This window comes from Ammospiza caudacuta, chromosome 7, assembly GCF_027887145.1.
Source record: "Ammospiza caudacuta isolate bAmmCau1 chromosome 7, bAmmCau1.pri, whole genome shotgun sequence".
NCBI classification, from domain to species: Eukaryota; Metazoa; Chordata; class Aves; order Passeriformes; family Passerellidae; genus Ammospiza; species Ammospiza caudacuta.
The window spans coordinates 37,501,872-37,637,853 of NC_080599.1; the positions used below are offsets into that span (position 1 = coordinate 37,501,872).

General features: G+C 49.5%; 12 protein-coding genes and 1 long non-coding RNA gene across 16 annotated transcripts in view; 8 read left to right on the forward strand and 5 right to left on the reverse strand.

The window, feature by feature from the left end:
- Positions 1 to 597: 597 nt before the first annotated feature.
- On the reverse strand, positions 598 to 6,824 carry PIF1 (PIF1 5'-to-3' DNA helicase). Its single transcript, XM_058808792.1, has 12 exons — positions 6,351 to 6,824; positions 6,157 to 6,274; positions 5,969 to 6,094; positions 5,724 to 5,877; positions 5,083 to 5,197; positions 4,902 to 5,008; positions 4,363 to 4,502; positions 3,593 to 3,699; positions 2,723 to 2,810; positions 2,044 to 2,189; positions 967 to 1,158; positions 598 to 737 (listed from the first exon to the last, which is right to left on the reverse strand). The coding sequence occupies exons 1-12, from the start codon at positions 6,822 to 6,824 to the stop codon at positions 681 to 683; spliced, it is 1,824 nt and encodes a 607-aa protein (XP_058664775.1). The 3' UTR covers positions 598 to 680.
- Positions 6,825 to 6,997: 173 nt separating this feature from the next.
- On the forward strand, positions 6,998 to 10,030 carry CFAP144 (cilia and flagella associated protein 144). Its single transcript, XM_058808650.1, has 4 exons — positions 6,998 to 7,127; positions 7,842 to 7,901; positions 8,733 to 8,836; positions 9,848 to 10,030. The coding sequence occupies exons 1-4, from the start codon at positions 6,998 to 7,000 to the stop codon at positions 9,962 to 9,964; spliced, it is 411 nt and encodes a 136-aa protein (XP_058664633.1). The 3' UTR covers positions 9,965 to 10,030.
- Positions 10,031 to 10,420: 390 nt separating this feature from the next.
- On the reverse strand, positions 10,421 to 15,503 carry EBNA1BP2 (EBNA1 binding protein 2). Its single transcript, XM_058808649.1, has 9 exons — positions 15,406 to 15,503; positions 15,239 to 15,322; positions 14,831 to 14,988; positions 13,256 to 13,379; positions 12,108 to 12,197; positions 11,805 to 11,880; positions 11,451 to 11,541; positions 10,964 to 11,144; positions 10,421 to 10,611 (listed from the first exon to the last, which is right to left on the reverse strand). The coding sequence occupies exons 1-9, from the start codon at positions 15,484 to 15,486 to the stop codon at positions 10,561 to 10,563; spliced, it is 936 nt and encodes a 311-aa protein (XP_058664632.1). The 5' UTR covers positions 15,487 to 15,503; the 3' UTR covers positions 10,421 to 10,560.
- A 78-nt stretch (positions 15,504 to 15,581) lies between these two features.
- Positions 15,582 to 38,107, forward strand: CFAP57 (cilia and flagella associated protein 57). The gene is made up of 22 exons (XM_058808085.1): positions 15,582 to 15,774; positions 15,855 to 16,171; positions 17,476 to 17,759; positions 17,928 to 18,093; positions 19,035 to 19,187; positions 20,257 to 20,396; positions 21,066 to 21,231; positions 21,609 to 21,722; positions 22,224 to 22,436; positions 23,070 to 23,243; positions 24,468 to 24,629; positions 25,059 to 25,214; positions 27,273 to 27,366; positions 28,097 to 28,287; positions 28,684 to 28,857; positions 30,118 to 30,276; positions 30,664 to 30,807; positions 31,911 to 32,027; positions 33,068 to 33,202; positions 33,286 to 33,429; positions 37,199 to 37,325; positions 37,610 to 38,107. Exons 1-22 carry the CDS (start codon positions 15,582 to 15,584, stop codon positions 37,774 to 37,776), a joined length of 3,690 nt encoding a protein of 1,229 aa, XP_058664068.1. The 3' UTR covers positions 37,777 to 38,107.
- A 2,975-nt stretch (positions 38,108 to 41,082) lies between these two features.
- Positions 41,083 to 47,167, forward strand: LOC131560315 (uncharacterized). The gene is made up of 3 exons (XR_009274951.1): positions 41,083 to 41,189; positions 42,629 to 42,771; positions 46,880 to 47,167. It is a non-coding gene; the product is annotated as an uncharacterized LOC131560315 (long non-coding RNA).
- Positions 47,168 to 47,185: 18 nt separating this feature from the next.
- TMEM125 (transmembrane protein 125) lies at positions 47,186 to 47,848 on the forward strand. The gene has a single exon (XM_058808993.1). The coding sequence runs from the start codon at positions 47,186 to 47,188 to the stop codon at positions 47,846 to 47,848; it is 663 nt and encodes a 220-aa protein (XP_058664976.1).
- A 5,020-nt stretch (positions 47,849 to 52,868) lies between these two features.
- C7H1orf210 (chromosome 7 C1orf210 homolog) lies at positions 52,869 to 56,879 on the reverse strand. The gene is made up of 4 exons (XM_058809005.1): positions 56,729 to 56,879; positions 54,364 to 54,871; positions 53,578 to 53,724; positions 52,869 to 53,236 (listed from the first exon to the last, which is right to left on the reverse strand). Exons 1-4 carry the CDS (start codon positions 56,816 to 56,818, stop codon positions 52,887 to 52,889), a joined length of 1,095 nt encoding a protein of 364 aa, XP_058664988.1. The 5' UTR covers positions 56,819 to 56,879; the 3' UTR covers positions 52,869 to 52,886.
- Positions 56,880 to 60,139: 3,260 nt separating this feature from the next.
- TIE1 (tyrosine kinase with immunoglobulin like and EGF like domains 1) lies at positions 60,140 to 75,140 on the forward strand. 2 transcript variants are annotated; one of them, XM_058808162.1, is made up of 23 exons: positions 60,140 to 60,629; positions 61,095 to 61,382; positions 64,704 to 64,818; positions 64,924 to 65,075; positions 65,166 to 65,297; positions 65,587 to 65,727; positions 65,932 to 66,060; positions 66,427 to 66,572; positions 66,716 to 66,860; positions 67,119 to 67,277; positions 67,452 to 67,589; positions 67,725 to 68,015; positions 69,021 to 69,311; positions 69,842 to 70,155; positions 70,257 to 70,467; positions 70,620 to 70,730; positions 70,834 to 71,024; positions 71,147 to 71,260; positions 71,425 to 71,495; positions 71,747 to 71,787; positions 71,909 to 72,005; positions 72,254 to 72,353; positions 72,513 to 75,140. In XM_058808162.1, exons 1-23 carry the CDS (start codon positions 60,584 to 60,586, stop codon positions 72,582 to 72,584), a joined length of 3,495 nt encoding a protein of 1,164 aa, XP_058664145.1. In that variant the 5' UTR covers positions 60,140 to 60,583; the 3' UTR covers positions 72,585 to 75,140. The 2 variants fall into 2 exon arrangements, with proteins under 2 accessions (XP_058664145.1, XP_058664146.1); XM_058808163.1 differs by having other exon boundaries at positions 69,842 to 70,035.
- On the forward strand, positions 74,287 to 80,031 carry MPL (MPL proto-oncogene, thrombopoietin receptor). The gene is made up of 12 exons (XM_058808164.1): positions 74,287 to 74,539; positions 76,614 to 76,743; positions 77,081 to 77,256; positions 77,463 to 77,716; positions 77,793 to 77,949; positions 78,112 to 78,241; positions 78,499 to 78,671; positions 78,775 to 78,917; positions 79,047 to 79,206; positions 79,367 to 79,454; positions 79,574 to 79,661; positions 79,747 to 80,031. Exons 1-12 carry the CDS (start codon positions 74,287 to 74,289, stop codon positions 79,948 to 79,950), a joined length of 1,956 nt encoding a protein of 651 aa, XP_058664147.1. The 3' UTR covers positions 79,951 to 80,031.
- CDC20 (cell division cycle 20) lies at positions 80,031 to 85,453 on the forward strand. 2 transcript variants are annotated; one of them, XM_058808165.1, is made up of 11 exons: positions 80,031 to 80,248; positions 80,565 to 80,761; positions 81,306 to 81,451; positions 82,073 to 82,169; positions 82,696 to 82,824; positions 83,176 to 83,372; positions 83,701 to 83,795; positions 84,123 to 84,354; positions 84,465 to 84,590; positions 84,759 to 84,876; positions 85,185 to 85,453. In XM_058808165.1, the coding sequence occupies exons 1-11, from the start codon at positions 80,202 to 80,204 to the stop codon at positions 85,361 to 85,363; spliced, it is 1,563 nt and encodes a 520-aa protein (XP_058664148.1). In that variant the 5' UTR covers positions 80,031 to 80,201; the 3' UTR covers positions 85,364 to 85,453. The 2 variants fall into 2 exon arrangements, with proteins under 2 accessions (XP_058664148.1, XP_058664149.1); XM_058808166.1 differs by lacking the exon at positions 80,031 to 80,248 and adding an exon at positions 80,295 to 80,340.
- Positions 85,454 to 88,615: 3,162 nt separating this feature from the next.
- ELOVL1 (ELOVL fatty acid elongase 1) lies at positions 88,616 to 94,343 on the reverse strand. 2 transcript variants are annotated; one of them, XM_058808469.1, is made up of 8 exons: positions 94,208 to 94,343; positions 92,303 to 92,364; positions 91,673 to 91,863; positions 91,427 to 91,507; positions 91,163 to 91,219; positions 90,729 to 90,834; positions 90,442 to 90,578; positions 88,616 to 90,039 (listed from the first exon to the last, which is right to left on the reverse strand). In XM_058808469.1, the coding sequence occupies exons 2-8, from the start codon at positions 92,346 to 92,348 to the stop codon at positions 89,785 to 89,787; spliced, it is 873 nt and encodes a 290-aa protein (XP_058664452.1). In that variant the 5' UTR covers positions 92,349 to 92,364; positions 94,208 to 94,343; the 3' UTR covers positions 88,616 to 89,784. The 2 variants fall into 2 exon arrangements, with proteins under 2 accessions (XP_058664452.1, XP_058664453.1); XM_058808470.1 differs by having other exon boundaries at positions 94,273 to 94,294.
- A 19,989-nt stretch (positions 94,344 to 114,332) lies between these two features.
- MED8 (mediator complex subunit 8) lies at positions 114,333 to 123,908 on the reverse strand. Its single transcript, XM_058808913.1, has 7 exons — positions 123,884 to 123,908; positions 121,138 to 121,256; positions 119,958 to 120,102; positions 119,507 to 119,647; positions 119,024 to 119,105; positions 117,814 to 118,062; positions 114,333 to 114,803 (listed from the first exon to the last, which is right to left on the reverse strand). The coding sequence occupies exons 1-7, from the start codon at positions 123,887 to 123,889 to the stop codon at positions 114,739 to 114,741; spliced, it is 807 nt and encodes a 268-aa protein (XP_058664896.1). The 5' UTR covers positions 123,890 to 123,908; the 3' UTR covers positions 114,333 to 114,738.
- SZT2 (SZT2 subunit of KICSTOR complex) overlaps positions 123,888 to 135,982 on the forward strand; it is a 53,001-nt gene continuing 40,906 nt past the window's right edge. The window contains exons 1-9 of the mRNA XM_058808086.1: positions 123,888 to 124,010; positions 124,194 to 124,319; positions 124,479 to 124,652; positions 125,000 to 125,170; positions 126,983 to 127,114; positions 129,095 to 129,254; positions 129,727 to 129,833; positions 129,989 to 130,199; positions 131,234 to 131,404. Of these exons, the coding sequence (XP_058664069.1) occupies positions 123,888 to 124,010; positions 124,194 to 124,319; positions 124,479 to 124,652; positions 125,000 to 125,170; positions 126,983 to 127,114; positions 129,095 to 129,254; positions 129,727 to 129,833; positions 129,989 to 130,199; positions 131,234 to 131,404 (1,375 nt within the window). The remainder of the gene's footprint in view (positions 124,011 to 124,193; positions 124,320 to 124,478; positions 124,653 to 124,999; positions 125,171 to 126,982; positions 127,115 to 129,094; positions 129,255 to 129,726; positions 129,834 to 129,988; positions 130,200 to 131,233; positions 131,405 to 135,982) is intronic.

Below are 135,982 nucleotides of genomic sequence, written 5' to 3' on the forward strand. Positions count from 1 at the left end.
TAGGACTTCCTCCTATTTTTAAATAGTGCCAGCTCATCTCAAAAGGTTAAGAAAAAAAATCACCTCATTGTATGCAACAGACTAATAAAAATGCTATGTTTCAGCATAACAGGCAACGTGCAACTCTGACAGTTCTGCTTGTGGAAGAAGTTATGCAGACTCCTGGAGTCAGGCAGCAAGAGCAGCTCTTCTCTTGCAGGCAAATCAAGTATTCCAGATATTTAGCATTGCTTTCTCTTGTGTCAGCAGCTCCTGTGAACAATCCATCCCAGCAAAGAGGACACACTGTCTCTCAACAGTGGTATACTTGAATAAAGGCACACAGGCCTCAGTCTATATGTGCAGATAATAAAATACAATTAGCAGGCAGAAGAGAATGGTAGGAAGGTCCCTCAGACTGGATAAAACTGTAGAAATGTCCTTGTTCAGTCTTTTTGTTTGCTAGAGTTGCATTTGTGACACAGGAGTACTCAAGGCTGGGGGCTTGAGGGGGTCTGCAGAAGCCTTCCAGATTCCAGAGATGTGAGATGGGGATAGTTCTACATATCCAGAGTCAGCTGAATGAAGCAAACATCCAAAAAAATCTCCATTGACTTTGTCTGTGTTATCAAATATACACAGCAAGATTGCTGCATCTCAGCAGGCTGAGCTGACACCTCACAGAAACTAGAAGAGCATTCTCAGTTGTATTTCCAGTTCTCCTTCTCATCAGCATCTGAATAGGTGTGTAATGAATCCTTTGAGGAGAAAGAAAAAAAATACCAGAAATTTATTTTGTGCCCACTTCTCCTTAATTCCTTACTGCAAGAGGAGGATCAAAGAATCCCAACCCATCCTTTCACCCAGAGGACCAGGTAGTGTTACACAACCCCAACATTACAGGAGTATTTTGCCACACCAAGAGCTGCCCTGCTGCATGCCCTCTTTGCAGTTCCATCTCTCCTGCTGTGTGGGATTTTCCTTTACCTGGGCTGGAAGCTGGTGGTGCCTCAGGTGCCTGTAGAAGTGCAGCACAGCAGGGTCAGCTCTCACTGCTTTGGGGTCGAAATCCAGCACACGGAGCCCCGCGAGGCTCCGGGCGCGGGACAGGGCCACGTAGGCCTGGCCGCTCTCAAAGACGCGGGACAGGGAGATCTCCACACAGTCCAGAGACATGCCCTGCCAAAGGCACAGAGGGCTGGCTTACACAGCAAACAAACAGCATTGGGATGTAGCAGCACTAACCTAACCTGTGAGTCTGTCCAAGGTACCGTCTTTGGGAAAAGGTTTTGATTTTAAAAAAAGGGAATCAGCAGAAAGCAAAGGCATTTTTCCACTGTCAGGAAATTTCTAGTAGACAGTAGGATCCACTAACTAACTCCAGTGAGGCTCTTGTTGTGTGAAACTCCATAAATCTCATCTAATCAACATAGCAGGGAAAGAAATCCTGCTGATTTCACTTTTATTAGTTAAGTGGAGCAGGCATCTTTCTCAAGCAGTCCTCAGGGAGACCTGAGAGAGTTTGGGTTGTCCCAGGTGCAGGAGAATTCACAGCATGGCCTAGCTTAAACTGTGGCACAGGAATAAACTCACAGGTCACAGGTTCTCCAAGACCATATTTATCAAGTATGAAGTCTTATGGAAAGGAAGGAACTTGTAAAATATTACACTGTCACATTGAAAGTTATATTGAAAAAATTCCCACTGCACACCACCAAAGGGTGAGTCCAGCCCAAAGAGCACAGCTGTGGCTCCAGCAGCCTCCTCAGTGACGCTGCAGAGCTCAGGTCCCCAGTGCTCTCAGGGGAGCACTACCCTCATCGGCCCACAGTGATAAATAATGCTGCTGTATAGCCCAACTCCAACTCTGCAGATGGCAGTGCCCTTAGGGAAACCCCAGCAGCACTGACAGCCCCACTCTCTGCAGCTAGACACATATTCTGGAGTTCCCTCAGCAAGGGCCTTTCAGCTTTCTCTCCTGTTTCACCAGCAATACAAGCTCACCCAGGAAATAAGGTTTATAATGGTGTAAAGGTCTACAGACAGCTGTACAACAACACCCACCTGACTCTTGTGAATGGAAATGGCCCATGCCAATTTTAAAGGTAATTGCTGACGACTCAGATGAACTCCTGATGGTCCTTTGATGACCCATTTCTCCATTTTTATGAGCTGTGTGACCCCACAGAGAAACCTCACCTTAGGCAGCCCTGTACGAATGGGAGCAGGAAAAAAACCAGGGATGTATTCCTGACACTCAATAGCCAGGATGTCAGCACCTAAAGAACACCTTTTTTTCTGCCTAAACCAAACCTAAATCCACAGACAGTTAACAGCATGTCCTGAAATGATGTTTGACATCTACTTAAGCAGAAGAATTAAAGGCAGGTATTTCACCAGTTGAGGTGCAGAGAAAAATACATTTTGCAGGTAGCAGAACATTATTCTTTGAGAAGAACAAACAAAAATTAATCAAAACTTGCTTCAGCAGAACAAACAGGAAATTCAAATGAGCACACACATTTACATACAGACTACAGAACACAAGAGGCCTACAGATAGCTGTAGCTGATGCAGTGCATGACATCACAGCTCATGAGAGCCCCAAGCTTGCAGAGATCTCTCTGCTTTCCCTCAAATTATTACCAAGCTGTAAACAAATTCAGAAGTCATCAGCCACCAATGACACACTGTTTTGTTATTTTCCCACTTCCTTCAACAAAAGATCAAAAGGCTTACTCACCCTTCTGTTCACTTTCAAACCCTACAACAACACCTCGTGCCCCATTCACCAGCCCTTGAGACACATCAAGGTTCTTTGCTAACATCACCTACAGAGAAAAAGAAATATCTTCAATGCACTGCTTCTACAGCCTATTCAGCTACCTGCAACTAAACCTCTTGCCAGGAAGCATGAGCACATCAGGCTGATTTGGCCAAATCGTCCTATCCTGCCTATTGCAGCACCATCTCCCATTTGATTGGAATTATTTCACAGCCTTTCCTTCCTAGGATTCCTAACTACATCATTTTACAGCACTGAACATTTTACTTGAGTTATTTGTCTGTGAGCTCAGATCCAGGGAGCAGTTTCCCCTTCACCAGGCATTACCAGCCTATGCACATACAGATTCTGGGAATAGCAAAGGAACAAGTTTCCAAAGCCAACAGTGCTACTGCTAAGTACAATCCCACATCCTTTCCATTCTGACAGATCCAGCTCAGAGCTAGGTGCCCAGTCCAGCAAATATGGCAAGCTGTGCCCTACCTTTACAGGTGGGGAGGGCTGCTGTACCTGGAGCTGAGACTGCAGGCAAGGACTGCTTATGCTCTCTGCTACTGGAAAGCTTCTAAATTTGACTGGACGTGTCTGTCAAAGTCACAGCAATCACCACTGTCCTCAGGACATGGACCTGAACTCATCTTCTGTGTGGATAAGACTCTAAGCAGAAAAGATATAGAGATTGGGACAGTCTTCTGCTGGCCTGGCATAGTCATTCTAGACTGAATTGCATTCTATATATTAATCTACTCTATAAATTTCTCTGATATTCCTCCATTTTTCTTATGCCATTTGTTCTGTTCTATCACACATGTATGCACACACACTTACCTGAGCTCCAAGCTTTAGCTCAACTCTACCACCCACAGGACACTGAGCATCAATTAACTTCACTAGCATTGGGTCACTATCCAAAGCCTCAAACACATGCACTTCTCCTGTTAAGGAAAGAAAGACAGAACTTACAACTGTTGAACATACTCTACACAGCATTTCAGGAGGTTCAGCATTTATTTCTAACAGCAATTCCTCTTTTAATATCCATTCTACTCTGCTGCTAGGACATCCTCACACAAACCTAGTCACATCTAACAGCAGAGAGCTCATTATTGCCTCTCTTCCCTATCTAAGTTCCAGAGCATGAAAAGGGACAGGAATGAAAGGTCAGCAGTAAATAGGAACTAAGCAGACACCATTTTGAGCAGTTTCACTCACTACAACAGCAGATCTCCAAAGCAGACTAAGGAAGAATCCAAGGGCCAGCAAGGGAGACAAAAAATTAAATAGTCCTTAATTCAAGTCCTGGCTGGATAGAACATGGCCTTTCTAAGATGCTATAGAAAGAAAAAATAGGGGTGTGGAGGCAATAAATTGCACACCCTACCTCACAGCAAGCAATGAGCTTGCTGTTTCTTACAAACCAGTGACATTGTGGCTTTTTAAACAAAAAACTGATTTTTTTTCCCTAGACACCTCAACTCCAACACACAGAGCTTGGATGGTGCTGCTGTGATGACAGAACACTGGTCCCACCCCAGTACCCCCAGTGCACCCACACAGAGCTCAGCCCCAGAGCCAGGCGCTTCCTCCACCGAGTTCACCTGGGAGCTGTTGCAAGCGTCTCTCGTTGGTTATTTCTACATCATCTTTATGGGTGCACAGCCTCGTAGCCAGGATCCCATCACGCTCAGACTTGTGAGCAGCTGTCTGCATCAGCTGTCGGGTAACCTCCTCTGTGCACCTGGTAGCCAGGAAAAGGGAATTCTTCTTTAAAGTGATCAGGGACAGGTTTGAGCAGCAGTAACCTCACAGAGCTAGATCAGTCTGTGCAAGCCACAGGCCCCCAGAGAGGACAGAGAAGGACACCTGCATAAAGTGAGAGAGCAGAGCCAGTGTGTGCTCCAGCCCTGCCAGCTCAGGAGCCTTTGAATTAATTCACAGAAATTGCACAGGGACCCTAGGAAGTGCCCGTCCTTACTAGAGCAGCATATATGAAACCTATCTATGTTAACTAAAGCACTTATAGCTTTTGCCCACAGCCACACATTGCTGACAGGGCACAGAAAAGTGAAAAACTGCTCTTTACTCTGCTCCACCTGTGGGTAGCAGGGATTACAAAGAGAGATGAGCTTCTCCTCACCTGCCTAACCGGATTGCACTCAGGATTGAGACAAAGGTCTTGTCAGTCTGTCTCCGCACTTCAGTCAGCTCCATGTTTATGTGGATGCATTTCCTCCAGCTTTTTGCCTGGAAAAATCATTCTCTTGTTAAGAAAGAGACAGACTTGAAGTATGAGAATGAGTTTAGGAACAGTTTTGTACCTGGAAGCAGAACTTGGTTTCTTCATTAGCCTTGCAGACTGGGGGTAGCTGTAAGAAATCTCCACAGATAATTAGCTGAATTCCTCCAAAAGGCTCATCCCGTTTTCTGACGGCCCTAAAAGGGATAGAAGAGAAGTTTTGAATGTCCTCCAGAATCTAGACATAGTCAGGTCCCAGAAGTTACTTCTCAATCTGTCAGTATATTCAAACCTAGACAACTGCAGTGAAAGATGTTTATCCCCAGCTGCCTCAGAAGAGCTCAAATAATTAAGCAGGGCTAGTACAAGACATTACATTTTCTTTGCTTACCTAGCCCAGAGGTCAATGGTCTTGGTTCTTTAGTGGCTGTTATACTACAGCTACTTCTCTCTGCCAATAGAGACCTTTTGGGCAGAGCTGTATATTCTGGACTCAGCTCAGGAGATGGAGAGAACAACCCAAACAGCCACAGCTATGAGTGAGGAATGGACATGACCAAAACCTATCTCATGGTAAAGATCGACCCAGATGCTATGATTTCATTCTTCCTTACAGTCCTGTACCAGTAGCTGCCTTGTATTCATTCACAAAATGAAAGAATGGTAGCAGACTGGAAGTTTAGAGAAACTCATTTCTGCTAGTTTGACCTGACAATTGCTCACCTTGCCACTGCTTCCAGCTTGTCAAAGAACTTGCCATCCACCATTGAGATCTCATCAATAATTAGGTGCTGGCAGGCCAGCCAGTGCTGGCGCACCCCTGGCCTCTCTGCCAGCTGAATGCACTGTTCCAGCGGTGCCTTCCCAGAGCCGATCCCTGGCACAGGACAAAAAAGCAAAGCTTTAGGATGCTCCTGATTCTTTGGGAAGAGAGTAATAGCTCCCATAGCGATCGGGCAGGCCATCACCTGCAAAGGCGTGGAGAGTAGTGCCACCGATGTGACAAGCCGCCACTCCCGTGCTGGCTGTAGCGTAGGTGATGTTGGGAGGGAGGGAGCCCAAGATCCGCTTCAGCAGGAACGACTTCCCAGTCCCTTCGAGAGAGAAGCAACAGGTCAACGGGCAGGACTTTCCCCGGGGAGCCGATGAGAGCGGCCAGGACGCTCACCTGCAGAGCCGGTGAAGAAGATGCTCTTGCCGCTCCGCACGGCGCCCAGCACCGCCTCCTGCTCCGCCGAGAGCCTCGCCGGGGGCCGCCTTTCCTTGCGGGACACCTGCGGGACAGGGGGGGCGCGCTGTGGGGCTGGGCAGGGCCGCTCCCCCGGGCCGCCCCCTCGCCCCGGCACTCACCTCCGCCGGGCGCTGCCCCCGCTCTTGGCGGCGGCCGGGGCTGCCCAGCAGGTCCCGCTCCTGCACCGGGCTGATCACGGAGAAGGACGGCGGCGGCCGCTCCAGCAGGCGGGGGCGGCGCGGCGCGTCCCGCGGCCCGGCGGCCACCTTGAGGCGCAGGAGGCGGAGGAAGCGGCGCAGCGCGTCCGGGGGGCAGTCGGACAGCAGCACCTGGGCGCCGTCCGGCCCCACCCGCACCGCCGCCCGCCCCTCGCCCGCGAACCGCGTGAAGAGCCTCACGGCGTCCCCGGCCAGCACGAAGTTCAGCACGGCCGCCGCCGCGCCGCTGCCGCCGGCCACGCGCAGCACGGGCTGGCGCAGCTCGTTGCGGCCCAGCAGCACGGTCGCGTTCCGCATCAGGCGGCGGCGCGGGGCGAGGCCCCCCGGCAGCGGCTGCTCCACGGCCGCCGTGCAGCGCAGCTCCGCCGCCTCCATCAGCCCCGCCGGCCGTTCAAACGCGCCGCGTGCGCCGCCGCCAATCAGCGCCGGGGGCTTTAACTCGACGGCCAATAGAAGGCGGGAAGGGCGGGGCGCGAGGCGGGGCGCCGCGCGGGCCAATCGGCGGCCTCGCCGGCAGCACGCGGCGTTGCCAGGGCAGCGGCGCGGGCATGGCCGCTCGCCGCGGAGAGCGAGACCCGCCGGACGCGCGGCAGAACCTCCTCCGGGCAGAGCGGGCCAAGAAGGAGCGCCGCTGGCAGCTGCTCTTCACCCAGTACACTGTGAACCCCGTCCATCCCGGTGAGGCCTCCCGGCCAGTCACAGGGAATCGGAGTAAAGCCCCGGGGGCAAAACAAGCGGTGAGGGGAGTGGGGGGCCGGGGCAGGCCCGCAGCGCTCAGCTGCACTCAGGGACGAACAGCCGCAGCCAGGCTGGCAGAGCGGCCAGCGAGAGGGTAAAGCTGCAAAGGGCAACTGGAGCACTTCCCTTTTGCACACTCAGAGACAGAACCGAGACATGACCCGCTTGCCCAGATGGTGCCTTCAGTAACCACGTACAAGTGAGGCAACTATTTAGGGTGTGGAATTTACAAATTCAGTGTAAATACAGAGCCAAGATGGGGTAGAGGGCCCCAACACTACACCCTGTTCCTTCAGGTCCTGATCACTTTCTACCTGCTAATTCACAGTCTGTGCTAGCACAGGCAGGTGATGTAAATAGATTCTTTCAGGTCCAAGTTTTTCAATAAAACAACAAAGAAAAATGATTTCTGAGACTTGGCACTGTGCAGGCCATCCCGTGGCTGGGGTGGGACTCTGATATGGCAAGCACAGGCAGCATCCTATTGAAGGGTCTTTAGCACAGTTAATGCCCTTCCCTGCCTAGAAGTTGCCATTAATCAGTGTTTCTGACTCATTTTCTTCTATGCACAAGCAGTTCAATCATACATATTCTATACTTGGCTGTGATGCCAAATTCACATTAAAGTCATTCACCTGTCTCATTTCTCTGCAGTCCACATGGTCTCTAGGAAGCCAATGTCTTGGCACGAGAACATACAGGAGCCCATAGATGGTAAGAAGTCTCTGAAAAGCTTGTGGTAACTACATAAGAAAATTAACACGTAAGTTTTAATAATTGTAACCAGTCTAAAATATGATGTATGTGGAAACACCTCTGTGACCATATAAGTTAAACTCATTAATGATTTTTGTTTGTAAAGCAGGTTTTTCCCACTTTAAAGCCCTTTCCCATTACTTTCTATTTTCAGCACAAGTTTGCATCGATGCAATTATGGTCTTATTTTTGTTTTTAATTAAAATATGGAACAACTGTAAAATAGATAAAATTCCTTATATTCATACTATAAAATTTTGGTTGAGAATCTAAACATCTCAGGAAAACAAAAATACCTAGAAGCATGTTGCCTGCCATTGCAGATTCTACCCAACCACCATGCAGATTAAACCTCTGAAATGACTGCCCAGTCTTACTTTAGAGTACTGGTAAGAGCCCTTATAGCAGCTGCTCCCTTATTTCTAACACACTAATTGTGTCTAAAAACCTTAATGCTCAGGTAAGGTTGGCTGCTCTATTCAAGGACTGGGAAGGGTGGCAGACCAAACCAGAGAAAGGCTGTAGGTCTCAGGCAACTGAGAAAGTCGAGAGCTGTCATGGAGCACTGGTTTGTACATGATGTGGTGTAGGAAAAGCAAGATGCTGCAGTACAGTAGGCAGGGATACAGAATTACAGGATAGTACTGTCAGGCAAATCCTGAAACTTCCTCAGGAAATATTTGAGTAGAAATGTCACTGTGCATTCTGACAGTATCATTCACAGAAGCACAGGGGCTGTTTTTAAACACACTTTCATTTGTATTTGTGTCCCGTTTTTTAAAACAACAGATGAATTCCTGAAACTTCTTCACCGTGCAGCAGAGGTGCCAAGAGAGAAATACTCAGAGCCACAAACTGAAAGCCAAGTAATTGGCTGGAATACAAAACCTTTGGTGAGTAGGATGCTTGAAGACAGCCCTTTAAAGGATTCAGAGATGTTAAGCCTGCCACACTGAAAAATACTCAAGCAGGAAAACAATTTGTGACAAACAAGGAAAACAAGAATTACAGGGAATGAGCAGAGCTGTTCACAGAAAATAACTTTTTAAAATTTACACCTAAGAGGACTCTTCACACTGGCAGAAACTCGTGAACAGAGAAGCAGTACACTTCCCCTGAGAAACCTGGCTGCAAAACATCTACAGAGACAGTGGCAGCACACTGCCAAGTGCCACAGGTGTACTCAGGGCTGTTTATTAAAGTGCTCAGCCATGAGAAATGGTGTAGTGATGTACTGAAGTACTGTGAAAAGAAACGTGCTGCTGCACAGCATCTTTCAAAGTAATTGCAAGCAGAACCATAAAATTAATAATCTTTTAAGTATACCCAAAGCAGATACACCAGTGAGGATTCATCTGGGGAATTGTGAATAAACAGGAGGAGAAGGAATATTATTAACAAGCTGAGACATCAATCATATCTGGCAAACAGCTGTGATGATGACTGACTTTGCAATTAGCGTTTTGGGAAAGGCAAATTTTGGCCTGTTATAAAGAAAACTAAGATAAATAAGAAAATAAGACAGTCTTCATTGACTTTTCATAATATATATCAAGTAAAGTAGTTAGTAATGACAAGAGCGGAGACAGACATCCCAGCTGGGCTCTGTGGTACTAAGGAACTGCTGGTAGGATTAGTCTGGCAGGGTGGAGGCAAATAAACTTGTGTGTAGGGAAGCAAGTTTGATTATTAGAGTCAGAACTGATGATGTTGTTTAATTTGTTAAGTTTTCCTTATTCGGCAGGTTTGACCATAACAAAGCAGAGAACAGTACAGTGGTACCCTGCTCTTCTGTCATTTGGACACTTCTCAGCAGTGGAACACCACACATCACTCCCCCAGGAGGGACTCCTACTGCTGATTTTAGTAAAAGCCCATGACTGTTTGTGATTCTTGTTTCCCAGGTTCCTTTTGACCGCAGTGATACCAGATTCTACTTCCCACGCCAGACAACTGAAATTACCATCCTTGGCTACCCTGCACCACGGGGACAGATGCCTAAAGGCCAGAACAACATCTAATGTGTTAGGTCCTGTTTGTTATCTAGCAAGTCTGGCAGATTGCTAGTGACAGACAATAGAAAAGAGAAGTTCAATCTGTCCAGATTTACAACCTGACAACAGTGTCACAAATAAACCTATCTGTAAGGCTCTGTATTTGTCTCATTGCTGTTCCTATACCCATCTACGCAGATAATCTAAAAAACCACTCTAACATCTCAAAAAGCTTCAGACTTCTTATTTTGACATTGGCAACATGACCCAGAACTCAAGGTCACCAACTTCATCTTAACAGTAGTGGTGGGAAAAGCTGTCAGAATAAAGGGGACAAAGGGCAGACTTCAGCCACCATTCACTGAACAGCTAAATATGAGTTACACATAGTTCTGTGCAAACCACTTAATGCATTCACACAAAACAGGTTTAAGTAGAAAACAATCCTTCAACAAAACAGACAGTAAGAAAAAAATTAAGTGATAAGGCACTGTTTCCACTGGCTTTTTTTCCTTGCCACTGTAAAACATGCAGCTTGCTCCACAGTTAACTGCTAGATGACAGCAGAAACATATCTTGCAACACAAAGAAACACAGGAACCCCTTTGGGGAGCACAGTTCTCTTAGCGGGCTCGGTTCTTCATTTTCTGCCTTGCTCTCTTTCCAGGTCTCTTCTGAAAAAAAAAAAAAAAAAACAGATTCAGATTTTTATTTTTATGTTCTCCATCTTTGTTTTAGCTCTATAACTTGGGGAGGATACCAAAGAGAGGGTATTTGTCAGAATGTCTGGACAAGAAGGTTTTGGCACACAGGTAGCAAACAGAACTTTTTAACTCCCTTTCTGATTTTCCTGCTGATACCAAACCACTGTCCCCAACTCTGTTAGTAATTGAATTATGCTTAGCTCCCAAAGACAGGCATCACTTCCTGATGCTGGAGACACATATCATGCACTCATCTCTCCCTGACAGACATGGCATGGCTTCCAAGCCAACCAGGATCGTTTTCCTGCAACATTTTACTTACATTAAGAGCTTTTTTCCCTCCTTTTCCTCCTCTTCCTCCTTTTCCTGGGCCTTTGTTGTGAGCCACTTTTGCCTGGAAGCTGGATACGTCATTAAAACTCTCCTTTGTGTTCCACTTGGAGCCCTTCTTCTTCCCACCAAAACCAAATTTCTGATTTTTGTATCGTCTTTTGGCATTTGGCCTGAAAAACAACCAAGCAGCATCACTGCCTACATTCCTTGTTCCAGAAAGCTCTCAAGACACACAGATATATACTCATGGTATCCCATCAACCACCATAAACCTTCCCCCTCTTAACAAAGATGCAGAAATCACATTTCAGTCTCTGCTCCATTTTGGCCATAGTTTTCTTCTCTTTAGGGACAGAATACCACCTTGGACTTACTTTAACACTAAATAGAACAGTTTTCCTGTTCCCCAAAATTATCCCCTAAAAAGACTGAAAAATCAGACATTCTGTGTTTAACTCTCTCGTTTCTGGTCTCACCCCTTCTTTGGCCGTTGACTTGTATTGCCTTTTTTATTCCCTTGAGATGACGTCTGCTCTTCATCTAGAAAGTCCAGCTTGTCAGAGAGACCTGCAAGAGTGAAGACATCACAGCTACATCTCAGAAAAGACAAACTGTCAGTCTAAGCAAGTAATAGCAACAGGTCATCCTCACTGAAGAATAGCTGCTTGGGAGGCTTTTCACTGCCACAGGCACACAATTCTGCACAGCAGCAGCTTTCCAACCTCAAGGCCCAGAACTACAGACACAGTGACCACATCACACGGCTCACACACCACTACTGCCCTTACACATTTGTTCTCTTAGACCTTTCTGGTATTTTGTTCTCTTACCTTTCTGGTATTTCTTGACTGCATTCAACATATTTTTCTTCTCCTTCTGTCTCCTCTGCAGAACCTCAACTTGCACCTGAGATTAGAAGCAGAATGTTAGTGTTGTTCCTTGCAGTGTCCCATACTTTTTTTTAAGGTATCCTGTGTTTTGTTCTGTCTTCCTTCAGAGCAGCTAGACAGGAGACTAGACAGATTCTGTGTGTTTTAGCCAGACTCTTGTGGCTGCATTTTTCCAGCCCCCCAGTCAGGCTCCAAATTCTTGTCACAAATCCTTTTGCACATGTCCCTTTTGTAGCTCCTCACCTTCTTGCCATATTTTCTCATTGCACGGAGTTGTTTTGCTTTCTCAGACCTTTCCATTGCTTCCTGTTTACTCTTAAGTTTCTGTCGAATCTAATTAGGGAATAGAAAATCAGAATTTATCAGTAACACAAAAGAAAAAGAAATTTATAATTTCTGTACTGATCTATAGCCCAAATATGGCTAAAAAAGACAAAACTCACACAAGAGAGAAGAAAAAGCCTTATAATGGGCTCTAATGGAACTGAGAGTATCATGTCAGTCTATTTGGGTGTATCAAAAAGACTTAATAGTTTCTTTCTTGTCATTATTAAAAGTAAAGCACTGAAGAAAAGACAACAGTCCTCTAGAAAATATTTTTTCTGTTCCCTCCTTGTTCACAAACATTCTTATAAGGATGCTGCCTTATGGAGAATTACAAAGATTTCAACACAGATCTTAGTGATTCAGTCTAGTGACTCCAGTAAGAGATAAAAACTGTTCTTCAAATGAAATCAGCAAAAGAAGAGAACAGTAATGTGCAGGATTGACTTAAGCCTTAGTACCAGCTAATTATCATTCTTCAGCTTAACCAGAAAGGTTCCATCAGAAAGCAGAACAGTGACCCAATGAGACATGAACCTTCCAACTAGATTCCAGCTCATGTTTCTTTAATTTATACAATGTAGTCTTTTTTCAAAATCTAAACAAAAAAATAGAGTTCAATTTTGAACAAAGACTACAATCAAGAAGGAAATGTGTGAAAGACTTATTTCCTACACCAATATAATTTCCTATCCAAAACAGATTCATTCAATAATATACAATTTAAAATCACAGAAAACCAGAACACGCTGGCAATAAACAAAAGGTGATACTTAAATTAAAAAAAAAAGGATTGCATTAAAGCCACAGTCAACTGCAAGTTTTATGACAAAGAGCAAAAACACAGGTAACTTTACATCCACTAATACACATACTAAGAAAAATCCTCCCTTTTTAATATTAAACACATTCAGGACAAAGTATAAATCATGTTTTTCTACTTTATCATCCAACCTGTTATAAAAATCCCCACCTAAATAAAAAGAAATCTGTCACAAAGTTTCATCTACCCTACCCCACGCTAAAACACACATTACACTGGAAAGAAAACCATTCCCTGCACGTACCTTCTGCATCTGTTGGTCTGATTTGGCCATCTCTGCAAAGTAATCATCCGGCCTCCTTGTGGGAACTTGGAGCTTACGGAGCCGAGGGAGGGCCTCCAGGACAGCCGCCTGCGCCTGCCGGTAGCTGGGAGAGAGCACAGCACACTGTCACTGCCCCAGCTGTCACTGCACTGGCTCTGTCACTGCCCCGGCCCTGTCACTGCCCCAGCCCTGTCACTGCCCCAGCTGTCACTGCCTCGGCCCTGTCACTGCACCAGCTGTCACTGCCCCGGCCCTGTCACTGCACTGGCTCTGTCACTGCCCCGGCCCTGTCACTGCACCAGCTGTCACTGCCCCGGCCCTGTCACTGCACTGGCTCTGTCACTGCCCCGGCCCTGTCACTGCACCAGCTGTCACTGCCCCGGCCCTGTCACTGCACTGGCTCTGTCACTGCCCCGGCCCTGTCACTGCACCAGCTGTCACTGCACCAGCTGTCACTGCCCCAGCTGTCACTGCACTGGCTCTGTCACTGCCCCGGCCCTGTCACTGCACCAGCTGTCACTGCCCCAGCCCCATCACTGCCCCGACCCCTCACTGCCCCGGCCCTGTCACTGCCCTGGCCCTGTCACTGCACCAGCTGTCACTGCCCCGGCCCTGTCACTGCCCCGGCCCTGTCACTGCCCCGGCCCTGTCACTGCACCAGCCCTGTCACTGCACTGGCTCTGTCACTGCCCCGGCCCTGTCACTGCACCAGCTGTCACTGCACCAGCTGTCACTGCCCCAGCTGTCACTGCACTGGCTCTGTCACTGCCCCGGCCCTGTCACTGCACCAGCTGTCACTGCCCCAGCCCCATCACTGCCCCGACCCCTCACTGCCCCGGCCCTGTCACTGCCCTGGCCCTGTCACTGCACCAGCTGTCACTGCCCCGGCCCTGTCACTGCCCCGGCCCTGTCACTGCCCCGGCCCTGTCACTGCACCAGCCCTGTCACTGCACCAGCTGTCACTGCCCCGGCCCTGTCACTGCCTGTTGGGCACCTCACAGTTCTGACACAAACTGCTCACACAAGCAGGCTGATACTGGGATCTAGCAAGCATTGGTCTGGTCTAGCAAACATTCAGTGCTACTGAAAGCAGCTAAGGTACCAGTACAACATTTAACATTTACGTCTTGCACATATAAATTTATCTTATTTCCAGTTATAGCTTTTTATGTTGGAATACAAAAGGCAAAGCAAAGCAAGAGAACTGTAAGAGTACCAAAACAAACCCACAAAAATAAGTCAGTATCTTGTGTTAAAGTGTTAGTCCTGCTGTCAAGGAGCTTTTAAAATAAACTCAGCAAAGGACGAAGTCTGCTATGAAGAGAGAAATTATTCATTTCAAGTCACACAGGAGTTGAATATACTAGCACTAATTTGTAGTTGTTTTGGAAAACATTCAGAGCCATTGAATGTAAAATAACATGGCCAAGAGTATCACAGTGACAGCCAGTGTAGCAGTCTGCAGCAGTCTGTAGCATACTGGTGAAAGAAACATAACTCCAAAAACGCAGCAACACAGTGAGACACGACATGAAATGTCTTTTTGACACTTACAAACTCATCTCTCTCTGGAAATCATTCTCAGGGTCAACGGCATCAGACGTAGAAGCATTCTGAGAAACGGGGTCCGCGACCGGACCCAGAGTCACGTCCAGCCTTTCCACCCAGGCGAGCTGCTGCCTGAATTCGGCCAGGCACTGCTTCAGGCCGTCCTGTGAGAGGAGCCCAGCTCAGCACAGCCGCGCACCGACCGATCCGCACGGCTGGCCCGGCCCAGCGGCCAAGAGACACCGCGGGCTGCTCCTGGGGCCGCCGGGCACACCCGTAGCCCGGCCCGCAGCGCGGAACACCAGAGCCCGCCTGGCCCCGGCCCGCGGCCCCGCCGAGCCCCCCGCGCCCCGCTCCCGGCGCTGGGGCCGCGACCCTGGGGGGGCTTTGCCCGGTCCCCGCGTTCCCGCTCACCGTGTCATTGCGCCGCTTCGGCTGCTCCTCCAGCACAACGTTGAGCCCCGGCTTCAGCGCGCCCTTCGCGAAGGCCTCCTGGAGCTGTGAGAGGGTTCGGTCAGTCCGCGCCGCCGGCACGGGGCGGCCCTTCCCCACCGGGCTCACCACGGCGGCCACGGGCTCACCTCCGAGTCCGAGAGCGAGGAATCCTCCGAGTCCGAGCCGGAGTCCGAGAAGGAGCCACGCCGCGCCACCGCCGCCGCCATCGCTGCCGACCCCGTGCGCCGCTTCCGGCCGCGTGCGCCGCCGCTTCCGGGGCCGCCGGGGCCGCGGTCACCACGGCGACGGCGGCAGCGGCAGCATGGCGGAGGCGGAGGCGGCGGCGGCGGCGGCGGCGGCGGCGGCGGCGGCCGTGCTGCCCGTGGCCGTGTTCGGCTGCCGGCCGCGGGTGGCCGGCGGTGTCTGCTTCCTGGAGGAGCGGGTGGTGCTGCACGCCGCGGGGGCGGGCTGCCTGCGGCTGCACATCGATCACAAGTGGCACAACTTCATCCCAGGTGGCCCCGACCCCGCTCCCGCCCCTAACCCCGGTGCCGGTCCCGACTGCGGCCCGCCCTGACCGCTCTGCTCCCCGCAGGCACGAAGAAGAGCCGGGGCGTGCAGGCGCTGGCCGTGAGCCCCGACCGGCGGTTCCTGGCGCTATCGGAGGCGGCGGGAGAGCGGCCGGTGCTGGCGGTCTATGAGCTGTCGGCGGAGCGGGCGCGGCGGCGCAAGGTGCTGGCCGCCGAGGAGCAGCCGGCGCGGCAGGCGGTGTCCCTCGCCTTCTCCCCCGACAGCCAGCTCCTGGCGGCCGCCACGGCCCCCCCCGAGGGCCACCTCGCCTGCTGGCTCTGGGAGAAGCAGCAGCTGGTGGCGACCGTCCGCGTCCCGGCCGCGGGTGACGGCCCCTGCCAGGTAAGGGAGCGCTCCAACCCCGCCGGCTCCCAGAGCTGCCGAGCCCGGGCCGTGCCAGCGGCCCTGCCCATCGCTATTAACACTCCCGTTCAGCTGACTGGTTCTTCGAGACCATACTCCACTTTTCAAAACTTTGGATAAAACGATCAAAATTTAGTTCAACAAGTAGCAGGTGCGAGTTGGACATGTGTTCATCCTTCAGGACGTGTGCGCAGTGCATTTTCCCGTGGCCACGTGGCTTTTTATCCACGGCAAGAGGAGAGGGCTCCACACTGTAGAATCCATACAATTTCTCTGACCTTTCTTGACATCTGCTGTTGGCCTCCCTCAGCAATAGGATGCTAGGCTAAATAAAGTTTTGCACTGAGCCATAATAGACATTCTCATGTCTGTAGCTGTTGTATCACATGAGTTTCTCTTACATCACATGAGATCTATGTTATGAGGCCAGTATAACAGGCAGTGAGTGTGCAATGTGTCCCTTGTGTCCCTGCAAAAGCACACACTAAATAGATGGGCTGTGCCCAGTAGTAGCAACACACTTTTGGAAGTTCTCAGTGCACCTTTTCCTTCCTGCAGTTTTCTGTGTTCAGAGCAGAGGAGAAGAGTGACTAGAAGCAGGCTGATGGCGCACAAATGATTTCTGCATCCAGGTTTGGGTGCCCCTTTTTAGATTCGTTCATGCAGGGAGGTCTGACACTTACTTTCAGTCCATGTGTTGGTTGAACTCCAGCTGACATTTTTTCTGGGGTACAGCTACAAGCAGAGGTTGGCTCAACCACTGAATTCATGAGCTCAGTTCCTAAGGAGAGGGGAGTGTAAAGACTCTGGCTGTGTAAAGCATAAAAAATTAACTCAAACTACCCTTCCTATCCATGTTGAATATTGAGATGCCTATTCCATCATTTTCACAAATAAACACCTAATTATGTGAATTCATGTACATACTGTTAGCTTGAAACACAGGAATACAGAACTTATTCCTGGCTTTTTAAGAACAAATGGTCTCCCACTTTTCAGGAAGCTTGCTACTGGAAAAATTTGTTCATCAGTAGTAAAGAGGTATTTTGGCCTTACTTTTGTAATTTAATTTTAATAGACACACTTTTGAAAGGCAGAAAACTGCAGTATGTAGTTATGGTGGCTAATTCTTACTCTCTTTGGTATCCTTGTATGTTTCTATGAACCATCTTCCCTTGTTTGTTTTCCTGTATCTGGTATAGAAAGTCTTCAGAACAGGTATAATAATTACTTATTTGTGAACATAGTTGGAAAAAATATTTCCTCTCTTTTTTGCTCCATAGGTGAGCTTTAATCCTCAAGACAATACCCAGGTTTGTATCACTGGAAATGGCTATTTTAAACTTTTCAAGTACAGTGAAGGATATTTAAAGCAGATGAATTTACAAAGGGGAGAGCCAGAAAACTACTTGTGCCATGCCTGGCTGTCTGCGGAGGAAGTTATATGTGGCACTGACACAGGCAAACTTAGCTTGTTTGAGACTGGAGACCTGCGCTGGGAGAAAAGTTTGGAGTACAGGAAACCACCCAGAAAACAAGAAGAACGTACAACAGAAGAATATGAGAGGTAAATCTCTTCAATGTTATTAATAATAGTTCCATGCTTTTGCAGGCAGATTAGTTCCTTCCTTCCTGTCCAGTTCATGTTGTCAGTTGCTGCTAAGCATTTTTTGATTTGTGCTTCTTTATTTTTAAGTCTTTATGCATTTCCTAATTGCATTTCTGGTGTTTCTAGTGGAGCGGCCTTTGAAGATACCAGTTTACAACAGCATTCTTTGCCTCAAATATCTGCAGTTGCAGCCTATTCCAAAGGCTTTGCATGTTCACCTAGCCCAGGAGTTGTTCTTCTGTTTGAGAAGACCTCTGAAGAGGAGGCCTACGAGGAGAGACAAGAAGTCTGGGTAAGGAGGGAAAAAGGTTTTGTAAGCAATTATGCAGCAGAACCCTGTTTAGAGAACTCTGTGTGTTTCTGATTTAGTTATTAATAATAATTTTTAGCACACTGCTAAACTGTATTGTAAGGATTAGCTAACTATCCTAGTGATGTCAAATGGAGTTGCCAAAGGTCACACTGATAGTGCCTGATGACCTTCTGCATGTTAGTTCTGTATGTTTCCTTCCCACATATAAAATGTGCTTTGAGGCTGCTAAACTTCAGGAAACCTTTAAGAAACTTTTATTTGTGGAGACTTTCAGGACTAAGAGATAGTTTACATCAGTTTTGAAGAGCTTGGCTGCTTGTTTTTTTCCAAGGAGAAGCTTTTCTCCCTCAAGTATTTATTAGAACTGTCATGAGACCTATGCACTCTTAAATAATCCTTCTAAATGTTCTATAGCAAACTGTATGTATTGACCTACTGAAATGTCTGGATAAGAACATTTAACTCTAATGAACTAGTCAAGACTTCATACTCTCATTTTAAAAGGTTGGATCTTCCCTGTGCATGAGATCCTCTAATAAGACTTATCTACCTTAATCATACATTACAAAGAATTGTTATTCTAATCACAATTTTTAGGCAGTTCTCATTCTGACACTTGCTAGGTTTTTTTTTCTTGATATTTTTCTACTACCATTTTAATTCTTGTTTAGTGCAGTACTTCATATTACTGCTGAAATGTCCCCTGATACTTTATTTCAGCTGTAATGTTATGAATACCATTAGATTGTCCTCTATTGCATGCCTTGCAGTATTTATATGCCATTAAATATCCAGATTGTCTTGCTGATATTATGTATGTGCTTATTAGAGGAGCATTACAGCAAAAGTTTGTGTGTGTGCATGCCTACTACCAAAATATGGAAACCTGGCACATCCCACAGGATGCCTTTCTTGTGCAGCTGCCTCAGGACCTGTTCAGCACTGACCCCAAAAAGTCAAGCAGACAGGACATTACATGGATATGCTTCAGCCCCTCTGAGGAAGTGATGGTTGTTAGCACAAATAAAAATCAGCTCTACATGTTTACTATGTTCTCCAACAAACTTATAAGGGTAAGTGCAGTTCAGTCACATTGCACAGCTTTCATGTCCAGTATTGTAATGATACAGGCTACTCAGTGTTGTTTTCTGTGATGTGTTCTCATTAAATCCTTCAAATTAACCCTTACTGCTCAAGATCTGAAGTGCTCACTGTGCTTCTCTGAGGGCAGTATTTCTGTAGCCCCTTGCTCAAGGCTCCCTCCCTGTGGAGTACCTGATGCTATTCAGGAGAAGGATAAAGAACACTTAAGACCATTAAAGAGTGCCTGTTACTGCTGAACCACTTCGCTAAGGCTTTAACTGAGATATCCTCCATGTAACTCTGTGGTCCATGCTCCACTTTAACAGGCAGAAACTTTATTGCAATGATAAAGCTGGAAGAGCCATGGGAATCTCATTCTACTCTAAAATGATAGTTGGTGACGTCTTAGCTAGAAGTGGAACCTCTCTGTGAAATAAAAACATAATGAAAAACCTTCCCTACTCTAAAGGAATTAAATAATACAAGGATAAGTGGAAAATGTATTATCATTAAATAGACTTTTATGGAATTGAGTACCTAACCTGTGTGCAGACATAAGGAAAGATCTTTACAGGAAGAGGGGTTGTAGTTAGGGGTTCTGTTTCCACATGCAGCCTAACATTTTATTGGTGCTTCACTTCCAACATGTGGTAGCTAGTCATCCTAGTAAAGTTTTCTATCACTCAGCACTTGACTTTTTTTTTAGCATCTGCCCGACCAGAAGATATTAACTGAATTCTTGCAGGTCCAGTTATATTTATTTATCTAACTTGCCTTTTTTTATATACCTACAATTATGTTCTACTCTCACAGCTCTGCCCTGCATCACTTTTCTTGATTATTAATTCTGAACTTAAAACTAACAATGTCAGGCCTTTAGCATTTTTATGTTCAGACCAGGGCAGTGAAAGGATGAAGTGGTTCCCTGAAATCTATTCAACAACTGTATGCAAAGACCTATGAGAGATAAGTGAAAAATGTATAAATGTAAAAATGAACTCTGCCTTACTGCCTGCAATGAAATATTTGTGATTTCTTAATGTTCTCATTCCTTCTCAGGAGAAGATATCTTATTTTTCATATATGAATTTCCCATTGCATTCTAATTCAATCACTGGTCTGGACATGTGTACTTGGAAACCCATCCTTGCTACGTGTTCCCTGGATAGATCTGTCCGCATCTGGAATTACAAGAAAAAGTAAAGAGTTGTTTGTATTTGTTATTACCTCTTGCTTTTTTGTATATTGTATTTAGGAGGCAACAGCAGCAATCTCATATGAATGAGAGTGTTGTTCTGGTAAAATTCTTGTGTGGTGTGGGATGTAAATGGTATTACTGACATGATTTGGGGAGTGTGAATATGCAGTGCCTTTAAAACTGGTGCCAAAAGAATACAAAGCCTTTTCTATTAAGCTATTTCTGTGTCAGACTCCTTGTGTTTTGGAAAAAACTCTTTCATTTAGCTTTGTCTTAAGATACTGTTGCCCCATATCCTGCTTCTTAGGCATAGATCTTAAGCAAAATGACTCCAGCTCTTGAGGTTCCCTGGAGGGAAAAACAAATTTCAAGAGATGCTTGTGTAGGATTGCAATCAGCAGTTCATTTACCTTCTTCATTATATTACAGTACACAAGGTTTTGCTCTTGCACCTCCCACACCTTCTCTGTGAACCAGAAAGTCAAATTTGCTTTTGTTTCCTGTAATATCCCTGTGATCATTACTTACCCAAACAACAACACACTTCCTCAAGGACAAGGCAGAGTCAGATTTTAGCTGCAGGCATCCTTGCTGGGCCAGATAATATCCTGTCAAGTGTGCAATGGGGAGTTTGTGCTATTCCATACTGCTCAATGTTTTTCTCTTTCAGCACTTTGGAGCTGTGTAAGGAATATCAGGAGGAAGCACACACAGTATCCCTTCATCCCACTGGCCTTTTCTGTTTGGTTGGGTTTTCTGACAAACTACGATTTATAAGTCTCCTGTATGAGGACATGCATGTTTTCAAGGAGTTTGCTGTGAAAAAGTGTAGAGAGGTAAGGAGTGGTGCAAAAATGAAATTGGGTAGTTATGTGGAGCAGAGTGCTGAAGAACATGACAGAAAATAAAAACTTCTCCAATACATCCTAGTACTATATATGATGTCCTATATCAAAGCTTAGAGAAATTGATTTAACTATTGGAGAACAGTCCCAGAGGCTGATGTGTAAGTGTGGGAAGCAGCAGAAGGGATAATTTGTTCAGAAATACTCCAGAACTGAATTTTAAAGGGGAAAGCATTGATTAAGAAAACTGTAATGGGAGTTTTCTTTTCATGCAACAATTTGATATTAAAGGATGTAATTGAAATTCAATGCATGAGTGTTTTTATCCATTCCATCTACAGTAATGGGTGGTTATGTTCTTTTTGTAGTGCTCATTCAGTAATGGAGGCCATCTTTTTGCTATAGTTAATGGAAATGTGATTCAAATTTATTCTGGCATCACCTTTCAGAATGTTACTAATCTGAAAGGACATACTGGGATGGTAAGTAAACAAATCTTACACACTACAACTTATTAACATAATAACTAGTTGATAAGATGCATTTTGAAGAGGTAAAGTACAATTTTGGATCTTGAGATGGCCCCAAAATGTAAAAACAGAAATAGAAAACTTAGTTTTCATTGGTCAGAAGGCAAAATGTTCATGCATTAGATACACCTGCAAAGTTTGCCCTTAAATTGAAAGTGAACAGTTCTCAGCTGGCTGAACAAAGTAAAATATCCCAGTAATACACTATAAAAATAAAATCTACTACTCCATATTGAAATGAACCTTTTCCTGATAGCGTGTTCACGAAGTAGTTCTTACTGGTTTTGGTTTTTTCTAATGCTAAAATAGAATTGGTTGAGAAACATTTAGAGGCTTTTCAGTAAGACTTTGAAGTATGATTCTGAAGTTGTCATGGCTTTAGCAGTACAATGACTCCATGCTGTATGTCTGTAATCTAACATCAAGCTCCTTGGTGTGTTTTACTTTTGCCAGGTACATGCTATTAAATGGAGTTCAGATGACACTAAACTTGTCTCCTGTGACACACATGGTGCTGTGTATAAGTGGAATTTGTTGACAGGTAAAAAGGAGTCAGAGTGTGTGCTCAAGACCTGCATCTACAGCAGCATTTCCCTGACTTATGATGCCAAAATTATCTTTGCTGTTGGATCTGACCAAACTCTCAAAGAAATTTCAGAGTCTTCGGTGAGCTAAGAAACACTCCTGGATTTTGCTACATTCTCTGGGGAGGGTACTGGTGCTTTGCTTTCCTTAGCATCCATTTGGTAAATAGGAATCAGTCTGGTTTTGAAAGCTGTGGTATTTACTGACACTTTTGTGTTATGTCTTTTACAATGAAACCTGAGATTTTGTTGTAGTTTTATGTTTTTGTCATTTTACTTGCATTCACCTAGAAATCTGCTAATCCAAGTAACAAACTAGCTAGGCAATATTGCATCAACTATTCTGCTGAAATACAAGTGTATCTCATCTACCACTGTATCTACCTGCATTTTTTTCCAGAAACGTAGTAAATTGTATGTGAAAACCATTACATCTTTTAGATCACACATCAGCTTGGCGTGAAATTTTAATACTGGTAACTATAACAAATACAGAGATTTTATATCTAAATATTTATCTTAAATACAAATTTTTTTCAATGTAGAAAACTTAGTACTAATTACTGTTGAGACTATACTTCCATAGATATATAGATTCTTTTAACTGCACTATGTTCTGCAGGCAGAGGTATAACAATTGCTCATGCAGTATGTAATCAAATATGTGCTGTAATGTGAGGTTTGTGTGATGGTTGTGCTGTTGGTTGATGTGTAGATCAAGCATGAAGTGCCTGCCCGTGACGTTGTTTACACCACTGTCGCTGTCTCGCGTTCCGGGTGCCTGGTTTTTGTTGGGACCTCCCTGGGGACAATTCGAGCTATGAAGTACCCATTAACTCAGAAGAAGAATTTCAGCGAGTACCAGGCCCATGCAGGTGCTGTTACAAAGGTAGCACAGAGTTCTTTCTTTTCCCTGTAATGCCAGCTGCGCACAGCTCCTTTTTTAGGGCTGATTTTCCTTCGCAATTTGTAGCATAATATGTTAAAATTAAGGCTGAGTCTGCACATGGAGAACGAATAGCACAGCATTCATAGGAGTTCTGTCTCTAGATATGTCAGGGAATAAGCTGTTGACTGAAAAGTGGCTTACACCAGATTACAAAACATGGCATATTGGATGGAGAACTTTGATACAGCTCCTTCTGGAAAGAGGAAGGTAATTTTGTCATAGAATCTTTTAGGTTGGAAAAGAGCTTTTATGTCATCAAGTGCAACTGTTAACCCAGCACTGCCAAGTCTACAGTAAACCATGTCCTCAATCACCACATCTACACATCTCTTAAATATCTCCAGGGATGGTTCCTGTGCCGCCTTCTCTTGTAGAGGGGAATCACATTCACCCATTTCCAGAGGGCTGAGACTTCTCTAGTGAGCCAGTACTGCTGCCAAATGACTGAAAGGTCTCAGTGAGCACTTGTGCCAGCTCCCTCAGTGTGCTTTGGTAGGTCTCCATTCTCCAGGAAGCCACATGTTCTGTGTTGTTAAAGCTGGTCATAAATTTGGTATTTTAAGTACCACTGTCAACTACAGCACCCAGACTTATCCCCACACAGTCCAACATTAGAATATGAACTTCAATTACTGTAACTCTCACCTCAGCTGTAAGCTGTATCAGCTCCCATGTACTCTATGCAAGATCAGGCAGCCACAGGAGGTCTGGAGGATGTGGCAGCAGTTATTACTACATAGTTCTTGGTGAGCTTAGTTGTAGTTTCAAAGAAAACGTTTAGCCATCTGTTGCTCACACAACTTCTCAAAGAAAAACACTAGAGACCTTTGGAGTTGTCATATAAATGGCCTGTCTGTGCTATAATAGTCTAGGTCTTTTCTGTTTCAGGTTTTCAAAAATCTTGCTATGGCTTTGAGACCAGAAGCAGATCCAGTATCTACACATATTCTTTCCCTTCCCTTTGTTATTTCAACCAGGGTGGAGCAGGAGTAGGAAACATAATCAAAATGTTGGTAGTGGGACAGTGTTATTATTTCCACTGTTGAATTTCTGGGGTAGAAATGAAGAGAGTATGGGGGTGGGGAGAAAAATGTGGTGTAAAATAAAATTGTATCTCCATTCTTCCATGTCTCTTCTATTATTTTGTTGTCTCTTCCTTCTAAGATGACAGTAACAAGTGATGACCAATTTCTGCTGACTGCCTCAGAGGATGGCTGTGTATTTATCTGGAGAGTGCATGATAAAGAACCTGGGGAAGTGAAAGAAGAGCAGAAACTCGAGTATGCTGAGGAAGTGTTGATCATGAGATCAGATATAGATGAGAAGGTAGGAGGAGCAACTTGTGAACATAAACCATATGATTTCTGTCAATTGCAATTGCATAATGCTTGTTACCAGCCAGTCCAGTATGGCTTTGGTCAAAGAGGTTACAGCCAGTTGCTGCAGTGGCTTGTCAATATGCAAACAGCATTGTACAAACAGCAAGTGTGGATTAGATTTTTCTCTAACACTTTCCCCAATCTCTTGAAAGCACTTCTAATGGAATAGAGAAGTCAGAAGATGCATTGCTATAAACTATCTTCTAAGATAGCAAAGGAACTTTAGTTCTAGGACTTCTTGGTCGTCTGTCTGAAGATTCTCTGTGAAGGCTGTTGTTCATAAATATGTGCATGTAAATAAAACATCCTTAACAAGCTGTTGTTAAGAGCAAATATTCCCTCCCTTAAAACTGTTTTCTCATCCATGTCCTAACAGACTCAGGCAATACTAGACCTGCAGAACTGTGTGAGAGATCTACAGACAGAAAGTGAGTACGAGCTACGTCTCAAGGACATATACTGCGAAGAAAAAATAAAATCATTGGAAGAGAATTTCACTCAGGAAATAGACTTCCTTAAAGCTAAACACCAGGTATGATTCATGTTGCAGAACCAAATACTAAGAAATCTTTCACTGAAGAGTTGAATTCAAGCTTGCATTACATATGTAGAAATGCCATACAGCATCTGGAATCATTCCTTTCCAGTTTAAGATGTTCTTGGTATTTATAAAGCATGAAACTATCTTTGAGTTAAGCATCTTACACGTACAAGGGGATGCAAGAGTTCTCCTAGGTACCCTGTAAGTATTTTCCACATAAAACCAGCACAAAAAATACTGCCTGAGCCTGAGGATCAGTAGTAGAAATGGCACTGTGCCTTAAAAGCTCCTTTCCATATAAGACTGCAGCTGCTGCAGGATCTAACAGTTATTTTCCTTAATGCTGCCTTCTTTATGTCCTGTCTGCTTAGATTTTTAAGAACATCTGCTGAGGTTTCTTGTATATTTTTTGAAAACAAAAGTAAAATTTATTCCCTGCATGTCTTCTGTTTGTGTGCTTATTGATTTCTTTGTGGTCATGAAGCAGGGCCCTCCTGAAAAGCAAAGGCTATGATAATTCTTCCCAGTGTCTTGTTTATGTGTGTCTGATAATGCTATTCTGTCCATCTGACTGGTGCACACACTGGATTTCTGACCTGTAATTTGTTATATTTCTGGACTTCTTTTATATGTAGAAGGCAAGGGATCCGGTAATAATTTCTTTGGCAGTACTCAAAGTAAGGGATTATATATCACATGATTCAGTCCTGTCAACCTCATGTTCTTTTTGAGTTTTTGGGTGAATATTGTCCTGTTCTGGTGATTTGTTACTGCTGATTTTGTTGAGTTATGCATAGTACCTTCAAGCAGTATTTCTGTTTGACTCCACATAAAGGAGTTCGGTATGGAAGCTTGTCAGGTGACTTACTAGTTGTAGTATTTTACAGGTTTGTAATTTCCAAGTGCTCTCTTTATACCTCTCTTGTCTTTTGGCCCTACAATTGTACCAGTAGGTTTTTGATATTCATTTTTTGAGGAGGTTTAATTATTCATTTTAATGTTTTCTTCGAGTATTTTTTCAGATTCTTTGACTTGTCTCATTGTGGTTTTTTTTGTCTAAATCACTTGAGTTTAAACCTTTCTATTTTTCTCTCTTTTGTAGAACCTAACCTTGTACAAGAAAACCATTTAAATTCCTCTGTGGATTCCTCTACCTCTGTTTTATCTCTGCTGGGTGTTTTTCTGAGATTCTTCAGGTCTTTTGATAAGTAGTGCTTGGCTATATATTTATAATAATCTCAGCTACACTGAAAATTCTCTAGACTTGTTGATTATAAGCTTGTAAACAAATACCTTTGAAGATGAATATGATTCTCTAGGCAGGCAAGTTGTACTTCCTGTCCAAGTATCAGTAACATGTTAAGATTAAACTGAATGACAGCTTTAGACTGAAAGGGCTAAATTTTCTAGTTGTATCCATCAGACAAATGGAATATTTTTGTTTATGAAAGACCCATGAAGTTGTTGCAAGAAAAAGGTGAAAATATTGTAACTATGGTACAATTCCTAGCATCTCTGGGAAATTTCTCAGATATTTTCTTGCTCCAGTTCTTTGTGCTTTTATAGAAGATTAAGTAATTTACAGTGGTAGGCTGACATTTCAAGCAAATGGCATTTAAAATTCACTCTTGCTTAGGTTTATGTCATAGTATGCAAATGTCAGCATTTTAGGACCTCAAAGTTGCTTCAAGTGAGACAGGAAGCAGCTTGAACTTTAATATGTGGACAATAATTTCTGGAACTGCAAATTCTCCTCAGGCAGGCACACATAAAGGAGTGGAGGCTTTTGTAGCTCACAAACTTTTCTTTTTAGATTACGATCAGTAACTTGTGTTATATGAACACTGTTTGCTGCTTTTCCTTAGCTTAACTTGTCAAAACAAACTAATATGTGGGAAAACTTGTTTTAGTGACACATGGCATCTCAGTTTTGGTGAGAGATTTCAAACATATTTCTGCTTTCCTCACCAAGGGCAATAGCACAAACAATTTGGACATTGCTTTGTCTAGTTTCAACTTAAAATGTATTTTTCTTATTTTTTATCCCAGATTTTACAGGAAGAGAAAGAAAAACAGAAGCTACAACACGAGGTTCAACTGTCTGAGCTGATAGATAAACAGGCCAAGGAGGTGAAACAGCTAGGTTAGACTGTAACAAATGTTTGTAACTGGAAACTGGGGGGAATGCTGTATTGACAGCAAGTGACAGGGAGGGATTACTAGAGCAGAGGTGTAAAGAAAAATGGATGTATGTCATGTAGGTATTTGGTGCAGACCAAATGGGTGTCTAAACTGCGCCATACATGTGCCTATGATGAGAACATGCACATGGGCCCTGTGTCTTTGAGATTAGTAATTTCAAATTCTACTTGAGATTAGTAATTTCTTCATTAATTTTATGCACAGCTCACTGTGCAAGAACAGTGCAATCATTCAGTTCAGCAATGAGGTGCACACAGCCTGGAAATACCTGGACTCCAGATTTGTAGTCAAGATAAAAATACTGCAAATGAGTACCAAGGACTCATGTTCTTTTTGAGCTTTTAGGTGAATATTGTCCTGTTCTGGTGATTTGTTACTGCTGATAAATGACTCCATTGCCTACTCATACTTTGTAGCAGTTGAGCTTATACAGCTCTGCCATGGTTGTCATCCCAAGGAAATGCCTAAATTAGTTGTCAATTTTGCATGGCTACAGAGTCTAAAGCCCCTGTATATCTGATGAAGAAAGTGATTAAATACTTCTACTTGTAATTTATTGCAACCCGCTGTGAAAAAAACAGTAAATAATAAGGCAGTGATAGCTGCAGAAGGATAGGATTCAGTTTTCTTTTCTATTAGCTGTATCCATTCCATATGTTTCCTGTTAACAGAATCTGACAGTAGTCAGAAACTCTCAATGGAAAATGAGAAATACCAGGAGCTTCAGGTGAAATCCCAGAAGATGGAGGAGGAATATGAGAAACAATTGCACAGTTTGGAGGAAAGCAAAACGAAGGCTGTGGCAGAGCTAAAAGAACAGTATGAGAAAAAACTGAAACATAAATCTGTTCTGCTGGAAGAGGTAGGAAGCTTGATTTGCACACAGCCTGGAAGAAACAGCAATTCTAATTGCATCAAAACCAGCAATTTTAAAAGATCCTAAGTGATACTGGTTTGTGATTTCTTGCAGAACAAGTTTGCTGATGTTAGTATTTGGGCCAGATTCCTAACTTGAAGCTTTCAAGTCTTAAGAATTATTAAATTAAAAAAAAAACAAAAACAAAAAACTCAATGTGTATGTTATCAGTTTCTAAAGTTGCTTTAATCCACTAAAAAGTTATCTTAGATTATATTGCTGCAACTGAATATTTCACTAAACATAGATTCTCCCAGGAGAAACACAGTAACAAATAACTTTTTATTTCCCTCCTTTATTGGTCTCTTACACTTCTCTAATGTTTGTTTTCCTTAACTGCAGACAAAGGAGAGTATGATGAAGCAGATTAAAGCACATGAAGAAATGGAGAAACAAATTTATGAAGACGGAGACAAAGAAATCTTCGAGCTGAAAGACAAGTATGAGAAACAGCTCTTGGAGGAAAAGGAGTCCAACATCCAACTGAAAGGAGAAATAGGAGTCATGAATAAAAGGGTATCTTTTATTCTGTGCTAGTATCAGAGCTTCACAAGACCTAGAACTGAGGACTGAATGTGATTAATGGCATGTCAGTTTAGTCCATTTATCTAGTCTGTAAATATGTGGCATTTCATATGAGAACAGTAGGTTAGTTTGAATGTTTAGAGTATTTGGACAGAAGAAGAAGCTGTCTGCTGATTGTATTGCTGATATGATTAGAGATAGATGATAAAGGAGGTATGTTTTTATTAGTACACTTTCTCTGATCTGCATAGTTTTGAACTATAAATAATATTGTTCGTCCTATGACAGGAAAGAAATGAACTCTTAATTTTTCTATCATTGAATACTTTGCTGTATTAGTAAAATATTTCTACTGCTTCATTCGATGCAATAATCCCTGTGTTTTGTTTGCATCATCATTTTTTATTTGCTTTACTGGAATTTTTAAGGAGACATAAAATATTTTACCTCTCTTATGGTCTGGGTATTTCATTTGCCTAAGGATGTTAGAGAGACATTTTTTTGTTTTTTGTTTCCTCCAATATCTATCTGGAGACAGAGAGGTTCTTTTCATACCCTCTACTATCATGGTACTGTCCTTTTAATTTCTTTGTCTTTTAGACCTCAAGGTTTTCTTCATGTATCCTTACAGTTTGTCCAGTACCATTCATTGGTTCCAACTTTCTTGGTTTTGCAGATCTTAGTCCTTCCTTCCTTCCTTCCTTCCTTCCTTCCTTCCTTCCTTCCTTCCTTCCTTCCTTCCTTCCTTCCTTCCTTCCTTCCTTCCTTCCTTCCTTCCTTCCTTCCTTCCTTCCTTCCTTCCTTCCTTCCTTCCTTCCTTCCTTCCTTCCTTCCTTCCTTCCTTCCTTCCTTCCTTCCTTCCTTCCTTCCTTCCTTCCTTCCTTCCTTCCTCCCTCCCTCCCTCCCTCCCTCCCTCCCTCCCTCCCTCCCTCCCTCCCTCCCTCCCTCCCTCCCTCCCTCCCTCCCTCCCTCCCTCCCTCCCTCCCTCCCTCCCTCCCTCCCCTCCCTCCCCTCCCTCCCTCCCCTCCCTCCCTCCCTCCCTCCCTCCCTCGTCAGAATATACAGAAAAAGCAGAATGGATACTCAACCCCCTTTTGAGTTAGAGGCATTTAACTTATGAGCTGCTCCTTCCTCATATCTTAATTTGATATCTTTTATCCACACTGTCTACAAGGTATCCTACAGAACAGGAGGACCAAGCTGTGCACAGCTTTTGGAGACTGGTAAGTTCTCACTAGTTTGCCTCTCTAGTTGAACAGCCTACAGAAAGAGCTCAAGGACCGAAACAGGGATATTGAGGAAATGAGACTGGAACAGCAGAAGCTGCAAGACATCATTAAATCACTGGAAAAAGATATCTTGGCACTAAAGACAGATGTTAAAGAGAGAACTGAAACTATCCTAGAGAAGGTGAGAAAGTAGACAGTTGGATGAGGTCAAAATCCCATCCCTTAGAGATACTTATTAGTTGTGATAATATCACATGACTAAAGAGTCAGCTTCAACTTAATGAATTTGTGATCTCCAGTTTGGGGTTTTGGTTTTTAGTTGGCATTCTAAGCTTTTCTTGGGGAGCTCAAGTTCAGGATGTTGACCTTCTCATCCCCTGTTCTGGGATCTGTAGATGGCTCAGCATTATTTGCCCCTTCCCATCTAACCTGTAGATTTGCAACTGGAGTTCAATCTTCCACAAGATCTGTGACTGCTGGTTTTGTCTCTTCCATATTTGTATCTTGTCCTAGGGATCTGTGTGAGAGTGCTGGCTCTGATTCAAATCTCTGTACCCATTTCTTCCAGGAGAAGTATGTATATGAGCTAAAAATGAAAAATCAGGAACTGCAAAATTTCAAGTTTGTACTGAGTTACAAAATAGAGGAGTCTAAGAAGCAAATAGAGTCACGTGAAAATGATATTGAGACAATGAAGAAACAGATCAGTGAGGTGAGTAACACTCTCATTTGGCCTCTGCTACTAAGCCCATTGTCTAAATACAAACATGACCCAACAAGTCCATGAAAGAGTCCACCCTGGTTGTTCCTTGACTTCTTTCAAGGATACATAGCACTGATTCAATATCTGTGCAGCTAATAAAAATATCTGTAGAAAATAGCTAATTAATTTTCTATCACATGCTACCAGTGATCCACATAGTTATTTCAGTTCCTGTATGTAATTCTAAATTTTGCTTAAAAATAGATCTTATCCTTACGTGGTTGCCCTCCATGTGCCTTATAGCATTTGCAAGACACTGCTTTTACTGATCTGGCAGAAAAGAGTACATTTCTTCTCTCAGAAATGTTGCAGATTTATGCAAACATAATTCTGCTAGGGGTTAGGTATATGGACAAATTGTATTCATCAGTTGATACATGGGAAATTTGAATGTATTCATACTTAGCATGCAGCAGATTCATTGAGGGAACTTATTTATGATAGAAGCTTACTTGGATCTCTGCATAGATGTATCCTTAACTCAATCAAACTAGGACTATGGTGACATAGTCTTTTAAATAAAATGCAAACTAATCAACGATTTGTATGTACTTCAGACTAGCAAGATGAAATCCCTGTTGTCTTTTCTGGTCACCATCTTGTGCCATAAGTAAATGCTTTAGCACCTTTATTGTTTTTTCCTGTGTGTTCTGCATACCTACCCACAGTTTTCAATCTATTTGTTTCTTTTCAGTATCAGGGTCTAGTTATTGTTGCCCTTACTGTTTCCAGTATTGACTGTCCATTTCCTCCTCATCCATTTTTTGTTCAGATGGAACGGTAGAGCTCCCGTTCAGCTCAAGGAATGTAAGGGGTATCACATAATTTAAATTAATGTGACTCAGCAGGGAGTTGCACATTCATTTTTGTGGTTTCTGTATATTCTGACAGAGGGCAGTGTTGTTACAAAATTGACGTTTCTCATGTTGCCATTCGACCTGAAGGGGGACCTATTCCCTCAAGTCTGTATTTCCAGCCTCTGTTTTTCCTGTTATGTGTTATTTTTTCACGTCTCCTTCTAGCCCTGATTTCCTCCTCCCGCTTCCTTTCAGATGGAGGAGGAGCTGGAACAATTCCGCAAGGAGAGCGTAGAGCTGAAGCTGAACATCACCCAGCTGCAGCAGAAACAGAAGGCAACTGCTGGAGAGGTGCACAGAGAGATGGAAAAGGTATGGGGTACCCCCACCAAGCAGGTCCCCCAGAATGGCATTGGTGGGGACACAACACTGGTGAAACATTAATCTGAGCAAACAGTTACTGCAGGGCTGCTGTGTCCAAGGACCAGGAGAGTCTCTGCTCGGGGGGGACAGAGACACAAAACTTTCAAGCCTGCAACCAGCTTAGAGCATTCATATTTTTAAAAAATCCAGTTATTTATGAATCAACACATATTGTCCTGAGTTTAAGAAAACAGTGAGGTGAATGCTGAACTACGTGTTCCTGCCCAATCCTGAAATCTGGGGACACTTGGCCTAAACAGGAGCAGCATGTAGGATACCACCTAGGCATTAGTAGGATAACAGAAAGGAAGGTCTCATTAATGGACGAGTCCAGGACCCCTTGTTTGACAGCATATCAGACATGAGGGAGGAAAAGGGACTGCAGGGGAAGGTGGAGGAGCTTAGCAAGCATGAGAGCATGGGTGAGGAAGCAGGTAGGGAGGCCTGGCAGACACTAAGAGAGAATGAGAAGGCAGTCTTGATGTGAAATCAGCAAGCTGTGCATGTGTCTGATATGTTTTGTCCCTTGCCTTCTCTCCTTAACTCTTGTTTCTAAATAAGAAGGTAGGACAGCATTTGGACAATGCTCTCGGGCACATGATGTGGCTCCTGGGGATGTCCTGTGCAGAGCTGAGTTGGACTCAATGATCCTGGTGGGTCTCTCCCACCTCAGCATATTCTGTGATTCTGGGTTTAGGAAAGGACAGTGGGCAATAGCATAATGAGCCACTGTTTTTTAGTTGTCATTTTTGCAGGTTGTCACTGATATTACCTAATAAAGTATCTTGGCTTATTATTATTCCTAAAATCTATGACTGTTGTTCAACACATAATGCTTACATTCCCAGTGAGTTGTTAATTTATTTTTTTTTAATGAAGTGGAAGAAAGTATATGAGAGTTTTCATGAGTTCCACTAGACTTTCTAGAAAATTGCACAATGGAGTGTTCTGACGAACCAAATAAGAATGTGACTGCATTGTTCTTGCAGAGGCAAAATATGGAAACCCTCATCAAACGATTTAAGGCAGATCTTCATAATTGTGTGAGATTCATCAACGATTCCAAAAAAATGAAAGACGGTATCCGTGAGCTCTACACCAAGTATATGCATCAGCCAGACGTGGTGAGTCAGGACCTTTGCCTTCTCCCTGCCTATGACTGTGTCTGGTAGTGTCATTACTGAGACAACATGCTGTGCCCTCTTAGGTGGAGGCTCAAGCAGAAGATGGAGATTTGCAGCAGCAGTACAAGAAACAGCAAGAGCACAACGAGAGGAATTTGGCAGTTTTGAGGAAGAAGGTGATGAAGGATAAGGAAATACAGCACACTGCTTACATGCGCATCGTGCAGGTAATCAGCCTTTTCCTTGTGCTGTGGAGTGGGAACAAAGGAAATGCCTGCACAAAAGAGACTTTATTAACCTTTCTGTTATGACTTCTTAGGACTTTGAAATAGTTTTGGTTGACTTTCTTGCCAGAAATGCCTACATTTTTCAAGTGCTTCCATTAACTTTTCTGAACAAAAAGAGCAAGATCTTGGAAGTCAGAAATGGCTTTTGCTTATCTCCCACTCCCTAAAAGGAGATGGGGAACTTCTGTTGCATGGATGTTTTAAAGGAAATTAATGTACCTACTTTTTGTTTTAAACAGTATTTATAATTGCCATTATAGTCAATTTGCCCTTGCTTGGATGCCAAGCTATATCTGCTATGTAGTAATGTTTAGGAAGTAATTTTGGAAGAAGAAAAGTAAAAAAAAAACCTTCTTTGTCCACATAGTCCATCCCTACTGGTGTGAATTGAGAATAACTTTTTGCTTTTCACATCCAAAATTTTCAAGGAAGTTCAGAAACAGATGGGGAATATGTCTATTTGTACTAAGATCTCTTGCTCAGAATCCTTGTTTCTTACAAGGCAAAGTAAACTCGTGACTGCTGGGGTCAAAGATCCAATTTGTTTTTATCTGGAGTGGGAGGACCTAGAGCTCCACACCAGACATCCTAGGAGGACAGCTTTTCTAGTCTCTTCTTAACATGCTCTCCTTCTGCTCAGTCAGCATTTCCTTTTCCCCTCAGTAGCCCTTTCTACATTGTTACTTTATTATGCTTCCTCAGGATCATTAAATCTCATCCCTCCTAAGTCATCTGTTGTTTGCTATTTATTCATAATTTGCTTCTTCAGGGCTAGACAGCAGCAATCTTCTTCCTTGATGCTATTTTAATTTTTTTTTTACTCTTTCTGTGAGATAGATGTTTCCCTTGGAACAAAAGGAGATTGGTTCAGAAAATAACCTGAAGAATTTCCTTACTGGAATAGGGTGACAGATGGTGTTCATAATTATAATACTTGATGTCTTGGATCAGTAAGCCTAAAATGAAATTATGATTAAAACCAAATTAATAAAACATCTGGAAGATGAAGATATCAAAGATTCTAACCAGCCTGGTTTCTTCAAAGAAAAAGCAGTTCTCTGAAGTCCAGTAGATTAAGGAGATTTTATAACCAGCAGGAATTATCATGGCCTTCCAGTCTTTCACAGGGGCTTTTAAGACTAGTTTAGACAAACTTCTGTGAGGATTCACTTTGAAAAAGCAAATGACATCTTGACAGTCTTCTAGCTCTGTATTTCTATTATTCCTCAGTTGCAGTTACATTTTCAGAGCTATGTCCTCCTCTTTGAGAGATTATTCATAGGTACACTCCACTAGTGACTGCTGCAACAGATGATTAGAACTGTCAAGATAATTTTAGTTATTCTTACCAGTTGAAAAGTTGCCTGTTATTCAGCTATTAGTTTTTCCTCCAGCCTTCTGTATTTGTAATGGTTTCTTTGGATACATAAAAACAGAGACACTGAATAACCTTGAAGTAGTGCTGCTTAAACTGAAGCCCATATAGGATGAAATTTTCTATATGTCCTACCTGTCTGACAGTCAGCACTGTAGGGACTTCCTAGACTGTAGATTGCATCCATATGAAATGTCATTGTACCTGATGGCCTCATTATCCATGCATTTGATCAGTCCCTTTTCTGAAACAATTGGTTCTTTGACACAACCTCCCATGACAATGAGTTTTCCTATGAACATTTGTTTTATATATCCATTCTGTGACGTTGCAGTGCAGTGCAAGCATTCTGTCAGAATGTAAATATTGAATTAAAGGCTAATCTCTCTGGAGAAAAGGCCTCTTCAGGAAAATATTAGCAGTGTCAACCAACAGTCTTTTAGCATCAAGCAAACCAAACAAGACATTTTTACATAACCCAGATTGCTTCATCAAAAGGCTCTGTATTGTATTTTCTGATAGACCAAAAGCAAGATCTTCATTTCACAGCAGCAGGTAATCACTTGGAATGAACATATGAAGGTGTTCATGACTAAAGTACACCTAAAGGCAAATGTTATGACCCAACCCTGAAAGCTGGTCAAAAGAAAATTACCTTGACTGATTATTGGAAGTTACCCTCTTCATGTGCTCTTTCAGGATCAAGCTCTGGAATAAATGCATAGAGTCAATTTTCATCTGTATTTAAAGGCTTGCATTAGAGAAGTCAGACTCAGCAAAATACTACAGTTCTAGAGCTGCCTGAGCACACCAACTCCTGCTGCATTTATAGTCCAGCATAAGCACTGCAAGAGCAAATCTTCTTGCCCAACAAGTTCAGAACTTAATGAATCCCACACTCTTCCTCCAGTCAGTGATTCTCAGCTGAGGAGAAGCTAAAGCACAGCTGCTCTACTTGTCTTAGTGTGAAGTCTTGATAATCTTGCCCCACACATGCCCTGAGCTACTGCTGCCAACCTTGAGTGCAGGCACATACTGAGAGGTGCAGTGGGCTTTGTGCTTCACTTCTGACCAGACTGCAGTTGTGTGGTGCCAACACTTTATAAGGATACTCAAAGGAACTGAGTCATATGCTTTGCACAATCTTTTGTGGCAACATAATTATCTCTATCGACCAAAATTATCATTAAAACAAAAGTAGAAAATAAGATTTGAAAACACCATTTTCATGGAAAAATTTCATTTATCCTTGTTCTTATCTCCTGCTGTTTCAGTGTGTTCCCTACTGCTTGAGACTGGTATTGTGAGGTAGCCTAAACATGCCTTTTTGCCATCTATCTTTTTGAAATATTGCCATTGTGTTCCAAAAGTTCTAAAAAACACACCTCAGGTAGCTGAAATAGTTGCTATTCTTGGTTCAAGTATGATGGCAGCTGTTCAACATTTGCCCTAGTTACTGATGTGTTATTTCAATGTCCTTGTAAGAGGCAAATATACAATTGTACTTCACTCTCTTGAATACAGAAAAGAAATATTTAGTTAATGGTGCTCCCGTTTCTAAATCATGAGCAGCAGTGTTATCATCCTTAAATAGTATTAACCATACTGGTTTTGCTAAGTCTTTGAATCTGTTGCAACAATAGGTAAATTATATTTACTGTCACTTTTGTAGCTCCTTCAGGAAGATGCTTCATGGTAGGCTACTAAAGAATTAGAGGATTGAACTCTTATGGGCTAAAAATGGACTTAAAAAAAGAATAAGAGATTAATACATTGTCAACTTTTCCTTATAACAGCTTGTTAGCAGTAGGTACCTCAAGTCTCCACATGCTTTATAGATTTTCTAATAATTTGGAAGGTGTGTGGAAAAGTAATGTCTGTCAGAACTAATGAAGATGGCTTTGACTAATTCCAAAGAGATAAAGATAATTTAAGTGAACAAACACATAGTGACAAATGAAAAGTAAAATAATACACACTGGAGGGAGAGATGGGAATTCTTTGCATTAATTCTGAATTAATTGGATATATTTAGGAAGGCCCTGAGCTTCCCTTTGGAACTGGCAAGGAAGATGATACCTTGGAGTGCAGCTGCAGTCAGAAAAGCAAAACAAATATTGGTTTTTTGAGCTAACATGGTTTGAATACTGTCATGTACTGAGTCACATCTACTGTGATCTTACCTGAAATGTTGTGTACTCTCCTGATTGCCCAGCACCTGCTTGTGATACTGATTCTATACTTCCCAGTGTCTTTCTCAAAGATATGAAGATACATCTTGCTCAGCCAGATAGTACCTGTGCCTTTCCTTATAGAGCATGTTTGTTTTTGCAGGAAAATATGAGTCTGATTAAGGAAATTAATGACTTGAGGCAAGAACTGAGGGTGGCCAACGCGCAGGTGCACAACCTCGAGTCAGCACTGAGATTAAACAAGAGCAAAAAGGCAATTCAAGACACAGGTGAATAGCTCTTGTATATTTTCCATATTGTCAGTACTCATGGCAGAAGCTCTTTTGGTCCTTGGTGAACAATTTTATTACTGTCTGTGTTTCATTCTAACTTGTCTGCCTGGTGGTACCTGGTACATTTTAATGTTAATTGTAGAAGCTGATAACTCCTGCAGATTCTTACTATTTAGATCTACTCCTTCAGCCCTGAAAGATTCTTTCCTTTGTTCATGCCCAAGAGCTGTATGAGCTGGACCTTTGTTACTGTACTATGTCCTCTCTGTTTTATCTTCTAGCTCCCTCCGCTGAACTTCCATCAGGCCCAGCTGTCCTGAGGTTGAATCCAGAGATGGAAAGTGAAAAAATCATAGAAATGCAGCAGCTAGAAATTCAATATCTGCGAGATCAAGTCCAGGAGATGGGGAAAGCCCTGAACTCTCCAGGTTCAGTCTCTTTCAGTTAGAAACCTTCCTGACCTGAATGTGGGAAGAAGTCACAAGACACAGCAACACTGATGTGGTTCAAGGATGCCTTATGTTATTATATCCTCCTGGCAAGATCAGAAATGCAACAGCATAGACTTACATCATCCTATACTCTTCTTCTAGGAGCATTTATTAAACAATCAGAGCTCTGAACACTTCTACTTTCCTGAAATCTGCCCTTAGAAGCCTAAAAAATAAAAAATAAATTCATGCTAGTGTTAGACTAATCTTTGTGTCTTCATACTAGATATTCATCTTTCTCTTGAAAACTAATGTGTCCTAATCCAGAAGAGCTGGTCAAACTGTAAGCCTTTTCTGCTAGAATTCTAATTTGGTGTCATTGTGCTGCAAAATTCAACATCAGCCTTTTATTTTGCAATATTAAATTGCCTATGTCCATACAAAGGACTGCTGCTCTTAAGACCAATGTCACTGTTATTCCAAGCAGGTATCCAGTCACAGATTAACAATCAATTACCTTGTGAGGACAACCTTTGACTCATGCACTCACAAGCTAGAGCCCTTGGTAAAGCCTCTGCTTTCTGTCTAGAGATGTGTTGCCTCATCTGCTACAATTATTTCAGCAGGACAAAAAAGGCAGCCCAGTTTCAAACTCCCCAAATCTGGAATAAAGTCCAAACTTTATGCCATAAGTCCTATAACTTTGATAAACTGATTTTTGTTTGTCTTTTTTTCAACATCTGCAATCCCTTTTTAGTTTTTCAGTGAAATTCTCCTAATAAGTCACTCTGCAAAGTACTCATACACAGAAAAAGGCAGGGAGTCATTTATTTAATAATGAGGGGGCAAAAACCCCCAAATTTTTCATCTTTTGTTGTCACTGCATGACACACTGTCCCACTGAGGACTATTTCACATCTATCAGAAGTTTGAGCTACTGTTTGAGCATGGAACTATATGGCATTACAGCAGCCAGTATATTTCTGTTTCATTTCCTATCCTGAGTTGTGGAAAAGTGATAAGTACTTTTAATATACTCCTAATATTATACAGAAGAAGGTGGTGCCAGGGCTGGGTAACATGTAAGCTGCAATACCATCAGGAATACCAGACTCATTTCCAGGGCAATACCATGGCAAAATAGATGGTTCCATGAGCTCCAATGATTTTGGAGACTTCAGCTGAATGCTTTGTCCATGAATGTGGAATTAAGTTTCTTTGGTCTATTTTTTTTTCCATTTTGCATCTTTAATCTGTATGGAGCACAGGTTTCACAGGAGCAAAAGGAAGAAGTTAATGGTCTGTTAATGGGCTAGCTTAACACCTTTTCTTCCTCCTCCCCTCCCCATATAATCATCTTGATACATCCTGTACAGAAAGAGGATGTAATTAATGTAATTAGTAAATATTTTAGAACCTAGTTCCCTCTAAAATTTTCAGGACACACCCATTTTAATTTGCTAGGCTCTCGTGTGGTATAATTTTCTCCTCTCTCTGTCAGGACAAATTGAGTGCTAGAATCATACACCACACTGCTTCAATAGTTGTGGTTTAGAGAAATGAAATCAACTTGTCTAAATAAGAAGAATCTTTTCCTAATATCCCTATACAGATAGTGAATTATTTCTAAATGGTGACTGATATGCTTAAAAATATATCCCTATGTCACCCTTGTTAGCAAATTTTAAAGGCAATACTCAGCCTGTCAGATGAAGCCTAGGTAGCTTCAGCTGCCAGACTTAGGCTGAGGAGGATTTTGAATTTAGTGGCCAAGGGGCAGCTAAAACATTGCTTGTATAGAGGAGCATTAAACATCAGGCACAGCAGTGGTTACAACTAATCTTCAACAGACCTGCTGGAAGCAAAGTAGATGTACAAGCCGCTTCTAGACTGGGAAAAGCAGACCAAGGTCAAACTCCCACACACAAACTCTATAAATGTTTTAGAATTAATCTGTAACTGGATTGTGGTTTTGTGTGCTAATGAATTCTTCTGAATTCTCTCAGGGTGCAAAATCATTTTCTGCTTTCATCCTCTCTTGACCTTCATTGTTCTGTTTCTCCTACTGGTATCTCCCTAAAGGAGCTGGTAAGGATTTCATGCTCTTATAAAGCTACAGCCCACTTTTTAAAATGACTACATGGCTATCTGAATAAGGAAGGTTTCCCCTTAGATGACATTTTTGCTAAAAAACCCAGGTTCTTCTGGATAAGGTCAAGCTCATTGTTCAAAGGTGTTTGTATAGGAAAACCTATCACATACCATTTGTTTTTTTATGTGTAGGACAACATCCTTTGGACTGATGATATTTCACAAGTCTCCAAAGACGTATCAGATTTTTCTCAGACAAATTCCTGAACCTGTCACACTACTTGGTTTCTATTTGATTAGCATATCCTAAGCTTCCCTTCTCACAGCCTGATAAAAAAGTAGCATGTGACTTTATAACCAAGCCTCCCTTTCCATTAGCCAGGCAAGTGCTGTTGTTCAGTCCTGTTCTCTTATTCCTGGATTACCTTCCTGCATTAGATTTTCTAGCTGCTCAGACTAACAGTAATGATCCCTTCTGCTATCATGAAACCTAGCCAGGAAGGAGGGGACATTGATCAGTCTGGGAATCCCATTCCCCTACTGAATTCAACATTCCTGCTACTCCCTTTTGTTATTCTTCAACACTTAAATGAATGCTTTTCTGTTTCCCTGATTACTCTCAAAATAGTTACCCTTTTTTCCCCACTGGATTACCAGGAAATCAGCTCTTCTACAGCTTGGTAAAATCTGCTGGTGCTGATGTCTCCCAGGGAGGGGGTTGTGCAGCTGCCTTTTGTTGGAAAGATGTGACAGTAACATCTTGCCTGACTTGAGTGCTTGCCTGAACTTCTGCCACAGAAAGAAGCAGTCCTGATATGACTGGGTGGCCCTAACCTATAAAGTAGAGCAGGAGCTACCTTATTTAACACCAAATACTTGCTGAGTGTGTCAAATGTCCCCTAGCGCTGCCCCGTGCTGCCTGGGAGCTGCTCTGGCACCCGTTCACCTCCAGCTGGGAGGAAATGAGCCACCTTCCAGGATCGGTGTGTGGCCAGAGGCCAGATCCTGCCCGGGGAGGGAGGGGTAGCACCTGCACACCGGCGCGGCTCTGGAGCGTCTCCAAGAGCAGCAGCAGGTTTGCTGAGACGCCACCCAGCTGGGGAATGCACCTGCCCGGGCAGGAGGCGAGGGCTCCGCCGGACCGCGGGGCTGCCGCGCACCGGCAGCGGGAGCCTCGCCCGGCTCCTGGCAGGCACTTACAAGAGGAAGGGAAGAGATTTTCCCCGTGGGCTCCCTCGTCAGCTGGATCCAGTGGAAGGAAAGCCAGGAAAAGCCATTGCTGCCAGGCTGGAGCAGGGAAGTGTGCCCGGGTGTCGCATGTGGGCAGTGTCTGCTGCAGGTGAGTGATCCCTTCCTCCCTGGGAGCAGGGCAGTAGCTGCTGGCAGGTTCGAGGCTGCTTCAGACTCACTTCTTAAGAGACCCTGCTTCTTGCCTCCAATTGATTTCTTCCTTGTGCTATTGTTTCATCTCAGACTTGGGAGTTTCTTGTTTCCCTTGGAACTCCCAGGCCACCCTTGGCAGAGGTGTATCAGGACAGGCTCTGCAGGGCCAGGATAATGGATGCCTGTTGAGTGTACAAAGAAGAAGGGGAATGTGACATTTCACAATGGAGCGTGCCAAAACTGTCTAGATCTGTGTAAAAGGCAGCTGTGCACTGATCCTGTTACAAGAAACCCTCCACCACCCCTAAGGCCAGAACCCCTAGGCTTGGGGAAAGGAAGGGACAATCCACCATCACCCAGGCTTCCCAAATGGGGTCTCATGGCAGGAGCACTGCTGGGACAGATGCTCACTTGTGGGACAGCATTATCCATCTGTCAGGGGAGAGAGGGTGGGCTCTCCCCAGAGGTGCAGATCAAACTGCACAGGTTTGCATGGATCCTGAGCAGCGCAGGAAAGCAGGAGCATTGGTGTGGCAGGCAAAGAAGTGTGGATTTTGGGCAAGAGAGATAGATGCCACATAAAAGCCCCATTACTCCCATTCCTTGCATGTTCCTCTATTCCCAGTCCTGAGTTCTCAGAGAGGGATCCTTCCCACATGCTCCCAGGTGCACAGACAGGCCTCAAGCACCATGACACTCAGAGCTTCTGGTTTGTGCACTAACAATAATTCAGTCATAAAACAAGATACAGGAGCTGCATTCTCTTTGAGCCTATAGGGAGTTAGAACAGAATCAAATATGCTTAGGAAGCATTTCTTTACTGGAAAGGTGGTCAAACACTGGAACACACTTCCTAGAGAATTGATTGATACCCCAAACCTGTCAGTATTGAAGAGGCTTCTGGCCAATGCCCTAAAACACATTTTTGAATTTGGTCAGCCCTGAATTGGTCAGGCAGTTGGACTAGATGATCATTGTAGGTCCTTTTCCATTGAAATACAAGAGAATAGACAACACAATAGGCTAGAATAGACAAACTAGAACACAATAGACAGAAGAGAATGTACTGTTTCAGTTGGAAGGGACATGCAACAATTCAGGGCTGACTCTCTCCCTAAAGAAATTCTTCCTAAAGCATTGGAGGTTGAAAAAATTACATGGAAATTATGGGGAAATGTTTATGCCTATTCTGGACTAAAGATTTTTGTGAGGCACTGAGTGGTGGCAGGTCCATCCCAAACAGCTATGGACAGATCAGGCGAAGAAGCAAATAAGCTATGATGGACTGGGGAAACAGAGGGCTGAGATGGCTTGGATTTGCTTGAGATTGTGAAGCTCTGCTGGCTCTCATCCACACTGCTCAGGTAAATAATTTTATGTATTGTTATTTTATAGGAAATCTTGTTGGACTCTCCCAGTCTCCATGATGCTTACAACATCCACATAAAAACTGCATAAAACCCTTCCAAGGCTGGAAGTACAAGGAAGTGCTGCAGGAGCCTGTCTCATCCCCAGACTTCCCCTCCTAAACCCTGTGGGTAAGCATTGTTTTGAGGGGTACCCTGGGTTTGAAAAGAGGAGGGAAGTGAGAAATATTTCAAGAGTTGAATTGCATGTGGTTCTGAAATTGAATTGTTAATTAATGTACAGTCTGTGGCCTGTCTGCCAGTTATCAGTCTGTCAGGCACAAAAAGTTTAAAAGTTACTAAATATATATATACTAAATATATGCATGTATCACTCTGAGGCGTTCAGCCAGGGTACCTCTCCCACACCTGCAGCCAGGAGTTGCCAGGAGCACATTGATGATGACCCTCAATTTCCACTTAAATGTTGTCAGAGCAGGGAAAGAAAAAAACAACCAACACAATGGAAAAGGAAAAACATGAATACTTTTGTTTTCCTGCATTCCTAGTGCTTTCCTGCTCTTCCTCCACAGCTGCCAGCCAGCAGTGGGGAAGGACAGCATGTCACTTTTTTCCTGAAATGTGCTCTTTGGACTTAAAGCATTGTGTGGCTGTGCTGGTCCTCTCCTGCTTTTCTCTTGCACACAGAGATGGAAGCACAGAAGGTGCTGGCTTCAGTAGTGAGTAAATGTAGAGATTGATGACCCATGATCCACACTATCAAATACACCAATCTGATGGGCCACTGGCTTGTTATGGTCTGTCCCAGAGCAGTGAGACCAGCTAGCCCAAAGAACACCAAAAGAAGGGGCAACAGATTTGGGGGGCTGTCCTCCCTCATGGCAGAGCAGGCATCTAAATTCCTTCCTTCCTCTCAGTCTGATCTGGGCAAAGTGATGTGCTGCACAGTGCCAAGAAAGCAGATCAGCAAAGCTGCTGTGAGAGCAAAGTTCATCCCTTCTTCAAGGAGTGGTGGGTGACAGTCCAGGATAGCTTTGGTTTAACATAGAAAGAGTTTTCTGAAGAGGGTGGGAGGCAATGCACCCAGCCTGAGGAATGAGAAACTGTAGCTAGATTTAAGGAGGAATGTTTTCATGGTGAGGGTGATTTAACTCTGGAATGATCCCTGAGGGGCTATAGATTCTCCTTCCTTGGCATGTAAATGAATGGGGCCCTGACCTGCTCAGTCTGACTTTTAGGTGAACTCTGCTTTAAGCAGGTGACTTCACAAGGTCCCATCCCACCTTAATTATTCTGTGATTCTAGGAGTAAAAATACTGTTATTAGCAGCACAAGCCCTCAGGGTCTAGAGAAGCAAGTGTGGATGGTTTTAGAGCAAAAAATTATATTCCCAGAACATTTCCAAACAGATGCAAGGAAACATGAAAGCACACTTCAGTGGAAGCCTTTGCCTCTCCAATCATTTGTTTAATAGAGGTTAATGCAACACTGGGAAACTCTCCAAATAATCTGCTTAATAGAGGTTAATATAACACTGGGAAATACATACTTGTAGAGGTGATACTCAATTTTGTTCCTCGGCCAGATGCTCCTATGGTTTTATTTTGCTCTCTTGTCCTTCTTCTGAGCATATAAAAAACTAAAATGGTTAAATTTTAAAAAGTAACATGAGAATGCAGAGCTGTAGCCTGATTTTTGATCACATTTTCCCTCATTGTGGTTCATGCTGCTGTGGTTTCCTTGTTTACTGTTTGACTCGTGTAACTTGGGTAAAGCAGCAGAAGGACACAGACTTTGCACTTCTCCAAGCTTTATGTTCTCTTCAAATCTCAATCTAATCTATAAACATGCTACCTACTAGACTCACCCATTCACTGCTAAGGAGGAGATAAGGCACAAGAGAGAGCAATGTTTAGAACCAAGCTGATTTGCATCGGCTAAGGGAACAACTCCAGACTCAATGTCTCCTTGCCTCTGACTACTTTAATAGCGCTTCGTGACATCCTCACCTTCCTGGGGACTTGTGCCCTGGGCACACACAAGGTATCTGCTGTCTCATGCAAAATCAGAGTGCAACCCAGCAGGCACAAACCAACACGCCCAGCAGGCACAAACCACGCTCAGCCACAGCTCTTTTCTCTCTCTAACTGGCTCCAGCCAGGAGCTGTAGGACTCCCATGGCTCTCCCTGTCCCCTCTGAGTCCTGGCTGTCTGTGCCGCAGCCATCGCTGCCCGGCTCCCCGAGCTGGACCAGCCCCGTGCGGGACCCGCCGTGCTCACAGGCTGCCCGCCCCGCACCCTCACCCGGGCTGCCCATACCCGCTCCCGGGCTGCCCGCCCCGCACCCTCACCCGGGCTGCCCATACCCTCACCCGGGCTGCCCGCCCCGCACCCTCACCCGGGCTGCCCATACCCGCACCCGGGCTGCCCGCCCCGCACCCTCACCCGGGCTGCCCATACCCGCTCCCGGGCTGCCCGCCCCGCACCCTCACCCGGGCTGCCCATACCCGCACCCGGGCTGCCCGCCCCGCACCCGCACCCGGGCTGCCCATACCCGCCCCCGGGCTGCCCACAACGCGCCCGCACAAGGGCTGCCCGCACCGCCCCCGGGCTGCCCATACCCGCACCCGGGCTGCCCGCACCGCATCCGGGCTGCCCACAACGCGCCCGCACAAGGGCTGCCCGCACCCGTGCAGCGCTGGCAGCGGGCCCGGAGCCAGGCCACAGTGACCTCATGCTCCATCGCAGCCGGGGAGTGACTCAGGAGGAGCCCGGCCTGACACTGTCAGGCGGTGTCTGGTTCGGCACTCCCCGCACAATTGTCCTCCCTCTCCCCCCGGCCGTGTTGGCTGCGCCCCGGCAGAGGGTTTGAGGTGTTTGCTGCCCTGGTGCGTGCAGAGCTGCCACGTGTGGAGGTCATAAATTGTCCCTGCCTGTGTGTAATGAGCCCTGAGCCCAGTGCCGAGCAGAGCAGGGTACAAACAGAGTGTGTTTGACCGTGGCCTGATGGGCTCCTGAGAGCCATTTCTAGCAGGCAGAGTGGCTGTCCCCCCACCCAGAAGTGACACAGCTCTGACACAAGGGACCTGAGTCAGTTCCTGTCCCTGCCATGGGCTCCTGTAGGACTCACAGCAGTTCATGTGTGTGCCTGTGGTGGTCAAGAGTGCATTATCCTGTCTAGGAGGTGACCAGAGAGGCTGTTCTGGGTCTCCAGGGCTTGTCCCATGTCTCCCAGGCTCAGCCATTACTGACATGCTCCCGTGCTCTCCTCCCCAGTTCCTCTCCATGGTTTGGGTACCAGCTGTTCTAGAGGGTCCCTGTGGTGCTGTGGGACCAGTTGGAATACTCACATGCCAGGGAGGAACATTTTGTAAGAGAAATGCAAATGGTTTCCACTCTTGGTCTAAAACTGTACCCAAAGAAGTATTAAGGGGAGCCAGGACAGCAGGGACACAAGCCTGGGAACCACGAGTGGTGGGCTGAGAAAAGGTGCTGTGATTGGGGAGCCCAGCTAAGCACAGCACCTCAGAGCCAGTGCTGCCCTTCCTCTGCTCCCCTCCAGGGCAAAGTGCTTCACAGACCAGCAACAAGGAGAGCAAAATATCAGGGTGCCAGGCCACAGCTAAGGGCTCTTCCCAGGGAAGTGCTGAGATCACCGGACATGTAGCATATTCACATGTAGCATATCTCACATGTAGCTGAGATCACCGGACATATTTCTGTAGAGAATTTCTGAGGGGAAACCACCGGCAGTGCAGGGATGAGGACAGGGCTGAGAACATGCAGCTATGGCAGATCTCACTCTTCCAGCCACTGGAGTGGAAGGGTTAAACCCTGGTCCTGACCCCCACCTCCCCTTCTGGGCAGCAGAGCCAGTTGGTGACAAGAGGCTGATGCTGATGAGGGAGCATGTGAAGCCAGAGCTGTGAATGGGGCTTTATCCCAGAAGGGACCTGCCTTTGCTCCGTCCCTGCCCTGCTGCCAGCACCAGCTGCAGGCAGAGTCCTTCAGGCAGCAATGTGCCAGCAGCCTCTGAGCAGGGCACACGGCACTGGGGAGGCAGGAGACTCGCCCTTGGGACAGCCTGGGGTTCCCCCACAGCACACAGAGGCCTCCCATGAAGATATGCAGCTGAGGCACACAGGGCTCCTGTGAGGGAAGCACAGCAAGGTCTGCATGCCAGCCTGAGCAACCAAGGCCCCAGGTTTGGCACAGAATTATTTGGTACAGGGGAGCATGGTCTCTGGTTAATGATATCTTCTCTTCTTGACTTTTTCAGATGAAAGACACAGCAAAAGAAGGAGACAGCCCTGGCAGTTCCCCTAAGGTGCTGCTCCAGGAATGCTCCATCATGTTTCACAGCCCTGTCTCGGTAGTGGGTTCAACCCCAGCACGTGGATCATAGCTCTCCAGGTGGCACCACTGCAAAAGGAAATTCCATCAGGATCCAAAGGATGAGACTGAGACAGCACTGCTGGAGAAATGCAGCTGCCTTCACGACTGCTGCTGCACTGACCCTCCATTTGCTGTAAGGGTGCAAATTCATCTGTGCCACCTCTGTGCCCTCTTCACCCAGCTGCCCACCATGCCAGAGCTGGCAGAGCTGAGCAGCCCCCGCACCCCTGCGGATGCGGACCACATCCAGAGGAATATCTTGGAAGAGCATGTGGAGCTCTGGTGGTTCCAGGACCCCAAGAAGTCCATCCTGTGCTATGGAATGGCCGTCGTGCTGATCCTGGCCTGCGGGATTGGGGGCATCATCCTGCTGTACAGCACCAGCAGCCGGTCCGGAGAGTGGCGGCTCGCCGTGGGCACCACGCTCTGCCTGCTGGCCCTGCTGGTGCTGCTGAAGCAGCTGCTGAGCTCTGCGATCCAGGACATGAACTGCATCCGCAGCCGTGATCAGATCGAGCTGCTCAAGAGCGGAGGCTTCTCGGACTGCCTGGTGCTGCTGCTGAGCGCCCTGGTGCTGCTGGTCTGCGGGGTGGTGCTCACCATCCTGTCCACCACCAGCATGCAGCTCAGCCCCGCACGGCCGCTGGCCAGCATGTTCACCAGCGGGGTCATCCTCCTGACCGCCGGCAGTGCCATCCTCCTCTGCCTGCTGCTGTACCTGCTGTGCACCTCCTGCCGCCGGGCGGCTCCGCGGAGCCTGGAGGCCGGCGACATCCGCGTCTTCACCATCTCCGGCCGCCTCGCTGGAAACAGGAGGCTCCCCCCCACCTCCAGCATGGCCAACCTGATCTGACCCAGGACACCTCTGTGTGAGCCTTAGCGGATACAACCTGTCAGTGGTGGCCTTTCCCAAGGAAGGGCGAGAGCTGCCCTGTGTTTCTGTTGGAGATGACTGGCATGTGCTTTGCCCCAGGCTGGTGGCGCAGCACAGACTCAGGGCATCTGGATGGGCTCTGACCTGGCTGGCATTTTATCTCCACAGAGCCTCCTGTGTCAGCTGCTGCCTGCCTGGCTGTGATCATATTACAGAGTGAAGGTGAGCCTGTGTTGTACCCCGGGAACCCCAGTACTTGTTTGGTTCCTGCAGTTCCTGGAACTGTGTCATACACTCTCCTGGCAGGAGAGGCTGTAATTCTGGGTGGTATAAAACCAACCTGTGCTCTGGGCAGAGCCTCCAGCTCTTGAGTGAAGTAGAGCCTCTAGCAGCTGGTGAATGGCAGGAGACACTTTGCGTGTCAGCAGGCACGAGGGAGCCTGGTGGGAGGTATGGCTGCAGGGGCTGCTCCCAAAAGTCACCGGTGTCTGTGGGAGTGAGTGTGGGATTTGCACAGGATTGTGTGTGCCAGAAGCATGGCTGGACCTCCCATGAAATGCTGTTTGTGTTTGCAATGCCAGGATCTGTTCCAGTGTTACATTTCTGCAGCCCACCATCACCTGTGGTTTATCAAAGGGGTGATAAAGCAGTGCTGGTGTCAAGGCCCTGATGGGTTATCTGTGCTGGACTCAGTGCTGGGGCTCTGTTATCATGCCAGGATGCTCCAGCTACAAACAGCAAGGTGCAGTTGCTGGGGGATGGTGATGAGATGCCCAAATCCTGGGGCTGAGGCTGCCCTCTGCAAAAGCTGTGCGAGGGGAGTGTGCTGTGCCTTCCCACAGGAGTTTCCCAGGCAGAGGCAGGAGCCCTGCAGCTCATCCCAGTCCCTGCTTGTTCCCATGCTGTTTCTGTCTCCCAAGTGCTGCAGCTGCTGAAGGGCAGAAAAGTTCCTCTACTGTCACTTGGGCCTTACCTGGAGTTTTTTTTTGTGTTTTATCTCTACAAGGTGCCTTGTTTTATCACCAAGGTCTCTCTACCAGAGGCAGACTAACAATTCACCCCAGGAACTTTTCCTGTGACTTAAGTCTAATTTACCTGACAAAATTCTCATTTTCCTCATAGACTCACTAACCATTTCACTGCCCTTTCCATAGACATAGATCCCAACCTCCTGCTGGAGATGGTCCTGCATGACCTTCTCTTCCTCTGAGCCAGTTGGTCAGAGCATGGTGCTAATAACACCAAGGTCATGGGTTTGAACCCCATATGGGCCATTCTCTTAAGTGTTGGACTCTGTGATCCTTCTGGACCCCTTCCAGCTTAGACTGTTTTGTGATTCTTCATCTCTTCATCTTGTCTGCTCCCATCTTTCCTTCACCTGAGTTGCTCTGCCTCAGATGTTGGTTTTGCTCATTATTTGCCAAGTGTCCTCTCCAATGAAACAAGACTGAGCTATTGTTTTTTGGTGCCTGGTAGCAAATTTTTTGGAAAAGGAAGGTAGCTGATTCCCTTGCTAAAAGCACAAATCACTGTTCATGTTACACCTGGAGGCAGTGTCAGAGCTCACCATCAGCTGGTCAGTGAGGGCTTCACCCCTTCACAGCTCCAGACCAACCATTCCCAATGCAGTGAGATCTCATGAAACCACATCTGTATTCACCTGCTCCTGTCCTGCTCCTGCTGACTTTCCTCTGCCTGAAGCCTTGGATTGTTTTCCCCAATGTAAAGGTACATAATCTGAGCTTTTCTCTCTGTATCTCTGTTATTGCTACATTTTCCTCTGCCACTTTCACATCATCTGTAGATGTTATTAAACTGCTGTTTCCTCTTCTCTCTGCATCTCCTCCCTTAATCTGCCCAGGAGCTCAGAAGGTGGTGGTGAGCTCAGATCCTCCTGTGCTAAATCTCTTGAAAGCTGAGCTTTCCCTCTGGGCTGTTTGGCCTCAGGCCCACCAGGGACCCCTGTGGTTACACAGCAGGGGACAGGCCAGAGCTGAATGCTCTTGCACCACCATCACCATTGCTGCTGCTCTGCAGGTCTGTGTCAGGGCATGTGCAGTTATGCCAGCCTGCCCCCCCTCTGCCAGCACCAGAGGTCCAGCAGTGACTGCCAGCTCCACAGCCTGCACGTGCTGGCAGGCCACAGCTGCCTGCGCACCAGCTGTTTTGCACATCTGGGCATTTCTGTGACGAGGCGTGACTGCGCCCAGCTCGCAGCTCCTTGCTGCCTGCATGTCAATGTGAATCCTGTCCCCTCCACAGCCCCTTCAGAACGTGCCCCAAGTGCCTGTGACTTGTGCCAGGAAAGGGTGATTGACTGTGAGCCAGCAGCCCAAGGAGAAAATGGCTAAGAACAGGCTGTGCCTGAAGATGGTGGCTGGCTGTCCAGCTGCCCAGAGGGACAGCCTGCGCAGCCCAATCACTGACTCCCCTCTGCAGTACAGGTGTGGTTTGTTTTGGGTTCCTGTGTTGTGTGTGGACACACATAATAAAGTGTTACAGAAGTTGATTGTGTTGAAGGCTGATATTTGAGTGCAGACCTCTCTGCAGAGCAGAGGTGTCAGGGCTGGCCTCAGCCCAGGGCAGTAATCACAACAGCCCAGGATCCCTCGTGTGGCTGTGGTTCTGGATCACCAGCTAGTGTGGCAATGCCACCACAGCCCCAAAAATGCATGTACTTCTTTCATGATACACAATTCCCACTTCCAGATCCATATTAATCTCTCTCTGCTTAAAAACCCAGACGTATCCAGATCCCCTTACCACCACTCTGTGAACCTGAGACCTTGCTATGCCCCTGAAAGATACTCACACGGAGCACACAAAGCCTCTGAATATGTCAGTGCTGGCTAGCTTGTTTACAGAGAAGCTGTTTCACCCTGTGGCAGGGCTGAGCCTCGTACCTGGAACCAGTCTGCCTGCATACCTGCCCCTGCTCCCAGCCAGCCTCAGCCAGGCCCTCATGGCAGCTTCCTGGGTGGACCCCTGGACAAGGATCCTCCTTTTCATGCTCTGACCCTTTGTATTCCCAGCTCTGTATGCCAGATGTATTTCCCCCCAAACATGAGTTGCCAGGTTCCTGCACTGCAGCTGCCTGAGGGCAGAAAACGCGCACACACACACACACACACACACACACACACAAGAAAACCTGCCATGTCTGCTTGGCTAAAAAATAAATGGATGTACTTATGAGCAGGGTCAAAGTAGACAAGCCATCCAACCACTAATGCTGAGGGACTGCTGAGTAAGATCCCGGACAAATAAGCCTGGGTGCTTGTATTTTTAACTTCTTTTAAGACATCACCAAGACTAAAAAGAAAAGACTGCACCCAGCATAAATTCCTGTGATTGAAAAGTATGTTGAAAAGCCCAGCAAATACCCTCCAAAAGATAAATGAAATGCTTTTTCCCAGCCCTCAGATTTAAATCTCTTACCCAAAATATATTAGAAATTTCCAAAAATACTGTGTATAGTGTATTTTCATAGGTAGCTGATTAGCCCAGAAGACAAATTATGAGACAGTAACTGAAAAAGTAAAGCTCACTTTAGAAATATGGCATTTAAGAGCAAAAGTTGGCTGACCACTGAAAGAAGCCAGCAGGTTTTCCTCCTGCTCAAGGCTTCAAGTCGCACATTTGCTCTCTACCCTGTCTCATCCATCCAATGCCTGACCCATTTTTCCCCTTTGGTTTGCATACTCTGAGGTGTATTATTTACCTTTTTTATACATTAAATGTTTTAATGAGTGGAGAAATAGAAAGGCAGTTAGCAGTGAAATAGAGATTTAAAGGAGGTAGGGGAATTAGCTGTGTGGCAGAACTTTGAGAAATGCTGTCCTGTGTTATCTCATGCTCTGGAGCATGACGAAGAGACTCCTGAGCTATCAGGGATGGTAATGACTGGGCTGTGCCCTGGGCAATCTTCCCAATCAGTTGGTACCAGCCTTATGAATCACTTTCTAAAGGTGAATGCCACTGCTGCTCCCTGCTTTTAACTCCAGAGTAACCCATGAAGGCACGACCAACTCCAGCAGAAATAGCTTGCAGTTACCTGTGTCTCATGTGCTGTTCATCATACCACAAAGATGACAGGAATGTAAAAATTATTGCATTTGTACAACTCCTCAGCTGAAGAGACACATGAAAGTCTGTAATGGGTGCTGAGGACAGGGTCACCTCACCCCAGTGCATGGGCCTGGCACTGCAACTGGCAGCACCAATGAGTTTGCTCAACTCTGTGGAGCTGACAGGAGAAAGGTGTCTTTTAGCTTGTCCTCCTGGAGAGGAAAGAGAGAAAAGAAAGAAGGGCTATGGCTGGAGAGACATGCACAGAAACCCTGTGATGATGCACTAGAGCTGCCTACACCACAGCAGGTGAAATATTTGTTTGGACAAGAGCACTCATTGTGCCACAGATGTGGTCTCTCATCGCCACAGTTAGAGCAATGTATTTATGGCCCTTGAAAGCACTTGCAAAAAAAGCTGCACCCCAGCTGTGGGGCTGGGGGTCTCCTCCCAGCACTGCCACTGGGAGAGTCCCATCAAACCACTGCAGGCAGAGGCAGGGCTAAATCACGCTTTAATCACACCTCAGAGTAACAATGCATTGAGGGACAGAGCAGGGCTGAGTCTGGCACCATGGGGCAGTGGGGCCAGTGCCCAAAACCCCATGGCAGCACCCAGGCATGCTCCTCTTCCCACTTCACCTGGTTTCCTGGACACGGTAGGCACCACCTCCTTTATCCTCAGCATCTGAGCTAGGCTGGGAAAGCAGCACCTGGTTTGGTGTCCCTGTGACAGTACAGCCTACTGGTGTCATGCTGGGACACTCAGGGACCAGCTGCTTTCAGTCTCCATCACCATTCCTAGTCCATCCCTCTCTCCCCTCCTCTCTGCTCCCTTCCTCCTGCCCCAAACATGTGGGGCCCAAAGCCAAGGACAGGTAGGAAAGGGGTGGAGCTAGGGAGACAGCAAGAGGCCGCAGCAGTGGTGGCTGAGCTGTAAGCTTGTAAGCTCAGATGGAGCGATGCAACTCCCGTTCCTCTTTTGTTGGCAGCTGCTCACTGGGCTGGATGTAGTTGTCCTCGATGAAGCCATCATCATCCTCAGCTTGCAGGTCAGCAGCATCAGTTATGGAATGGCTCCCACAGGAGCCCCTGTCCCAGCTGCTGCTATCCTCCATGGGGCTGCGGCCGATGGAGCTGATTTCGGGCAGCGGCCGGTGGCGGTAGCTGGCGAAGTTCTTGTGGGCAAGCTTGCACTTGGCAGCCAGTGCAATCAGGATGGAGATGCCAATCGCTGTCACCAGGAATCCCACCAGGTATGGCCAGCTCCTTCCCCCCTTCCCGGCAGGCAGTGCAGTGCCTGTGACACAGGAAAAGCACATGGTCAGCCTGTAGCACACCAGGGGGTGTGAACACTGGGGGTAAAACTGCCTGACAGCTGGCTGGTACTGCTGCCCATCACTGTGGAGTCTGTGCTCCATGTGGCTTCATGGCACCTGTTAACTTTTCTGTCACAAACCCAGCAAACACCTCCGGGAGTTGGCCACCCTCCCACCAAGCCACTGCACCAGTGTGGCCGAGCAGCCTGAGCCTCTGGGACTGTGGGGCAGAGCAGGGGGTCTCACCTGCAGCCCCACCCAGTATGACAGAGGACAGGAAGGTGCTAAACCTTATGGACACCTCTGAATCCGCACAACTTACTGTTGTTCTCAGTCACTGTGATATTCTGTGGTGTGGTGAGCTCACGAGCAAACCGCTGCTTAACCTGGCAGCCCAGGTCCTGAGAATCCAGAGCTGCAATCTCCCGGCCCCTCAGCCCCGGGGGGGACACGCAGGTCACCTGCACAGCTGGGAGACAAATGGGCTAAGGTGGGATGGGGGTCTGCACCCATCCCCTCTCCAGTTTAGAGAAGATGATCCCTGCTTGCTCCTGGGTTGATGGGTTGCATTGCAAGGTGCTCCTGGCTCTGCCTTACAGACTCACTGACCCTCAGCATATTGTAGGAAACAACCAAAGGGAAAATCCCCCGACCAAGGAAGTGTGTGTGACTCTGATTAGCAGCTCTTTTAAATTGGATACAGACAAATTCATGGATACCCACAGAAACCCCACTGTTCTTACTTGGAGCTGAGCTCAGATACTCTGACCTGGCTCCAGAGAGGGAGCTGCCAACTCCTCAACAATCAAAATGTGGTCACTTCACAAAGTCACATAAAGATGGATTTAGAGGCCAAAGTGTACATGCAACCCATTTCACAGAAGAGTAGCCAAATGATCCTGCTGACATTCTTAGAAATCCTTGGTATCCTGCCTAACTGCAAGCAAGGAACAGACACATCACCTTTTGGTTTGCTGTCACTCAACAGGATAGGACAGACAGCCATCTCAGACCTTGTCCAGGGGTCAGAGCAAAGGGATCAAGCAAGACTCCTACACTCGGGGTTCTGCCTGCCCCACACACTCCCTGCCACCCACCCTCCACTCACCTCTCCTGCGCCGCAGCCACTGCTGCAGAGGGTGCGCGCTGCAGTCGCAGGCCCAGGGGTTCCCTTCCAGAAGGACCTGTGGGACCGTCTCCAACAGCTGCAGGCTCCAAGGGTCCACAGAGACCAGAGCATTGTGCTGCACGTCCAGGTGGAAAAGAGCCTTCAGCGGCAAAAGGAAAGGGACATCAAGCTCTTGCAAGCTGTTGTTTCTTAGAAGCAGGGTGCGCAAGTTTCCCAGGCCCTTGAAAGTGTCCATGTGGATGTGGGTGATGCTGCAGCTGCTCAGGTCCAGCAGACTCAGCGCCCCGAGGTTGGAGAAGACTGCTGGGCTCAACGTGAGCTTGGCATTGCTGGACAGGTTGAGAGACTGCAGGGAAGGGAAGTGCTTCAAGAGAGTCCTGTGATGGGACATGACCAGGGAGTTGAAGGAGAGGTCCAAACTGGTGATGTTTCTTGGAAGGGAACTTGGAGCATGCTGAAGGTTCTTCCCACTGCAGTTGGCCCACCCCTGGGAAAAGAGCTGCTGTTTGAGATGGGCTATCCATGATGGGGAGTGTCTCCATAGAGAGACTGCTCAAAGGTTCAAATGTCTTAATTACCCTTGCAGAGTTTAAAAAAGCAAAGACACATACACATTTAAAAAACACATGAGCTACCAGACTGGAGTGGGCCTAGATAAATGGAGAAAGATGAGCAGAACAGCCCAGGACTGAGAACAGCTGACTGAAACAGTAAAGGAGGAGCATGCAGGGCTGGAGGAAAAACCCAAACGGATGAGTGCAAAGGCAGCAGGTTGTCACCTCCCTGTCCTTCCATACAGGGCAGTTGTCATACAGGGTCAGTTTGCAGAGGGCTTTCCTTTTCCTCCCCTGGATCCCCACCTCCGCCCCCTGGGAGCTCTTGTGTGACACAGGGGCATCCTCCCAGCTGGAGCAGGGAAGCAGGCGAGCCTTGCCTGTTGCAAGGGCAGGCAGGAAGCTGACCAGGCTGCAGAGCTATAGGCACTAGGCACCTGTACTAGTTACCTGTGCCTGGAGCAGCTCCCAGGGGCCTGTGCAGGACAGAGCACCAATGCTTCCATCTATGCCACATTCCTGAGGATGCACAGTGGGTAGCTGTGGCTTACTGCTGGCTGGCTGTGCAGTATTGGCAAACAAAACCTGAGGCCAAGGACCATTCACTGTCCCAAAAGACCAGGAGAGCAGGCTGGAAGGATGTCAACCCACATGGATGCATTTATTTTTTTACCAGTAAAACAGGATGCCCCAACTCAAACAGTTCTGGGGAGCAGACTGCAGCATGGGTTACTCTTGCCTGGGCTTTTAGTGGGAGGGGGTCAAGTTTCCAAACTAAAGCTGCCAGACAGCAGGTCACCAATTTAAGTTTGGTTTGGCAGGCACAAGCTCCTGCTAAGTACTGTTTGGACTTTGCAAACAGAGATTTTGTGCTTTAAGTTTACTGTGGTCCACAGTCCTGGGTTTCTGTGTTGGCTACATTCCAGACAGCTGAGCTTTCAATTTCCTTCACCTGTCTTTTCATCCTCCTACATGTCCTATCAGACCCTGCTGCTCCTGCTTGGCAGAGGAACAGATATGCCCTTAAATATCTCAGGTGCTGAGGACTGGGTTATAATTGGGCCAAGCCACAGGGACACCACATGTGCCTTGTTTCCAGCTCAAACACAGCTGGGCTCAGGGAGGCTTTGGAAAACAGTGCAAACCTTTGGGTGGAATAACTGAGAGCTCAGTGGAAAGGTCAGTGGCCCATGACAGCCACTTTCCTTCATTCTCAGCTCCTGCCTGATGCAGCCAAGCTGCTGGCTGCAGTGCTTGTCCCCGTGGCTTAGCAGTGTTTCCTGCTCCTTGCCGGGTGCTCAGGGATCCTGGCCCAAATCACCTTGGCTCCAGTCACTGCATCACCATGCACTGGGGAAGGGAGTGAGGGGTTGGGATCTCCTCAGGGATGTGACTCATGGCTGCTTGCCATGCACCCCTCATGGGCAGCTGTGTTAAACCTGCAGCCAAGAGACCCTCAGACAGTCAGAAATGCCATGACTCAGACAATGCTCTCCCAGGCAGTGCTCTGAGAACAGGCTGGACAACATGACACGCTGGAAGCAGGACAGCCAGGCTTTGGGCATGAGCAAACCACCCCTGTGGCTGGTGGCCACTGGCACAGCATATCTCCCAATTAACTCCGCTGCCTCCTGTGGGTTTTCATCACTCATCTTCTCTTGAGCCGTGCAGAGCAGGAGCTGCCTGCCAGGCCCTGCCACCCCATGGCACCCCGGCTGTGCTGGCAGGCCCAGGAGCCGGCCCTGCCCAGCCCCATGCCGCCCGCGCCGCAGCCCCCACGGCCCCCGTACCTGGTGGTCAAGGCTGCAGGGGTGTCCCATCACCACTGACCAGGCGCAGAGGAGGCTGCAGACCCAGCAGAGCAGGCAGGTAGGAGCCATTTGGCTCCAGGAAACTTCCGGCCAGAAAAACAAGTCTCGGGGAAAGCTGGGAAGCCGGCAGAGCCGGCCCTGCCGGGCGAGGTGTGGCCGCGGCCGCTCGGCTCAGGGCTGCCACCGAGTCCCCACAGGCCAGCCCCGCACTCAGCAGCGCCCGGGACCCGGCCCCGCTGCCGCCCCAGCCCCGCTCCTCCCGAGCTGGTGAAAGGTGGCGGTGCCAGTTACACATTAACAGCCGCGCCCCATCACCTCCCAGCCGTGTGGCCGCCAGTGATCGGTGACCAGGACTGCGTGCTGCGCTGTGGGTGCCGTGGGGGCTGCCGAGGTGGCAGCAGGACCCTGGGAGGGCTGGGGAGCCTCCAGAGGGAGGAGGGGGCACGGCTGTGGCATCTGCCCTGAGACGCTGCACTGGAGGAGAGCAGCCTGAGCCTGGTCCACGCACCTGGGACAGGGACGCACAGCCAGCCCCGTCGGGGGAAGCTGGGGCTGAGGCAGCAGGGAAAGTATCCTACAGGAAAATAAAGGTCTTGCTGGAATTCCAGCAGAAAGGTGTTTAAAGCATGCAGCAAACTGGCAGGTCGCTGGGCCCAGCCGCAGCAGCTCAGTGAACAACACATGTTCATGAAGGTCCCAGAGGATGGGAGTGTCCCACCACCTTCGGCACTCTCCATGCACACCTGCCACTTAACAGTAGTTCTCCCTTCCAATCCTGCCATGCACTCAGTGAAAATCTGAGAAATCGTGTCAAAGCAGCATCTCATGGGTGTTTGCTGGCATGCCAGACCTGCTCCTGTGCCCAGGGGTGATGGGGCAGGTGAGTGGGCAAGGCTGGCAGAGCCACAGGCCAGGCAGGGAAAGAACTGCTACACCTGCTCCTGCCTTTGCCTCTGAAGCAGGAGGGAGCCCCAAGCTCTCTTCCCTGCTCCCCATTCCCTGGTCCCATGCCTGCTCATCGACAGGAAGCCGATTGCCAGCAAGAGCACTTCGGAACTGTCGGCAGCTGGGACAGGATGGCCCCTCCTCCCCCAGCTGCCAAAGGGCCCCTCCACAGCCACACATCCACCCTTTCCTTAGGGAAAGGGCTTCCCAGCAGCCTGTCCCTCATCCTGTGGGCATGTGCTGGATGGCAAGGCAGCAGGCAGCTCCTGCTTCCCAGCTGCCCAGGCAGGCTGGGGATGCTCAAATACCCCGCTTCCCGAATGTTCCTATGCCTGATGCGATCAGTCCTTACCCCAACTTTGCAGGGCCTCCCCAGGACCCACTGAGCACATAAAACAAAAGAAGTATCCAGAGAAGCAGAGCTAAAAGTGTTGCTGAGGCAGGCCCGTCTGCTGGTGGATCTGCAGGGCGGTTGCATTTCCTATCAGGAAATGTATCTGTGCGTTATGGTTTCTGGCATGTGGTGCCATGCTTTAGAATGTGCAAATAATAACAAAAAGAGGTATTTTTGTCAGTCTTTGGGTTTTTTTTGGTGTTTTTTTTTTTTAGCCTGTTGTAATTCAGCAAAAAAGCTGAGGATCATGAAATCAGCAGATATTCAGGTGCTTGGAGTGTCCTATGGATTGGGCAACTGAAGCTTTCCATTATGCAGGAGAGCAAGTGTGGAGAGCTGCTTCGGCTGTGTTCAGCTGTGCCTATCTCTCTGGTGCCTCCCCTGGAGACAGATAAACTTAAAGTGGAGCTGTGAGGTCCTGGCCGGCCACAAAACTCCCACAAAAGAAAGGTTTCCTACCCTACCTCCAGCCAAAGGAATCTGCACATAGACAGCACAGCTCTTATCCAGGTGCTTCTAGAAAAAAACACAAGCAAACAAATCACATTGGGTCAGATTCCTCAACGGATCCCTAAGATCTCCTGGGTATGGCCTGGTGCAGAGGATGACCCCATATGGCTCCCATTCCGCAAAAATTCTGCATTAATAATCCCATCATCAAACGGATGCTCCTCAAAGAGGGCATTTCACAGAGTGCACTCCAACTCGGGCTCTGTGTGATGCATTCCCCCACAGCTGCCAGGGAAGCACAGAATGAGTTGCACATGTAAGCACACAGCTCTGCGCCTGACTGGCCCCTACAGCCAGCTTCATTTTCCAAGTAAATGAGGGCAGCTGCACCTGATATCCATCTTTTTCAGATTCTGTCCCCCCTCCCTGCCATGGGGTGGCCAGGCAGCTGCACTGTGAGAGCCCCTGCTCACTGCCATCCCTCCCTCAGCATGCCATGGGCACCGCGCGGCCCCAGAGCACTCTGTAAATAGTCGGAAGCGATGAATGGATTTCCCTTTCCTCTCCATGTGTGCTTTAGATTTTTGGCCGGATACAGCGTGGGCCCAGGACACATCATAACATGAGACTCACTCCCTGGCAGCCCTGGCTTTTCACATGGGAACAGTTTGATTTGTGAAGCAGTGTGAGGTTTGGTGAGTGAAGCTTATGGTGATTTCATGGGGAACACTTTTTGTTTGCCAGGCAAAGAGCCTGGAGCCGGCTGGCGGCTGGCACAGCCTCCATGCTTGGAGTGAGACACTGGGGCTGGGCTGTAGCAAGGCCATGCTGTGCTGCGCCGATGCCAGCACTGTGCATGCGAAAGCGCTCAGGGAAAGCCAGGCTTTCTCCTGCTTCCCCTTCCCCCCAGACATGTTTACCACAAACGACAGGGTTTTTTACTCGGCAAGTGGCCACCCTACCGTATGAGCTGGGCAGCTCGTTGGCACCCTGCCCGTGCTTCCACTCAACCCCTTTGAAGCCGGACAGTGTCCCCCGATGGGCCCCGCAGGATGAGTCAAGCCCTGGCACCGCACAGAGCCCGGGTGACCATGCCTCGCACCCCGGAGTCCAGCGGGGCGGTGCCTCGCACCCCGGAACCGGGCTGGGCCGTGCCTCGCACCCCGGAGCCGGGCTGGGCCGTGCCTCGCACCCCGGAGCCGGGCTGGGCCGTGCCTCGCACCCCGGAGTCCAGCGGGGCGGTGCCTCGCACCCCGGAGCCGGGCTGGGCCGTGCCTCGCACCCCGGCTCGTGGCGGCGGGAGGCTGAGGCGCCCCGAGGTGTGCGCGGCCTCAGCCTCGCCGCACGCCGCTCCCCGGGGGACAGCCTGTGCATGGCTGCTCCCGACGGCTCTTGGAGTCAGGGCCGTCTCCAAACAATGGGTGGAGAGCAGGAAACGCCGCATGGGAAACAGGATTTGGCTCCGCCGCCGCCGCCAGCCACGGCCCCTTGGCCCCTTTCCTTTCCCTGCTCCAGAGAGCCCTTCCCACAGCCATCGGCCACGGGGCTGCACCGCGGGGATGGGGATGCCACTGCCCGGGCGGGCTGGGGCATGAGGCGCTCTGAACATTGGACGAAAAGCGGGGTCGGGGCACCTCCTGCCTGGGCTAGGGGCTCAGCATGACTCAGGGAACCCTGAGCACACTGCCCTAGCCCTGGAGGGGTGGGCGGCTGCCTTTCCCTAGAAGAGCTGCCACCAGGCAGGGGATCCCAGCGGTCCCTTGGCCAGCAAGCCCTGCTCCTGAGCATCTGGCTGGCCACAGAGCCAGAGAAACGGGGGCATCTCTCAGTCCGTGTCCAGGCTATGCACCACAGGAGGTGGTCCCAGCTGCCCTGGAAGTCAACCAAGAGCACGGAGGATGGGGGCCATGGGCAGGGAGCAGTGGACCTGAGCTGCTGCTCACGTGGAGCTCCTAGGCAGCCATAGCCTCCAGCTCTGAGCCCCATAGCCAGGAAATGCTGGGGATTTTCTGACCTCTGCCAGATTTGGAACAAGCTCCAAGGACATGGGACTCCAGCTTTATCTTCTACTTCTCTTCCCACATCTGGCAGGTAAATTGCTCCTTTTCATCTGACTTAAGTGAGCAGCCCCTGCCTCAGGGTGGCTTGGTGGGAAGAGGCAGCTGTGGAAGCTCAGTGGCGCCATCGGAGCAGGGTTGGGAGGGAGGAAATGTCCTTTTGTGATCAGCCATTTGGAGCTCTCAGAGGCCCCTGGCTGTCTCTCTCTGACATGGGAGGAGAGGCACCCCAAGAATCCCATTCTGATGCATGCTTGGCTCATGCTGGGGAGCTGATCCAGCTGGGGTCTCCAAAAGGAGAACAGAAATGCACATTGTGTCATCCCAATGTGTCTGCAATGCACCTTGCTTTGCCTTGGCTGTGCCTTCAGGGCTGGGGATGGCAAAAATGTTCTGGAAAGGGGGAGACATCTGGGTGACAGGATCTGGCCCCGAGGCAGGGCTGGTGTGGCTGTGCTGGTGCCCAGCTGTGATGTGCCCTTGTGCTCCCTGACCCCAGGGGCCATCCTGGACATCGCCCTGGTCGCCAACGTGCAGAGCCTGTCCCCCTCCGACTTCTTCCTCTCCTGCGTGGTGGGGGAGCACGACGTGAGCTACCTGCAGATCGAGCGGGAGAACAAGATCGTGATGACTCACCCCAAAATGAGCTTCCAAAACTACCGCAACCGCAGCAACCAAGTCCAGGCCAGGGGCTTCTCCAAGGCTGACCTGGTGGGGATCCTCTACTGCCTGGGGCGCACCCCGACCGAGCAGGCCCAGGTGGTCTATGTGCACAACAGCCACAATGGTGAGTGCCTTCTGGGGGCAGCAGGAGGCCCCTGCCTGCCAGTCGGGTGCACAGGGGACCTTCCTGCCCTGTGCTGCACAATCCCAGCACCAGGCAGGGACTTGGGGCGACAGTGGTGACCCATAAGCTGGGTTTGGGGTCGACCAGCCCTGGTGGCAGGGAGATGGAAGGGAGGTGGAAGGGATGTTCAGCTGGAGGAGCATGGTCGAGCCCCATGGAGGAGCTGTCTGTGTTTATAATGAGGCTTGGGAGAAGGGCAAGGTCCAAGAGGAAACTGAGTGCCCTTGGAGGAGGTTGTGGGGTCTGGAAATCATTAACCACAGCAGGGGGTAGCCCTTTGGAGCTGTGCCAGCCCATTCCCTCACTACAGGCTCAAGGGGAGGAGGTAGTGCTGGGGCAGATCTTTGGCAGCCTCCCAGGTGCTGGACAAACACCATCCCGGGGCAGCACACCGCCGTTCCAGCAGTGGGGCTTGCTGAGAGGCACTGCCAGACTGCACGGTAGCCAAGGGCAGTGCTGGGCTCATCTGCTGCTCCTGTTTTGGGCCATAAGAATCCAAAGGGCCTCCCTGGGCTGACCAGCAGCAGGGACGCCACCTGGGGCAGCATGCTCCCACACTGCCCCTCTGACCTTCCCTCCCTGTGCTTGAGACTTTGCAAAACTGAAATTTTCTGTGATATTTGCCTCAGGATGCTTTCTAGCTCTTTTTTAGAACATCTAGCTAAGACAGTTGTCCCTTTGCTCAGAATAAGAGGAGGGGATACAAGTTTCCCTGCCCGTGTTAAGACACAGCTTCAGCAAGGATACTGAGTGTCTCCAAGCTGGAGCACAGAGGCTGCTGGTGTGGCCTAAGCATTATTACCCAGGGAGCAGGACTCAGCTTTTGTCCTTGTAAAGAGGCTCAAGCTGAAAAATGGCAGTGGTGCTGTTGGAAACAGAGCTGGATTGTCTGAGCAAGCAGGGTGGCACTGAGGAATGGAGCAGAGGCCAATGGAGACATTGTGGGAGACATAACCAGCAGCATGGGGTGAGGAGCACAGAGGGATTTCTGCACCCCCAGATGTCTTTGTTTATGAATCATGGATGGAGGTGATGGCTCTGGGGCTCCATGCCTGGGACAGTGCTTCCCATGGTGGGGTGTTCTCAGTCAGCCCCCACTCCTGGGTCCTCTTAGCCAAAAAATAAAATAGTGCTTTGGAGGAGCCCCTGTGGGAGTTACAAGTGCCAAAAAGGTGTCTCTTTCACAAGTTTCTAAGAAGCTTTTATTGCTCTGTTTAGAGGAGAAGGTAAAAAAATAAAGGAATTAGTAAGCAAAAAATTGACATGTTTGCAGGAGAGCTGGATATAGAACCCACTGAAGTGGCTTGGTGTGTGCCATGTCTCCTGTTTAGCCTGAGAGAACACCAAAGCAAGCCAGGGTGATTAAACAGTGGGTGGGGAATGCTGTTAGAGGAAAGCTGGCAGCTCCCAAAAGGTCATGCATGGAGAAGAACTTAGGAAGTTTGATAAATTTTGGAAGGATTACTGAAAAAACAAAGTAAAGCTAACCAAAGAGGTCCTGAGAAGCAATTTCAGAAGTGTTTAAATCTGTCAATAAACTATCTTTTACACTTTCCAGAGCAGAAAGACACCCAGAAAAGCAACTGCAGAAAACCAACATTTAAAAAATTTTTGTATCTGTGTGTACAACAAAAAGGTTGGGAAAATTTGCTGGAGCATCTGTCTAAAATGCCACTGTTGTTGGCAGGAGACAGGTGATAAATTGCAGAATGGAGCACCACAACATCACCAGGCTGGGTGTGCGGTGAGCAAGGCTGTCCTTGGGAAACCAGACCTTCCTAAAACTTCTGGATAGGGAGTTACAGACCTGAAAACTCAAGTCAGAACCTGGAAAAGTAGCACAAACTGTAATAAAGAGGAGAATATTTGGTGGCATGGTCCCTGAGAAAGAGTTTGCAGTGGTAGGGTTGCTGGGGTGGCAGCAGTGAGGATGCTGTGAAAAATTGATACTGTCTGCTCAAATTCCTGGAGAAAACTGGGAAAAATCCCTCTCCAAAGTTCTTTGAGAGAAACTTTGCACCCAGGGGGTGGCAGGAGTGATCTTTACATGGATAAATAACTGACTAAAAAAGGGGAGAGTAGGAATAGGAGCAGTTCTTGTCACACGAGGGAGTTCCCACTGGCATGGCACAAGGTCTTTGCATGGACCTGTGTCACCAGCTGTGGGTGCAGAGCTGAGCAAGCAGCCATGCTGCCTGCTGTCCCTGAGCTGCCTGGGGAGATGATGAATGCACTATGGAGTGACAGAGAGGGGAGAGATGCAGTCTGGGAGGGCTTCAGTGATGGGGTGACAGGCAAATCGGTGTGCACAAATGCAAAGTGTTGCATTTAGGGGTCCCCAGGGAACTGTTGCCTTTCATTCCAGGGATTGAGGTGGATTGAAACAGAGTGAGGGCCATATCTGTGAAACCACCACTGAGGGCTTCAAAGTCCATGGAACAAAGATCCCAGCTAGAGGGATAGATGGGGAGGTGATTCTGGGAAATGACTGCCAAGTATGACCTGCGGTGCCCTGCCCTGGGCGTCTGCAGCATGTGCTGCTTCCTCCAGGTCCTTGGCCTCAGAGGGCAGGACACAGGGCTGGATGTGTTTAGCTCCAGCCTGGCGTGGCTCTTTTAGTGTGTGCAAGCTGGAGTGCTGCCAGGCTCCAAAAGCCAGCAGCCGCCTGTGTCCTCCTTTGTGTCTGTCCTGGCACGCCCAGGGCTTGGTTTCCCAGGCCTTAAGGTATTTATAGCCCTGTTTGTGCTCAGGCTGGGGTCTGGGTGACTCACATTAATACTCCAGGAGTTCATTGCTGCTGCACACTCCAGCACCTGGGGAATCAGGAAAACAGCCGTGACAGGGCTGCTGGTCCTGGGGGCTGCAGTGCAGCCTCCTGCATACTTAATTCCCCTTACCAGCCCTGCTTTCCCTGCCTGCAGCACTCCACACCTCACCAGCAGGCGGGATGCACCATGCACACTTGTTCAGATGTCACCTCCCCAGACTGCTGCCACCAGCATCCTGTGCAGATGGTGGGCTGGTCAGAGGGCAGGGTGCCAAATCCCATTCCTCGGTGTCTGCCTGAAGGGGCTCAAGGGGCCAGGAAGGGAGCCCTGTTCCTGCAGAGGCTTGGGGGGTCTTGGATCCAACATGGAGCAGACAGGGAGATGTGTCATGACATTCCAGCAGGAACATGCCAGGGTGTGTCCTGGTGTGACCGGGTGTGAGTGCCCTCAGGGGGTGACTGCTGTGCAATCTGTGCCTCCTCCTCCTCTGCAGCCCACCTCTTCCCAGTGAAGGCCACACAGTCTGTGAATGTTGCTGAGGCGGCCACCTTCTCTGCCAGGATCCTCAAGAAGAAGGAGACAGATGTTATGTGGAAAAGAAACGGCAAGTAGTTCCAAGAGCAGACCCGGGGCTGGAGCTGCTCTCAGCTGGTGCCTGGCACTCGCCCTGGGGGCACAGGAGGTCACAGACAAGTCTGTCCCCTTGCAGGCAGCTACTACCAAACCACAGACCGGGGTGAGGTGCAGGGTGACCACGTTGTCCTGACACTCCCCAATGTCAGTGTCAGCGAAAACGGTGTCTACAGTGCTGCGTTCATGGGGGACAGCCCTCTGTGGAGTGCCTTCTACCGCCTCATCGTGAGAGGTGAGCAGGGCCCTGGCTGCCTGGGACTGGGGACAGCCATACCCTGCCCTGTGCCAGGTGGCACTCTGGCCTTCTCTGCTCTCTCTGCAGCCTGCCCTGCGAAGAAATGGGGACCATCCTGTGACAAGGACTGTCCCGACTGTCTGAACGGCGGCATCTGCCACGACCACGTTGGTGAATGCATCTGCCCTCCAGGGTTCATGGGCACCCGCTGTGAGAGAGGTGGGTTCCACCTGCCCAGCACTGGGTGCGGTGCTCAGGGCATATGTGGGGGCTCTCTTGCACCCCTAGACCTGAGTACGGTATCTGGAAATGCCGTGTTCATCCCCAGTGCCTCCCCACCCTCAGTGCCCTCTGTTTCTGGGCCAGGGCTGGACCAGCCACATGGGTCCCATGTTTCCTCCAGGTGGTGACATGGGGCTTGGGGCACCTGAGCCAGCTCTGTGCCATGCACAAGCAGTAAGGGCATGGATGAATAGTGGGTGAGGCCAGACCATGCTTCTTTTTCCAGCCTGCCAGGAAGGCCAGTTTGGCCGCAACTGCCAGGAGACGTGCCAGAGAGCCCAGGGCTGCCAGGGGCTGAGCTTCTGCCTTCTCGACCCCTATGGCTGCTCCTGTGCCTCGGGCTGGAGCGGCTCCCACTGTGACCAAGGTACAGGGACAGGGGTGTCCATCAGCTGTCACCCAGCTGGGCTTCCTGCAGGGCCTGGCTGCTCTCCAGCAGCACCTCTGCAACCCTCTCCTCATCTGAGGGTCAGCACAGGCTGAGCAGTACCACTGCCTGCATCAGCTGCTTGCTGTCTCTGTGGTCCTGTGCCATGGCCAGGGGTAGCAGTGAGCTCTTCTCTTCCCACAGCCTGTCCCTCAGGATTCTACGGCCCTGACTGTGCCCTGGAGTGCACCTGCCAAAATGGAGGCAGCTGTAACCGCTTCAGTGGCTGTGTCTGCCCCGCAGGCTGGCATGGGCAGCACTGTGAGAAGTCAGGTGAGGTTGGCATAGGGCTGTGGCAGGTTTCCATCCCCCACCCTCTAGTGGGTGCTGGCTCCTTCCTCATCAGTGGCTGGGAGGGCCATTGGCGATTGGTCTCACCAGCTGGTTCAGCAGGACCCCTTGGCTGTGGAATTAGACTCCAAGTCTGTAGAAACCAGGACATAGCAAGGGCAACATCTGGTTTGGATCCCAGCGTTATCTGTGCTGAGAGTGTTGCTGAGCCCAGTGGGCTTGGGGATCAGGACTGGACCACAGCATCCATCACCTTTCCCTTGGCACTATCTAGGTCCAGGAAAAGGTGCCAGGCTTTCTTGTAGGGGAGGAGCAGGGCCAGCCCTAATGTTGATTTCTGTGTACCAGACCGGTTCCCCCAGATCATCCAGCTGGCCTCAGAGCTGGAGTTCAACCTGGGCTCAGAGCCCATCATCAGCTGTGTGGCCATTGGCAACCCACTGCCCACCAGGGACAGCGTGGAGCTGCGCAAGGCTGACGGCACTGTCCTCAAGGTACTGCCCCGTGCCCTTGCCCCACCACCATCTCCATGTTCACAACTCCCTCAAGAGTACCTGCAGCTGCTGGGCAGCCTCACACTCATGGGGGCTGAGCCAGGAGCAGAGTGGAGAGGCTGACAGCACCCTCTGTGCCACAGGTCATCAAAACCATCATCGAGCCGAAGCAGATCACCTGCGAGTTTGAGGTGCGGCACCTGACAAAGGCGGACACGGGGCTCTGGGAGTGCCGGGTCTCCACCACCGGGGGCCAGGACAGCCGGAAAGTCAAGGTCAATATCCGAGGTGAGGAAAGTGTGGTGGCAGGAGCAGGACAAGCCAGGGTTGCTGGGGGAGGCTGTCAGCATGGTGTGGCAATACCACCACTGCACCTGACTGGGTGCCTCCCATCGTTGGCTGCAATGCCAGCAGACAGGTTTGGGTGATTATAAAAGACTCTCCTGACAAAGCTGGAAGGAGCCAAGAGGTGGCAGATGTATTCATGCTCTCTCTGCTCCTCGTTGCTCCCAGTCCCACCAGTGTCATTCCCTTCTTCCCCCCAAGTGCCACCAGTGCCCTTGAGCGCCCCCCGGCTGTTGGCCAAGCAGAGTCGCCAGCTCGTGGTGTCACCTGTGGACAGCTTCTCTGGTGATGGACCCATCACCTCCATCAAGCTCTTCTACAAGCCCAAGGATGACAATTCAGCATGGTCATCCATTGTGGGTATGTACCTGCAGGGCTGAGGCACACAAATAGGACCTGTGTGTAGGTGGGTGAGGTCTGGGGTGGGCAGATGTCTCCATACCACGCCCCCTGTGGTGATGCTGAGGAGGATGCTGGTGGCAGGGTAGGCTGTGGATGATGGGCATGGTTCTGACATGTTTTCTTGGCCAACAGTCGACAGCAGCGAGAACATCACCCTCATGAACCTCCGGCCAGTGACCGCCTACATCGTCAAGGCGCAGCTGAGCCGGCCAGGGGCTGGTGGGGAGGGCAGCAAGGGTCCTGAAGCCATCATGGTGACTGACTGCCTTGGTGAGCCTCCATCTCCTTGGCCCTGACCCTGACCCTGACCCTGACCCTGACCCTGACCCTGACCCTGCACAGCACAGAGCCTGAAAGGTCTCGCAGCTGATGTGCCGTGAGATTTTGCTGCCTTTTTGTTTGCAGAGCCTACAGTCAAACCTGTCATCGAAGGCTGGTCCGTAGAAGAGAAAAATATGCTTCATGTCACCTGGAAGTTGCCAAGCAACCATGAGCCAGCACATGGGTTCATTGTCCACCTCTTTGATTCTGCAAGGCGGTTGGTCTCTGAGAAAAACATCACATCCATCTCTGTGCTCTCTGCCCGCATTGGGGGCTTGGAGTTTAACAAGGAGTACAGGCTGGAGGTGCTGGTGTACCATTGCACCAGCCTGGGGCCACCCTCTGACCCCTACAAGGTCATGATCAACAGTAAAGGTGGGTCCAGTGGAATGCTGGGAACTGTAACAGGGAATTACAATGATAAATCAGTTATAATTGTAACAGCAACCATCCCCAGGTCTGGCTGCTCCTTCTCCCATCTCTGATAGAACATGAACAGCTGTTTGGGGAAAATGGGCCCTCCTTTCCCCACTAGATCCTGCAGTCTCCAGCACCAAGGAGCCGAGAAACTTTCTAAGCTGAATGTGACATTCAGGTCATCCAGAGTGATGGTCACAGACAAATCTGTTCTCTACACCCTTGCTCAAACCCTGATGGACCTATCTATACTTGCAGCCTTTACAATACCCTGTAGCGACTAGTTCCTCTATATCATTATACTTTGCATGAAAAAATACTTCCCTTTCGGTTTGCTTTAACTCTGCTGCCAGGTAATTTTGCTGTGTGGTCAATAGGGCCTGGGGAGCCCTGCAGTCCCACCTGTGGGCATACACAGACACAGCCCCTGGAGTAGGTAGAAGACCATGCAGAGATGGAGCACCAGCCTGACCAAGCTTTCTGGCAGCCTTGGGGAAAGGCATACACGAGGCCTTGGCACTGTACAGGACCCATTGAGAGGACTGATAGACATCAGGCTTGAGGGATAACAGGTTTCCTCTGCTCTCTGCTTGTAACAGCTTTGTATGATCTGGAAATTTAGGATTAGGGATGTGGGCAGGCAGGAGAGGTCTCAGAGGAGGTGGTGGGCAGGCAGTATGTGACAGAGGCCTGAAGGAATAAAAAGTCACAAGAGCTAGTCAATCACAGGCATTTAGACCTCAGATGGTGTGGCTGGAACGTTTGGGAGTACAGTCCTGCTTCACTGTGGTACATGGAGAGCACCTCCTCCAAGCAGGGGCTGGGGTCCCTGAAGATCCCTCAAAGCTGACCTGGCTCTGGTTGCCATTGCCATCCGCAGGGTTCAATCCCAACAGCAGCACTGAGGCCCAGCAGCACAAGGAGCCCTGTTCTGGGCCTGACACTCTTCTCTCTTGGTCCCAGGGCCCTCCTCCCCGCAGCTGCTCTCGGCAGAGCCCGTGTCCGACACCGCGGTCAGGCTCTCCTGGCAGGTGCCCGAGTACCCCAACGGGGGCATCACCAAGTACATCGTGGAGCTGCAGCAGGTGGGGGGCACCAGTGAACCCCAGTGGATTGACACCGACAGTGGCGCCGAGACCACCAAGATCGTTGGGGGCCTCAATGCCAGCACCAGCTACCAGTTTCGTGTCCGTGCCAACTCCCACGTGCCAGGGGAATGGAGCCTGCCCATGAAAGCCAAGACCCTCGGGGACGGTGAGAGGGGTGTCCCAGCAGGCAGGGGGCTCACAGCTCTGCTGCAGCTTGGGCTCAGATTCTGATCAGCAAAGAATGATTGGGGTGCTTGTGGCAACCTCTGAGTGTGGCTCTGAAGCAGCAGCCCAAGACCAAAACTCTTGGTGTCTTAAGAAAACCTGCTCCTCCTAGTCCTACAGGGGGAGGGGTGGCATGATGACATCATGGCACCTAAAGAGTGACTCTGCCTTTGGCAGCAGGGGATGTGAATCAAGGGGCTGGGGGAGCAGAGCAGAGCAAGCATGGGAGGAGATCATGGCTTGACCCAAAGCTGGTTGGAGGTCCAGAAACCAGTGGTTCAGTGTCAGGAGCTGGGCTGTGACACTTTCCCCTCTGTGCCACTGTGGCACCAGGAGCTCAGGATGTGGTTATGGTATCTTCATTGGGGATCTTGGTGCTGGGAGAGGGCTGCTGCCATGGTGGTTGGCCACTAGTGCAGGCCAGGCAGGGCTTGACCATGCACCACAACCCTCCATCCCTCCTTTTGGCAGGAGTGCTGAGTGTGCCGCCCAGCCTGGGCAGCCAGGGCACTGAGCAGGCAGGAACAGACCAGCAGCTGCTCTTGGCCATTGTTGGCTCTGTGTCCGTCACTTGCTTCACCATCCTCTTTGCTCTCCTGGCACTTTTCCTCATCAAGAAGAATTTTTTCCACCGGCGCCGCACCTTTACGTACCAGTCTGGCTCGGTGAGTGCCGCCTGCCCCGCCAGGACCGTGTCCCCTGCTCCCCAGGTCCCAGCCCGTTCCAGGTCACGTTCCATAGCCTCCAGCCCGGATGCAGCCAGACCTCACTTCCACACGGAGAGGGTGCGGAGCCCACCCTTGCCCATGACTCCTGTCCTGCTGGGACTGCCGCATGGGCGGGCAGGTGCCCGGTGCCTCTAACCTCACCCGCTTCCATCTGCCAGGGGGAAGAGACCATCCTGCAGTTCAACTCGGGGACCCTGACCCTCACACGCCGGCCCAAGCCGCAGCCTGAGCCCCTCAGCTACCCCATCCTGGAGTGGGAAGACATCAAGTTTGAGGACATGATCGGGGAGGGCAATTTTGGGCAGGTAATCAGGGCCATGATCAAAAAGGACGGCCTGAAAATGAATGCAGCCATCAAGATGCTGAAAGGTGAGTGCTGGGGGAGGCAGGCAGGGTGGGCTGACTGCTGCAGCTGCGTCCTGAGCCATGTTTGTGCTGGGGAGCATCAGGAGTCTTTTGCAGAGAAGCAGAGGAAAGGCCCCTGTTGTAGCCCGAGGTGTTCATCCCTTCTTTGCTTCCAGAGTTTGCTTCAGAGAATGACCATCGGGACTTTGCTGGGGAGCTGGAGGTGCTGTGCAAACTGGGCCATCACCCCAACATCATCAACTTGCTGGGTGCCTGTGAGAACAAGGGTGAGGGCTGTCCCATTCTACCCTGCCCCACCACCCCTGCCCAGCTGTCTATTCCTTTTTGCTGGGGAGAGCCCCAGTAGCCCAACCTCCTCCTGCCCCCCAGGCTACCTGTACATCGCCATTGAGTACGCTCCATATGGAAACCTCCTCGACTTCCTCCGCAAAAGCCGAGTCTTGGAGACCGACCCAGCCTTTGCCAAAGAGCACGGCACTGCCTCCACCCTCACATCCCAGCAGCTCCTCCAGTTTGCTTCAGATGTGGCCAAGGGGATGCAGTACCTGAGTGAGAAGCAGGTACATCGCAGCAAGCCCCTCAGATCACCCTCTGAGGCCTGGGGGTTCCCCATCAAGGAATGAGGTCCCTGGGGCCAGCAGGAGGGAGCATGTAGCTCCTGCTAACTGCTCTTCCCTTTCAGTTCATTCACAGGGACCTGGCAGCAAGAAACATTCTGGTGGGAGAAAACCTGGCCTCCAAAATTGCTGACTTTGGCCTCTCCAGAGGGGAGGAGGTCTATGTGAAGAAGACAATGGTGAGGCAGGAGTGAAACATCCCCATGGAGCCTGCACCGGTGTGGTGGGCAGGATGCCTGTCATCAGTGTGACCAACCCACCATGGCAGGACTGCCTGGATCACAGCTGTCTTCCCCCCAGGAGGCACTCCTCCAGCCCTGATGGTGGCTCTCTCTTTCCCCAGGGCCGTTTGCCAGTTCGCTGGATGGCCATCGAGTCCCTCAACTACAGCGTGTACACCACCAAGAGTGATGTGTAAGTGCTGCAGGCGGGGGCGCCGGGCTGGGGCATGGCTGTGGCACCTTCACTCCTCTCTGATGCAGTCAGAGAGGCAAGGCTATTGCTCTGGGTGCTGCAAGGGCAGGAGGTGATGCTGGTGCATCTTCCTGAGGAGCTGCTGGCTCAGCCCAAGCCCTGGCTGCCTGTTGCACCCTGGGCTTTGCCCTGTGCCCATCAGTGAGGCACAGCTGGGCGCTCTGTCACAGCCTCGGCTCCTCGCCTTTCAGGTGGTCATTCGGTGTCCTGCTCTGGGAGATTGTCAGCTTGGGTAAGGCTCTTCCCTGTCCCCTGCCTTCACTCAGGTCCCTGTAGGTCTGGTTATCCTGGGGCCCTGGGGGGAACACCTTCGGGACTGTCACCTCCTCAGCCCCGGGTGTCTCTGGCTGCAGGGGGGACACCGTACTGCGGGATGACGTGTGCCGAGCTCTATGAGAAGCTGCCCCAGGGATACCGCATGGAGAAGCCGCGTAATTGCGACGACGAGGTGTAAGTGGACAGAGCCTGAACTGGTGGTGGCACCAGGTAACCCCACTGCCCCACAGGGCTCGCACCAACTTCCAGTAGCTTCTGCCTGGTTGCCTCTGCATTGTGGCTGAGGAATGCGCTGGGGTCCCACACCCAAACACCTTTCCTTGGCTTTAGTTTCCTGCCTGCTTCCTCCATCTCCCACAAGGAGCTTTTCCGTCCCCTCTCCTCCCGTGCTCACTGAGCCGCCCATGACTCTCCGCCCCCAGGTACGAGCTGATGCGGCAGTGCTGGCGGGACCGCCCCTACGAGCGCCCTCCCTTCGCCCAGATCTCCATGCAGCTCATCCGCATGCTGGAGGCCAGGAAGGTGAGTGGTGGCAGCAAAACCATGCGTGGCGGTTAACCCCACCATCACCTTTTGGGTGCAGGGACAAAACAGGGCACAGTGCCCGTGAGCATGCTAGTGGGGACAGGACATAGATGTGGACATGCTCACAACTGGCTCCTAACTGGGGTTCCCCCACAGGCCTACGTGAACATGGCCCTGTTCGAGAACTTCACCTACGCGGGGATTGATGCCACCGCCGAGGAGGCGTGAGGCTGTGCTGGCCCCAGCCTGCTGGAACAGTGCTCTGGGGACAAGGGGCTGCTCATCCTCTCCAGGGCCAAGCAGCCAAATGGCAGTGCCCCTTCTCAAGAGTGCCTTCCCTGCAGCAGGACTGTGCCGTCCCCTCCCTGGCATGGTGCCAGCCACTAACAGCCCCATACTGTTGGGACACGCTGGGGTGGCCCCCAAGGACAAGCAGCAGCAGGGCGCTGGCAGCAGAGCAGGCAGGAGAGGGCCTCCCTCAGGAGCCAAGGCACTGCCTAAGCCCACGGACACAAATGCTTAAACTTTGGGTGAGAGGAGGAAGCAGCAATACAGCTGCAGCCCTCAGCATGCTCTGGGCCTGAAGTGGTGCCAGGGGTTGTGAGCAATGCTGCTGGCATGGGATGGGGCCACCCTGGTAGGTGCAAAAGGACAATGTTGGCTGTGCACAGCCTCCAGCTCTGCAGTGACCCTTTGGAGATGTCAGCTCTGCCTTATGGACAATAAAGATCATGCAACAGCCAGGTCCAGAGGAGTGTTGGTGGGTACCCACCTCTGCCCCACTGACAGCACTGGGGAACAGGATCCGCTGCTGTGGTGGGCACTCCTCATAATCCTGTTCCCATTGGGGTCCTGTGATAATACCCAGGAATGTCCCAGCATTCCCAGACAAGTCCTGGGTCTCATCATGGCACGGAGATGGGTTTTCTTAGGATCCAACTGGGATCTTTTCCCACACACACAATTAAGACTTGGTCTTGTCCCCAAACGGATATGGAGAACAGACTATGTCCTTCCTATGCACAGCTGCCACTTGCATGCTTAAAAATTGTTCCTGCAGCTTCCCCCCAGCTGGCTGGTCTTTAAAGGGATGGCCCTGTTCCTCCAGCTGGGTCCTGTGCTCTTTGGTGTGACCTGCAGCTCTGCCCCATCTCTGAGGTCCCCAGTGAATCAGTGATGGGGACTGACCCTCACAAACAGCCTGACATGTGCCACTTCTTCTGCCCCCCCTCTGCTCCCAGCTGGGGACAGTGTCTGGGGCAGTGTCACCCGTCCTGCTCACACCTAGGTCTTCTTTTTTTGACAAAATTTGTCTGTGGCAAGTTGGGGCTGGCACTGCTCTTCCCTTGGTGCTTCTAGTGCTGTCCTCAGCTGCTGGGCTTGAAGAAGCAAACCTGGCCTTGGTGCCCAGGGGACACATGTGCAAGTGGCTCCTTGTGTCCTGGCTGGTGCTCCCTGGGCTGTGCAATAGAGCTGTGCCCTGGCAGAGTGGGAGACCCTCCAACACCAGAGGTGATTGACTGGTTGAGCATGACTGTGGGACCTCACTGTGGTGGCCCTGCTCCTGCACCACCTCTGAGGGCTTTGCCCCCTATGCCTGCAGCTCTGCTCCCAGCACTGCCACAGACACAGTGCTGCTGGAAGAGCAGACCTGGAGTACCCCAGTGCTGGGCAGCACAGGACACCATGGAGGCAGATCAGCTGTGCCACATCCTGTGCTCCCGTGTGGCAGCAGCCCCAACAGCCTGCCCTGCCCCACACAGGGGCCTCCCTAGTTTCTCGGGGTTGTTTTTCTTCCTACCCCATCCTCCCAGCATGCCAGCAGCCACAAGGGCAGGAACATGCCGCCTATCTGATAGGAGCAGTCTCTCTTGGCACTGCGGCAGGGGGGCTGTGGCCTTGTGGTTTCAGGCACAGGGAAGTGCTGGTGATGGGGTGGGGGGAGCCCCCAGCCAGGCTTCCTGAGCTGCACAGCCTCCACTTCCCAGATAAAGGTATCGCCTGGAGGAGCCGCAGCAGCTCCCAGGATACCGGGAAGGGCCAAGTGCGGCACGCGTGGCTCCTGCACACTGGTTGCAGGATGGCAGCCTGCCTGTGCCAGGGCTGGCAGCTCTCACTGCTCCCTGCCATCCTGCTCAGCCTCTGCAGCCCACCGTCAGCCCCTGAGCCAGTGACATCCCAAGGTAGGTCCTTGGGGCTATTTTCTCTCCCAAAGGATGGACCAGAGAGCAGCTAGAATGCCAGGTGTGGGCAGTGAGCACCTCACAGCAGCCAAAATCTATGGGATTGGGAAGGGAGCATTTCAGGAGGGTGTGCAGGGAGTGTTCAGGGTGAGCAATGGAGCGTGCTTCTCACCTGTGGGACACCCTGAGATGCTTGGAGTAAAGGAATATCCATGCTCTCTGCAAGCAGAGCTTGGCTGCCCATGGGCTGCCCCTGAGGATGGCAGCCTGGTGCTCCCAGTCCTGCTGAGGTAGCAGAGGGGCTCCTCACTCATCAGAAGTTCTCAGAGTTATGACGTGATAAGGGTTTAAACAAGACTCAAGTTAACATCTGATGGCACAGCTCTGCACCATGGGCAATGCAGTGGCACTGCCAGGCTAACCCCAGGGCTCCTGGAGCCTTGCTGTCATGATCTTACTGTCCTGCTGGACATGCTCATCTTAGCTGGTAGCTGGCCCCAGTCTGGCACACTGCACCTGCCAGAGCCACTCCCCAGCTTTGTCTCATTTCAGAATGAAATCGTGCATTCCATAAGTGCCTCTTTAGCCCCTTTAGAACCTTCTGTAACACCATAAAAAACATTATTGAATAAAACCCTGTTGATCTCCTGCTTGTCTCTCCAGCCCCGCCCCAGGTTTCTGGCCAGGATAGACTTGGGAGCACATTCTGAGTCACCCCCATAGGGGCAGTGGGACGAGGGTCAGGGTTGGACTCTGCCCACAGCCTCTGCAAAAGGGCTCTGTGCCTTGAGCCCTCCGCTGGCTTGGCAGCACTGCCCAAGCATGGCTGGTGGGGGCTGCAGAGCTGGGCAGCTGCCCCTCCTAAGAAATGGGCTGTGCTCAACAAAGATGCTCTGATAGCCCACAGGACCAGGGTGGGCTCCCACTGATGCCATGGGTCCCTGTGCCACCGAGCTGCTGGGACCTGGGCATTTCATCTCCTGGTGCTTGGAGCTGGGTGAGGCCATGGAGCCTGCATGAGGCCTGGGGTGGGGTAATGGGGGCAAAAAGAGAAGAACAGGTGAGGGAGCTGTGGCAGAGATGGGACAATGGGAATGGGGAAGAAGGGCAACACAGGGCTGGGAAATGAGGAACAGGGCTGGGGGGGGGGGTCAGGGCAAGAGAAGGGACAGGGTGAGCAGAAAGACACCAAGAAGGTGGCAAGAATACTGGGAACTGTGACTTATTCTTGGCCCAGGGTGGGCTGAACTGGCAGTACAAGAGTGTGTAGCAGAGAATGGATTTACTCAGCAAATGCAGCAGACATTGGCAGTGGGCTTGTGGGGTCCCAAAGCTGGGGGCAACCTCTGGGGAAGGCAGCAAATGCTGGTAGGAAGAAGGCTGCAGCAGGTCACAGGGCAGAGGGAGTGGGGGGAGAAGGGACTGCTGAAGCAATGCTGGGGACAGCAAGACCACCCCTGTGCATCACACATCTGCACCTTGGGGTTGTCCCCCCTTTCACAACAACAAGGACAGACACCCATATGTGAGCAGAGCTACCAGTGCTTCAGACAGAGATCCTGCAGGGTGTGATGCTTCAGTTTGTCTGTGTAATGACAGGGAGCGCAGCTTACTGAGGGGGACAGCCATGCCCCCAGGGCAGGGGTTTGGGCATCCCCCCTACTCAGGACCACATGCCCCACACCAGCCCCCAGGCCCTTTCTCTTTCCCTGGGGTGCTGCTCCTTCTTATCTCACTTCCGTGCACCTTCCGGCATGAGCAGGGCAGGGGTGCTTCCCCCTGATCACTGGGCCCTGAGCTCCCCCCCGACCGCAGAGCTATTTCGGGATGTTTGTTTGTCCTCAAGGACCTCGTGTACTGAGGAGGGGGCGTGGTGGGGCCGGGGGGAGCCCTGCACCAGCCAGGACCCCGGTGCCAGCCAGCAGGGTGCCATGTCCCTCCCCAGTGTGCCAAGCTGGTGGAGAGCACCCGTGCCACGGCCATGCCCAGGCTGCCCCGCGTGCCTGAGGTGGAAGCAGGTGAGATGGGGATGGGTTTGTGCCCAGGGGCTCCTTCATGGCCACACTCTTCCCAGACGCTGCACTGCTAGCAGGCGTGTCCGAGGACATCCTCTGTTTCTCCCGCTGCTTCGAGGACCTCACCTGCTTCTGGGACGAGGAGGAGACAACAGCTGGGATGTGCCACTTCTACTACTGGTACAGCAGGTAGGAGATGGTGGGGGCACAGCCCAGCCTCCTCCTTGCTGCACAGAGAGCAGCAGCGGCAGTGTGTCACAGCAATCTGGGCCATCCCAGTGGCTCCAAGCTGCAAGGAGAGATGGAGAGCCCACGGAAGCCATACAGCAGCCACTGCACACCCTGCAGCAGGGCTGGGGCCTGGCTATGCCTCAGTCCCATGGAGACGGTGCCCTGCAGTGGATTATGGCACGGGAAAGGAGCTGGTGACACTGAGTCTTGGTGCTGTGCCCCACATTGCCTCTCCTCAAGCTTGGCCCGAGGCAGAGGTGTGAGGTGCTGCAAGATCCCACTCTCTGTTCCTCAGGGATGTGCCCACAGCCTGCGTGGTCTCCACGTGGCCCCGTGGGGCTGGCGGGAAGCGACATGTCTGCGTCTTCCCCAGCCAGGACGTGCGGCTCTTCACCCAGCTCCACCTCCGTGTCCTGGATGCCACCACAAACCACACCAAGTACTGGCGGGAGCTCAGCGTGGACGCCGTGGGTGAGTCCCTTTCACTGGGCAATGCCCTGTGATAACTGGACAGTCCCCAGCTCTGGGTCCCCTGACCTTCTGCCTGCCATGGGGGCTGGCAACACCGTGAGTGGTGGAGCCTGGGAAGGGACTTCCATGTGTCCCCCAGCAGGAGCAGGCATTGCCCGGACTGGGGCTGCTGCAGGAGGACGAACACCCTGGCATGTTCTCTGCAGGTCTCATTGCTCCCCCAGGGAACATCACTGCCCGCTGGGCCGGGGCTGCGGGGCAGCTCTGTGTGTCGTGGCAGCCACCCCTCGCTGACTTCCCAAACTTCTTGCTCTACGAGGTGCAGTGCTGCCCTGCCAGCTCCCCAGGGGTGCCCTGCAGCACCCCATTGAACCCCGGTGGGCAGCACCCTGGGGACCCCTCCATGCAGTCAACTGTCAGCACCCACACACCCAGGGCAGCCTCCCCAGCACTGGGACAGGTACATAGAGGTGTCAGGGATGGGCAGGGGGGTTTGGAGCCTGCAGTTGCTCCTCAGCTTGGCCCCTCTCCTGTAGAGGCTGGTCCAGGCCAACACTCGAGTGGTGCTCCGGGACCTGGAGCCAGGGGTGAGGTACCACATCCAGGTGCGCAGCAAGCCCGACGGTACCTCCATGGACGGCGTCTGGGGGCCCTGGTCGCAGGCTGTGGCTGCAGAGACCCCCCACTCCTCCGGTGAGCAGCCATCCCCTCTGCAGGGTGCTGGCAGTACAGCAGGGAGGCACCCACGCTTGGGGCTGCAGGGGGTGGGGGTCCTGTTGTAGGCAAGGTGTGACTCCAAAGTTCTGGGGGCCAAGGGGAAGCAGCCCCCTCCCTGTCCTGGCTCTCCCTGCCCAGGAGACATCGGGCTGTGCTGCAGTACCCCCGACCTGCGGCACGTGCGCTGCGAGTGGAGCTGGGACCCTGCAGAGCCCCACAGCACCCACCAGCTCCTCTACCGGCCACCTCTGAGCGGGGCTGGCACAAGGTAAGGGGCATGGCAGGCAGGTGGCACCCATGCAGGCACATCCCAGGGACCACTGGTCCTGCTGTGTCCCAATATCCCACACTGGGCCCCTTGCCCATACCCTGATCTGTCCTGTCCTTCCACCACCAATCTCATATCCCCTCACCACATTGCACCTCCAACTACAAGCAGCAGTAGCTTTCCTGGGGAAGAGCAGGAGGAATGCTGGCTGTGGGTATACTTTGGTGAGACTGACTGGCTCCCCACTCCTCCCACAGGGAAGATGCATGGCAACAGTGCGAGGAGGTGAGCAGGGGGGCACAGGGCACCTATGCCTGCACCTTCCAGCCCAAGGCTGGCAGTGCCATCTCTGTCCTGGTGAATGTCACCAGGACCCACATGCTGCCCACACTCAGCTACTTCAAGGAGCCCTTTTGGCTGCACCAGGCTGGTGAGTCCCAGTGCCACCGCAGCCCCTGCCTGGCTCACAGGGGACACAGTGTCCCATGTCCCGTTTCATAGGAGCGACAAATGCCTATCCCCAACACCAACAGTGCTCACAGATGCCCCACAGCTTGTGCAGGCAACAGTGTCGCAGGGCCGGCTGAGCCTGCAGTGGCTGCCGCCCCTGGAGCTGCCGGCAGAGCAGCTGGACTACCAAGTCCGCTATGCCACGGAGAACAGCCATGACTGGAAGGTAAAGCCTGCCCAGGATACCCCGAGCAGCGCTGCTGACACATGGCAGGCGCGGGGTCGGGCAAAGCGGGACCCGCCCCTTGGTGCCAGCCCACAGCAGCCATGCCTCCAGCTCGGCTCTGCCCCGCAGGTCCTGCAGGTTCCACAAGCAGCGAGGAAAGAGGTCCTGGACCTGCGGCCAGGCTCCCGCTACCACGCGCAGGTGCGGGCCCGGCCCAGCGGGCCGTGGTACCGGGGCAGCTGGAGCGCGTGGTCCAAACCCGTTGTGGTTGATGCCGTGGCCGATGCGGGTAAGGGACAGGGCTGGCGGCCGCAGGAGCCACACGGCTGACGGCAAGAGGCGGAGAATGCTGGAAATGGGGTGGGGAGCACGGGGCAGGGGGCTGCGAGGGGCTCAGAGCTGGTGGGTCTGGGAAGGGCTACAGTTCTGGCGTTCCTCCTCCGATGCAGGCTGGCTCATCCCCAGTGTTACGGTGGTGCCGCTGCTCTTCTCAGCAGCGCTCCTGGGGCTGCGCTGCACCTTCCCCTCCCTCTACAGGTAAAGGGCTTTGCCGGGGGCAGGCGGGGGGGTCCAGCACCAAGCCTGGGCACCTTGCATGGGGCATTAGGGCACCTCAAGTCTGAGGGTAAATTCGATGCCCTTTCCTCCGTACCCAGCAATGTGAAGCAGAAACTCTGGCCGCCCGTTCCCGACCTGCAGCGTGCTCTGGGCAGCTTCCTCCAGGAAAGCAGCAAGCACGGCCAGGTGAGTGGGTGGGCAGGGCGACTCAGCTGCTCCCGGGGGCAGCTCGAAGGGCAGCCCCTACCCCGTCCACTCCGTGTCCCCCCAGGCCAGCGCCTTCGACAAGCAGCCGGTGGAGGAGGCCGTCCTGCCCTGCCTGCTGGAGGTGCTGCCCGGCCCACTGCGTGAGGCGGGCCCGCCGCCGGAGCACGGTGGGGGCCGCCTGTCCAGCACCGACATCGCCAACCAGTCCTACCTGCTCATGAGCGGCTGGGAGCCGCGGGCAGCCACGACCGCCCCCACCCCGCCATAAACTGCTGTTCCCTCCGAGCCCCCGCCTGGTCCCTCCTGCGCCGCCCCGCCCCCAGCCCGGATCGCCCCGCCCCAGCAAGAACGCTCCGCCCTCATCCCGCCCCCGGTCCCGCCCCCTCTCTGCACGCGCCCAGCGTCCCGCCCCGTCCCGTGGCTCAGCCAATCGCGTTGCGTCGCGCGGCCGTCGCCTGGCAGCGCGCGGCCGTTGGGTTTGAAGCGGCCAACCGGGGCCCCGTAGGCGCGCCGTTTAAAATGCTGCGGAGCGGGCGGGGTGGGCGAGCGGAGGCGGCGCGGTCGAGGTGAGCGTGCCACAGGGCCGGAGAGGCTGTGGTGAGGCGGGCGAGGGGAAGGGAGCATGTCGCTTATCGGAGAGAGCCCCAAAGGGCGGCTTGTAAGGGGTGTCGGCTGATAGAAAGGACCCCCGAGGAGGGGAGGGAGGGCGTATCGGCTGATGGAAAGCGTTCCGAGGAGCGGTTGGGGAGAGTGGGGGTGTCCGTTGGCGGGGAGGAGCGGCCGCAGCGCTTGCACGGTCCGGTGGTGGGGAGGCCGGCGGGGCTGTCGGAGTAGGCTCAGCCCGGACGATGGGCACGGTTAACGCCGCCCGCCCGCCTGCAGGACCATGGCGCAGTTCCTGTTCGAGGCGGACCTGCACGGGCTGCTGAAGCTGGACACGCCAATCCCGAACGCGCCGCCTGCGCGATGGCAGCGCAAGGCCAAGGAGAGCGGCCCCGGGCCCAGCCCAGTCGGCGTGTCGCCCATGAAACCGGCCAATCGCTCCCACAGCTCCAGCAAGACGCCGTCCAAGACACCCGGTGAGCGCCGGCCACCAGCGGCAGAGGTTGAGTGCGGGGGCCTCGCCCAGGCTGCACGTCTGTAGCCATGGGGCTCTGGGCTCCCTGCCACGCTGCCCTACCGGCTGCTGCTCAGGCAGGAGGAGGTGGGCTGTGCTCCTGACAGCCACCCACCTCCTTGCCAGCATGAGGGGCAGAGCTCTGAGCCCTGGGGCTGGCGAGTTGTTGTTCGCCCAGCTGAGCCTTGCTGGCACAGCTGCATGCTGGGACAAGTGTGGGCGGGACTGTCAGCTGACAGCTTTACATCCTGTGAGCGTTTTTGTATCTTCCCCTTATCTCTGGACTCTGGAATTGTTGCACTAGACCCAAGGAATTGCACCACACAGTCCCTAACCAACTTGGTGGCAAGGAGGAAAATATAAGTTAGTTGTGACTGGGTGGCATGAGATCTGAGTCCTACTTTTCTGGTGGGTGTGATGTGGAAGAGTGTTGGGTTTGCTCCCGTGAATGCTCTAATACAGGCTGTTAAATAGCTGTAAGACAATATTTTCATATGCAAATGCAGGTAAATCTGGATCCAAAATTCAAAGCACCCCCACAAAGCCTGGGGGGGATCGCTACATTCCCAACCGCAGCACTATGCAGATGGAGATGGCAAATTTCCTCCTAACCAAAGAAAATGACCCTGCTGAGGATTCCCCTACCAAGAAGGTGAGCATGTTGCTAAGTTACAATTACTTCAACAGCTACTACTCCTTCCTGCCCCTTTACAGAGCAGGTTCTATCGAGTGGACACACGAGACTGACAAGTCCCAGCCATCACTACTTGCAGCTCTGGGCTTCAGGAGCGTAGGATGAGATTGAAGCTGTAGAGACTACCATGGACTCTAGGCCTATGCTGCTTGTGGTAGCAAAATTTAGCTTTTGACTAATGAGATTTTAAAATGTAGCAGGCAACAAAAACACAAAGCTGTGAGCCTATGCAAAGTGAAAATGCTGGTGGTAGCTATTCTAGGACAATGTCTCCACAGGGAACACTTCTGGAATGTTTTACACTGTGTTCTGAAATCTGTTTATGAAGCATTTGGTCGCTTTGTGGCTGTGGCTTTTCCCACTGGCAATGACACTGAATTTGCCATTGTGTGAAAATGTGAGCAGGACGATGTATGAAAGTCTGAGGAAAAACTGCTTTGACCTGCCTCTGTGTGACTGACCCTTGCAGCACAGTCAAACATCTTCAGATTCTAAGAGAAGGGGACTTAGGTGTCTGTTTAAATTGCATTGTGGGAGTTGTTTTAGATGCATTGCACTGAGAGTGATTTGTCTCTGTAGGAGCAACAGAAAGCCTGGGCAGTGAATCTGAATGGGTTTGATGTAGAAGAGGCAAAGATCCTCCGCCTCAGTGGAAAACCACAGAATGCTCCAGAAGGTATGATACAGGGTCTGTGTGAGCTGAATCAGCAGGAGAGATCAGGTCAGGGGAACAGCAACACAGAGGCTCTGTGTGTGGTCATAGGAGAAATCAGCTGGTTTCTGAGAGCTGTACAGGCTGGAGTCTCCTTTCTTAAGGTTCCTGAGGTGGAGGGAGGGCATAACAGTTACAGTGAATTTATTTAGGAAAGTTGTTATGACTGCCAGTTGGTCACCTGTACTGCAGGTTCCAAACCTTCATGAAGTCTGTAAGAGCATCAAACTCTCTGCTGTGCACTTTCTAGCTTAAACTGCAACTAAGTAGAATGGGATTCAAAAACCCAAGTGTTTGTTAAATTTGTTTCCATGAATGAGGAAATTGTTGCCCCTGTTCAGCAGTTCATCCTGCCAGTGATTTTAGTGCACTGCACACTTGTGTTTCTCTTAGGACTTTATTTTCACTCCAAGGGATTCCTAGTTGGGTGAGCAGCACTCAGCTGGGAGGAAACTAACTCAGGTTAACAAACCTGTTCCTCTGCACACAGGCTATCAGAATAACCTGAAAGTGCTTTATAGTCAGAAAATGACACCTGGATCCAGCAGGAAGACTAGCAGATACATTCCCTCAAACCCAGACCGGATTTTGGATGCACCAGAGATCCGCAACGACTACTGTAAGTAGGCTAGAGGGTTGAGTGCTGGACATCCAGAACATTCTGCACTGGATTGCTGTTCCTAGGACAGTGTAACTGGGCTGTCTGTATTATTTTGTGTACCCAGGCTAGCACAGACCACTTCTGCAGTGTCCCTGTGTGGCCTTACAGGGACAGTGGTCTAGGGCACTGTGTAGATGCCTTGGAGCAGGGTACATGGCCCCAGCAGCTGGGCATAGTGACACTCAGAAGGCTGCCCCTCACCTGTACGTGTGTGTGCATGTGCACCCACACCTGCTGCATCAGCACGGGTGAAGGGCAGGGCTCTCTAGCTAAGCATGGTGTGACCTGCATTGCTCTTTCAAATTGTAGATCTGAATCTCATAGACTGGAGCTCCCAGAACTTCCTGGCAGTGGCTCTGGACAACTCTGTTTATCTGTGGAATCATGATACTGGGGAGATTATCCAGCTGCTGCAGATGGAGCATCCAGATGTGTACATTTCTTCTGTGTCATGGATTAAAGAAGGAAACTACCTTGCTGTCGGCACAAGTAGTGCTGAGGTTCAGGTGAATGCAAGAGTAAAACTAGAGGTGTTTTCTAGGGATTGACAGAACTGTGGGGCCTTGGAATATAACCTTGGCTGGCAGAGGAAGGATGCCATGCACCTGACTTGTCTTCCCTGGTGTGGGGTGGAACTGCCCAGTGTGCAAGGCAGGGTTTGGTTTGGGGGCTTTCTGATAAGTAGCATTACCTTCTGTGCTATAGTCATGAGATAGACAATTTCTCTGTTCCCTTACTGAGAAAGCTGAATGCCAGAGCCTGTGCAGTGAGGTTCCTAGGGCATAGAAACAGGATTTGGTTTCTTCTGAAGAACTTTTTGCTTTACCTCTCTAGCTATGGGACGTTCAGCAGCAGAAACGTCTCCGAAACATGACCAGCCATTGTGCCCGTGTGGGAACCCTCAGCTGGAACAGCTACATCCTCTCCAGGTAAAGCAGTGGGTCAAGGGCAGCTCCCAGTTGTTGCAAGCTCCTATCCCTCAATCTATGTGTGGCATGGGTTAGGGATGGCAGAGAGAAGTTTGTCCTGGCTTGGGATTCTTACTCAGCCTTATCTGTTGGAGGCTCTTTCCTGTATTGCAATTTGTGCTGAAGTTGTAAAGAGCTTGTGTGGGTGTTTCACTCACACCAATAGACCAGTGTTGCTGGTAACACTGGTTGAAACCCAGTGGCAGGTATAGCAGTCTTGCAACAACAAAAATGGATTTGGGTGAAAATGTGCAGCCTGACCCTGCAAGCCTTCTCTTTTCTCTGCAGTGGTGCACGGAATGGGCACATCCATCACCATGATGTCAGAGTGGCTGAACATCACGTGGCCACCCTTGCTGGCCACACACAGGAGGTGTGTGGACTCAAATGGTCTTTAGATGGGCGCTACCTGGCCAGTGGTGGCAACGACAATCTGGTGAACGTCTGGCCATGCACCCAAGGTGGGGGTGGAGACTTTGCTCCCATACAGACCTTCACTCAGCACCAGGGTGCTGTCAAGGTGAGCACAGAGCTGCCATGGGCAGATATGTGTGGTGCAAAGCAGGCATGCAGCACTGGCTAGGTGCAGGTTGCCTCTTGTATGTTTTAAAATGAACTCTCCTCTCTCAGGCTGTGGCGTGGTGCCCATGGCAGACGAATGTTCTAGCCACTGGAGGTGGCACTAGTGACAGACATATCCGCATCTGGAACGTCTGTTCTGGTGCCTGCCTCAGTACTGTTGATACCCATTCCCAGGTGAGATATGAACATCAGCTTGGACACAAACATCTTCTGGCAGCACACCTACACAGCTGCTGGCTCCTCAGGCCCAGAGGCATGGGGAAGGAGGGGATCATGCTCACCTCTGAGTAGTGAGCATCAGCACAAACACCCTGTCTCACCTGTGTCACTGCCTCTTTGCAGGTGTGTTCTATCTTATGGTCAACTAACTACAAGGAGCTGATTTCAGGCCATGGATTTGCACAAAATCAGCTAGTTATATGGAAATATCCAACAATGGCCAAAGTTGCAGAGCTGCAAGGTAGGTGGACAGGGCCTGGGTGGGGGGGGTGCTGTTAGAGGTTGAAGACAGCTGCACTCCTTGGTTTGAGCCTGCAGCATCACTGATACAGGACAGTATCTGGGGCCATGCTGCTAGGAGTAAAGCATGCCCACGGGCTGTGGAAGAGATACCATTGCTCCAAGTGTATGCTTGGGGTCTGAAATCACGCTGCCGCAGCCAGTGGGGGGACAGCTATGCAAGCTGGCAGGGCTCATGGGAGCATACAGGAGTAAATGTGCATGTGCTGATCAGCTCAGCCCTGATTGCACACTCCTTCTCCTCCTCAGGCCATACTGCTAGAATCCTCAACCTGACCATGAGCCCGGATGGTACAACAGTGGCATCAGCAGCTGCTGATGAAACGCTGCGGCTCTGGCGCTGTTTCGAGATGGACCCCATCAAGAAGAAGGAGAAAGAGAAAGCAAACTGTGCCAAAAGCAGTATTATTCACCAGAGCATCCGCTGACACCATGGGATTGTTGTGGGGAGGGGGATATTTTTTGTTTAAATGCTGTACAGTATTTTAAATGTTAATAAACTACTTAACTTGACTTTTCCTTAATGGAGTCTGATGGAAGAAAAAGCCATGGCTCCTAAACTTAAATCCTTCTCCCTGAGGCTGGGGATCTGGGCAAGGAGTGGAGACCTAGGTCTTAAGGGCCAGTTTACAGGCCCCTAAGCTTAGCACAGCCTAGCAGAAGGATGCTGTGCAAGGGCTGTACTTCTGTTTCTATCCTAGTGGAGACAGATATGTCACCTGCCCCATCTAGGTGCTGACTACAAGCACAGCAGTTCCACCACGGGCTCAGCTGAAAGCACAGCATGGCTGTAGCCTCAGTTAGTGTTGTCCTGGCCTATCTCACAACCACAGGGCCCTTATTGTGGTTCTGCAGGCACATCTCAGTTTGTCTTGTTTGCTACAGGCAGCCATCACTGCCTGCTTATGGTGCTGGAGTAGAATAGCTTTAGGAAAAAAAGGAGGGGGGGAAACATAGAGCAACAGCTGTAATCACCCCAAATCTGGAAAGGGGCTGGCACTGGCATAAAGCCTGATGCAAAACAAAAGGTTAGCTGACACTGCCACAGCCAGCCTGGCTGTCATGCAAGAGCCACGCAAAGCACCACCAACCCTGTGCTTTGCCTTCAGTCACGTATCCTTCCAACAACTCTGATCTCTCTTCCCCTCCTGCTGACAGGAAGCCCTGGTGCCTCACTGAGGCTTCATGCAGGGGAGCAGGCACCAGGGCTCAGCTCACATTTATTGGAGCTTGACTCCCCTACACTTGGAAAAATGACTTTTGTCCAGGCTGAACTGTGCTGGAGTAAGTTGCAGGAATCATATTTGAGCCCTTACCTGACCAACAACCAGCTCAGCCATGCTGCTTTGCATGGTGGAGCCACAGTGTCTGAGGTTGTAGGGCTGCACCAGACCCATCAAGCCTGTCCTTCAGCTGCCACCAGCATTGCCAGGGGCTGCTGGGGACACTGCACAGCTGATAAGCACCTTGGCCTGTGCAAAGCAGCTCCACCAAGCCTGTGCCTCCCATCAGCCCTCAGTGATTAACTGAGGGTGGATTATTAACTGCTTTCACCTTTCCCTCAGCACAGTACCACACTGTGCCTAGCACCAGCTCTGCCTCCTGAGCCTTACAGCAGTGGGAACCTTCAAAGGTTCCAACTTGTGATCTGCCAAGGCCAGTCAGTGTGTAACCACACCCACCAGAGCACATCCCCCCCCACCACACACAAAGCTGATATGGGGGGCACAGTCTCAAAAAACAACAACTGAGCCAGCACCTTCCCAGCAGTGCTGCTGGTGCATCCCCATCAGGCCACTTGGGGACACGAATCCTCGGGCCACAGCTGTCTCTAAGGGGGAAGCAGGCAGGAACCCAAGATGCAAGGCTGGGCTCTTCCACAGAGCTGTGCTGCTGTTGTAGGAGCCCTGTCCCACACCCCTGCACTTGGTGCTGGGAGTTAGCACAGACTTGCCCTGTAGGGCCACAGCTGATTAGGCCTTGCCTGGTCCCTGACCTGGAAGGAAAGCTTTATATGCCAAAAAGTTGCTGTCATTTTTTCAGTCCCATGTAAAAGCAGCTCAGCTTTCTCACAGACTCTTTCTTTCTCCTTAGCACATGCCCCAGACCCAGATACTGTGCATTACACAGCCCTTAGAGGACATCTGAGCATTACTAGAGAGTAATGATACTGCAGGGTCTTTGACCCCATGCTGGTCTCTTACAGTCCTGGAGTGAGGAGGAGCTGAGGAAGGAAGTGGGCACTGATCCAGCAGGCCCAGTAAACACAGCCCTATAAGGTGTGAATTCAGTTCACAGCATGACAGCATATTAATTACCAAGTGCCATGGCCAGCCCATAGAAGAGCACAGCTAACAGGAACAATTGGAGGAAGGGAGAGCAGAGCACATGCAGGGAACAGCCCATTCTAAAATACCAAGCATAAGTAGTTTAAAGCATTGTTACTATTTTGGGCAAAAGCAAAGACAATCCTGTCTTTAACCAGAGCCAGCGGGAGGGGAGAAGGAGGCTTGACAGGAAAAGGTCCATGTCAGCTGGACCATCACCTACAACTCCTGAAGTGGTGACTTCTGAGCACTGACCTAACATTACACACCACTTCAGCATGGACAAGAACAAATTCTCATCCAAGTCTTTACTCCCAGAGAAGCATCAACAACTGGGAGAACACTGCATGACTTCTTACACACAAGGACATTGAGTGCTGTAGAAGCAAGTGATGGCTGTGTGCAGCTTAGGCATATTAGTCACACCAGTTCAGGGCACTTGAAGATGTTTTCCTACATTTCAGAGCATGGCCTTGAGGTGTACAGCAGCCTAGGTCAGATCAGCAGAGCTCTCTCACACCAGGCTCTGCTCCAGGGCTTTAGCTGGACATCCACCAAAGCCCTCCCACCCCACAACCCAACCCTACAGTGAAACTCAGCATCTGGAGGCTGCTGATCTAACACATTCCTCCCAGCCACATGCTGCCCAGCTGGCTCCCCACTCTTCTTCCCAGGCTTGAGTCAGCACCCAGGCTGCCCTCTGCTCAAGAGGGCCCCAGTCATGGGGGGATGGGAAGGCAGCCCTACACCCCAACAGCACCAAAGGGACCCCAGAATGAGACAGTTGGAAAAATAACAAAGCCCAGCCAGGCAAAGACATACTTCTGCAGCAAAAACAAGACAGCAACATTAACATTCCTCTGACCAACCTGAGCTACATTGTGCACAGATCCATGCTGCAGGGGCATTCACAGATAGCAGTTTTTGCTTCAGCAGATTCAGAAAGCAACAAACTGCTGTTTCTCAAGCACTCAAGTTTCCTAAGTCTCTATTCCCTGCTCTGCCATACCTCAAATCCCCATAATTTCTGAAAAGCAGCAGTTCCTCCTGGGCAGGTGGCCCAGGGCCCAGCCCACACTCCACCCCAGCCATTTTTTGACAGGGTGGAGTCACTCTCACAACAGAAGCCTTGACACACATCCAGCCCTGAGCAGTGCTCTACCAAAACAGTTGGAAACAATCTGCCATCTGCTTCATCAGCACACAACCATCACCCTCTTCCCCCAGCACAAACCTGCTACACCAGCTGCTTCTCCCAGCCCTGCCTTCAACCACGCTGGGCAGGACCAAGCACCTGGAAGAGCTTTGGCTTATATTGAGACAAGAAAACAAGAGAACAGAGCCATTTCTCCTTCTGTTTGTTTATTTGTGATAGAAGAGCAGCCCAATCTGACAGGGCCTGGCTCCTTCACCTCGTTCTCGAGGCCATCAGCATGTTTTGGTTACAATCAGAGCAGGTGTTGGGCACCAGGCCAGGAGAACTGCTGCACTGCCTTGCTGAAGGACAGAGCACATCTTCACACAGGCCCAGTCAGATCCACAAAGGCAAGAGGTGCTCACTTAAAACTGCCCTATACTGTGCTCAGGCTAGGCCAGAGCAGGGCTGGATCTGAGCAGGAGAGCCCAGGAGCTGATTTTAGGGGCACTTATTGCTCAAGTCTTGAATGAACAGGAGTGGAAGTAGTCCAAGACTTGGCTGAGCTTGGTCTCCCCCACTATGGAGCAAGCCACCAGCTGCCTTAGAGGATCAGGTAAGTGTGGCTTAAGCCCACACTGAGCACCCAGCCCAGGCACAAGGACAGCAAGGCAACCTGGGTTTATCACAATGGGGAAGCCTTTCAGGCTGTCACAGCCCCTGCTATGTACTAGGCACAGGGCATGGGTACCGTACTGGGCAGGTCTGGGCCCTTAGGTCCCACAAGTACTGCCCCTACGTTCTCCACTGACACCTGGGCACAGATATGCCAGGGCAGGGCTCCCAAGCTGGGCACACAGGGACCAGAAGGGACATGCAGCACTGTGGCATGGAACAAAGTGGCACAAGGCATCGTAGAGCAGGAGCACTCACATGAGCTGGCAGTAACGAGCAGCCAGGGATGAATCTGCTCATCCATACAAGCTCTTGTGAGACAGGGAAGAGGAGAGGGCACCAGGACAGGAAGCAGTCTCTTCTTTTGGTCCTACTCAGAAGGAAATGGCCCCTAGGCAGAAGAGCCAGATGTAGGCACTTGGGGAAAGTTCCTTTGGAAACACTGGAATGGGACTGCAGCCCCACAGCTGTGATGCAGGCAGCTGCCTCTCTGCTCAGCAACACTGAGAAACAGCACAAGCCCTCCCAGGAGCAGAAGTGGCCCATGGCTGCTCAGAGCAGAGGGGCTGAGCATGCAGACAGGGGGCAGCAGGACTGGGCACAGGGGTACAACAGTCTGTAGGCACTTGGCTAGTGGCACCCAGGAGCAGAGGGACAGGTCCCAGCTGCCTCTGCCCCGGGGCTCTCATTGGCTCTGGGAGCACTTTACCCTCTAGTTGGCTTTGACCTTGCCATTGGTGACAGTGCCATTTTCATGGATGCTGCTACCGTTGTGCTGGGCTGCTTGTTGAGCCACCCTGGGCAACCGCTTGCCCTTGGTGTAGGACTGGTACCAAAAGTTGGAGAAGAGGATGAAGAAGATGGTCCCATAAATCCAGATAAGGTGGATGAAGATGGGGAACTGGTATTGGCAGTTGGGCATGAAGTAATACTGGGAGATGTGGACGGAGACAATCACAAACTGTGCCTGGGAGCAAGGCAGAGTAAGAACAAGTTATTAATGGGAGCAGGGTCAGGGAACCCACTAGAGACCTTATTTTTAAAGGCAACACCTATACTCCTTTCCCAGTCTAAAGCAGAGTTCCCTATAGTGAGGCATTCAGCAGCAGCTGGAAGAGGCAGGCACAAGTCTCAGAGCAGCATGTGCCTCACCCTCCCAGCACAGCTACAGCCCAGGAGCTGAACAGCATCCACACCCCAACCAGGCTGGTAGGGCTATCAGAGGCCCACAGTGGGGCAGAGCTGCTAAAAACTCAGAGCAATATGCTACAGAGGAGACTGCTGCTGCTGGGGCTGCACCTTTCAAAGGTACAAGGGCTGGCCTGCCCTTCACATCAGGCACATGCTCTGCTCTAGCACACAGACTCACCAGCTGGATGGCTGTGATGTGCTTCTTCCACCACAGGTACTTCTGAAAGGCAGGTCCTGCTGCTGAGAGCCCATAGTAGAAATACATGACAACATGCACCATGGAGTTGATCATGGCATGGAACGAGCCCATTCCTCCTGTTAAGATAGATTTTCTTAGTGTAAGTCAATACTCCACAGCAATCAGCCCTACACAGAGCTGCTAAGAGCCCAACAGGGCCAAAACCCCTTCTCAGCATGCTGGGGTAACCCTACCCAATCCCTGCACCCAGACAGCTGCCATCTTACCTGGACCAAACTTGGCTCCCCACCACCAGCTCCATGGCAGAACAGAGTGGTGGAAAAGGTGCAGGAATGTGACCTGCTCATTCTTCTTCCGCAGGACAAAGATGACCTGCAATGAAAGCCCAACAGCATTAAGAACCTGCAGCCTGGGAGCAGCTAGAGTAGGCTGGGCCACTAATCCAGTGTGTGCTCTCAACGATACTTCCCTCCCCCCCCACTCATTGTCATTGCCCATTAGGTCACCCCAACAGCTTCCAGAGCTGAAGCATGTAAAGAGTGGCCTCAGCACCAACATTCCAGGGTGGCCTCCTTGGCAGTGATGCCAGACAGAAGCACTACCAGGTCAGACTGGAAGGGCTGCAAAAGCACCTACCCCAAATACACTGGGCTCAGCTCCCTGCCCAGCAAGTGGTGAAAAGGCCTTCTCAGTAACTCACCGTGTCTGTCAGTTCAATGAACTTGGAGAAAACAAAGAGCCAAGCAACACTGACCATCTGTAACAGAACAGGTTAACATCAGAGACCTGCCTCGGCCTGAACAAGCCCAGAGAGTGAAGGGCTTCATACAAGTTATCCCGGCATGAAAACAAGGCCCAGAGACTACACATCCTCTGCCTTAGGAAAGGCAGGAGCTGTGACCCTGCCATCCAAATAGAAGCACTAAAGCTCCCCCCACTTATCTGGAGAGGGATGAGAACTCACCCTGAGGGCCTTGGGGTCCTGTGAGAAGTCCACAGGGTCACATCGCCAGGTGTACCCAGTGAGCCACCCTGCCATCAGGAACTGCAACAAGAGCATCATCAGGGTGAGGCCTAACACATCACCCACTGCACATCAAGTTCTGCACAGAAGGGCAGGGAACAGGCAGGGCTGAAAAGGGCTCCCCATCACCCACACAGCCTGCACACACTGCTTTACACATGTCTGACCAAGCTACCAATAACTCACCTCATAGACTATGTAAAGGGAGAGTCCCACCAGAAAGAAGTTGTATAGCACCATGAACTTCTTCAGGTTTAGAGGCTTCCTGTTGGCCATTAGCCGAGGACCCAGGGATAGGACAAAGTAGACATATCCCAGAAGGATGCCCATCACAAGGAACGGGGACTGCATCAGCGGGTAGTCAGCGATGCGGGGGTCTGCAGAGAGAGCCACAGAGCACAGCAGTCAGCATCCTCAGCCCAGCCTGCTGCCAGCACTGCTACTACCACAGGGGAGGCAAGGGCATGGCAATCCTACTCCAGGACATGAGTGCAAGTAGGGAAGCAGTCTGGAAGCAGAGGCTGGTGTAGTCAGACTCAGCACAATATAGCCTGAAGCCATGCTGCAGGGCAGCCTGGAGATCATCTGCCCAGGAGAACACAAGTGCCCCAAAACAATTGACACAGGCACTGATGCAAGACAGCCTCATAACAGGCAGCACAAAACCCCCAGAGTTGCATCTGTCTAAGGGCAAAGGCAGGATGCAGTTACACCAAGGGATGCTTCAGGGATGACAGACCACCCCCCAGTGCCTCTGGCACTAAAGCATGTAGTGCATGCTGCCTGTCTGATAGCTGGGCAGAGCCAAACACTGACCTGCTTTCTTCATGAAGTCCTGGTACATAGTCACAATCCCCTCCATGGTGGTGGCAGTGTCTCTGTGGAAAGAGGCAGGGAAGATCAAGAAGCTGTTCTCCCAGGACAGCAGCCTACAGAGCACAGCCCTGCAGATCAGTAAACCCCAAGCCCAATTTCAGAGAAACAGTCATGCATCTGCCCAGTGTTGCTTTCAGCTGATCACACACCAGAATCCACTTTCCAGCTGAGCTACAGGCCACCTCACTTCTCACAGAGCCTGGCTCTGTTTTTCCCCAGCTCTGCTGGGAACACCATCATCAAATGCCAACAGTCCTTCCCTTCACTCAAGGCAAGAACCCAACATTTCAAGCCAGCTAGGAAAGCTTCCAACCTCAGCACTGTATCTCCAGCCCCTTAATCTTGCTCCTGCTGTACAGGCTCAAGCATTATCACCCACAAGCACCATGACATTGCCAGCAGCATTGGCAGCCATACCACTCAGCACACTTGTCTGTCTGACCCTGGAGCAGAGATGCAGGGCTGGCCCACACTCTCCACAGCACAGTGCCTTTGTGGTCAGCTTTGGGCTCCTGCCAACTGATTGCCACCACAGAAGCAGCACACCATCACTGGCAGCCCCATTACATGAGGAAGGAAATCCATAGGTTCAGAAACAAACATCAGTTTCTGATGTCTAAGTTCCTGGTTCCACATCCCTGCACAAAACCCTCTGGAAAAGAAACTACTACCACATAACCTAGTACCTCAGGGGCCAGGTGCATCCTGCTTGGCAATGGCATTGCCACTCCCTTCCAGACAAGAGAAAGCCATATGATGGAAGGCTGCAGGGAGAAGGACTGGCACTCCCCACACTTGCTCATCCTCAGTATGAACACACACCAGAAAGTGATCTAGGCAGATGCTCTCCAGAAAAGCAGGAAGGGCTCTCACTGTTGCAGGCAAGTGTTAAACACCCTCACCCCTTCCCTGTGCTCCCCAACCTCTCCCCAGCCCACAGGACACCAGAGCAGCAGGAAGGGAGGCAGAGCATAGGCCCAGCCTCACCTGACTCATCCATCTGCAAGGGAGGCATTCCCCACAGCTGCTACCAGACACTCCACCTACCCCTTCCCTCCAAGAAGGTGCACTGGAGTCACAGTCCACATATGGCCTGGGGAAATGGGTGCCCAGCCCAGTCATCCCAGGAGGTATATTGCTGCCACCACCAGGAAGCACATGGCCTCTTCCAGACCAGCAGCCAGCAAGCTGAAGCCAGAGGTACCCCTCTTCCCAGCAAGGTCCCTGAGTACTCAGCAGCCATTGCCACCTCAAGCCCTCACCAGCCAACACCAGCACTGCTCCTTCAGCCTCACAGCAAGAGGAAGAACTCGCTGCCATCTTTGCTGCAGGCAGGGTGGCAGCAGACACTTCCTGTGCAGAGCTACCAGGCACCTCCATGGCAGGCTTTGCCAGCAGTAATCTTCAGGGAGGCCTGGCACACACCATTCTGGCTCACCATTCCCTGCAAATCAGTTTGGTGCAGCAGTGGTGCTGGCTCTGTGCCTGCCCAGTCATCCCCTCCGCATTCCTCCAGACCGGGGAGTGCCACCTAACCTTTGCAAGGGCAGCAGGCAGGAAGAGGTCTCCTCCTTCACCTCCATCCTCCAAAACACCCATTCCCCCAAGCAAGGCTCCAGAGCAGCCTGCACAGCCATGCAGCCCAAGGACAGAGCCCAAGAAGTTTTGCTGTGTTTCAGAAAGCACAGAAGGTGGCTCCTTGTGCCATCTTGGAGGCAGATAGAGCAATAGGGCAAAGCCCATTTAGGACTGATCCCCCCACATATCAGGGGCACCTCAGCAGCACAGTACCTGTTCACCCTCCCAAGCAAGGTTTCAAAGGGTTTTATAGCAAGTAATACTCACTTGTAGTATCACCGTGATTCAAGTAATATTTAAAGTTCTGGGCGCTGCCAAGATAATCCACTCACCACGTGCAGCAAAGGCCAGCTGGAAGTGTAGCAGGAACTATTGCATCCTTAAGAGACACTCAAGGCTCAGCTGTGGGAAACACAGTAAGCACAAGTCTGGAAAGCTGCTGAGCTTTATGTTGCTCTAATGGCTAAGAGCAAGCTCCAAACTTGTCTGTCTAGTTTCAGCTTTCAACCACTACATCCAGCTACACCTTTATTTGCTAGATTGAGGAGCCCTCAAGAGTCAGTTCCCAGCAGAGGCACCTGACTATTCAAGGTCTGTGTTTATCTTATCAAGGTGAATGAGTCAGCCTTACTACAGGTCCAGGGCAGAGACAAAAATCCTGCAAGTTCTTGCCTATTTTGAGCAGGCCAGGATGAGAAGAGAGTGCCAGCTGTCTTTGAGCTCAGAGCTGCATCTCACACTGCAGGAACACACTTCAGCTCAGACACTATGGATCACTTCCCTGACCCTGGGCCAAAGTCTCCAGTACCACTGGCCAACTAGGACCCAGCTCAAAACAATGCAGGGGCCATGACAGCTATGCCCCCCAGTAGTGGGAGAAGCCCATTTCAAACTAGGACTGGCACAGAAGTGCCCACCAACATGAACAGTAACAAGTCTGTCTTATTGCTGTTTTGTGAAGCACCTCTGACACTCCTACAGCCACACATGCCACAGGAAGCTGGGAGGCATTGGACTTGTCCTGAACACAGGCTCTGGGCAAGCACCAGGATTTCTACCAACACAAACATAATAAATTATGCTACTAGTAGAATTATAGGCCCTTATGGAAAGGACCTAGAAGTTTTCCTTGGTTTCTCTAGGCAGAACAACATCCTGCTAAATTAAGCTAACAGAGCAACCACAGCTCCAGAGAAACCCCTGAGGTCTTCAGGTCTTTGGGAGACCTGGCATCTGTCCCCAGTGGCATGCTACATCATCCTACATCAAAGTGGCCAAAGTATGCCTTGCTCAGTGAGCAGATGCAGCTATGTCTGGCCCTCCTCTGTCCCTCAAGGGGCAGCCACTGACCTTGGGGAGTTGACAGCTGAGCAGCAAAGTGGGAGTTGCAGGGCACACCCAAGAGTTACCTGCACTAGGCAGGGGGGTGTGAAGTGCACTTGCCTGCCTAAACCATGCCTGCTCCATGCCAGCCTTTCTGCTGCAGGCAGGGGTTTTCCAGCACAGAGCACCAACTGTCCAGGAACCTGAGCTCTTTGACACTTTGAGAGGGGTTCATCATCCAGACAGGCATCAGCTCTTGCTGCACTCCACATCACACACTGTAGGTGTTCACAGCTCAGTGGTTGGATCTGTCCTCTCTGCACATGGGGGACACTTTAACTCCTCCTAAATCCTGACCTTCTTAAGCAAGGAGTTGGGAAGAGATGCAGAACCCAAAACTGAGCCTTGAACATCTGAAGAGAAATCAAGCAAATAGGTCCAAGCATCCCAAATGAGCAGGAGCCCTAGGGGCCCAAACACACCCTAGATGATAGAGAGAAACCTTGCAACACATCTCCTATCTCTCAGCAACAGGGAGTCGCTTCCCCATGTCACACAAAAAGTTCCCACTATTTGCAAACTAGGGTATCAGGCTGCAATCTGCTCCAGTAACCAACATCAAGGATTAAATACTTGCTTACACCAAGCAATGTGTAGACTGCATATTTCCAGCAAGCTATATAGCTAATTAGTGCAACTTCAGCAGCAACAGCAAGGCCTTTTATGACCAGCCCCAGTGAGGCCACAGCACTGTCAGAACCATGACACTGATAGAGACCAGAGTTGGTTTTGTTAACAGCCTTGCAGGGCACACATCTCCCCACACAACTATCTGCAAGCAACAGACTCTGCCCCAGACATGGAACACTCCTACTCCTCAGCATTCAGGTCAGAAATCAGTCCTGTAATAAGTGCAAAAGCAAACACCCCCATCTCCCCACTAGTTTAATTAAAGGCAGCACCAAAACCATCTGGTAGGTGGCCACAGAGCTGCCACCCCAGGGAGAGCTGGCAGAGGGCCCTTGCTGAACTGGCTGAAGCAGGCCTGGCCCTGTAGGGCTCCCCAGGGAGTAGCAGCCCTCAAAGGTCAGGAGATAATCAGTTGGCCAGATGTGAAACTAACTCACATCCCTGACCTACAGGCTGGCAACAAGGCTTGCTGCCTGATGCAGCTTTGAGCTCCACCACCTCTCAGGAAGGGGCATCTTCCTGCCCCAGCTCCCCACCACAGCACCCACCCAATTGCCTGGCATTCCAGAAAGTCACCATGGGGTCCAGCAAAGGCTGCACACAGCCCCACGTGCCCATGGACTGTATTCCCCTGCACAAGAGTGGAACTGATGAAGCCAGCCACAGACAGGGGTGTGTACTGCACACACAAGGCTGGCACCACAAAACATCACCACCAAGAGCTCACAGCCACAGCTCCAGCAGCTTTCCTGAGCTCATGCACAAGCGAATCCAGCAAGATGAGCAACATGCACATTTATCTGCCCCAAACAACACACAGGCAGCAAGGCAGTCAGAGCAAGACAAGAGAGAGAGAAGGAGCCCAGCCAGCAATAAGCTGCAAACCCCTGTTTTCTATCAGCTCTGTAGGGGGATCACTCTAAGGCTCAAGTGTACAGTGAGGCACAGAAAAGTGAATTTGGATCTCCACTGTCTGCTGCTCTGTGCTCAGTGAAAGGGAGAGGGGCTTGTAACCAGGCAGTACACACTTATTTCACACAGCATCTCCTAACACCAGCTCCAACACATGCAGCAGAGGCCACTCAACAGGAGAGCTGTATTCAAGTACACTTGCATTCCTGCTAATAATTTCAGCCATTCACTGAAGACTCAAGTTAAGATAGCATTGTCCACATGCTTCCAAAGTAATGCTTTTTCTCAAAAGAAATCAGCATAAAGACATGCCTGTCACCAGCTCACCAGCCACAGAAGACAAGTCTGGCAGGACAACCAGAGCTTCTATGTTTTAAGTGTGGAAAGTCACACCAACAGATATGGGCAGTAAAGCCACTCTGCTAGCCTGGCACCTCAGCTCTGAGGACTTGGGGCAAACTCTGATTGGAATTTGAGAACAACCATTCCCAGAACTCCAGTCACAACTTAACTACAAGGACTGCAAGGAAACCTTATGCTAGCAGCACCAGATAAGTTTTCCTATTTGAACCCTATCCATTAGTCACTTCCTCTGGCTTGCATGCTTCATGCTGAGTGCAAAGGACATGGCTGCCAACCTGGTACCGTGTGCTCTACACCAGCACATTGTGAAGTCAGTACAGGAGGCACTGTGAGGCATAAGGGATGCCAACTCTCAAAGCTGTGATATGTAACAACTCTTGCAAGAGCTGCCATTGCAACCAGTGAGGGAATCACACTGGCTGGGTGCTGCTCCTGGCACATTGGACCCAAGTGGCAGGAAGTGCCCTGCCTGGAGCTGGGCAGTTTCCTCATCCTCACCAAGTGTGTGTTAATACCCTACCACTCTCTCACGCAGTGCCTGTAAAGCCCTGAGGCCTTTGGATAGCATCCTACAAACAGATTAAGCTCTCCCCTTCCCATACTCACTGGAAGCAGGGACAGCAAGAGGAGACTCCCAGATTAGCAGGAGAGCTCTGACTGACAGTCAGTGTGGCACCTCACAAGCTTTCAGGGAAAGGGGGACATCCATTGCAATAGGGTTTGGTAACCTTGTACAAAAATCAAGGCAGATAATCAGAATTCAAGGTCCCACAAGAGCATCCCAAGAGCAGTAAGAGGTTTAATATGCACAGCATACTTTTTGCAGGGGCAGCACCTCCTCAAGCTGTAAAGAGTAGTTTACTCCTTATCACATTCAAAGCTGGTGGCTGCATTTCAGAGAACTGATATCAGTAAAGATGAGTGCAGATGAGATGTGAAAAAAACAAACAGAAAAGGCAACATTAGAAAGAAAATCTGACATAGCAAGGAACAAGGGAATAAAGAAGTGAAGGAAAAAAGAAACAGTATGAGATACCAACAGAAGTGGAAAAAAGATAATTCCTTTCTGAATAACCATATTGATCTGTGTCACTCCCTCATAAGCACCAGGTGAAGGTAGAGATGGCTGAGCTCCCTCTCTGAAGTGAAAGCACCCAGCAGCCCCCCAGAGTGCACAGAGCACGCTCAGGAAGGGCAGAGCTAGGCCAACTCCTAACACCTGCATCCAAAATCAGGTCAGCCTTCTAAAGCCACCTAGCAAAGAAACAGAGTACCTCTATCTGGAGGTGAGACAGGCTGTACCACAGCACTCATCTCTGGTTTTAATCACTATGCAAACGCCTCAATACAAGGCTTCACCTCTCTTCTCACAGCCCTGGCTGTAATCATGACACAGTAATGATCAGTGTGCTCTGCCCCACTCAGGCCTGTGCATTAATTAGACAGGTATAGCAAGACGAGATGGGCATTAAAATCTACAAAGTAAGATGCAGAAAGGAAAGACTCACAAACTCCCTCCAACAGCTTTGACTATTCAAGAAGACCAGGCATGAACCCAGAGACATTTCTCAACAAGACAAGGGGCCACTGCCTGGAACTTACCATGGCACCAGCTTTGGTGCAGGACGTCCACACCAAGAAGGCAGTGCAGTCACACAATCTTCTAACAAGAGAGCAGGACGTTCTCTGACAGAATGAAGATGTCATAGTCCAGTAGCACAGTACATGCACCTAGAACCCAACATGCCTGAGGCTTAATGGTTACCACCTTTGAGGAGGTTCACAGCCTTCCAAGCACAAAGAAAGTGAAGTATGAAGCCTGGCTATCTCACCACAGGTGTAGATTGACCACTCAAAGTCAGTGCACTTGCTTCTATGGCTGTACAGACAGGGAAAGCCTCTACGGTTAAATAGAAGCAGCATGAGTTCTAGAATGTATGTGCACAGAGCAAATCTTAAACTATGAGAGCAAGCTAGCTGGTCTGATCCACAGGCTAAGAGAGCTCCTTGCCACAAAGCTGGAGAACTTGCTGCCAGTGACAGCTCACCACCCCAACCCATCCCAGAGCGAAGAATCGATCCTATGACACGACATCAAGAAACATCAGAGCCAGTTACCACCTCCACCACCCTCAAGCTACTGAAGGCTCAGAATGCAGACAACAGCCTGACAGTGGGGAATAGGCTGTGGCAGCTGCAACTTGTCATCTCTGAGCAACAGCAGCCCCACAACTCCTGCAGGGAAGAGTTCTGGCTCCTGGGGACCGTCTCCTCCCTATAAGAGCCCAAGCTGCCTCACCTGTTTGACTGGCAAGAACCAGACTTTCCAGCCCAAGTACTCCCACCATCTGACAGCCAGCAGGGCACAACTACCAGAACTCCAACACAAAAGCACAGAGCATCTCTTGGGCCATCACAGGCACCACTCCCAGTGTCCCTCATAAGCATCTCAGGCTGAGTGTTCACTGTGCTGTAACCCCCAGCAGAAAATAAGAAAGCATTCACCTGTAACATTCAAGGACAGCACCCAGTAAAGCACCTGCCCCTGAGACCAGTTTCAAAGGTTCCTCAGGATGCAAAGCTTTTCTCCACCAGGAGAGAAAGGAGACACTATCCAACTTCAATAAGCTCCCTTACATATGTTATGAGACACCTCTAGGTCAGAGTGAGCTTTTACTCCTTAGTCTCAGTTTTAACAGTACTTTCATATTAACACTTCTTCCCTGAAAGACCTCATTATCCCCTCCTCCCAAGTGGCTTTCAGGAAACAAAAATAAGAACACAACATAAGGCAGGACCACAGAGGCCCAGGCTGTGTGGGTGGCACAGCTTAATCCCCACAGCAAGATGTAGCAAGTAGATGCTGCAACAACTGGCATCTTGCTGTTTCTCATAGGAACAGGCTATTAGCAGCAGCTCACACCCATGAGCTAGAGGGGCTTCCTAGGAAAGAGGTAAGGCACAGCAACCTCAGCCAGCTGTTGGACTGTAAATTACCCTCAAGAAGCTGCCCAGCAGGTCTGGTGAGAAGGTCAGCTCCATTCAGCTAGGAATCTGCCCTGGCTGCATTCTGGTAGAAGAGAAGGTGGTCAGTTTGGGACAGCACAGCAGGATGGATGCACTGCTGCACAGGCAATCCAGGAGGGGAAGAGATGCTCCGAGGAAATGCACCAGCAGGTAAAGCACCCAGTGTTATTCCATGCTGCCCCCACTGAGCATAGGAAGGAGTATTCGCCCCACTTTTCCCTCCCTGCCTTTAGGACTTCAGAACCGACATGATCAGTCACAGGGAAAGCACCTGACAGCCCCTCTGCAGGCAGCAGCCCAGGCACCGAGGCACAGACTGCCACCCCCAAAGCTTAGCCTCTTGTTGCAATGCCTATTTATGCTGCCTCATTTAGTCTGTTACAACGTAAAAATAAGTAGCTTTCCCAGCTTCCCCTTCGTTACAACAGAGGAACTGGCCCACGTAAAGAGATCTACACACCATGCCCTGAACTGCCAGTGCTTATCGAGCCCGCAGTGGTCAAGGAAGCACAGACCGCTGTGAACGACCAACACCAGTGCCAGGTTAGCCCGAGGCCAGGCAACTGCTGCTACCAGGGGGGTGACAGTGACCTCCTCCTGCTGCTACCAGGGGGGTGACAGTGACCTCCTCCTGCTGCTACCAGGGGGGTGACAGTGACCGCCTCCTGCTGCTACCAGGGGGGTGACAGTGACCGCCTCCTGCTGCTACCAGGGGGGTGACAGTGACCGCCTCCTGCTGCCGCCGCGTTCCAGAGCGAGGGCCAGCGGGAGGCCAAGCACCTACACGAGCCGGCACTCAAAGCTGACATTGTGTCGCAGCAGCGGGGGAGGCCTGGTACTGCCACCCTGCCCGGGGGAGGAGGGAAGAGCCGTCTGAATGGTTACATTGATGCCGACGGCTGGGGAAAAGAAAGCTGCCCGGCCGCCGGGAGCTGCTCGCGCCCCGCTGCAGAGAAGCCCCAGGAGACCACAGCCCCCAACGAACCCGCGGCTCAGCCCGGTGCCCACGGCAGGAGCCGGGCAGAGCCCCGCTCAGCCTTGCTGCCACCCTTGCCAGTCCCTCTGGCAAAGGCCCCGGCCCCGCTGCCGCCGGAGGGAGCGCCGGGTCCCCCCGCCCGGGCGGTTCCCGGCCCGGCTCGGGTGTGGCGCGGACGGGCCCGGAAGCGGGGCCTGCGCGGCTGGGAAGGGCCGCAGCGGGCCCACAGAGGCCCCGCGCCGCCGCCGCGACGTGTGCGGCTTCAGCCACCTTCCAGCGAGCCCGCGGGGCTACTCCGCTGCCTGTGGAGCTGGGACGATCCCGCCAAAGCGCCAACAGGGCGATGCCGATCTCACTCCTGAGGCTGCGCAGCCGGCGGTCCCTGAGCCGGGAAGCAGGCGTACCCCGGGCTCGGGCCACCGGCCAGCAGTGGGGAGGCAGCCCCGTCACGGCCGGGACCCAGCGCGGCCTCTGGCAGAGGCCGGTGTTTGTGCCACGGAACACAGCGTGGAGGAACAGTCCTTGCCCCCGGCCGGCCGGGAAGGCATCCCAGCCTCGCATAGAGGGGCCGGCTCTGCCCCGAAGGAGAGCGGCCGACTGCTCAGGGAATGGCACCCTTCCCTGGCACCATGGGTGCGCTGAGACAGCGGCACCAGGCTGTGAGCCAAGGAGCACTACAGCTCCTCACAGGACCCTGTTGCTTTTGAGAAAAAACCACAAACCCAAAAACCACTTCAACACCTCAACTCGGACTCCACTTGCGTCCCTCCGTCTGACACGGGCAGGTTTGCACACCGGTGGATTTACCACACGGTACTGCGGGTGCCCCCCTTTCCGAAGAGGTGACAGCCTCTACAGCCGCACCCAGCGTGATCACCCGCCATGGGCACGTCACAGCACCACAACACCCATCCCACCCATCAGGCCACGGCCTCCCCACCCTTGCGCTGAGGAGACACCACACACCTCCTCCCATGACCGTGAGCATCCCAGGTGAGGGGAAAATGGACATATACACACACGAGCCTCCTCCAGCACACGAGTTAACAGGTGCCAAGCAGCACACGGCATCCCCGGGGCAGGACCCACCATTCCCGGCAGCAAAGCTTAACTCCCCAAAGCAGCTAAACCCTGCTAAGGCCTCCTCAGCATCCTCCGGCTCGGCAACCACCTTCCGAAGCCCCCTCAGCACATCCCAACGACCAGCCTCGACCCACCGCTAACCTCGGACACCTCCACCCAAACTCCCCCTCGCAAACACCCCAAATGACCGCTAGAACAGATCAGACACCCCCAGCCCGGCCCCTGCCAGGCCAGAACGAGCCCCACACCCTCCACCCCACGGCCGCCCGCACTCACCACCAGCCGCACCCCGCTCTGCCGCCGCCACGGCCGCCCCCGCCATTAAAGCGGGAAGCCCCGCCCCTTCGTCGTTGCCGATTGGCAGAAAGGGCAGAGTCCCACCCCCGGGGCAGCTGCGGCCAATCAGTGCGCCCGTAGCGTCCCGCCCGTTCCGTGGCCACGCCCACCGCAGTGGGGCTTGAGGGCCCGGGCGGGCTCTGCCTGTGGAGCCGAGCGGTGTGAGGGGAGAGTGGAAAATGGCTGGGAAAGGATGCGGGCTGCGGCAGGGTCAGCGAGCGGTACGGAGGCCTGGTTCGAGGGTGGTGGTGACGGTATGAGGGGGACCCGTACAGGTCCTTAAACCTGCGGCTCACAGGCTTTTATCCCCCTCGTGACACCGCAAGAGGCACCGCGAGCTTTCGGAGACACCGGGCAGAGCCCAGAGACGCCGGCCCGGACCGCGGGCAGTTTCCAGAGCGTTTCCGTCCTGTGGCGCCTCCACAGCCAGGCCTATCTGCATCCTAAAACGTGCCCGGGACTGGAGTCGCGCTCATCTGCTCTGAAGGCGTTTTCAGAACTCACTATTCTAATTGTTAGGAATCATCTTCTCATTTCCAGCTTAATTTGATGCACGGCTGGTTAATAAACACTTCTTCCTAAGCCAGCGTTGTAATTTATCTCACCGCGGTCCTGCCTTGGTGTTCATGCTGCAGTGTGTTTGTAGACTGCAATCATCTCCCTCTCAGCCATTACAGGGAAGACTAAACAAGTTTTCCCAGCATTTTCTTACTAGTCTGCCTGTTCCTGCCTCTAATGCCATGGTAGCTCTATTTGCTGTTCACATTTCCTCTCCTGAGGATGGGTGACCAAGAGCAGTTACAGACTTGTGCTTACCTAGTGAGAGTTTCCCACATGGACACAGGCAGGGCTGCATTTGCAGAGGCAGGTCAATGTCTCTTCTGGTGATTTTCTTGCCCTTTTTTGGTGGTACAGCATTCATTTACTTTCCCCTACATTGTTAATGCACTACAACATTCTGATTTCATCAGATTACACCTAATATTTATGTCAGTCCTTAAGGAAAATAATTTATAAAAATATCCACAAAGTACCTCAGTAGTAGCCTGTGTGTCCTGATATGCTCCCTTTCCTCAGTCTTTGCTTCCACTCCTTCCCACATGGAATTCCTGTGCTTGTTTCTGCCCCAACACCTACCATGGTTCCTAACTGGTCCCAAGGTTCAGAGCTGCTTCCCTGGAGGGCACACAGTGCCTTTAGCTTTATAGAAAGAGGTTTTTTTAAGCTATCAAGTTAGTCGACATAATAAATTTTATTTTATCCTCCATTTCGTGCCTGTGTGCTGTGTTACTCTTTAACTGGATACTGTTAACACCAGACTGGCAGAGCCAAAGCAGTCTAGATCGTTTTTTCTTCCTTGTTAAGTACAGGCATCAGCCTTGTTTGTTACTCTTCACTGTTTTTCTTTTTTGTTCTTTTATTTTACAACATTATTTTTAGTTGATTTGTGTTCTAATTCAATGGAAACCCTGCTGCAAAGTTTGTCATGAAATTAAAGATCAGTGGATTCCTTCTCACTCTCTCATACTGGATTATTTTCCACCTTGTATCCTGCATCACATAGCTTTCTCCAAGCATTCCTCTCTCCTCTGGATCCACCCTTGCTGGCAGGCTTGTCAGGCTCTAACAATGAGCCCCAAATTGCACAGCCCAGCCTCTTCCTGCTATTGGAATTAATTTCCAGGTCACTGTCTTTTCTTCTGCTCTGAATGCAATTTATTTCTCCTCTCTTGGTCCTGGACTCTACTTCCCTGTTGTGTCTGCCACCTCCTCTATTATTTCTCTGTGGCATTTGCTCATTAGTTTTTTTCATTTCTACTGCACCTTCTGTTTCACTCCTTAATTCTCCAACACATCTAGTAGATTTCACCATTTTACTTCTCCTCCATCAGTTTGTTGTTCTTTTCACACTCACTAGCTTTGATGGGTTCCCTTTGTCTGCACATTGGCCTTTGTTCACTTCCCATGCTCAGCAGGTGTCTGTGTTCCTTGGTGCTCACCCTTCCCACAGTTGGCAGTGCTGCAGCAGCCTGGGCAGGAGCTCCAGCTGGAGCAGGGACCCTGGGCTGCAGGAGCACCCTGGCTGCAGGGACATGGATGTGGTGCTGTGCTCTCCAAAGGGGGATGCAGGGTCCCCTCCTAGCCCCTGGGGACAGCCTCCAGCAAGGACTTGACTAATGTGGTATGTGTTGTGGATCTGGGTTTCTGCCTTCCAGCCTCTTTGGAAGCAGGGTAGCACAAGAACACATAGCAAAGAAAATCCCTCAAAAATAAGGAAGGTGGGGGACATAAGTGATGTGACCTGTTGTGTACAGCCTGATCTTCCCAAGGTGTCTTGGGAATCTTTCATAGATGAGTAATCTTCTGCTTGCATCTTGAATCCTGCCCATCTGAGCTGAAATCTGGGGAGAGAAGCTGTTTGCAGCCAGCCAAGTGTGTCACCCTGACTACAGTCTGGACCAGCAGACCAGAGATGATCCTGTCACATACCTGCATGAGGGAGTCCTGCCTGCCCTAGCCACTCCTGCAGCTGGCACAGCCCTAGAAGTCATTAATTCTTCACCTGCAATGCAAGAAACAACCTGAGCTTGCTCCCAGCAGCCTGGGCTGCACCAGGCTCCTGTCTGGAAAAGCTTAAGCTCCTTCCTCTATTTCTTATCCTGGAGAACAACATATCATTTTCACTTTAGCTTTAGTGAGGGTCTTGCTGGTCCTTCTTAGCATGGGGACCCAATCAGATGGAGGTGAGTGGGAGTCTCTGCATTCCTCCCTTGCACTGTTCCCTCCACTGCTCCTTCTCTCCTGCTTTCTCCTTGCTCCTTGCAGAGCCAAGGGCGCCTCTCTCCCCTCACAGCTCTGCCTTGGCGCAAAAAGCAGGCGTGGGCTAATGTAACTTGCTGAAGGCACAAATACTGAAGCCATCCTCAGTGCACACAATTACCAGACTATCAGATGGGAAGGTCTGTAAGAACTAAGCAATGGAAAAGGAATGAAGTTCATTGAGAGGTTATGACCTCAGGGATTAGTAATGATAATTTTTTTTCTGCATGTAATGAGAGATGCTGGTGCAGTGTTGCACCTTTTCTGGTGCCAGTCTTGAAGACTGGCTTAGGCTCACCATGCACCTGGGTGGGAAATGGGAGGTTTCAGTCTCTTCAGGTGTCAAGTTTCTCAGTTTTCTGACAATTTAGAAATTCTAAAAATATTTGTTTTCTGGGGAACTAAAATATCCTTTTTATCATGCCTGGTTTATACAGTAAATTTGTATTCTCTTGTTCAATGAATTTATAGCTATGAATTTTTTTTAAATACTGATCAATTGAATGGTGAGAGGTTTGTTAGGCAAAAACATTAACATTATTCAACTTGAAAAAAATCTAAAAGAAAATAAAAACTTCAAATGAATTCAGTGAAATTAAACACATAAACAATTGGCCCTGTCATTTTTCAGTAATGTATTTTACACACATAATAAATTTACACACCTTAATACACTTGAGGAGTGGAAAGATGATTTGCAGATCCTCCCATCCTTTTCTATTTAATCCTGAAAAACCAAAAATTTTGCATGTGATCAGATAAAAAAAGTGAATGTAAACTGGCTCTCTAATGTTGTTGTACCCTTCTCCCTTTCCCTGAGGTTGGACTCTAAAGCAGTACCAACCACAAATCATTGCTGCACACTTTCTCTGTGGCTCCAAGGAAAAAAAATGGTAAGCTGAATTTGCTCACAATCTCAACACATCCAAGAAATGCTCCTACAACACCTCTGTCTATACTGAGAGAATCAAAAAAGCCTTTTATGGCCACTAAAAGTGGTGAGAGATGACACTAGTCAGCACCTGAAGGCCCATTAAATGCCATCATGTCACTCTGCAATTTCAGAAAGTGGAGGTGGGCAGGTAGGCCATGCCTGGGCATGTGTTCAGGCTGATGTGTTGCCTCCTTCCGCAGCTGATATCAAGATTAAGTGACCCACCCTGTGAAAAATTTTTGTTATTTGTGCTGATTACATTGTAGTGGCAGTAAAGGCCAAATACCCCATCACTGTTGCCCTCTTCCCTTAAGCCAAAAGAAATGCTTGCATTCCTGGAATCTGAGGTCCCTATAAGCCCCTCAAGCTACCAGCAAACAACCCACAACATTTCTGTAGCCAACAGGCACAAAACGACCCCGCTGAAACCCCTGTTGTAACATGACACTTAGATTTACATTAAAATGCCACCTGCAAAAAGGCACTCCCTGAGATGGAAGGGGCAGTGTGAGCATCACCTGGGATCTTGCTGGCACTGTGGTGGTGCCCTGGAGGTTTGACAGCAGACTTTCACCCCGGTGTGTTTAATTGCTGGACTTTGCCTGCCAGCTGGGGTGGGCAGCACACATGACTGTTGTTTCCTACTGTGACAAGAATTCTTTGTCAGCTGCATAGCAGCCTCTCCAGTGTGAGCCCTGCCACCCACCTCCATGGGCTGGCAGCATCACCCCAGCAATACAGGGCACCCTGGGGTCCTCCACAGACATGCCAGAAGTTTCAGCCCACTCTGGACCTGTTAAAGCATCTTTACTTGTTAGTGTGGCCTAGAGGATAGTCTTATGGAATAATGGTGCTTGTTTCAAATCCACCAAATCATGGGGCAGGGTGAGAGAAAGAAGCCGAGCCATAGCCACAGCAAGGTGTCTGAGGATCCTAAAAGCCTGGAGAAGCCCATTCTTCAGTGTCTCTGCATGGCAGCAGGCATGGCAGGACCACCTCAAGGCCCAGAGTGCACTGGCAGGAGGCAGGGAATGGTCAGGAGGTCAGAAGGTTTCAGGACATGCAGCTCAACAGGAGTCCTTGGTTACTGTACAAGTATTGGTGCCTGGCCACAGGCCACACCTTGGCAGAAGACCACAGGAACTCTGGGAGCTCTGTCTCTTGTAGGGACATGAAAACTGCCCCTTCTCAGGGACCTTTCAAGGCTGGGTACATGGGCACATGCTCCTGAAGAGAGAAAAAGCAGGTGATGAGAAAGCCATGGCCCTGCTCATCCCCAGAGTCCCCTTTCCATACAAAGTAATTTCAGTTTACCTCTATGATTTAAAGCCCACAGGAGTTGATAATATCTGGCAACCTGTCCCAGACTGTCTGGAGCCTGAGGGAGCAGCTTGGTGAAGCTGTGTGACTTCTTCACTCAGGGAGCTGGGATCACAGTCAGATTTGGTGACTCGACACCCATATGTCACGCTCCACAGCTGTGTCCCAGGACTGTCCTCCTAACTTGTGGAACAGCGGTGCCATGCAGCTCCACGGAGTGACCAAAGGTAAAAGAAAAAACCCTCCCAAGTGCTTCAGGCTGTGCTGGGGACTTTCCTGAGAAGATTTTGCCTTGACCTTAAGTAGCCACAGAGTCTCAGCAGAGGCTGCCCAGGGCAGGGATCACAGGTGCTGCACCTCGGCCATGTGGCAGTGGGGTGTGAGCTGCCAGGCATCAGGCTGAGCACACTGCTGGTCACTCCACAGGGACTAAGCCATAGAAAGGATATTGTCAGAGCAGAGGATTGTTCTGGGAGAACAGGCTGCACAAAGAGGAATTGTTTTGCCATGAAATGAGGCCATGTTTAGCTCCAGCCAGGGCTGGGCTTTGCCTGCCTGTCTGGGCTGCAGGCTGGCAGGGGATACTCTCCTCTCTGGCCTGCCTGGCATCTTCTCTGCGTCTGAGGTTGTCCACTGGCACAGTCAGCAGCACAAGTACATGTCCTGAGACCCACAACGGGTAGGGAGAAAAAGGAAATTGAGGGATAAGAAAAGATGTGGCAGGTCTGCCATGGCCCACTGCACCTGCCTGGCAGGTCCAAGGGGCACAGGGAAAGGGGAGAGTAGGAGTGGGGCAGCTCCCATGGGGAGGGGCTGCACTGTTTCTCCCAGTAACAGGTGTATACTCACCTCCCCAAAAAGTGTTGTTGATGGCCTCCCTGAATGCATGTGAGGGGACAAGCATCTTGCACCTGAGCTCCAGCAAGACACACCAGGGAGCACAGGACACAGAGGCAAAGGGAGAGGGAGCTGCGTGCTCAAAACGTGGGTTGGAACACTCCTGTCATTTCCTATTGGTTTTACTCCCTGTGTGAGTGAATCCCAACATTCAAGAGGAATGGTGGTTGCACCCACAGCAGCATTCTGTGAGTCATTACTTCCCCAGCAGCTGCAGTGGGGCTTCCGCAGCCCAGGGCTGCCCAGCTCCACCTGCCGCGGCCCCGGGGCTGCCCGGCTCCTCCCGGGGCTGCCCGGCTTTCCCAGGGCTGCCCGGCTCCTCCCGCCGCGGCCCCGGGGCTGCCCGGCTCCCCCAGTACTGCCCAGCTCCTCCCGGGGCTGCCCGGCTCCCTGCCCAGCTGCGGGGTGCTGCACACGTGGGAGCTCCCACACAGCTCCGTGTGCAATCAAGTCACAACCTGGTGCATTGTTCTGCTGACAGAGCAAAACAGGCTGTGCCATCATGACAACGATGATGATGAAGATGATGATTGATGCTGTTGCTACTGCTGTGATGTCCATAGAGCCTAAATACACCAAAATTGGTTCCACAGTCTCACTTATGCAGAGCACGTTTCTCAGGGGAATGCAAACCGTTCCTGTGTTAGCTACTGCCACGGGTTCTTGGGGCAGTGCTTTGAAGTCCCGCCATGCTGCTGCAGCAAAGCAGGAGACAGGAGCTGTCTCTCATATCACACAGCAGGACCCCGACTTCAGTACCAAAAATAAACTCCACATAAACATCCGCTGCACGTTTCAAAGGCAAATTCCCGTGGGAGCAGCACACCTCTGTGCTGCAGGCCAAGGTGGGCAGAGCCCAAGACTGGGAGGTGGCAGGGGGAGACAGCTACGTCCCACCAAAGCCACCTGGCAACAGGCATAGAGGGGGGAGGTCTGCCTTCAAAAGAGGAACATCCTGGGAAATGCTGCAGCTTTGAAATAACACCCACAGACAGCAAAGCCCCAAAGCATAGCCTTTACCCCAATGCATAGCCAGCAAATAAAAAACTTCATGCAAAAGTACCCTGGGGCACAGTCTTTACTCAGAGGAAAGCAGCTGCCATACCAGGCTGGACTTAGCACCCACTGCTATTTCAGTGCAGAAACTGCTTGGACACAATGGTAGCAAAGGGAGAAGGCTTAGAATCAGCAGGTAAATCAATGACAGAATCTGAGCAGCAGTGATAAGATAGCTGCAACAGGAACTACAGCTCTTGAACCCCTGACTTTAGAAAATATGCATCTCAGTCAGAAATATACATGCAGTAATTTCCTTTCTTTAAAAAACACACACCAAAAATATAAAAAGGACAAAGGCTTCTCCTTCAGAGGAGCCAGACAGCATGCTTTGCATTATGCTTATGTAGAGGGTTACTCCTAGGGAAATTGCAGAAGGTTTTCATTAATTTCTAAGTGCAGGTTTCCACCAGGGCAGTATTCCTGGATCCAGCCAGAGAGCTGCAGTATCATAGGAACAATCAATAAACTGTGGAATCACATCAGCTTGAACTATTTTTATGACATGTATTACAAACATATCCAAAAGTCCTGTTTCTTGAGCATGAGCTTTTACCACCACAGCATCTCTGTGAGGTACAAAGTTGTAACATTTTGTGTCTAAGACAGTTGAAGATTTATTGCCCTTAGGTGGAAGGAGGAGATCCATGGGATTTTTTGAAAGCAGCTGTGTATTCATTTGTAGGTACCAGCTGTCACATAGACAGGCTCTGCCTCTCCTGGGGCCACCAAGCTCATGCAGGGAGCCCAGGGAAAAGCAAAGACCCAGACTGGGGAGCTGTTTCCACCACTTGACCACTTACCCTGTGGTTGTGCCTTTGACTTCCAAGCAGTCTCTGAGCTTTTCAGAGGTCAGTTAAAATGCATCTTCTGCTGCTGTTTCCATGTGTTTGTCTCTCCTCAGTGAGCTGCAGGTGAAGCTGCTTTGGAAACAATGCAGATGAAAAACTTGGCTGAACACCCTTTGGCAGCACTCACCCCATTATCTTGTTTCTTAGCATAAAAGTGCTCTGGCTTCCTCAACCCAACCACCACAAGACTTCTTCTTTGGTCCCCGATGTTTCTGGCAGAAAGATCCTGTCCTAGCAGGAGGATGGAAACCAAACCCTGCCTTACCTGTGGTATGGAACTGAAGAGGTTCCCCTCACTCCTCTGTCCCCCTATCTTTTCAGTTGCTTCTTCCCTCACACCTCACACACTTCACTTCACTATAAAGGCTTAATGACATCCACTTAAAAGATCTGTAGGTTAAAAAAACAAACAAAATGTTATGTTTTGCTTGTTTAAACAGAAGACATCTGTGTGCACATCGCTGCTTGGGGATGGGACAAGAGAACAAACAAGCAGCAGGTGCTTGTCATGCTGATCACGGGATGCAGAGAGATGCAGGGAAGTGGTGGCACCACTCTGAGCTTCACTGCTCCCAGGGATGATGCAGCCCAGGGCAGCAGCAGGACAGGCTGTGGGCATGACCCACCATGGCTGCATGTGCGATACAGACTGGGAACAGTGGGCCTATGGGTAGCTGGGCAGGAAGGAAAGGCAATAAATATCTCTCTCCTGCATTTGGGAGAAGGCCAGATGAGGCATTCCTGTCATGAGGGTGAAGCACTTTCCACTCTAACAGTAACTCAGGAAGATGTTAAAAAACAGTTGCATAAGGCAAATGTTGAAAATTCTTCAGTCTGGGTATCCTGCATCTAAAAATAACACCCATTTTTAAACATCCAGACTATTAATGCTGAGATCCAGTAACACAAGGAAACCTGGAGAAGCTCCAGAGAACAAGCAAGTTGATGTTATGCCAGCATATTAAAAGAGTAAACAGGATGGCCTGGTAAACAGGTGTGTCTATTCAATAGACATCCTATGGAAAATAATGACCAAAAAATATGTGATCATATTGATAAAGACTTAAAGCAGAGAAATGTAAATACCAATCAACAAGGATTACAGACAATAAGCCTGTCAGACTAACATGATAAATTTTTTGGCACATTCTTCAGTATCAGAGAGCTGGTACAGCAGTGTGTGCAGTCAAGGAACCAGCTCATGGGTGGCCTGGCCAAGTGTGAGGCAGAAGAGGAGCTGCTCCCAGAGGGGAGCAGGTACTGAGCATATGTTTGCAGCAGGGTAAAGCTGGTACAGGTACTGAGGGGAGGTTTGGGGGGCCAGAACAAACCTGTGCCCTTCTCCATCACTCTCCTGCACCTGAACTGGAGCCCAGATAGACTAGCAGCACCTGCCATGCCAGGGCTGAGCTTCCTTCCTGCCAAAATTATCCTGCTTGGAAGAGATGAGTTCAAAAGGGATTGGATAAGGCAGGGGAAAAAAACCACAAGAGTTCAGAATGGCAGCACATCCCATGCTCACAGGAAGTGTGCTTCCCAATCACCTACTTGGCTGCTGCAACAGCAGGACACAGCCTGAGCCTTTGCCCTGACCCAGCAGGTCACACTTTTATTCTGACACAGTGCACTGGGAGCAGTGAATCCCTGTTGGACATGCAGACCACAGTGACAAGCAGTGGACCATGAATTCCACAGTAACTTTATGGGTAAAAGGCTTGTCCCTGTTCCCTGTTTAAACATTCAAACACTAGCAGCGACTGGATAAGGAGGTTAAAGTCACTCTACTCTACTCTACTCTAAAGTCATTCCCATTCCCACAATTAGAATAGCATGTCCTGGTCCAGTGTCCCAAGGGACACAGATGCATAAGAAGATTTGGATGTGAGTGAAGAAATGGAAAATATGCCTTAAAGCAAAAGGGACTTTCATCAGTTCAGTCTGTCTTAACAAAGGATCAGGAAAGCTCGATCATAATATCTGACTCCTCTGGTACTAACAACTCAGAGGCTCAGTTCCTTCCTGAGAAGATCCACTGACTTGAAGGGAATTAAAGAAATGCAGCTTCAGTCGAAGGTGAAACAAGGAAAACAGTTTCTAGAACAACCTACCAGCCACTGTAGCAGGGACACACCAGTTTAAAATCAACTGTTTTCCTAACAACAGTGCTCTAATTTACACAAGAACTAATTCGAGGCAGCCTGTGTCATGCAGGAAGTTACGCTGGGAGCCTGGGAGCCTGGCCAGCCTCCCTGCTTTAAAATCTATGGAAAAAAACCTGCCTGTGCTTCCCTCCCTGCAGTCCAATTGTGTGAAAGGTCTGGCCTGCCCCACTGGAGGCGGTTTGGGAGGCGTGTTACTCAGGCTGGCGTGGGCAGCAGGCAGCCATGCCCTGCCTGTGTCCCGGGCTGCCCGAATCGCTCCAGGCAGCTGCTGGCCCTGCGCTCTGGCACCGAGGCATTTTAGCTTTATAAGGAAGCCACTCTGAGGGGATGAAGCAAAGCAGAATCCTAGAGCTGAGGCTCCATGAATGATGAGTGCCAAGGATCTGACACATACAGTGTTCTGCCTTCCTTTCCAACCAAAGCAAGGACATGAGACAGAGCAGGGAACAGCCATCCCCATGGTTCTCAGCACGCTCCGATTCCCCGGCTGCCAGGCTTGGTTTTGCACAAATCACTCACACTGGAACCAGTAACTTGCCTCCACACCAGTTCCCTGCTGTAGTCAGTGGCATCCTAGAGAGCCAGGACCTCCACATTCATTAGGAGCAAAAAGCAATTGCACCAGTCTGGTTGGGATGCTGTCACTGCAGACAGACTCATTTGTAGTGGAGCAGCTTTGCTATTGTATAAGCTGTTTGTGCTTCCAGCTCAACTTTCTACTTCCCAGCTCAGTGCTTTTCAAGGGCCAGCATGTCAAAATGGGTCAATAACTGCCCTAGTCACAGCTTTGTGGACGGTTTTGTTTTGGGAGAACAGCTCACAGCCTCCACAAATAAGCTGGATCTGATTAGCTCACAGGCAAACAGTGAAGGAGCAGCTGCAGGCTGTATCTGCTGAGTGGAGATTTCCTCACCCGAAGATTGCTGACAGATGCTATTGAGTAAAACACACTGCTGGCTTTCAACACAAGTCAGAAGGAAGTCCATGCAAGAGCAACCATAGGCAGGACATTTGTCCTTTACGATAGTGCTGTATGTACTGACAGGCTCCACGGGCATGTGTCCCCACCCTTTTGTCTCACTGGAATCTCTCATTAGGCAGATTATGTTACAGCTCAAGGGCATAAAGTAGAACAGGGATGGCTTCACAGTGCTCAGTTCCTAAGAGAAATGGGCCAGACTTCACAACCTGGCCCATCCAGAAGTGTCACAGTCCTGCTCACATTGAAATGCCTTTCTGAAGTGATAAATGACCCCTGAAGCAGCTAATAAACTTTATAGAAAACAGAAGTAGAGAAGCACAGAAGTGAAATCAGATCCAGCTGGGATTTGCTGCAGCATCAGAATACAAAAGCTCTGTGCTTCTGTTCCTCAAGTGCTGTCTTCTTGCTGTGGGCCTTGAAATAGTCCTTCCCAGTATTTTGCTTTCTGGAGTAGAGCCATAATTGGTTTTTGATGCACAAGATGTTTGCTGCTTATGTTTGTACCCTGCTGACTCACTCTGCTACACCCCTTTACACACAGACCTGCAGCTCCAGCACTTGGCCTCCAACATTTTCAGTGTGGTTTAGACTGGTGCTGCTCTGTAGCCTTACCCAAAGGGAAAGAAGAGTCCTTATGAGCCAAGAGATGGACACAGTGTCTCACAGCGAGCATAACAAGGTCTTTATTAAACAAGACCAAGTAAAGAAAGAACATACCGAGTGAACAAGCAGAAACAAGGAGCTCTGTGCAGCTCTTCAGGTTCTCTGTCAGGAAAAGGTAGTGATCCTCCAGAACAGACCTGGAGAAGATAGCATCCATACCAGAAGCAAAGTCCTCTGCTCTGGCTGAACAGAGAAGTACTTGTGTCCAGGAGACATGGCCAGCAGCAGCTCCACACAAGCCACCCAGCACTAAATAAAATACAGGGAAGGGCCTTATAAACCCTGTCTTCCCAAATATGGTGTGTGGATATGTGAAGGGACTTGGAAGTCCTAGAAGGAATCCAGGTGGGGTGCCTGCAGCAGTAACAAATGTTGCTGTTCCCCGGGTCTGGTTCACCTCAGCTCATCTCTGATACGGATGCATTGAGGCAGATTTTATATTTGTTTTTATGCCGCTCGGCATTTTTCCTGCAGAGAGAAAAGAGAAAAAGCAGTGCAAAATCAGTAATATGAGAGGACATTTGCTCAGGAGCACACAAGACTCATAACTACCCTGTCTGGGCTTTTCCAGTTCTATGCCAGGCTCATTTGCTACAGAACCTTTCAGCTTCTGACCTACATGATCAATCCCTTCCACAAATTGGCATCTTTCTCTACTGACAAATCTCCTTGACAATTCCTGTGTCCTCCTGCTATCCCCTTCAATTCTATTATTTTTTCATCCTCAGTAAGCCTTTCCCTTTGTCAGGAGGGTCCTGCAAGAGTGTTGGACTTAGTCTCACAGAAGTTGCTGGCAGCAGCACACACAGAAGACCCCAGACTGTGTCCACTTCCATTTCAGAGTCTCAGTAGCCCCTTCCCTGCAGCATTATTTATAGTCAGGGTGTATATATAAATTTCTAAGCCTCTTTCAGATTTCGTAACTTCTTGTAATCACATCCACCTCTTGGGCATTATTACTCTCTGCTGATAGCAATCTCACATGTCTTTGTGTTCAAAGACATCTTACTAGCAGCTTACACTAAGTGTAGAGTGTTAGACAAAACTGAGATGATCTGAAAAATAGTGATTAAAGAGCAGCACAGAGAGATATTAAAAAAACACTCCTTCAGTGTCTTCAAATTGAACCAGAAAAAAAAGGGTAACTTCTGAAAGTTAAAGTTATAGTGCAGCAGGATGAGAAAAGATTTGATAAGCAAAAGCCTAAACCAATAAAGATAATTAAACTTTCTCAAACATATCCATAGTGGGTCACTCCCAGCAATGAATGGACAGGTAACTGATAGAGATAACAGTAACTGATAGATACTAAAAATCAAAGACAAATACTGTTAGATATCACTCCAAAAGCAACAGTGAACCAACTGTATGGTTCACCCACATCTGAGACACTGTGAGTGGCTGTGGTCTTCCCAGTCTTGAGAACAACCAGAAGAAGTGCATGTAAGAGTGAAAAGGAAGATCCAAGTTATAATTTTCACACAAAGTCATATTAAGGAGAATAGGACTTAGCAAAGGGAAAACCACCTAAAAATAGATAAAGGAAGGAGACATGACAGATTTCCAAAACATGAAAACTAGTATGGAGGAGGTAACTGAGGAATGGTTATTCACCATTTCTCACAACATGGGTAAAAAAAGAAAAATGCAATAAAATTATCAAGCAAAATATTCAAACATCAAAAAGATTTGAAGCAAAATGTGATAAAGCTGTGGGACATACTGCCATGGGTGTTGTAGAAGTCAAAACTGTAATTCAAACAGGAACTGCAAAAATTAATGGCTCCTGGACCCAATGGTATCAAACCAAACTCTGGCTTAAAATCCCTAATAGGCAACTGTGGTAAAGATATACTTTGTTCTTGTATTCTTTCAGGCTCAGCTATGGACACTATCAAAAGCAGAATAGTGCCCTTATCAAGAGGTACTTTCCCTATCACGCAGGCTGGACAAGTGCTCTCGTTATCAGGGCACTCTCTGCTAGGCCTACAGAAGGGACTGCCTCCCCAGCCTGGATACAGTATCTCTGGATATTCAGGAGGAATCACAGGAGGTCTTCTTTGTTACCAAATTACAGTGGAAATTACTTTCTAACTCTTACATAAATACATATTTAACTCAGGATCAATACTGTTGCTCAAGTACACATGTGAACAACAATCATTATATACAGACAAGAAAACATCAATTAGGATATAGGATATCCTAAACTGCAATTAACATAAACATTCTGACAATACAGGGTTAGCCTGCAGGTCCCCCAGGCCAACCCCATTCCTGACAGCAGAGGATTTTAAAGTAGGAATACCAGAATAGGGCAAGCCTGCAGTGATTTCCATGCAGAATACCTATTCTGCTTCTATCATATTGTGCCTCAGGGTCAAGGAATCAGAGTTGGTATCCTAAGATTAGATATTGACTAATTTTTCATCCAGAAGTCTATTTACCTACTTCTTTTTCCATCTCATATAAACATTATCTGCCTATCACACACTAGGCAATGTGCTCTACAGTGTAATTATTTAGCATTCAGAAAAGTATCTCCCTTTCATTCTAAATCTACAAGCCCACATTTCGATTGGTGCAGTTTCACCAATCCTTCTGTATCATGGGAGGCAAATGAGGCCTCCTGCAAATGAGGCAAATCATTCCTCATTTGCCTGCTGTATATAATTTGGGATTTTATATGCTTCCAGTTTCTTCTCCCTAGCCCAAAGCTATGCCCACTAGCACAGGAGATATCAGAACTGCCCATAATATTGCAGATGTGGGTACCCAATGGATTTACAGAATAGCCTAAAGATATTCTGTTTCCCTCTTCCTTTTCTAGACATTCCTAGCATTTGGCTTGCATTTCTGCCCCAGCTGAATACACAATTATTGTCTTTACAGAACTCTTCTATCATAGATGTATTTCACAAATACAAGTAACTAGGTTAGAGTCCAGGTGCTGGATGTGTAGTCAAATTTCTATGCCTATGTATTTCACTTTATATTCAATGCAAATGTCATCTACTGCTGTTAAGCAAAGTCACTTTGTATAGGAAATCCTTCTACCTTTTTACAGAAAACTTTCTTTTCTTACCTTAAATAACTCATTACCATCAACCTTTTCCACTTTATTACCTACCCCAACTTAAATTTCACAGGAAAACCACCAGTATCCCTGAAAACTACACTGTGATCTCTCTCCATATTGAGAGAGATCTCCATGATCCTATGTTCACTAAGTCTATTATTAAAACAGTATTGCAGTGGGAGTTAAGGAGCTGAAGCTGGTTGGCTGAGATCCACCTCACCCTCTGAGCCAATTTTAAACAGGTATTACTCCTCTATTATAACCTGACTCATATCATTAAGGCCCAAAAGGAACCTCATACTTAGTCACATCTAAAAGGTGACTGGGGAGGAATCTCCACATCTGCATTTGTCTTTCCTGGTCCCTGGGTTTCAACTGATCTCAGATATGGAACTTTACCTGGCTGCCCTGCTGGTGCCATCTGCACTCCTGCCAGCATTGGCTGCTGCTGAGCTGGTGCACCTGTCATTGGCACCTGCTGCATGCCAGAAGCACCTGCAATGATGGCACCAGCTCCTGGCTGGCCTGACTGGACAGATGCCCCAGAGCCCGGGGGTCTGCGGTTTGACAGCCCCTTCCCAAAGGCCACAGCTGCTACCAGGGCATTGGTGTCTGCAGGGTTGAAGGTCTGCTTGTTCTGTCGTAAACCTGTAAAAAAATGAAGGTAGTTTGGAAGTTGTTTTTAGACTTGGCAATCAGGTCTAAGAAGTAGCATAGCTGGTCCTGAATTTACTTTTCTGCTACTTTAGTGCGTGCAATAAGAGATGAGTTTCTTACAGGCTGTCCTACAGGAGTCTCAGCAAGGTCAAGGAAGCTGCAAAATCAATGGACACTGGTGATCCAAGAGCTTTTTCACTGAGAGCAGGGCATAATCTGCTCATGCAAGGAGGATAGAGTGACCTAACTCCTCCATGCCCATAAGAAGCTGCCACTAAAGGCTATTGCATGCTGAATCCTATGGCAGGTAACACTGTGATTCACACAAACAATAGCAACATCCCCTTTTGGAAGCTCATAAGCAAGGTGGTGTCTGCAAGTCTTTTTGCCACACACGTGCCCAGTTACACTGTTATTCCCAGATAGTAGACAGAATCTGTGCTCAGGTCCTGTGTCAAAGATGAGAGTAAAAACAATGCCACTGCCTTTATGGGTAGTGTGTGGCACTCCCAGGAATAGTGAACACCACAACCAGAAAAGGTTGGCCATGAGCCTGAAGCACCTATTATCTAGACAGGATCACACAAAAGCCTGCCAACATGGGGACTCCTTCAGAACATAGCTAAAGGGTTTCTCATTCACTGCTGCTGCATTTTCACAGCTATTTTTATTAATTAAAGTTGATTGGGAAATTTTCTTGGCAGATACTTATCACCTCCTCAAAGGTGGATGTGTCAAAGGGCTGGGGTGACCTTCACATTGCACCCACACGCTTCCTTCTCAAATTAGGGGGCTCCAGGACAGCCAATCTTGCATCTTCTGGAATGTTTTCATTTGTGCTGCTCAACTGTGTTTCTCATATTTCAGTCTCTCCAATATACCTATTTTCCCCCTCTAATCTCTCAAATTTGCTGCTTAGACCCCATACCCCACTTCCACCTCAGTGACATACCTCCACTTTCAGATTCACGCTCCTCCTTACTGATTTTCTCCAGCAAATTTGAGCACATTTTGTTCAGACTTTGGATCTGTTTCTGCAAAATGAAAACTGTCAGAAACTGCCAGGATACCTCCAACTCAGTACAAATCAGCAAGATAAATGAACAAGCTTTCCCTTCCCCGGATCCATGTAACCAAATATAAGTGTTTTGATAGCTGAGCTTAGAGTGCTAATGCAGGAGGGCACTGTGGAGTTGGGACAGCCTTCACCTCAGACTGGTTGGAGGGCACCTCCTGTGAACAGCCAGAGAGCTGGATACCCTTGTGAAACTGTGGATGAAACCAAACCTCAGCTATGGTTAGCAGGAGAAATCTCAGACAGGAAAGGACACAGACGAAAAAGAAAACTGTCAAATGGAAGGATGGAGGAAGCAGTTAAAAGGCATCTCATGCCCTAGGGGTAAGAGGCAGAAGTATCAAACCCTTCTTTACCTACCTGAGCTGCATCAGGGCTGATTCGAGCTGCATCTGTGATCAGCTGCTTCTCCTGCTCCTCCACCTCAGGGTCGGGCTTAGTTCGAAGGTGGTCGGGCACCACTTCATGGCTGAACACTGGCACACGCCCCTCTGTCTGCCTCTGCAATGGGGCACAAGCCTCACTCAGAGCCTCTCCCTCCAGCCCAGCACCAGGCAGCTCCAGACCAGGGCACAGGCCATGGTGCTGGACAAGGCTACAGGGAAAACCTTGATCTGGGGAGCCTTAGGAAGTTTCAACAACTTGCCTAGGAATTTGCACTGTGCCTGTTTAGTAACAACAACGTATTTATTAACAGCAACACCTCCTGTAAAGTGTATCCAGTGCAAGTGTTTGTAGGTGAAAACTCCACAGCAAAGCTCTCAGACAGAAGTACTTCCTGCCCTTTCTGATACTCAGGGGACATGCTTACCATGATCTCCTCATCGCGGTCTGGAGACAGCACCAGCGGGATGATCACCTGGTTCCGCAGCAGCGGCGTCTTCTCGTGCTTTAGCACTTTATTCAAGGTGTTCAGCTGTCCTGAGAGCAATGCAAAGCTGTCCAGAACTGAAGGCCTGGAAAAGCAAATAAAGAAGATAAAACATGGAAAGGGGATGCCACATAGGGCTTTTCTGTCTTCTTCACTCAAATGGCTGAGGAGCAAGGAAAAAACACTATTAGTCCTCAAATCAGTCTGCTCCAGACAGTAAGCAGTAAAACCTAGGCTGAACACGCAGGTGTGGACAAACCCCAGTCCTAAATGGAAAAGGCTCAAATGGAGCAAATACCTCAGGGACATTACAAGCAGTACCACTGAAAGTGGCAGTTGTGTGGGATTTCAGTAACACACAGAGAAGCTCTTCTTTCCTTTCACCACCTCTCCCAGTGGAACTCTGGAGCAAGGTCTAAGAAACAATTTCATTCTGAAGCAGTACAGCCAGGGCAGAAGACATCTGTAGTTTGGTTATCCAGACTAAGAAACAATGAAGCTAAACAACTGATAATCTTTTCAAGGAGGTTCTCTCCAGCTTAGTCTCTGTGCTGGATTCATCAGCTCTCCTGCGTTGTGCAACATGAACTATAAACGTTAATTTGTCTGGGAAGCTTTGCTGCAGTGGCAGACACTAAGATTACCATATAGTTTATTAAGCTGCATCTATAACATCTTTATGTTACATATTCTCCAGGAAGAGAATGCCATCTTGCAAGGCTCTCAAACTGCAGCAAAGCAGAATCAGCAAAACACAAAAGCTCAGTTTATATCAGAGCCACAAAAAGCCAGGAAAGGTCAAGAAATGCAGAAAGAACCATTCCTCGTTTTATATAATATATGTGGGTCTCTAAGGTCTTTCATCTGAGAACTTCTACTCACTGCAGATGCAAGTCTAGTTCCCATCAAATGTCTGGATTAAAAGGTGTTAGTGTGACTCTAATTACAGCATGAAGCCAATGGTTTTCAACTGGTTTTCTTGTGGAAGATCTGTAATGGTTGCTCCAGCACAAATGTAAAAAGAAAATTGAAACCTATGGACAAGAAGCTAATGTTTTTTAATTAATCCTTTGAGCCAAGTCTGAAGAGCTCTGGCAGTGATCAAGAGGAGACACTTTACCATGTGAGTCGATCATACTCGTTCTCCAGCTTGTAGATAAAACTGACCAAGGAGTTCTTCAGGTCGGCCACCTGACTGATGAGTGCCTCCAGGGTCAGCTCCAGCTGCTTCTCCTCTCTCTAAAAAAAGGCAAGACAGACAAGGGAAGAGAACAAAGAAGTTGTGAATCCACACCCATGCATCCATGATCCAATCTTCCTACAGGCAGCCTCCTTTTCAGAGAAAGCAGAGGCATTGGAGATAAAAATCCCATTATTTCACACTGATCCCTTTCCCTTAGGTCAGGCTGCTTAGGCAAGAGACTTGTGCCTGAGACAAAGGCTTGGCCAGCTGTCCTGCTAAAGATCTGGATGAGTGTCTGAAAACACAATCATTTACACCTGCTTTTCACCACATCAGGCAAAGTCATCAAAACTAGCTCACGACACCTTTGTAAGCTACTTAAGCTAACCCAGATCAAAGTAAGCTTTCCCTCAGCCTTTTCTGAAGCAGCTGTGGGTGCTGTGATGTCTTAATCCAAAACAGTCTTTGTAAAATGACTACCCGGACCGTGGACTACTGAAGACTCCAGTTTGTGTAATTCTTTACTTTCTTTCTGCCTATGTGACACCTGCAGCTGCCAAGGAAACTGGCAGCTCCTCCTGGCACTGCCCTGCCGTGACACAGACTGGCACTGTACCCACACACACCCCTCACCTCCTGCCTTTTGCTGGGATTATATTGCTTAAGAAATCTTCCCCACTGACATCCCTTTCCGGGTGAGGGAGGATGGTGACAGACAAAGTGTCAAGACTGGGGATGTGCTGCTGAAGACATCAAGGCATGTCCTTGACTCTTGCAAAATCCCTCTAAACTCCTATCTACTCTAACTTACTCATGCGACAGTGTTGTGCAAAATATAATTAAAGTCCCAGCCCTAAGGAACTGCTCGTGTAAGTTGAGAACTGTACAATAATCCAAGAGGAGGGTGGGACAAAGCAATCAAATAATAAAAAGGGAATACCGATTGGAGAAGCAGATAGAGTGACTCACATCGTTGGCATGCTTGCTATTGGGTTTGTTGTTGCTCTGTTCAAATACACTGGCCCAGGGTAAGCTTCATGGAGAGAGCACCTTCCATGTTCATGAGAACACAACATTATTCTATTTTATTTGTACTCTGACAAGTCGGTAATCACTGATGGGACTCCATTTCACTTTAACCACCTTAAAACAAACAGCTGAATAAACCTTATTAAAATGTGATCCCCAGTCCATGGAGTGGACTCATGAACAGATTGCTGCTGGCTGTTCCACCTAGAGATAAAAGCACTCTCCTTCATCTTGCGACGGGACTAGTCAGCTGCTGTCCAATTAAGAAATGTGCCTGCAACAGTTTGTGTGCTTGTGTTTGTGCAAGGAGGTTAACTACTGCCTGTGTTACAGGCCGGGCTGGCAGCCAGTGTTTTACTGCAGAGGTGCCAGGCTGGGCACCCACGGCCATTGCCCTGGCCCCCTGCCCGTGCTGATCCAAGAAGGCCTCAGGAGGATGAATGAAACCCCATTGCTCAAGGAGCACTCTCACGCAGCAGGGCACTCCAAGCCTCCCTCCCCAGGCTCCTCCCAAAGCCATCAGGAGCTGGAGGCAGATGCAAGCTGTGCAAGAAGCACCCTGTGAGACTGACCAGCGATTCCAAGGAATGCTGTGCCTCCCTAAGAGGACACTTTGAGGAGCTTGTTAGCAATGCTACATTGGCCCGAGGTAGTAAAGGTAGAGCTTCTGGTAGGGGCTCTGAAGGACCTCCTGATATGGAGCAACTGAGAGGTAAAGGTGAAATACAGAGTAGGTAAAGGTAAAACAATGCAGGCAGCAAAACAAAGGAGAAAAAAAAAATCCTGGCCGGCAAAACAAAGGGGAAAAAAACCCCATGAGTTTCTGTACACAATGACATTATCTGAGCTGATAACGTTTTAACTCTATAAGATCTCAGGATTATCTGAGGGTAACCCATGAAAACATCTGCCCAATCCTGGAAAGGCAGTCAAGGAAGTAAAGGCGACCACAAGACTTACTAGGAAAGCAACAGAAACTAAGCATCATTATGTCACCACATAAATAAATCCCGCCTTTACATCTCGAATACTACATGTCACTCTGTTCCCCCAGCTGCAAAGGAACAGAGTAGGAATATGTACCGATAAAGGTAACGAGGATGATGAATAGTAGTAGTTCCAAAAAAACCAAAAACAAAACAAAAAAAAACAAACAAACAAACAAACAAAAAACCCACCAAATCAAACCAAAACTTTAAAAAAGCAAACAGTGAAAAAGCAGCAAAAAGCCTGGTACGACCAAGTGGCTGAAACAAGGAGAGACAATGTAACAAGCCCTATAAACGAGGAATAGCGGGACAAACTGTTTTCACTTTCTTTTCCAGCGGGACAACCAGAACATCTGTCTGAGGCCAGACAGCTGCGCTTTCAAACAAACCAAAGGAGGTGTATCTTGTCCTGTCAACCTGCCCTCAATGCTCTTTTCTTTGGACAACGCGGATGCCACAAATTCACAGCACTTCATAATTCGGTTCTTTTCCCATTAACAACGTTTCATTCAAACGAGACCGGGGCACTCAGCCGCACACACGCTCAACCCACGGCCGTGCAGCAGCAAGGGGCTGTGCACAGCAGAGCACCGCACCGGCTGCTCGGGGACGCGCTCGCGGCAGCCCCGGGTGCGCCCGCCCCGGCCCCGCTCCCCGGCCCTCACCTGCATGGCGGCGATAGCGGCGGCGGCAGCGATGGCGGCGGCGGTCCCGCCCCGTTGTCCCGGGAGAGCCGCACTTCCGGGGCGGGGCCGCGCGGACATGGCGGCGGCCGAGCGGCCCGACGGGGAGGTGGGTGCGGGCCGGGAGCGGGGCTGGGGAAGCCGAGCCGAGCGGAGCGCGCAGGGGACACGGCCGCCATGGGGAGCAGTGGGGCTGGCGGCGCGGGGCCGGAGCAGCCCGGGGTGAGCGGCGGCGCGGGCGCTGTCCGGGGCTGCTCCGGGGCTGACCTGGGCCGCTGTGCTCCCGCCGCAGGTGGAGGAGGCCGGGCACGTGTTCCTCCTGATGAAGAAGGACTATCGCATCTCCCGCAACGTGCGGCTCGCCTGGGTGCTCAGCCGCCTGCACCAGGTGATCCGGGCCGTGCCCGAGCCCGAGCTGGTGAGTTGGTGCTCAGGGCTGCGCAGTGTCACCGCCGCTGGTGCTGCACCACCCGGCAGCACCTGCACCCTGCAGGGCACTTGAGCCCGTTTCGTTTCACGGAGTCTTCCTTTGGTGTGGCTTGATGTTCTGTCATGTTCCGTTTGCTTGTTCTGGCAGGTAAATTCAGAAAATGAGCTTGATGTTCTCAGCATCCTGCCTAACGGGTGGCAGCCAGACGAGCCGGTCCAGCCCAGGCCCTACCTCCTCGTCCCCTCCACACGGGTCACCTTCCTGGCCCGCCAGTACCGATTTGTGATTGAGCTCGATCTGAGCCCTTCCACGGGGATTGTGGTAAGAGCAGAAACTGCCTCTGTCTGGGGTGTTCTGCATTAAAACAGAAACCCATTTCTGTTTGCTGAGAAAAGGTTTATTGCTCTCAGTGTCAGCCTGAACTTTTGCAGAAGTCTTGCTTTTCGTGGGAGGGAGCCATGCTGTGCCTTTGGCTGGGAACTTAATGGCAAGTCCTGTTTCTCCATTGGATGCATAATGTGTGACTGCTGTTTACAGGAGTTGTCACTTTAATCTAGCTGCCATTGCAGAAGGGTGTTTGTGGTTGGCTCTGCTCTGTGGGACAACCACCAGTGAGACTGAAGGTCCTAGGAGATGAAAAAAGCTGTTCCCTTTCTCTGTTTCTGTAGGATGACTCAACGGGGGAGATAATTTTTGATGAAGTGTTTCATGCCCTTTCCCGATGCTTGGTGGGATTGTTGAGACCCTTTCGTATCCCCGGTTCAGACATTATCTACCAGCCAGAAATCTTTGTCACCATCCAGGTGTATTCCTCCATCATTGGCCTGCAGTCCCACCAGGTAAAGTTCAGGCTCTGCCTTGGCACGGCGTGAGCAGCTCGCTGTGCTCTGCAGGTGTCCTGTGAGCACAAGGGAAATGGGGCAGGTGGCAGCTGGGCTCTGCTGCAGGCTTGTCTCACTAAAACACGTGGCCTGGCACGATGCAGTGTGTGTGAGCAACTTCTCCTTCCTGGGCAAGAAGCAGAGGTTTCTCTGGACAATGCTGCCCTCAGGCATGATCTTAGAATTGGGCCACAGGGAATATTTGCCTCATGTCAAATGTGTGCTTATTGTTGTTGTTCTTGTTTTGTTGTTTGGGGGTTGTTTTTGTTTTTAATTTCTGTTGAGTAATTCTTTTTGCCTGTTTTAATTAGCTTGAAGCATTCAAGAAGAACTTGTATGACCAAAACCTTGTCTCCCTATTCCAGCTCTGTAGCAGTGGTTAATTCAGAGATAATTGCCTCTTCCTACAAACCTTGGGTTTTTTGCACTGGTCTGAATATGCTTCTTCTTGCTGAGGGGAACAGCCAACACAACCCCAGTATTGAGATTTATTAGTGAGATTTTACTTGTGTCAGGTCTGTTTAATAAATTTGAGTCTGGTTTATGGGGCCAGTGTTGTTTTTGAAGTTCATCCTTGATCTCTTCCACCTTTCAGTATTTTCACATAACTTGTGTGTTTATGGTGGTGAATTTCATCCCTTTGCTACCACACCAGGGGAAGTGTGTGGTAGCAGGAGGAGCTTGTTAGTCTGTGCTTGTTCCCTGCCTCCCCTTCCCCAGCCCTCCCTGCCTAAGCCTTCTGCCAGGTTTGTGTTGTACCTGAGGAGTGTGGCCATCACTTTGGTCTGTTCTGAGGTGCTACTGGAGTAAGTGCTGCAGGAATTTTTCCATTTGCTATTGATGTTTCATCTTATCCAACAGTCTGGCAGACCATCATGCTGTGCCTCAGTATTTCCCCTATTTACACTATATTGAGCATCCTGAAGTTGCTACATTTTTCTTTGGACCTCTCTAAATTCCCACTTTGTATATGAGGCCATGAACTGTGATCTCCAGGAACAACTGGATAATTCTGTTTCTTTTATGGAGGAAAAGGCGTATGTGTGTATGTATTGCTCATCCAGGAAAAACTCTCCGTGGTGATCATTTCTTTCTCCTGTGTCACTGCCCATAAGAGGCTGAGGGATGTGGGTAACATGCAGCACCCCACCAATCTGCTGAGGTCTCTGTCTGCATGTTGTATCTTTGTGTCTGGTTGTGGACAGGGATTGCCTGTACCATGGTGACATCTGTAAACACAGGTGTCATGCCTGTCACCCTGGGGAGTTTCTGTGCTGGCAGGCTTACTCTGTCACATCACTCGGCTTCTTGTAATGTCCACTCTAATTGTTTCTTTTCTTTATTTTAATTTGCTGTTGCCCTTGGAAGATAATTTGATTAGTCTATAGGTAAAGTAGATTAGAACAAACAGACTTTTCTTTAGAAGCATCAGACTGCAGTTAGTGGGTTTTAACAGTGATCCCACATCACCTTCTTCTAATAACTGATTATCCTGGAGAAAGCCAAATGAAGTAGAAGTTTCTTTCCCAAGAAGGAGATTCCCCAAAGTGTCACATAGGCATCTGCTGTGGGATGCACATTAATTGCCATGAAGTACCACTGCTCACAGGCAGGTGCTTTTGAGCAGGAACAGAGAGAAGTGGCCTGTGCTGTACCCATGCTTTGTCAGGGATGTGTTTGACCTTCACTGTGCAGAACTGTGTTCCTGTGTACAATCTTGGGTGCTATAAGACCTTAACTTGATGCCTGACATGTGTGTCCTTGGGCCAGGTACTGTTCCAGGGCTGTCAGCTGGATGAGACGAAGCGTGAGGCCTTTCTGCACCAAGTTTACACACAGCTCTGTGCCTTTGAAAACAAAGTGGCAGAGATGCTTCAGCAACAGTATGAGCCCAAACCACAGGTAAGGAGGGCAGGGATAGCTGGGCTCTCTCAGCTTCCTGGAGATGTGCACTCTGAAACCCCTCTGAGGTGGGGTGGCAAGAGGAAAAGCAGCATAGGTGTGCAGAAGGAACGGCTAAGGACTTTGTGAGATAATGTTGTGGGATCCACCAATGAGACATGAACACTGAGGAAGCAGAACCATTAAGTGTTTAGAAGGACTGGTGAGGATGGTTACCTTCCCCAAAGTTCATGTGCTGTAAGACAGTCTGACTGTAGGTCATGGGAGAAATGGTAGGATGTGCTTTCTCTCTGAAGAAGGTGGCAGGAGAGGTGATTATGTCCATGTAACTAATCTATAAATGGCAGTGAATATGCCCTGTTACATTTCTTGAATGAAAATATTTCTTTGTTACCATGAAAACTGGCCATGAAGCTGAATAAACAGCCAGTTTTTTCAAGTTCTCCTTGAAATCTGTGACAGATGTTGCTTAGTAGCCATGGATATATGTATCAGCACATTAATGATAGAGTCCTAGTATGGTGTGGGTTGGAAGGGACATTTAAAGATCACCTCCCCTGACCTGCTGGCCATGCTGCTTTTGATCTTGTTGCAGTCAAAGTCATTGCTGGTCTGGCTGAGGTTATTTGGTCCTTAGTCAGCATTAGTTATTAGAGTTCAGGCAAAAAGGAAAAGAAAAAAGGCCCAGAATCAGATGACCAAGAGGCTGTTGGTGATGTATTGCAGTTGCATATCTGAAGTGCTTGGAATCTCATATTCTAGCTGCAATTTGTATGTTTCAATGCTAAAACTGCTGGCCCTGAAACAGAAAGTAGATTGCCGGAAGTAAATAACTCAGCTGGTGAGTCCAGATGGTGTTTTTGCAGTGCTTTATATGCATTCCTGCTTGATGCCATATTTCTCTCATGGTAAACTACCCTGTAACTTCTTCCATGCAAATGGGGGAGAGAGACGCTCTTGCAGGCCAGAGGGACTGGTGAGTCCTGCCACAGGCTGTGGGGTGGAGGTGGGAGGCCCCAGGGGAAGGGCAGGGACTGAAACTTTTTTCACTTTTGAAGTTGCACTTGCTGTATCATTGTTAATAAGTATCTGAGTTTAAGGCATCTGGCAAGTTAAAGTGATGGACAGTCAATATTTTTTGCTCACAGGCACAAGCTGCTCCCATTTGTGCATAGCAAAAGTTTAGTTCTAGTTTTATTTTCCCAGCTCCAATCATCTGTAGCTTTGTAGAGGGGTGGGGGTCTCAGCCATTCTGTGCATTAGCAGTAAAAACAAAGCCATGTTTTATTACAGGGTTGATGCCAAAACCTTGTGGGGATTAAGGGACTATGAATACAGTAGGTTTCTCACTGGTGTAATTATACAAATTTCAGGCTTTGCCTAGGGGATATTTTTCATAGAAGGTGCAGAAGCTTACCTGCATTTGTTTATATCAACACTGCATAATGAGAGCCATTTGAGTTAAATGCATAGACACCAGACTTTGTCTTTAGGAGGCTCCTTGCCCCCTCTGCTGCAGAGCTTCACAACTGAGACACAGCTGCCTCTGCCTCTCCAGTGTTTCTGAGCTGAATATAGTCGATTAAGTAGATGCTGAATAGCTGCAGCTTCTAAATGACAGGGGGAGAAGGAGGTATTCACATCTCTTAAACTGGGAACTGCTTTGCTCCACAGAGGAGTTTTAGTGACCCCAAAGTGACCCCAATTTCCCCTTCTATTAGAAATCAGCTTTATATAAAGCTCTGAGCCTGCTGTGCCTCCACCTTCAAGCAGCCTTGCCCAGCTGCTCTAAGGGGCCCAAGTGACCAGGAGTTTAAGAGCACCTGGAAGTTAAAGCTACAGATGAAGTCTGCTGCAGTGCTCCAGAGTACCATGGGACTGCCAGACTAAAGGTGTTTGGAAGAGCGAGGAGTTGAGCTGAAATCTGCCCCATGGGGCCTTGTGTTTTGGTTTTTTTTGTTTTTTTTTTAACTTTTCCAGGTGGATTTATCCCCCCTGAGCCAAGAGAGCCCTGGTGATGTGCAGGAGTCATCTGGGAGGAAGCCCAGTGTGTCTGTGGTCACTGCTGACGTTGGCCTGGTCAGCATGGTCCGGCAAGGGATCCTGGCCCTGCAGCTGCTGCCCTCCAACTCCAGCGCAGGTTGGCTGCGTCCTCGGGGTTAAGGTTGGCCTGGTTGTTTGTGAAGGGTTCTGTTCCTCCTGCCATAGGCTGAGGTTGATTTTATAAGGGCTGATGTGTGCATGGACCTTTCTGTTAGGGATGAAATCTCAACTGAGGCATTTACTCTGCGTTCTGGGGGCAAATTGTGGTGGTGGGAATGGGGAGGACCATACTGTGCCAAGTGCTGTGTGTCAGTGTTGGGGAGTTTGTGAGGCAGTACAGGTGTGACTGTTGCTCAGGGCAACCTGAGCTGTGAAGAGCTGTGCCCTTTCTGTGTGCTGTGCTGTACCTAATCAGGATGTTTGCCAGCTCCATAATGCTTTGGAAGCTCTAAATCACCTCAGAATTTTCCTTCTACTTTTGCCCTGCCTAAACTTTGCCTGGTGGATTTCCTGGGACAATGATAGCTGTTTGAGATGGAGATGGCACTAAGGTGCTGCCTTGTTTCCAGGTATTATAATAATTACGGATGGTGTGACCAGTGTCCCCGACGTGGCTGTGTGTGAGACTCTACTGAACCAGCTGCGCAGTGGCACTGTGGCCTGCTCCTTTGTGCAGGTATGTCTGCTGCTGACTGCCAGTGTGGGTACCACAGGGACAGAGGTGGTGGTGGCATTCACCTCCAGAGGAGAAGTGTGGGTCCTTGACCAGCTGTCTGCTTTGTTCTCAGCACTGCTGTTCTCTCTCAGGTGTCTCCTTTATCCATCCCATAGGTGGGCGGTGTCTACTCCTATGATTGCAGCTTTGGCCACGTTCCCAATGTGGAACTGATGAAATTCATTGCCATGGCCACTTTTGGTGCTTACCTCTCCACATGCCCTGAGCTGGATCCCCTGAGCCTGGATCTGAATGTGTATCACAAGGCATTTCTGCTGTACTCCTTTCTGCGTACTGGGGAGTCCCTGAACCCAGAATATTACTGTGGTGAGGAATGTGCATGTTCTTGTTCCAGTAGATGGATGTCTTAGAGCACCTCTCTTTGGGGTGACTCTCCAGGCTTGGTTATGCTCATACTCTCCCTTGTTATGCCTTCTGTAGGCTGTGGGCACAATGGGTCACACAGCCTCCCCTCTGGGTTCCAGGAATTGGGTGAACCAGGGAAAACAAATGTCTTATTTTCCACCATTCCCCTAGCTCAGCAATCTGCAGTTAGGCCCACTGTGTTGGGATGTGGAGGGGGTTGGAAGCTCTTGCCCACCCTTCTGTGCACACTGGCTAGCTCTCAGGTGGGGATGTTCTGGAGATCTTGTCCTAACAGGGCTTGCAGATGGCGGTTTGGATTGAAAAACTAGACCCCTGAGAACTGTCCCAAGTGCCTCTCCTGGTTGTTCTTATTTTGTGACTGTTAGTGACTGAGAGTGTGCCAAGAGAGATTAGTTTAGTTACCAGTAAGACATGGAAACACCCTTTCATGTCCCAGTGATATGCTGGTGCCATCTGCTCTTTCTGTAACTTGGCAGCAGAAACCACATTAACTGGCAAGTTTGAAGAGTGTTGGCTTGGGACTTGAAAATGTTGAATCTTAAAAAGATCAGCTGTTAGTGGTTTAAGCTCCACATCCTGATACCTTTTAAAAAGCACCTGGGAGCTCAGGATTTTCCAGGGAAATCAGTGAAGCCCCAAAGCTTGCTGTGTGACTGCTGAGACAGATGTGCAGTTTCTGCCTGTCTAGGCTGAATGTGGAATTCCAGTGCGTACCTTGTCACAAATGCTGTCCGAGAGGAAGCAGTGCCTGACACCACACCCTGTCCCTTTCCCAGGCCTCTTGGCCACACTAATGAACCTGTTTGCAGTATTGCAGAATCAGGAGTGGGTGTAGGTGGTGCCTGAAGGATGTACTGTTCCTCAGGCGAACAAGTGTTCCTGGCAGCTTATATGAAGCTCTTGGGGAGACCTGTTCCTACAGGATGGGGCTCAGGGGAGCTGCTCCCTCACAAACCCATCTCTGCCTTTTGCAGTGTCCCAGCACAGGCTGTTCAATGAGCACCTGGTGTCTGCAAGCAGCAACCCTGCTCTGGCCATGCGGAGGAAGAAGCACACGGAGAAGGAGGTGCACGCTGACCTCGTCAGCATCGTTTCGGTCCGGCTGCGCGAGGGCTACAGCATCCGGGAGGTCAACATCACCAAAGGTGACTGCTGCCCTGGGGCCTGGACACAGCTGGGACTCTGTTCTCAGCTGCTGAGAGGAAAGCACTGGGTCTGCCATCTCAGCAGTGCTGGTGTTGTGGAGGAAGGAGCCATTTTCCCCAAACTCTGTTTCCATGAATAATTGCCTGATGCAGGGCTGCCCACTATTGTGCAGTTATGCACTTGCCAGGCTCACCCTCTGTGGTTGTGCCTGGGGAGGGACAGCCAGTGATGCTCTGTATCTTGGAAATGATTCCCCACAAATGCAGAGAAACTAGTGACAGAACTGGGGTTTGCAGAGTTTTTTTCAGATTTCATCTCTAGTTCTCCTTTTTTCATCCCTTTCTATTCTCTGCTAGATGCACTCCAAAATACTAACATGAAGTTGAGCCCTTTGGTACAACAGACTTAATGCCTCCAAACTACAGTCTTCCAAAAGAAGAAATTGGGCAAAACAAGGATATTGTTACGTGAAAAGGTCAGATTAGTCAGGACCATAACAAATTCTAGAAGACCATAAAACCTTCCAGTGATCCTATTCTCTTATCTGACTCACTAGACATGGCACCTGGAGTGTGAGAACTAGCTGCTGACTGGGGACCTTGAGGGGTTTGATTGTCCTTGGGAGTGCCAGTAAATCCTACCTAAATTTCTACCTCCAGTTGTGACTAGTGATAGTACTTTAACTTAAAGGGGAGATGAAAAAATCCAAAAGCAAGTTTATTAGTACTCTAGAATGTGTTTTATATCAGACAATCAGTCTGTGATGTAACTCCAAAACCATTCTAATCTTGCCATGTGATGTTTTCTGTGAATTTACCGTGGTCTGCCTAAAAAACATATAAATCCCCTCTGCCCTTCTCTGGTTGGAAGGCTGTCCCAGAGCTTCCTTGCTCTTTCTCTAGCTTCCGTTCTAAACTCCCCAAGGCCAAGCTAGACCTGTGTGACTATCATCTTTAATTAACTTTATCCTCCTTCTCTGACTTGCATGAACATATTTAACAACCTCTTTCTCCTTGTAACCTTTTGGCAGGTTAATATTAAGCAAGCCAATATTTCACTTTCTTTTGTAAGGGCAGGCTGTGTTGTTTATTCAGGTTAATAGCTCTTATATTTTTTCCCTTAAGTTGTTTTCTTTTCAGTTTGATCTCATATTTCTCAAAACAGTTGATAAGAGTGTAGTAAGTGTGGTTTAATCAGTGCCTTGTTCAGCAGTATTAATATTTCCCTGCTTCTGAAGTAAAATGCCAAATCTGATAGATGAGGAATCACGTGGGCTTTCTCCATGACTGTATTGCAGAAATCCCTGAGTCTTTCACACACCTTTTCTTTCAGCTGATGAGTCCTTGGGGGTGTTTTTTGGGTTTTGTTTTTTTAGTAGTCCCTAAATGTGCTGTCCTTCACATGATATTACTCCTAAGTTTATCTTGCTCAGTTCACATACCCGTTCCTCTGTTGATGCCTGGCAATTTCAGTTTATTTGCCTTGATGCATCTTACAAATTGAATGGATCTAAACCACCTTTTTTGGGGGGAAGATTGCTAACAATCATATTAGGTGGGATAATTCCTAAATTTGGTCTTATATTAATCTCTCTAGTTTCTTGTTTCAGGAATTTTCTGCTAAAAGTAATTCTTTTTTCAGGAATTTTCTGCTAAATTTTCCAGGTGAGACAGCTGTTTTAGTAGTGTCTGCAGGTTGTTTTCACTAATGTAGGTGAGGCATGAGATTACTTCCCTTAAATCCAGGCAGATGAGATCCATTGCATTCTCCTTGGCTAGGAGTGTCTGTGAAACAGTGTGACAAGTCCATTCCTGTCCTCTGTGTCTTTTATTCTTCTGTGCACAAGTTCACTTACAGCTTGAACAGGGCTGGATAAAAGGCCTTTCTCTTTAATCTGGCAGCAATGTTGAAGTGCTTTTGGTGGCTGTGTAGTCCTATATAGAAATGCTGGAAGAGCATTCACCAGGTATGAATCATTCAAAAAGCAGTCAGACAAGTTCATGTTGTATCTTTCTGTATAAAGGTATAGCTACAACCTCTGGGTCAGGGTATTGTAAAGCAGTGAATTCCTGCACTCTGGAGGAATGGATTAGAAATATCACCACATGTTACCATGCTCCCTGCTTTTTCCTCCAGATATTTGCCTGCTGGCTTTTACTCCTTGGAATGCTAAATGGATTGGTCTCCCATTTTTACAAGAGCAGAAGAGCAGCTGGATCAGAGTGACCTTCTGTGGTGAATAACTATGGGCAGGTGTACAGGGAGGAGTAAGAGCAAGATAAACACACATGATAATAATCTCCATTCTCCTTTACTTTTTTCTTCCTTTGAAGCCAGAAATAATTTCTGTGTATTTTTTTACAAAAAAATTTAAAATGAAATGTCAGAGGTTTCAAAAACATGGAGTGTATTTCTATGCAGCCTTCAAACTAGTGGCAGATAATGTTACTTAATACTTGGGAAAGGCTAAATGCTCTGGGGAGTTGGTGAAAAATTTGCTGAACTAACAGGTTAAAGTAGAGTTGAGAAATTATTCAAGACATTTAGACATTCAGCACTGCCTTTGCTAAGGAGAAGCATGTTTGGCTAATCAGGGTTCTCTGAGCCATTCTACAGAGAAGTGTGTAACAAAGAACAGTTAATTAACCTGGATTGCCAAAACTTGCCAATTAAGGGCTGTTAAGGAGCCAGCTGGCTGTGAAGCAAGAGGAAAAAAGTGTAGCTGTGGACTTTGACACTGTCAGTTTTCTCCTTCACTTTACCAAAAACAAAATAGAATAAAAAGCTAGCTTTGTGCTCAGAGTTGCCTGGAGAGGTTGTTTGTGATATTTATAAGTACTCTGGTTACCCCCACTGTTTGATTTTTAAATATTTAGGTGTTTAGGAGGCAACTTGGTTATTTAGGAATGCAGAGTGCATGTGAAGGGGAAAGGATTGGAAGGTATGGAGGAGAAAGAAGCTTCGTTGTCATGGTGTGTAATGGAGCCCAGTTCTTTTACTTTCTGGGACATTGTTGGGGGAATCTCCCTCTGTAACAAAAAAAAAATTCTCACGGACCATTTTGTGTTGAGGACAGCCTGGAGGACAGTTTTCAAAACATAATCTTCCTCTGTGAATCAGTCCAGTACCAAAACTGGCTGGACACTAGCTGAGCAGTGAGAATGGCTGTTCTCTAGTGACAGGAATCAGGAAGACAAAGTGAGCTTTCTGAAAAAATCAGAGCTGGACGTTGTGAAGGAAATCAAAGTAGAAAAAAATTTATTTGCTATTAACTCAGGAACCAGAAAGATATTGCTTTGCAGTAAAAAAAAAACCCTAAAGATTAATCTAGATGTAACTTCAAACTAAGTAAATATTTTGCCTGTGTTTTTAGTTCTGCTTGTGTGGGATCACAGGAGTGAAGCCAGGATGACTAATGGAAACAGAAGTGGAAGTAGGAAATATTTTCATTTATGATCTAAGCAAAAATGTGGGAATTTATTTATCATGTTTGCTGTTGATGAAGTAGAAAGGCTTTATTATGAGAACCAAAATATTGTGCAGAAAGCAGTGGATGAGCTCTAAAGCAATAAGAATGAGGTGACAGTATGAAATAAAAAGAGGTGAATCCATAATTCTTGTTTAGCCTCTCTGATAAACAAGACAATCTTCATAGGAAACAACAGATGGTGCAGTCCTGGCAAGTGCATTTGTGGTAACACAAACCATCCATTTTAGAAAGTATTACTGACTTTAAATAAAATCCTACTAATCCCCCAGATCAAGTATAGGTAAAATACAGTACACACTTTTGATCATCTTTGTTCAAGAAAGGTGAATTCTTAAGGTGCAGGAAGGTCTGGGTGTGTTAGGGGAAATGAATGTTCTGCCACAGTAACAGCTGAAACTGGATATGGATTTCTTAGTACTGCACACTCCTTGTCAATGTTATGGAAATGAAGTTTCTCAGAATAAAAATAGTCTAATCAAAAGAACTACCAAGCACGAATTTGGCATGTACTCTGGAAGGTTTCTTCTAAACGTTGATGGGGGAAGAGTCCTTGGAAGGTGCAGGGACCATGAGAGCAAAAAGATGGCTTTAAAGTGGAGCTCAATCAGCCCATGAAGGAGATGGCATGATGTGCCTATGACAGCAGCAAATGCAACTCTGCAGGAAACAGAGCATCAGGCTGATGATTTGTTCAGAAGGTTTCCAGCACATCCAATCACTTATCACACAAACCCTGCAAGTCTGGCAAACTGTAGAGCAGGCTGGACATAGAATAGATGATGGAGCAGTTGAAATCACAGCGTGGTCATGTGTTTCCCTGGGATGTTTCAGTACAAATACACATGCACAGTCAGCAGGAGTGGGATAGTTCTCTGCTCTTTTGGCTCAGCAAGGCCTGCTGTCAGGTGTTTCTGTTAATCTTGTTAGACAGGCTCATTTAAAGGAAAAGGTTAAAAGAAGGATAGGTGAATATTCATTCTTAACATTTTAACTTTGGGAAGAGAAGGTAAACATGGTGAGAAGCTTTGAAGATTGAAATTCTAGATGCATGAAATACAGTCTGTGCAGGATGAATAGAGATTAATTC

Excerpts from the sequence above, each read along its gene's own strand:
- PIF1 (XM_058808792.1), bottom strand. The coding sequence starts at position 6,824 with ATGGAGGCGGCGGAGCTGCGCTGCACGGCGGCCGTGGAGCAGCCGCTG. Across the intron at positions 6,275-6,350 it reads GGGGGCAGCGCCCGGCGGAG|GTGTCCCGCAAGGAAAGGCG; the intron begins GTGAGTGCCGGG and ends CCTGTCCCGCAG. Across the intron at positions 1,159-2,043 it reads TTTCCATTCACAAGAGTCAG|GGCATGTCTCTGGACTGTGT; the intron begins GTGGGTGTTGTT and ends TGCCTTTGGCAG.
- CFAP144 (XM_058808650.1), top strand. The coding sequence starts at position 6,998 with ATGGCCGCTCGCCGCGGAGAGCGAGACCCGCCGGACGCGCGGCAGAAC. Across the intron at positions 7,902-8,732 it reads CATACAGGAGCCCATAGATG|ATGAATTCCTGAAACTTCTT; the intron begins GTAAGAAGTCTC and ends TTAAAACAACAG. Across the intron at positions 8,837-9,847 it reads GCTGGAATACAAAACCTTTG|GTTCCTTTTGACCGCAGTGA; the intron begins GTGAGTAGGATG and ends CTTGTTTCCCAG.
- EBNA1BP2 (XM_058808649.1), bottom strand. The coding sequence starts at position 15,486 with ATGGCGGCGGCGGTGGCGCGGCGTGGCTCCTTCTCGGACTCCGGCTCG. Across the intron at positions 13,380-14,830 it reads TTCCAGAGAGAGATGAGTTT|CTACCGGCAGGCGCAGGCGG; the intron begins GTAAGTGTCAAA and ends GCTCTCTCCCAG. Across the intron at positions 11,542-11,804 it reads AGTCAAGAAATACCAGAAAG|GTCTCTCTGACAAGCTGGAC; the intron begins GTAAGAGAACAA and ends TCACTCTTGCAG.
- CFAP57 (XM_058808085.1), top strand. The coding sequence starts at position 15,582 with ATGGCGGAGGCGGAGGCGGCGGCGGCGGCGGCGGCGGCGGCGGCGGCG. Across the intron at positions 18,094-19,034 it reads AGGAGAGACAAGAAGTCTGG|CTGCCTCAGGACCTGTTCAG; the intron begins GTAAGGAGGGAA and ends TTTCTTGTGCAG. Across the intron at positions 37,326-37,609 it reads AAAGGCAATTCAAGACACAG|CTCCCTCCGCTGAACTTCCA; the intron begins GTGAATAGCTCT and ends TTTATCTTCTAG.
- TMEM125 (XM_058808993.1), top strand. The coding sequence starts at position 47,186 with ATGCCAGAGCTGGCAGAGCTGAGCAGCCCCCGCACCCCTGCGGATGCG.
- C7H1orf210 (XM_058809005.1), bottom strand. The coding sequence starts at position 56,818 with ATGGCTCCTACCTGCCTGCTCTGCTGGGTCTGCAGCCTCCTCTGCGCC. Across the intron at positions 54,872-56,728 it reads CCTGCAGCCTTGACCACCAG|GGGTGGGCCAACTGCAGTGG; the intron begins GTACGGGGGCCG and ends CTCTTTTCCCAG. Across the intron at positions 53,237-53,577 it reads CACAGTGACTGAGAACAACA|GCACTGCACTGCCTGCCGGG; the intron begins GTAAGTTGTGCG and ends CCTGTGTCACAG.
- TIE1 (XM_058808162.1), top strand. The coding sequence starts at position 60,584 with ATGGGACTCCAGCTTTATCTTCTACTTCTCTTCCCACATCTGGCAG. Across the intron at positions 65,076-65,165 it reads CTACCGCCTCATCGTGAGAG|CCTGCCCTGCGAAGAAATGG; the intron begins GTGAGCAGGGCC and ends CTCTCTCTGCAG. Across the intron at positions 70,468-70,619 it reads AGCCATCAAGATGCTGAAAG|AGTTTGCTTCAGAGAATGAC; the intron begins GTGAGTGCTGGG and ends CTTTGCTTCCAG.
- MPL (XM_058808164.1), top strand. The coding sequence starts at position 74,287 with ATGGGGTGGGGGGAGCCCCCAGCCAGGCTTCCTGAGCTGCACAGCCTC. Across the intron at positions 77,717-77,792 it reads CCTCCCCAGCACTGGGACAG|AGGCTGGTCCAGGCCAACAC; the intron begins GTACATAGAGGT and ends CCTCTCCTGTAG. Across the intron at positions 78,672-78,774 it reads CTTTTGGCTGCACCAGGCTG|TGCTCACAGATGCCCCACAG; the intron begins GTGAGTCCCAGT and ends CAACACCAACAG.
- CDC20 (XM_058808165.1), top strand. The coding sequence starts at position 80,202 with ATGCTGCGGAGCGGGCGGGGTGGGCGAGCGGAGGCGGCGCGGTCGAG. Across the intron at positions 84,355-84,464 it reads AGCACCAGGGTGCTGTCAAG|GCTGTGGCGTGGTGCCCATG; the intron begins GTGAGCACAGAG and ends CTCCTCTCTCAG. Across the intron at positions 84,877-85,184 it reads CAAAGTTGCAGAGCTGCAAG|GCCATACTGCTAGAATCCTC; the intron begins GTAGGTGGACAG and ends TCTCCTCCTCAG.
- ELOVL1 (XM_058808469.1), bottom strand. The coding sequence starts at position 92,348 with ATGGAGGGGATTGTGACTATGTACCAGGACTTCATGAAGAAAGCAG. Across the intron at positions 90,835-91,162 it reads TCATTGAACTGACAGACACG|GTCATCTTTGTCCTGCGGAA; the intron begins GTGAGTTACTGA and ends CTTTCATTGCAG. Across the intron at positions 90,579-90,728 it reads GGGAGCCAAGTTTGGTCCAG|GAGGAATGGGCTCGTTCCAT; the intron begins GTAAGATGGCAG and ends CTATCTTAACAG.
- MED8 (XM_058808913.1), bottom strand. Across the intron at positions 119,106-119,506 it reads TCAGCCCTGATGCAGCTCAG|AAACAGATCCAAAGTCTGAA; the intron begins GTAGGTAAAGAA and ends TTCATTTTGCAG. Across the intron at positions 118,063-119,023 it reads GCGTGAATCTGAAAGTGGAG|GTTTACGACAGAACAAGCAG; the intron begins GTATGTCACTGA and ends ATTTTTTTACAG.